We start from the raw sequence: 144,179 nt of genomic DNA, 5'->3' as shown, positions 1-144,179 counted from the left end.
ACACAACTTGACTATTTATTTTTGCATTTTTATATCGCACGCACATGGCCTGAGGACATCATAGCACTTTACAACACAGAGGATACAGGGTTACTGCGGGTTACAATAATAGCAGTTGAACACAGACATTTACATCGGTGGATATGTACAGGAGTTACCACAAGTGGCAGTTACAACAATTGGGCAGAGGACATACACCGTTAAATATTTGGCAGATCAGGGTGCAGTGGAGAGAGTGCTTAAGTCTGGTCATGGGTAAATCAAAAAGGATGTATATCAAAGAAGAGGAGCTTGAGGTCTTTTTTGAAAGTTGCTGGGCTGGTGGTCAAACAGAGTGAGGGAGGCAGAGAGTTCCAGATCCGAGAGGAGCTACCATAGAAAGACTGGTTCCTGTATTGTTCTTGACTGAAGGTGAGAAGTTCCAGATATAGGGATTGGGCACTTCTGGAACCCCAATATGCTCTGTAGATTTTCAGTTTCTTGTTTAGATAGGTGGTGGGAGGGAGTGCAGTGCTCTTTGGGTTATGCAAGCCGTTTTGGATTGGGCCCATGCTTCAATGGGGAGCCATTGGAGGGTTGGCGGGGCAGCGGAAATGTGGTCACATTTATTGAGACCTAAGATGGAGCATGCTGCAGCATGTAGTATTGCTCTCAGTAGGTCTAGGTGGACTTTGGGAATGCCTGAGAGAAGGGCAATTCCATTGTCTAGTCTTGAGAGAATGAGAGACTGCACTACTAGTTTGAGGTCTTCTTCTGGAATCAATTGTCTGATGCCCCAAACCTGCCTAAATTGATGACGTGCACTGTTGGCCATGTCCGCTATGTGGCTGTGAAGACTGAGACAATTATCAAGGGTGATGCCGAGAGATCTTGCACTTGTGACAATGGTGGAGCAGTAATCTAGGGCGGGAAAATTGGCCATCCAATCTTATATTGGAGTTTTTGCTTTTGAAGGTGAGATCAAAAGATGTTTTGTTTTGTTGGGTTGAGTTTAAAATGGTGGTTGGACATCCAGTTTTGAATCTTTAAGAGTGTATTTGAAAGCTGGACAACATCTTCCGGGGATGAGATTTTCAAGTATATCTGGGTATTCTCAGCATAGTTGTGGAAGAGAATCCCAGAGTTTCTGAGAATCACACATAGTGATTCTAGGTAGATGTTAAAGATGGTTGGGGAAAGGATCGAACCTTGAGGGACCCCTTGGTGAATGCTGACTGGTCTCGAGAATGAGTTGGCCATTTTCACAATTTGGGAACGGTTGTATAGGTAAGAGGAGAACCAGTTGATGATACTGCTTCTACATCTCATGCGTAGTTCAAGAATACAAAGGAGGTCAAGGTGGTTGATAGTGTTGAATGCAGCAGATAAATCCTGACAGACCAGGATGCAGGAGTTGCCAGAGTCAAGGTTTCTAAGGAATTTATCAACAATTTGTAGGATTGTCTCTGTACTGTTACCCTGGCGGAAACCTGATTGAAGAGTGTCTAGGAGGGGGTTTGTTCGGATGTGTGAAGCTAGGTGGGACGCTAAGCAACTTTTGATGACTTTGCCTAAAAATGGGAGTGTGGAGACTGGGCGGTAGGGTTCAAGTTCTCTGGATCGAGAGGTTGTTTTTTCAAGAGTGGATTGATTTGACCCCTTTTTAGTTGTGCTGGGAAGAAGCCCTGTGTGAGAGAGGAGGTGACCATGGTGGTTCATATAGAGAGTAGGTGTGTGGCAAGACATTTGCTGATAGAGCCTGGAATGGTGTCCTGAGGATGGTTTGAGGGTTTTATTTGGGAACAGTTAATTGTAGGTCCTGCTCGGAGATTAGAGAGAAAGATGACCATGATTGTGGTGCCTTGCATAGTAGAGACTCAATGGTTTCAAAGGAGTCATTGATGGGAAGCGAAATATGGATGTCTCTAACTTTGAACCATGAAATCGCTGGAAGGGGCCACAGATGACTTAGGAGTCAAAGTGATAGAGGGGTTAGTAGACTGTGCAATGACCTTAAAGAGCAGCTTTTGTCTATCCTTTGCAGTATTCACAAGGGCTCCGATACAGGAGCATTTGACTCTGAGGATTTGGTCTTTGTATTGTTTTCTTGCTTAGCGCAGCTTAGTTATTCTCAGGTGAGATGGTGCTTTCTTGCATTTTCTGATAAAGCTGTTTTGAGAACCAGTGCCTAGAAGCGTTTTGTCTAGATAAATTTCACTTCAGGTGGGCCCATTTCTCATTAAGGAATTTCCTGCAGGAGTTGTACTTGTCGGTGGCCTCGTTAATGTCAAGATGAGTAGTAATCACAATTAGGGTGGGCAAGGCCATGTTGACCATGGCTTCTGTCTCAACGTTGGATGTGTCCTTAACCATATTTTCTCTTTCTTGGTTTGCCCATAGGTTTTGGTATAAGAGCCAGTTAGAGAGAACAGGATCTGCATGTGATCAGATTACTCAACTGGATGGGGTCATGTATCTTTAGGGAAAGAGAGTTAGAGATTATCAGATCCATAATGGCGCCTATGTGGTGTGCAGGTTTATGGCAGCGTTGTTGGACACTGTTGGCTTTGAGAAAGGAGGGGAAAGTGTCCACATAATTGTTGCCCACGTCTTCCCAGTGTTTGTTGAACTCACCAAGGAAGCTAGTGTCAGAGCTGATAAGTTGAGAGGTGAGGAAATCCATGCATTCCTTGACAAAGTTGTTGTTTTGACCCGGTGGGTAGTAAATCACATTCAATCTGTGGTTAGAGGTAGTAGATGTGGACAGTTCCACAGACATGTATTCAAAAGACTGAAAGCGTGTCATTGGGAGCGTTCGGCATCTCAGAGAGTTTCGGTGAATGAGTGAGAGACCTCCACCATGTCAATCTTCCCGGTTGTGATGCAAAAGGGTGAAATTGGGATGAACTAGAAGGTCCAGAGCGTGGTTAGCTGAGACATTGAGCCACGTTTCTGTGAGGATCAGGATGTCAAGTTTATGGGTCAGGAATGTGTCTGATAACTCTGGGCAGAGTTTGACTGCAGATAAACAATTGTATAGCATGCAGTTCAGGGAGAAGCCTTTGTCTTTCTGACTTGGCTGTTCAGGGAGTGTGCGTGAGTTTTACAGCAGTCGGAGATGATGGTGGAAATTGGGCAACCACCTACTGGAAGATGGGAGAAGTGGATAGAATAATTTGAAGCTGCCTAGCCCTTTAGGAGAGGGAGTACGTCTGCGTTGTCTATGGGTGGTAGTATCCGTTTGGGTCTGGGAGGCGGCAGTCTCTTGGTATGCTGGATGGGTGTGGGGGTAGGGGTCTGCAAGGGGTGATGAGAGTAAGAGTGACAAGAAGACAGAGAGTCACTAAGCTGGAATAGAGCTGATGAGATGAAGTGCATTCTTCGAGAGAGGTGTAGGAATGAAGAAAGGAGCTTGCTGAACAGAGACCAGTTATGTTCAGTAATTTTGGGAGGAATGGGGACTGTTCCCAAAACCAGTGTTTCAAAGAGTGTATTGCATTAATGGTGATGTTTCTAAGCATTAAATACAAATTCTACGAATACTAGTATGTTAACACTCTAACGAGCATTCTTTTTATTTGAGTGAATGTGTGTAGTGCTCTCAGACAGTATTTACTCCATCATTTCCTTAACCTCTGCAAAGTTTGGACTAAGTGTGCATATGTTTCATTCAATGCAGATGTTTGCATGGGGGAAACAACCCAACCCTCTGATGAAGGGATTCTGCACTTCATACTTTTGATAACAATATTATTTAATATGATTTAGAGGTCAGTTGTTTACAATGAACAGTTGACGGCACTTCAGGGAAACATTTGTAAGTCACAATATTGTTTCCAAAAATGTGGTCTCACTTAAATATGGTGTCCTAAATATTGTTACAAAAATATTGTTCAATTCAGTGCAGAATTTCAATTATTAACTCCAAATAGCAATGTTTGTGAAAATTATATTTAGGACACTGTTTAAGTCAGATGTTACTCTGACAGCATAACCTGATTCCACACCAAATTAAACTACACATGCAAAACATACATACATACATAGTCATCACACTATAAATAAACGTCTTTAAAAACACATTTTGGTGAAGCAGAAAGACAAAGACAGGGAAACTCAATATTCTAAGTTCTGCAATCATTTGGCCACACAACCTTGAAGCAAAAGCACCAGTGTTAAAGAGGCCGGACAGGGTGCAATGTCACTCGTTACACAAAGAACACCTATGTTTGGCTAGCTTGGTTACTGCCTTTAAAGTCATTAGTCAATAGGTAAAACATGTATTTTTCCCTTATTGCAAGTCAACTTTTGTATAAATTGTGGTTGAATGCTACCTTCTTTCATGTAGGCATAGAATAAGAGGACAGAATAAATGTTTATAAATGTTTGCATAGTACAGTACATACTGCAACTAAGAAAAAAAAGACTACACAACTTAGGGACTATGCAGCCTGGTTTAATGGCTGTAGGCACAAATGGCCAACATGCCAATTATCTGCAGGAGCACCTACTGCTACTTCATTTAAAATTCTCTCTACCAATCCAGATTTTTATATTTCCCACAGGAAATAAAAAGGTAAATGCAATTACAATTTGAAGAGGATGAGCTCTACAGCTGGGAATCTCCAGCTTCTGCATTCTTCCTTGCTCATGCATTTACCTTACGAAAGGTTATGGTTTCCAGAAAGAATTGTGCTTTTGCATGAACACATTTCTCTGGGCTAAATGCAAACAGAATTGCAACATTCCACCAATTAGAAGTTCACTTTTTATATTTGCCACAACAAGTCCACAAATCAACTGAAATATATAGTGGCCCTCATTGCAAGCTTGGCAGAGAATTTGTTTCTGCCTGATTCCAAGTAGGTTGTTTTTTATGCACCTATTTTTTAAGGGTGTGAGAGAAAAAGACACTATTTCACTGTATGGTAATTCAGCGCTGTAATATCTCCTATGACGTTTCCCGCACAAGGAACCAAACCTTTTTTTTCTGACAGGGATGAACATACAATACTCCTCCATACCCCAAACAGCCTTCACTCCCATACTCCCCTCCCCACTTTCCTCACCCTTCACCCCACCCAGTGGCCATGGTATACATTTACCACATACTCAGAGCAGGTGGTAAATGTATGCATTAAACCCCACAGAATTGGCTATTACTGACTGGAACAAATTGTTTCACATGGTAATTCACCATATGGTATAACTTGTATCAGTAAAAATGGATTCACAGAATGGTAATAGGTAAATTTGAAAGTAAATTTATCATGTGGCAAGTCCGCCCCAGTACCGTGTACCTCATAATGGGAGGTCTGCCTGATGTGAAGCAGATATCACATGTTGAACAAGCCAAACTCCATAACTTAAAATTATACGTTTCTGTAAAGTTACCATTTCCTTATTTGTAGTATATCAATATTTTTCTGTAGTGTTTTGAAAGACTAATATTTGTTGAAAAAGACAGTATGAAAATATTGTTCAATGTTCAAACACTACTAATGTGTAACTGCAGTTTTCATCTTAATTTATTTTATTTGGTAACTTCCAATATGTCTAGATTTTGAAAAAAGAAGCACTCAAAGTATACTTTACCCTCATGCTAACACTAAATTTCATGTTTAACCTGATTGTGTAATTGTAATCCTATCTAATCCTGACTTCAAAATGATCCCTCAACCCAAGCTGCTTTTAATACTAAGAGTGACCTCAATTCATATACATTTCCAAAAAGGTATTTTAAAACCATTTATATGAAAAAGAGAGGGAGGGAACAGGAGCTTGATATGGTCCTGTGTCTGTGCTCCATGTATCGTCTATATCAATCAAAAAAGGAGACACTGTTCCAAAGAAGTAGAGAAAAGGAAACTAAAAAACATATGAAAAGAGGGTCCTAGGCTATATAAGACCCAAGGGTTGGGAGGGGAAGCAGAGCTTACTTTCTCTTGTTGCCCTAACACACCCCGGGAGGTGTCATGCTTCATCATGGGGCGTTTTGCTCCTCGTCGGGCCGGCGCTGCAATGCCCTACGGGTCCCCCGAAGGGTCACTTTAGCCGAGATCTTTTTAGAGAAAACGCCGTTTGGTACATGCGGGTGTGTGGTCTGGGTCCTAAAACTAGTAGTGGTGCAGTAGTGTGTGTGAAGTGATATGTAAAATTGTCTAAGGGTTGCTCAAAGGATATTGTTTAATAAAGACGAGGGAATGGCACCCTTGACAGTCTAAAAAACCCGTAGGTTGGGTGTTACCCTAGTGGGCTTAATGTCCCATCCGGTAACTACAATGTGGTCAATGTGGTCGACATGCTTCGCGCCCCTGCGGTCCAACCGGATCCGTGGCGCTTCCTCGGGACCAACTAAGAAGTGGAGTGTGCATAAAAGTGATCTGGGGGATAGTACCCACAGTGTATATCTGAGCGTACAAGGTCAAAATGGCCCTGCTATCTGTTCTGTCAGATTGAAAGTCGCTCCTGGATATACGCCTAAGTTTAAAGAGTAAGTTGCTCCATAGGCTAGAGGTTATGTCTTTTAAATGTAGCCCCAAGCAGTGCCATATTGTATGCTACTTTCTGGCACTTTTGGTTAATGAGTTTTAAAAACTAGTTGGAACCTGTGATTTATTTTGTCTATTTTTGCCTGATTTCCTGGCATCAGGGGTGCCCTTAAACACTCAATTTAGTGGTGTTAAGGGGAGAGACAGGTAGAATTACTTTAAGCTATATTTTCTCTTGCATCTCTTGCATTTTTTTTGTTTCCTGTTTTGAAGCTTCATAATCAGGTTTGTTGTAGTGTTTAATTCTAAGGGGCTTATTATGACTTCAGCAGCCCTTGGACCACCGAAGCCATGGTGGTGGTGCGGGCACCGCTGCACTGGCGGTCTGACGGTCCCATTATGACTTGAACAGTTGGACCGGATTGGGACCAGTCCAGCTACCACTGACCAGAGATCCCTGCCGGTGTTTCTGCAGTCTAAAGGCCACAATATGTTTGGCAGGATAGCTGTGGCCCTGCCAAGCATATTACAAGTTTCCTCTCTTCCATGATTTTCATGGCAGTGAGCCCACCAAGAAAAATGTGGCAGAGAGGAAATAAAGGGGGCCTCCTGGGTCTCCTGTTGCCTCTGCACCAAGGGGATGCATGCAGGACGACCATGCTGTGCCCCCCCCCCCTGTGTGCCTTCACCCCCAGTTCCTGCAGCGAATGGACTTATGGTCCATGCCCTGCAGGAACCTGCAATGGCTTTCCCATTGCGTGCATGTTAGGGCTCTTCTATGAGCCTTAAACAGGCACCACCATGGGCCAGCCACGGGGGACCGCCCGACCTGAATCCCAGTTGGAATTCAACTGGTGGTCCAAATATGGTTTTGGCAGGGCGAGGCGCTGGCATGTCGGCCCGCTCTGCCAAATTCATAATAAGGCCCTACTTTTGACAAAAGTGCCCTCAATCCACCCTTAGTAGTTAATAGCAATGTGTCAAACACATGAAGTATACTATTATAAGTAGTCATTTTAGATGATTTTGTCCTAGTTGTTTCTCCAGCACAGGGGTTATCTTTCAAATATCGTACAAAACTGGCGCCCCTGAAACAGGTAGCTATGGTTTGCATCCCATATGGGTTCTATGTAATGCAGTAAAGATGTCAACTTAATTATGAGGCTTACTGTTTTTGCGATCTTTTCATACTTACCATATATTGTAAAATGTAATTCCTTTGGTGTCTTTCTGTATTCATTTTCCTGACTGCATGGTTTGCTGTAATTCCAAGTGTAACAAAATGGTCTTATCTGCACGGTCACCCCAGATTTCTAGCCTTTACGGGCCTCTATTTTTGCTGGTATTAGGGCAGTGTGCCTTGTAACATTGCTATTCAATGTCACATTGTGTGTGTTCTGGCCCTAAGATGGTACTGGTGAAATTGGTTTCATCCACTTGCTCTATTTGCATTTCTTGTAAGGACATGGTAGGTAATGCTGAAAATGCACCAATGGTGTGGGAGTTATATGTCAAATGTGGACTGTAGGTTGTATTTGGAGTGCAGTGTGTATGTATATGTTACAATACTATATGAGTGCTGGGATCACCACTGTGTTCTGTATGGGCTGCAGTTTATAGGCACCACATTAACACATGGTGAGGAAAAGTGTCTTTGCTCTGTACAAAAACTTGTTTTATATATATTAATCAGCATGCAAGGCAGGCTGATTAATATATAAAAATAGTGGATTGCAATGTATTTAAAAAATGTGTCCGCATGGTGACGGAAGGCCTAACAGCTACTTCACCGTGTAGGTTCAACCACATTTTCGATAGGGCAGTCCTGGATGTGATTAATCTATTTAATTCTATATCTTAAACTGGGAAAATGCTAGAAAAGTAACTCAAATGTTTGATACCTTGAGTGGAAAAGTAACTTTATAAAAATGTACCACAGGCTGTCTGAATCAGAACTTGCTTAAAACCAGTTCTGCCACTCTTCAAACTTCCAGAACTGGAATACTTATCCTCACTAGGAAGGTTAACAACCCAGGTTTCTGAAGATAATGACCTGCCTCCATGCCCAGGAAGTACAGGGTAGTGTTAACTGCTGGCCTCTTGGCAAGGATTAGCAATGTGGGAGGGACATCAAACAAAGAACAACCTAAGTACTACCTCTTTTGACTTGGAGATTTCAGCAAGGGCATCTTCAGGCTCCAGTCACAGTGGGTGAGAGAAAAAGTTTGGACCCTATTGGGTGGGAGAAGAGCTCATTTAAAGAGGTGATTGATAAAGAAGCTGCCATTTTTAAAACAGGGGTTCCTTGATAATTTCACAGGAAGACAAAGAGGAAGGGTGGAAGGACTGCCAAGGGTGGGGGATCGAAGAAAATAGTTGGAATTGGGTCGCAAAATATCTCCAGTGACCATTAAATACACAGAATAAATCTCACGCCTCAAATGCCACATCCTCAGAAGATTCCCGGAACTTGGAAAATGCCACCTGAAGAAGGAAGGTACTTCTGGAAGAAAGAAGACTCCTGATACGTGCTGGAAGAAGACGACTCATTCAGAAAACATAGATTAGAAATTGTCTGCATGGGTCAAGTGCTTGGCCTCACATTCTCCTTCTTCAAGGACATAAAAAGCTGACTTCATAGGGCTGAGTTGACTACAGAGGACTGATGTCCGCCAGTGACCTAGCTGGAGAAAGATCAGGTGGCTAGAAGCTTGCCCTTACGAGCTAGAAGCTGCAAGATTGACTAAATGGAACTTTCCGAGCAGTTAGAGAAAAGTGGTCTTCAGGCATTTTTTCCAAATCTGGTGGACTGGGACAAGGTATTGGGGCATGCCCAGAAATGTAACATTTTAGGCAGGGAAGAAACTAGATTTGTTCTTCTGGAGCTTTTTGTAACAATAAAATAGAGTTCAGCAAGGCCTCATGCTTTAAGTTTCCAGCCTGCTACATACAAATTCCAGTCGTGCTCGTGTAGAAGATTTTGACTTACAAAAGAGTTGCTAAGTTCAAACATAAAATCTTAGACAGCCGAGAAATAGCAAATGTACATGAGTAATGAAGCACCCTTTGTGGCCATGAAAGTCCAGCTTTGCCACATGCAATCACCTTCGAAACAAAAGCAACAGTTTAAGAGGGAGTTTTCATTTTATCACTTAATTTAACGTTTGGAAGGCATACTGCCATCTCTCAGGGTGATGGAGGACATTAAGTCCACCACCCTAACAGGCTACCATCCACCCTATTTACACTGCCATCACAGCTGTGATCTCTGTGCCTTAATAGAAATTGCCCATAAAGAATAAGTTTGTTTTTTTAAAACTAAAAACAAATTACCTCTGTAACGGTGGGGTTTTCTCCCAGGGTGGAAAGGTCATTTCCCCTTATATCTGTCCGGTACTGTCAGGTTTTTCATGGTGGTGACATTTACAAAATAGCATGAAACCATCCATTATAAATAGGGTGAGTGGCCTTATGTCCTTACTCTTTTGGATCCGACTCCATTGGTCATTAGTGTAGGTTTATAATGGTTGAGCCAGCTGTCCAAAAGATTATGGTCTGCCAGACTTTAAATAGAGCAAGCAAACTGGGGATTTGGCTGACTGGGTACTCAGCCACGTTCATCCACCAAACTTTAAATCAGGCACTAAGTAAGAAAACAACGTACTTGGGGTATCTGATCTCCACTACATCACAGTCTGATTTTTCCTACAACCAGGAACTGTTGTTTTTTTAATATACTTTACTTTTAATAGATGCTTTTGTTGTGCCTTAACGTTTCCAAAAATCATATCTCCGGTTCCCCTTAACCAATGCTGATGATCTTTGTGTCTTTTTGGATTTTTTTTTCTCCCTCTTTTACTAAAATTATTTACAACTTTGTTTGCGTTGTTCACTTAACTTTAAAAAATACTTGGCACTGCATGAACCTAGCATTCTTTTTTATGGAGGTTGCCCACTGCTTCTACCATATCTATCTGAGTTAAGCATATAACCTCCGCCTCCATCTCTAAACCTCACCTTCACTTTTGTATTTCAATAGGGGACTCAAGATTAGGCTCTTCTACTAAGACCCTCGAGATCTCAGCACCTGGACAAAACCCAGGGTGATTAGCCATGCTTTAAGAATACTGTTTGATTGATTGATTGATTGATTGATTGATTGATTGATTGATTGATTGGACTTCACAGGACTCTGTTTTGACCTAACCATAATGTGTTTATTAAGTTAGTAAGAGTCGCCCCTTTCCAAATTTATAACCACATTGTTGACACACAGCCACTACAACCCGAGCACAGCAAGAAACAAAAGAAACAAATTGTCAAAAATACGCAGTACCATCAACAGTCTGGCTTTCATATTTCAGGTTTTGACCAATTTTGAATATGATGGACACTAACAATCTACTGGCACCCATTCAAAACATGCATTTATATTTATTGAAGAAAACAAAATTTAAATTAATTTGCTTCTGTAGACGGATCTTAATGATGTTATCTGCAGCTTAGCAGCCTCTTGCATTATTTATGTATATCGATCTCTGTATTCCATGTGCAGGGTGGTGGTATTTTTGTGCACATATCTACATTTGCACATTGTAATTTGAGTTAGCGTGTCTTTCTTTCTTTCTTTCTTTCTTTCTTTCTTTCTTTCTTTCTTTCTTTCTTTCTTTCTTTCTTTCTTTCTTTCTTCTCATTCCATTTTCCGACTGCCTACTTAATTAGAATTTTTTTTTACTTACAGCCTAGAAACTTCTGTCCATTGTACATGTTAACCTCTGTATTTCATTTGTAGTGTGGTGATATTTTATGGAACATATTTACATTTGCACATTTGTATATGAGTCAGTGCATCTCCTTTCTTTCTTTCTTTCTTTCTTTCTTTCTTTCTTTCTTTCTTTCTTTCTTTCTTTCTTTCTTTCTTTCTTTCTTTCTTTCTTTCTTTCTTCCTTCATTTCTTTCTTTCTTCCACTCTGTCTTTTGCTCTTCCTTCCCTGTCTTTGTTATTTACCTTATTCTCATTTCATCCACATAGCCCATATTCCATTTGGGAAAAAAATAAATGTTTGCTACTGATTTCAAGATGTAGATGAATTTTATCAGGATTAATGATTCTTGTAAACGTGAGTCCTCCAATAGTGTGAGTAGAATTGTATTATTGCTTGCTAATCTCACAAATAGTTGTGGGCAGCATGCCAGTTATTTCTATGAAATAAAAATATAATTCTAACAGCTTGCCACTAGTAACTAATATGTTATGTCTGAATTATATTTGCTCTTTTAAAACTCCAAATACATGTAAAAAGAAGTTGTTTACAGGTTTAGGGTCACTGGAAAAGGCTGCTCCTCATCGAATAGCCTCCCAGTCTCTGAATTGGGGAACAGATACGCTCGCTAAAACTAGTTTTATATTGACAACTGTTACTCACAGCTTTCATTTTGCTTCATTGCTTCATTGTCCCATGCACTCCCACTTACTAGTGCTCCAAAGGATTCTCTTCTTCAGGCTATGTTTGATAAGGAAATCCCCCGAACTATATTCTGTGCCATATCTCTCAAGACCATAGCTCCTCTCATTGTAATTCTCTTTGATACTACCTGGTAGTACGCAATGTGTAGATTTCAAGGGTCAGCACAGCCTACAGCTGGGTCCATGCAGGATGCCTACTCACACTCATGAAGGGAATTACATCCAATGATGTTTGGTAAAGGAAAGCTCTTTTGTCTCTCGTCTACATATCTTCCTGGAGCATCTGAATGATAGGAAATGGAACACTGATCAGAAACACTCAGATCAAGGTGGATAGAGGAGCAATTGCGATCACCTAGAGGGTGTCTGTTTTAGGGGGACAAAATAGGTTAAATCAACCATAAATGTTTTTTAAAATTAGGTTAGATGTTGCTTCCAGAAAAGAAAACTAAATGAACCCATGCTTTACCTAGTCTCCCTTATTCTGACTGCATGGGGTATGCATAGTTCCCTACAAGAACAGGTTTCCTTGGGTTTCACCTGTGATTGGTTGAAACAAGTTAACAATCGCTGCAATATATTTTTTATTTAGGACAACTCTACTATTTCTGGAAGCACCTTCTACATGAGCGCATGGCCATCAGCACTGCCCTTTGCCAGTGTGCCATAAAAGTGATCATCAAGAGGCAAATACAGGTTCCCTGATACTGGTGGGCTATGAAGATGTCCAGCACCTTGTTTGCCTTGAGTGATAGTCAGATCCACAGCTTGAAGGCATGACAATGACATTTAAGTGTCTTTCTTCCTCCTGGTTCAAAACCCATTTGCTTCCATGTTCAGGCCCCAATCTGATCCACTTCATCTGCAACACGGAGTCATTGTCATTTAGCGACAAAAGCCAAAATAACTTAGAATAATGCACCATAACACGCTAAACCAGAAATTAGATATAGACCTGATCATAAATTCTGTAGAAATTTCTTGAGCACAAGAATCCAATCAAGATAAGGATAGATTTAAAATCCTGCACCACCAAAAAGCCACATGACCATCCAAGTGATTCAACTCTACTATCATTGGCTTGGTTTTAAGGTAGTGTCTCTAAACTATACCATGGTATTCTGACATGCAATATTATATGATTTCAAGCTTTGAGCTAAAATGTATTGTATTATATATTTTGTTGATCTTTGCCTAGGTATGGTGTTGAATTTAATTTGTATTAAATGCTGTTTTTTCCCCTTGTACCTAGAAAAAAAGCGAGAATAGCATGACTGTCCAAAGCGAGAGGAATATATTGCAGGTAATTATTGTGGCATCATCAAGAAAGTGCCATACCATTAGAATGAGTCGCAAAACTACGAACGTGAATTAGAAAAGATATGCTGAAGACTACTGTGCCTTTACTTAAATTATTTGTTTTAACATAACCAGCTTCCATGGCTTGTCCCCAACCACTTGACAATCATTTTCTCCAGTTTACATATGCATCTGATACAGCGCACGACAATGTGCTGAAAGTCTGCTTTTTTCATAGCAGAATCACAGTAAATGTGTGAGAAACTATGTAGTAGCTATCAATCATTCAGCACATGGTGGAATTCCGGATGGTTATGATGCTGCAAATGTTTAAATAATTTTGCACATGCCTAACTTGTACCACTATCTTCATTCTTACTCCCCATACATTACTTCCCCTTAGTATTCACTCTCCATTGTAAGCACATTTTAGTATCAATAGTTTACTACGTCTTCAAAACCACATACAATACAACAACACATAGATATGAAACAGTACATGGGACCATGAAAAAAGGGTTGAGTTATACATATTATATTAAGACTTCGGACCGATTTTACATAAATTAGGCCGAAACTTCTGCTGGCCGAATGTGAAGGGTTCATCTTTTAGGCTGCTCACAGCTCTCTATTGACTGGAGATGTGGCAGAGTTAGGCAACGAGCAGAGCATCTGTGCTTGCATTAGTAATCCAGCACCCAGTGTGTAAAAGCGAAAAGTTATGGATGTGTCCATTGAAGCTACATGCACATGGTGATGGGCCTGCTAATATTATGGGCTCACACATACATACCACGAGAGCAGCACTGAGATGCACTGCATGCATTCCAAAAGATGTGGAACCCGAGGTCTGCAGTGCAGGCGGGGGCATGTCAAACCTTTGTTTGCATTGCACCATCCACTACAGCAGCCCTGTGCTAGATCAGCCCTGCCACAGGCGGACACAAGTTATGCCATCTGTATGTGAAGGATGTGCTGGAATCCTTCCATACTACCTTCCTTGGTATACTGAGTACATAACTGGCACAAGGGCAAGATTCTGTGCACAAGCCAGTTCATGCAGACGCATCGCATCTCATTCTGCATGCGGAAACCTTCAGTGAATGTTATTTTTTTTTCTGATCTTGGGTTATGCGCATGGTAAAATATATTTTTAGAATCTGGGTCTGTGCTTCTAATATTATATCATGTACATCAATGATCAATGCCAATTGTAAAGCCAACAGCTCATTTAGAGAACATGTTGTTACTCACTTGAGCACACATCCAGCTTGAAACATAAAGCCTTTTTAAAATTGAAGAACATTTATATTAAAATAAGTATAGCACAAGCCCAGGTGATGCCTATTATAGTTTCAGAAGCAAAAGTAATTAACAAATGCAAATACATGCTTGCAATAATGATAAGGTCATTTATTGATGTGTAATAATGGCAAACTGTGCTCCTTTCTTTTGGGAATCTGATTCACAAAAATGCAACAAAAAGAAATTCATAGCTTTAATTATATTCTAATAAATACAGTATATTAAGTGTTCATTCCAAGGGATAACCATTATGATATCATTCTGTCTAGGAACACAGGGCTATGATATACATAATAATGTAGTTACTGATGCAGTAAACACTGCATACACAATAAACTGTTTATTTTCCATCTTAGGCTTCTGAAAGGCTTAGAGGTTAAGGTTACAATTAAAAGAAAAAACACCATATTATCAAGTGTTGTGACTCAAATAAATGTGCCAAATAATTAAACAATGTATTACTAGATCATTTAAACACTAAAGTTCTAAACTGGAAAATATGTCTTAGACAAAGGTATATTCAATAGACAGGTATGGTATTTTGTGAAATGAATTTGCTTAATAGTTGCACATAATGATCGGTGTAGAATAAATGTTCAGCCTTCCGCATACAAAAGAAAAAAAAACACTTGCAAGCAATACATAATTTAGGTTATCCCTGTATGGAGATATTATATAATAATTATTATTAATACTATCACATTATTGGTAGAGACAATTGACCTGGCCTCAGGATAAATAGAGATTTTTGCCTACTATTTACATGGCCGCTGACTAAATAGGAGAAATGTTTTACTATTTATTAGTAGACATTTCACAATTTACCTGCCCACTTGCTAAATAATAAAGCAATCTGCACTGTTTGGTGGGGGGAATTCAAATAGCAGAAACACTTCACAATTTACTTGGTTGTGGGCTAAATAGTCGACATTCTTCACTATTTGGTCGGCAGCCATGAACATAGCAAGGAAACCTCACTACTTACCTGTCCACTGACTAAAAAGTAGAGTTTATGTACAATACGGGCAGAAATCAGGGAAACAGCAAGGAAACTTCACTCCTTACCTGGCTACTGGCAAGACAGCACAATGTAGCCAGCATTCATGCAAATTACAAATAAACCATATTATTTACCTGGCTACTGGTTAAATAGCAGAAACTACATATGACCGGTAGCCTCGCAAATAGCAAAGATATTTCAATATTTACCTGAGTACTAGCTAAATAGCATGAATGATGTACTGTTTGGCTGGTTTCCTTCAAAATAGAAAGAAAAGTTCATTGTCCACCTGGAGGCTGGATAGATAGCAGACAGCATGTACAACTTGGCCAGTAGCCATGCAAATAGCAGAGGACCTTCACTATTTACCCACCTGCTGTCTAAACAGCTTAACATTTGTGTTATTCTGCCTTATGCAGATTTCAGCAGGTATGCACTATTTGGTAGAACTCCAAACAAGGAATGAACACGAGTGGCATCCATCTCCTTATGAAAGTTGGGGTTCAGGTGTATTTTTACTTCATTCGTAAAAAGTGGTTGCAAATTCTGTACATACGTATTGCCAAATGAACAGTATTTTGTAAACTGACCTATGTACTGTTTGGACGAATCACAAAATATTGCAGTACAAGAAGTTGCAAAACAACCTGCCTAATTAGTATTCTGTATGCAAGTGCCAATTTGCGACCATTTTTCATTGGCTGTAATCAGAGGGATAATGACCTGCAAGCAACACCACACTACCATCCCTATTACTGCATTCCTAATCTTAAAACCTTTTTTCCTTTCAAAGCATCCTATGTTCCTTAAAAAAACCTTTGCTGGTTTAAAAACAAAACAGTTTTCATTTTGGGAAACGGCTCCCTGCCAAAGGCAGTAAAGGCTGTCAACATGATTGCCTATAGGAAAGGGCTCCTCAGGGGAACCTTCCCCTGTGCTGTTAGTTAACATCCTAACTCGGATGTTGTCATCGGATACCAGTGCACTAGACAAGTGCAAAGTAAAACTAAAACTCCAATTTTGAGCAATCTCTGGGGCATATCAACAACAACCGGTGATAATTATCTCTAAGCGCACTTAGCGCTAGGATAATTATCGCTGGCTAGCGTGAATTTTTATCGCTGAGATAGCGTGCTATTAGCAACGCTTATCTCAATAGCGATAAAAATCCTCACGCTAACAGGCTAACGTGAGATTATCGCTGGAAACCCAGCGATAATCTCACGTTACCTTGTTGATAGGGACAGGCAAACTTAGCCATGATATCCTCCTTCCATAGGATATCATGGCTAAGTCAGAAAAATACCAGACGTAAAAAAGTAGCGTTAACCGCGGTTAGCGCTGCTTTTTTTGTCTCTAACAGGGTTAGCGACATTCTTGATAATAGGTTAAATGTCGCTTAGCGACATTTCTCCTATTATTTTACTCTGGAACGCCCCCTTTGCATCTCATTAGAGATGCAAGGGGAAGCGTAGAGTAAAAGGGTGCTAACATGCAAATTTGCATGTTAGCACCCTGTTGTTGATAGGGCACTAGTTTTATCTCTCCTTTTTTGGCTTTTAAAGCCAAAAAAGCAGAGATAAAGCCCTTGTTGATATGACCCTAAGTTTGTAGGACAAATCGCAGAGTTTGGTTTAGTCTACTAAGTCAACTGACTAAGCACCTTTTCATGCAGCTCGCAGCATGCGTTGACCACGTCCGTGTCTTTTTGCTGATACTATACAATCTTTACTTGACAAGGACCTGCCAACTTTCCAGCAGATCGAATCGTGTGATGTACCTCATGGGAGGGGGGTGGTGGTAGAAGAAATGTCTTTCTATGCCACACTTCACGGCCTTGTTAGCCAAGACACTGGGGGAGTTGTGTCCTTTCAGTAGTTCTGAGCAGGGGCGTAACACAGGCCCCCACAGCCCTGTGGTATTGGGGGGCAAGCTCTAGTGGGCCCCCTCAGCACAGCAGTCTGGACGGAGAGCTCCTGATTGAGCCCGGAGGGGGCCCCTCCACGTACCTTGCAGGGAGGACTCCTCAAGTTTTTACGCCAGTGGTTCTGATCAGACAATCGTTTTGAAATTAAATGAGAAAATAAATGGTTGTGTGAGCAAGGATGAAAACAAATTCTGAGCTATGGCGTAAATTGGACAGCAATTTTATTTAGCTAGGATTAGACTGTCTCAGACTAGGGCTTGGGTGCAGCATGTCTTCTAAAGGACAACTGTCTGCTTTCGATTTTATTTTATTTCTCTCCAAACCTGCCCCCGCGACGTGATTGTATGCAAGGTTTTGATAGAAAGCTATTCCTTGTTAAAAATACAACAACCTTTCCGAGCGAGGTTGTGAGCTAATGTGTGCACCAGGTGCCGCAAGAGACAATTATCCACTCCCTGTTGTTTTGCCACAAATACTCCTGTTTAATTCACACCTGCTTCCCATTCTCTGACATGGAGTGGCGATTTCAATTATCCCTGAGATTATGAGTGTGCTCCACTGTGCAGAGGACAGTTCAGTGCTGCATGCAATAGTACATTTTCTGGCAATAGGCTAAAAGCAAAATGTTAATTTTCTTTATAGGTCACTCCTCTCCGTGACTGTGTTTGTTTGTGCATTTATTTTGGGAGTCTCTGCTTTAACTTTAAGTAACAGGGAATTTGGATATTTTTAATTAGCAATTGTTAATATTATGCAATGTTTTTATTTGTTTTCACATTATCTAATTCATACCAAAACAACTATAAGTGACTATATTAATGTAAATGTTTGACACTTTGCAGTTTGTGATTGATTAACATATATTATACATATATTATATATTTCACTATTTTCCTCTTAGTGAAAAGAATGTTGAGTGCACCTCTAGCTTCAATAAGGTTTTTAAAATCAGAACAAGACAACAGTAATAGGTTTTGGCAATATGCCTTTGTCATATGTGTTTTATGTGGCACTGGCCACTGCCATATATAGTGCATCAATGTGTAAACGATGCACGGCAAACCTTTCTCTTTATATGTAAAAAACTGTCATCTTATACTCTATTGATTTAACCTCTTATGGCTAGTATAAGGGGTGTATGTGAGTGTGTGTGTGAGAGAGAGAGAGAGATTTTGTGTGCATAAGCTATATGCTACTCATAGTCAGACCCCTGCACCTACATATATGTTGGGTCAAAAAGTATAGTGACTCACAAAGAATTTGCATTGAAAAACACTCTAATCCAAAAGTAATTTCTTTGGTGTAATTTCTATTGAACAGATGTATTTATTTATTTAGAGTGTTTTATAAAGCACGCACATGAGCCAGGGGTATCAGAGCGCTGTACATAGGGCTGAATGAAACAAGATGAAAGGTATAGCCACAGATACCTCAAGAGTGAAGAGCCGCAAAGGGCTCTTGCAACAAATATCCCAATTATAAAACCGTAGGTCCATTAATATTCCATTAGTCTTCATTGTTCCAGTGACTTCGTGGTGGGTATTTGCTGTCGCTCTGAAACTATTCAGAACCACGTACCCAGAGAATCCGAGTCATCCAATCACAGCACTGATATATAGTTGCCCCATCCATGAAAACTCATCCTGTATTCAAAGTATCTTTGTTGAAACCTGATTCTGCAGAAATATGCCTTGCTCTAAATCCAGGGTATTTTCAGGTGAATGCTGAACAAGAATATGAAGTACATACGATTCTAGATGCAAATATTGTTAGAAAAAGATTGCAATATCTGGTAGATTGGAAGGGGTTCGGCCTTGAGGAGTAATCATGCGACCTGTTTTTTAATCTTCATGCTCAATGCTTGTTACATGAATTTTATGCCAGGAATAAAACTAGGAGCTCCACCACCAGGAGATCAATGCAATATATATAAAAACTCAGATCCCTTTTGCTAAGAATTCATTTATTCTACTGTGTCTAAAGCACTTGTTCAGACAATGTCCTACTGATTGCAATTCAGTGTTATGTATAACGTGCTATCACTTAAAAACCTGCATGATGTATCCTGATGCGCAGTTTTACTACATACATATCCATTTGATGTGCAATTGTTTGATACAAAATCAAAGGGGTTCCAGGGCTTATTCACCTTAGACATATGTGGTACTTAGTGCTGAATCATCTTTCTAAAAGGGCAAGATCTGAGGTTGACCTAATTTTCATTTCTGGCTGTGCTGTTTGAACAACCAAACCCCTTATTGTTAAAATACTTTTTCTATTACCATAAGTGTAATAGATAGTAGTTAAACTAAAGTCCACCCAGCTCTGTTGTGATTGCATAGACCATGACATTTGTAACTGCATGACCATGCCAGTAGTGGTTGCATACTTTGTGCAAGTCATACCTCTGGAACACATGCCATTTGTGGCTCTGGCCAGTATGAACACAGTGGACTTTGCTATTTGTAAGTTTAAGGACTGTTTAATTTGTGTTTGGGTGAGCATGGCAGTTAAGGATCATCTGACGGTTCTGGGTGATGGCTCATGAAAGTGAGGTCTCACGGACCATGTCAGTTATGACTGTTTGGAAGATGTCTGCTGTATTTCCTTGGAATTCCTGTATTGACGGTGTTTCTCTTGATTATGAATCCTGCAAGAATTGCATTTTATCATTTCCCCAAGTTGCCTTCTGAGATTTTGAAGAAATATCATATTGTGGTTTTATAATTTAAATATTGTATTATGCGTTTTAGAAGGATAGTGCTAAAAAAAGATGAAGTCTAAGTCTATAGGTAATGGTTGATTCATATAATATTTGTTTGTGGAAGAAAATGCTTCATGCATTTCTGCTTCCTTCAGTTCTGTTGATTGCTGTCTGAATGCCGAATTGCTGTTAATAATGAAAGAATAACTTACAGTTGATCTGCAAATAAGTACTTTAGACAGTACAACTCATGCTCCCTCAATAAGAAAGATGTCAGAAGAGATGAATTCCTTTTTAACAATCAACATGCTCACCTTAGCACTTTATTGTTGGCAACTATCATTATCTCCTCTATTTTTGTCTCTTCAAGAGGTTTTCAAATTGCCTGGCTGTCAGATTCCAACTACTAATGAAAGCATCCATTACCAACCGTATTTGTGAATATATCCGTAAATGTTTGCAAAAGTCAAGATTACAGTTCATCTTTCTGATGTGCACTTTACTTTCAACTGCACTGAACAACTACAGAAATACGTATTGATCTGCAACATGATTCTGCTAAATAATATTAGAACAGTGGAATGTTGAGAGCTCCATTGAAAACAATGGAGCAGCAGTGGCCTAAATGAACTAGTATAGGCCTGCTGCTCTCAAGATTTCAAAGTTGTATTACACAGCCTCTGCCTTTCCCTTGCTTCTCAATAATACATTAATTATGCAGAGGAAAGGGAAAGGCAGAGGCCTTGTAGGAGGTCACATGCAGCCTTCACCCTTCCCTCTGTGTCATTAGGGCTTCGGAACGGAGGAAGGGGTGAATACTGCTCTGCTCCTGGGTCTCCCTGCTTTGGCTGAACTGCAAAAAGCAGTTCAGCCGAGCTGGGGAGAACCAGGGGCTGACTTTGGCTCCCTTTCACAGCCCTTGCTGTGAATGTTTAACAGCTAACATCGGTGGCCCTGTGCATGTCTGTTCAATGTAGGACGCTCACAGTAAGAGCTGTGAACAAAGACTTCAGAGCAACGGGGGATTGCAACCCCCTGGGTGTCTGAGAGTCCTTTGTTTTCTAATTAGAACATTCCACCCTCCTGGGGCGGAATGTCCTAAGAGCTTTATAACTTGCAGTAGTTGGGCTCTACAGAGCCATTACACGCCAATGCCCTTGTTAACACTGGAGCACGCCTTGAGTGGTTGGTATATCCGACAACAACAACCTATAAAGCTCTATTAGAACATTGAAATGTTGAGAACTCCTGCTCTGAAGTAGATTCTTTGGTGCTAGGAGGAAACCTTTATCCTGAGTCCCCGTGCCAGCGAGAATTATTCCCATATGGAAGAACTCAGTTAAGCACTGCTCTGCATCAAAATAGTAGTGCTGTTACCGCCAAAAAAAGTCTACACATCAGCTTTTGATTCATCGGTCTATCTTAAGAACATAGACACAATCCATCTAAAGTGCTGATCCAGTGTAAGACATTGAGTCGTCGCATTGTCTCCACTGTCAATTAAACATAGGATACCATTGTGGTTTAACTGTGGCCTTTTCCTGATGAAGGCACTTCCCAGTGCAGAAACGCGAGTAGAACATGACAACTGTCAATTGAATTTGTGCCACATTGTTTTGCCCTACTTTTTGTGAAATTATCCACATTTGAGAAAAAATATTTAACAATTGTATATATAAAAAAATACTATATCAATGCATTGTTGCTGTCACTATCGTGACAATGTTTTTAATTGAGTCATTTGTGGTATGGTATGTATGAAGATGCGATTGAGACAACATGAATGGGCTATGTTATTGTATTAAATATTAATAAAAGTATATTTTGTACTGTTGGATAAAAACAGTATCTGATTTTGTTCTTTCACCTTCGAATGCGGTCGTGTCTTCACATTTGTCTTCACAAAGCGACACAGAACTGGAATTCCGAGCACAGGCAATTTCTCAAGTACCAGCCAATATTTCCTTGGCAGATGAGGTCGATTTTTTATGCCTCGAGCGCAGAGATACCCTGCGCCCAAGAAACAGGAACAAACCAGCAGGAATTCAACAAGTAAACGAAGGGAGAGAAGGCGAGCCAAACAACGACGCACAACAGCAGAAACAGCCACAAAAGAGGCAACCAAGGCGCAATTGGAGACGATAAGTGAGACACAGATGTCCAACAGTCAAACCATTATTAATCTGTCCGAAGTTACCCTCAACGAGGCAGAGAAACAACTCCTAGCGCTCGGTTTATCATACTGCCCTGAAAGTTCGTTCAATTACGCAACCACAAGAATGGATCTATTCAAAAGTATCTGTAAATTAAAACTCAAGAAACACTTTCTTCTCATGGGGCAAAATAATACTAAGAAACAGGTTTTGGGAACACAACCTTTATGCTCTCCGTCTTCAGACCTAACACCTACGGATATGTCAACGCTGCAAGTATTACATGCTCTTGCGAATGAAAATAACACCTTGTCGCAAGATAACATTGAATCATCTTCTATGAAAATCTGTACTCCTTTCAGACCCCACACAACATTCAACCCAATCACCCCCAGGGATTCAAATGATATATTCAATGAACAAGTTATAAACGGTATCAAAAAATTTAATTATGCTGTGAATAACAAAACAAAAGCAAAGGGTGATACCAAGACACTGCAATATCACCAACTAATGAGTAAACTGAACAAAAATAAAGAGATCATCATCCGAAATTCCGACAAAGGGGGCAATATCATATTATGGAACAGAAAGGATTACATTGAGGAGGCCATGTCTCAACTAAGGGATAGAGAGTGCTACGTACGATGTAACTACCAAACATTGAAAAATATGTACAACATCTACGGAATGAAGCTTATAGCTTGGAAAAACGCAGGGTTATTAACCCAAGATGAATATAAATACATGCAGAATGACAATCCCGTGACACCTGTAATGTATTTTATACCTAGAGTGCACAAAAATCCCTTGAAACCTCCAGGCAGACCCATTATATCAGCCCGTAATAGCCTTTTAGAAAAGACCTCACGATATGTGGACTTTTTACAAGAATTGCCCTCATACATTCGGGACACAGGGGATTTTCTTTTCAAAATACAAGACATTGTCTGGCAAAAGGATTACCTGTTATTAACACTCAATGTGACATCCCTATATGCATCCATCAAACATCAGGATGGATTAAGGGCCCTGAGACATTATCTAACACGCAGGGGACCAGAATTTGAACATCACAATACTATGTTGGTCAATATGGTCGAGTTGTGCCTCAACAACAATGTGTTTTTATTTGAAAAGTGTCTTTACCAACAACAACGCGGTGTCGCGATGGGGGCCAGTTTCTCCCCCAGCTATGCATGTATGCATATGGGCTGATGGGAGGAACTGGTCCTTAACAAAGAATACAATGTAAAACTGACAAACAATATTGTTAAATGGGTCAGATATATAGACGATCTGTTTGTAATTTGGAGAGGCAATATGAATGATGCAGAACTGTTTGTACAAAACTTGAACCTAAACCATCTAAACCTCCATTTCACAGCAGACATCAGTTCGACATCAGTAAATTTCTTAGATGTACAGATATACATAAAAGATGGTCAGGTCTACACTACACTGCATAGAAAACCGATGGCTGGCAATTCGATACTGCACGCCAGCAGCGCCCACCCAAAGCATCTTATACAAAGTATACCCTTTGGGGAGATGCTGCGGCTCAAACGCATATGCAGTAACCCAAATGATCTGAAACAAGCTCAGATAGCCAGCAAAAATAGATTTTTGGCAAGGGGGTATTCTCTCAAATGCATTGAGACCGCAATCAAAAAAAGCAATGATTTGAACAGGGAAACCCTCTTTAATACCAAAGAAAGACCAAAACAGATTGATGTTACATTCAGATTTATCTTCAGTTTCGGTAAACAGGGAAGATTCATGAACGACTTGATCAATAGAAATTGGCCAATAGTATTGGGAGATCCGACTATTGGTCATCTACTCCCAAAAAAGGCTGCCATCACATTCAGCAGGGCTCCCTCCATGAGGGACTCTTTGGTTAGAAATGACCTAGAGAGCTTAACCCAAGGTACTTGGCTTAGTCAACGTAGGGGATTCTACAGATGTAAATCTTGCAAAGCATGCAAACATGGCATCAATACCATCGCATTCAAAACACCATTTAATCCTGTAGAAATCTTGATTACTAAGCATCTGACTTGCAAAACGGATCATGCCATTTATGTGCTGGAGTGCCCTTGTGGACTCAGATATGTGGGTAGTACTATACTACAGGGACACAAGAGGGTGCTCCAGCACATAAGAGCAATTAAGAATCTCGACCAGGCATATCCTGTTGCACGACATTTTGAGGATAGGCACAAATCAGATTCTACCCAACTGAAGCACTTTATAATTGACAGCATTCCGAGCAAAAAGAGAGGAGGAGATCGTGTTAGAGCTCTTAGACAGCTGGAGACCAGATACATCTTGAATCTTGATACCAAGTACCCAAATGGTCTAAATCAAACAGAAGATTTATATACCTGTCTCTAGAATGCTGCTAGACATCTCACCCATTAGGTCATGAAGAGTTTTATACAGGAACATACTGTCATCAAAACAAAATACAATGAAATAAAGGAAAGACAACAATACACTGAGGAACACTATGTTCCAACACTGCCCTTTCCCATGCCGTACCCCTTAATATTTTTCTATTTTTTATGCACATTTGGTTTTAGGTACTCACATTTTAGGATTAAATTACAGTAATAATTTCAGCACTTAGCACTTTACTTATTATTGCACTTTGCACTATCAACATGCAACCAGTGAATTTTGTTGACAAAATAGCCCAATACATTTTAGTAAAACTTCGGAAGCACTAGCACTTTGTCCTCTTATGGAGATAGAAAACTGCCAAAGGTATTTAAACCTGGACGCTGTCCCTTTCTTTTTAAGAAAATCAGTGATATTTATTGTTTTAATCTTATTTATTATGATGAGATTTTTAAACATAACTGGTTTTTTTACGAAAATAGATTTTTTTACTATTTGTCTGTTTATAACTTAATGTGTTCCGCAAAAATCTATTTGCTTAATGTTTAGTAACATCACTAAGAATGTACAATAATTACTTTCTTTGTACCCTATTATTGTTACCATACATTCTTCAATTTACATAGCAAAAACGTTTTAAGTATTTTGTCTATGTCCATGTTCAACAATTCTGCTTGCATGTCACTTTAAGACAATTTTTTAAAAACGACATTTAAAGGTACCTCTAGGTGTGCATGCGCGTCATGTGATCAAGATCCCTTGAGGATCGAAACGCGTCATGCTGGTGGAGTTATTGGAGCTGAATAAAACATAATAGCTGCACTAACCCTGTGGTCCGCGCTCCGTTCTTGGGCAGAAGCGATAGTGGCTGCACACGGAGACAAAGCGTCATATATATATACACTGAATAAATTAAAAAAACCTTAGAAATTCACAGAAAAAAACATAGGTTATATAATACATATTTAAACTTTAAAGAAAAACACAGTCACTGGATGATGTCATCAGTGATGTCATTTGAGATGTCATCAGTGATGTCATCACTGATGTCACTGACCATGTCATGAATGATGTAATATGTGACGTCATCAGCAGTGTATTGCAGGGGCGCCAGTTATATTTAGCTGAACTAACTTTAACAGGAGAATTTCTCTGGTTTTGTATGATGTGAAATGTCCAACTAACTATAATGTGCCTGTAACCTATGGTTTTTTCTGTGAATTTCTAAGGTATTTTAAATGCTAATTTCTAACGATAACGTGCCTGAAATCTATGGTTTTTTCAGTGAATTTCAAAGGTTTTTTAAATACTAAGTTTGAATTATACTGTTCATTAAACCTATGTTTTTTTCAGTAATTTTGATTTTTTGTGTGATATTTTGTAACTTCAATATCTGAAAAATAGTTTTTGTATTTTTTTTTGTTTGTTATTAAAATAATATAATATCTTCTGCTTTCTTAAATATTAATATATTTTTTTAGGGGGAGAAAAAGTGGAGTCACGCACCCATTGTGTGTGGCTATCTCGGTGGGTGTACGGATTCAAACCGCCATATTGGTAAAGTCGTGAGCGATGCGCGTTTTAGCCAGACCACTCCGCTTACAGGGAGGGAACTACAACGCTACATGTACCAGGTCTTGCCAGGTCTAGTTGCCAGCATGCCACAGCCACTCCCTCACGGCTGCTTTACACCCACTCCACACCTGTGCAGCAGAGGCGTCACAGGACATGCGACCCTACCAATAAAAAGGGCTGGGTGCACGTGCTCGATGCCATTTCTAGTCTCTATCTGGGTGTATCCGTGTGCTTATGTTGGTGTCAGCTGAGGCAGTTTGACCGACAATGGCCTCCCCCAACGTTGCGATGACTTGAGGTGCACAGAGTTGATGACAGCCCAAGCATTATGCCGGACACTGGCCTCCAGCCACGTGACGATAACTTGAGGTGCACAGAGTTGGTGGCAGCTGAGGCATTTTGGCCGACACGGTGATGACTTGAGCTGCACTGAGAGCTGAGCGGGTGTACAGCCTGCCATGATGCCTGGCCTCGATACGCTGTCCTGGCAAACAAGACCCGATCTGAATTGTGAGCTCGACTGGACCGCATGTACGCCAAATGCAGATGTCTGTACAGACAGGACTCCTCGGTGCGGTGCAGCAGGATGCGCTGGGGGCCTGTGCTGCGGAATCCAGTGACGGCTGAGGAGGTTGTTCCAGCACGTGGTGGGCCCCCTTGGAGACATGCCGGTGGCGGCAGGTGAGCATTGAGGTCTGGGTGCGCAGAGTCGGACTGTCATCGCTGTGCATTGGACTGTTCTGGGGACCAGGGCTGGCATGCTTGCGAAAGATGTGGGAATCAAACACTGCCTGAGAAGTTTGCGACAACATTAGTGTAGAGGCCCCGGTGGTCCAGTTTTGCCTGCACATTGTTGGAATGCGTGTGGTTTCTGTTGCGGTGATGATTTTGTGCAGTGTTGGCAGGGGGCACAAGTAGTACATGTGTGCAGTCAGTTGTTCCTAACACGTGCTGTAAGGCTGCTATGGCGTGCTTCCCTTGCTTGGTCTCCAGCTATTTCTGCGCAGTGTAGGTAAAGTGAACATGCAGGTGTATCAAGCTGAAACGAACCCTGAGGCTTACAGGTGTGATCAATCCTGCAAAATGAGACCATAACAGAAGTTCGTGTTGTAGCATTCCTTTTCTTTCCTACGAAGGTTACGACCGCACAAGCTTCTGTTACCGTCATTTTGTGCAGGATTGATCATACCTGTAAGCATTCTGGTTTGTCCAAGTGCAATACTTTTTACCATATTACGTTTGTGACCATACTAACGCTTGACCATTGTATTTATTTATCCAGCTTTCTGAATACGGAGTTTTGGGATTTCCAGGATGATCTAAAGTTATTTCGATCCACAAGTTGATGTTCCCCATTGGCAATGTCACTCGTTGTTTGATGTTTTATATTGTTAATTTATGTTTTTCTAATAAAGTACTGTTTTTCCACTACTGTTGTCTACTAGACTTTATGACCAGGCACATCGCCATTTCAGTGACTACAATCTTGGATCAGGAGCACAGAGGTGTCACACAACGGCTGAGGTTGGGTTTGGTTGTGCAGGAATACTATGAATTGGGATGAGTGAGTGATGCGGAGGCAGGGGCCCTACGTTGCTTTTGTAGACATGCATCCAAGACGTGTGAGGAAGTTTAATAGAGCTGGCTGTGAGACTCATCCGACTCTCGCAGTTGTTAGTTGAAAGATATCAGAGGCCAACAGGTGCAGCACAGCCAGCAGCTTTATCTGCGTAACGATGTTGATTGTCCGCTGCGCTGGTATCGTCAGCCTGTGGGCAATGTGGCAGGGTGCACCAACTTGAGAATGGGCGATAATTCTTTCACCACGTTTACTGCACTAAACTGCCGATAAGTCCGCGATAAGTCCCAACTGTTGGTTTATAGGGTGACTCTAAAACGAGCCCTTGTGTTTATTAAGACTTTGTTGTAGCTACATGCGAATCACAAGAAAAAAGATGAAAAAACAAGAAAAGTGGGCAGGGTGCAAACACCCTCAACCCCTAGGCCTGCTCAGCAGATCCCACAAAAAGTCCCAGGGCCCCAAAATCTTTTTTTTTTCTTTTTTAAAGTGCGGCCGGGTGACCAAAAATCTGGACAAAAAATATAAAAAAACGATAGGGTGTATCTTCTCAAGAACTTATTGCTGAGTTATCCACAGCAAAATAATTATCATCCCATCCTCAACCTAGTGAAAACTGCCGATATCGCAAGTGTTCCAGCGATAGATTGCACCAAAAAACATCGCTACCAATGAGAGCGACAACTAATGCTAATGATATACAGAATAGGCATTCCCGTGCAAAAAAACCACAAAAACACCACTTCCCGATATTGTCAACGACCAGCTAAATCTGCGATACGATCCAAAAACTGGCGATAAACCACGTTAGCAGTAGGAATTTAACATCTGCCTTTTACTGGTGTAAAGCAGGACGACTACCTACAGTGTAAAAGGGAGCCCAGACCAGAACTACATCTGAAGACCAACACATGTCATAGAACTACTGATCATGCATCTCCGACACCCAAGAAGGCTACAACACCTACTGCCACCACCACCAGGACCTCCCTCTCGGACCACCCCCCTACCTACTACCACTGAGGCAGCGCAGAACAGGACAGCGAACCTTCCCAAAATGGCATGGCCCCTCAGCCACACAATAGCTGAATGTTGGTAGACATGGGAACAAAGTATGTGTGAAGGATGCAAGTCACCCATCAATAACAATACACAAATGCCAAGTGTAGCGGCAATGTGCTGGACAGACCTCACTATGCAGAGCACAGACCTCTCCATGTGTAGATACACTGCTGGTGCTTGTAGTGTTGTGGACAGTGCACGCAACCATGTTACCTCAGGCAGTGGGGAAGCTATTGGTCTTGTAGCTGTGTACCCCCCTATAAGCGGAACCGGAAGCGAAGTGGGCTGGTCCAACGTATGCCACTCCAGCGTAGAAGTGTGAATAAATAGGTCAGGGCTCTGCGTGTGGTTCACTTCTGTGAAGGCCAACGCATCTGCCAGATCAGCAGCCCTTACCCTGCCACAAGGCCGCCACCGCCGCCGTGACCACGGGCCTCCTCGACACAGACCCTCTGCGAACCCAGCTGCACGGCACTGCAAAGTTATGTCTGTACAGACTACTGCCTTCGATGTACACTGCGGATAGCAGGGCTCACAATTCAGATCGAGTCGCGATTGCAGATGACGCAGTCCAATAGACAAGAGACATTGCTCCTAGTGCGGGCCGCCCAGACCACGCATCATCGCAGGTTGCGCACATGCTGATGCTTGTAGTACCACTAACTGTGCAGCTGAATTCAACGCCATGTGGCTGTGGGCCTTTGCTGACTGCTGCCTCTGGCCTACACTGCGCACAGCACGGCTCACACCTCAAATTGAGTCTTGATTCATTAATTGCAGAGTCCAGTAGGCAACAGACATTACTCCCAGTGTGGCCCGGCAGGGGCATGCATCATCGCTAGCTGTGTACATGCTGAGTGCTTCAGGTGCCACTAAGTGTGCAGCTCAACTCAATGCCACGTTGCCTGTGGACCTTTGCTGACCGCTGCCTCCGGCCTACACTGCGGTCAGCAGGGCTGACAAATCAGATAGAGTTGCGATTGCAGATGATGCAGTCCAGTAGGCAAGAGACATTGCTACCAGTGCGGCCTGTACGGACCACGCATCATCACTGGCTGCGCACACGCTGAGTGCTTCAGGTGCCACTAACTTTGTGCAGCTCAAGTCAACGTCACGTACCTGTGGGCCCTTGCCGACCCCTGCTTCCGGCCTACACTGCGGTCAGCAGGGCTCACAATTAAAATTGAGTGTTGATTCATTAATTTCAGAGTCCAGTAGACAACTAACTATAATGTCCCTGAAACCTACACATTTCTACAATGTATTCTATAAATATTTCATCTTTTGTTCCATACACCTACACTGCGGTCAGCAGAGCTCACAATTTACATTGAGACATGATTTATTAATTGCAGAGAGAATTGTACTCTATGTCCACGGATTTTGTCAAGAGGAAGTGACAAGAAGCATTCCTCCATGTCAGCGCTGACTACTGCCTTCCATCTACACTGTGGACAGCAGGGCTCACAATTCAGATCGACTCGCGATTGCAGATGACGCAGTCAAGTAGGCAAGAGACATTGCTCCCAGTGTGGCCCACCCGCACCACGCATCATCGCAGGCTGCGCACACACTGAATGCATTTGATGCCCCTACCTCAGTGCACCACAACTCTAGTGCCCCTACCTTAGTGCAGCACAAGTCATGGACGTTTTATGATCGAATCTCTGTGTGTGATCTGATAATTACTGTTGTACTTGTTGCCAGCACTAACCATTACCTGAGGGCTGGCTTACACTCACCCCACATGCATCCAGCACAGACATCACTGGACATGTGACCCTGGTAATAAAAAGGGGCTGACCGTGCCCGTACCCCGTTCCACTATCTATCTAACTGTGTCTGTGTGTTCATTATGTATGCATGATGCCCCTGGACCCTACCACATTACGTTGTGCTGTTGACAGCGCACTCAACCATGTTACCTCTGGCAGTGGGAAAGACTTCGGTTATGTAACTTTGTCTGGCTCATTGTATAAGTACATGTGTATAGACTGGATCATTAAAGTACTGCAAAGAGAGATTATAGTGAATTTATAATTGCTTGGGGATTTGAGGAGTGATTGGATAAGTACATATGTTGGCGGAGCGTAAACCCCGAGCACAACCTTGCCTCAAGTTGGCTGCCCTCCATGTGCCAAAAACTGAAATTTGGGCTTTGCATGGCCCTGTATTGCTACAGCTGCAACACTCCACTGAATGTGCAATAAACGTTTATCTCCACAAAGATGTGCCATGTCCACGATCATTCATGTGTAGAAGTATGGATGAATGTAGGGTCAGTGATTCCCCCTACCTTTCATGTTGGCCATGTTGTGGGACTTGGGTCACAGGGTGACACATTGGTGCTTGCAGCCCGGGTGGCAGCAGCACTACAACAGGGACACCAGCATCAGTTGATTCCTCACACAGCCCAGGACGGAATCACGCCCAGAGCTCTGGAGTCATTCTTCACAGTCTCACGCCAGACTGGCATAAGCCAGGCCAGCCCACTCCGCTTAGGCTTACAGGGAGGGACGACAATGCTACATGGCCCACGTTTTCATTGTAGTGATCCAGGTCTAGTTGTCAGTACGCCACAGCCCCTCCATCATGGCTGGTTTAAACCCACACCACACCCATCAAGCACAGGTGTTACAGGACACGTGACCCTGCCAATAAAAAGGACCGGGCTCACGTGCTCCACGCCATTTCCATTTCAGACTTGGCGGCACTGGATGCACTGAGGCCGGCACAGGCCCACCGCCACACGACGGTGCCTTTCAGTGCACTGAGGTAGGGGCACCGTAAGAAGTGAGCAGGTGTGCAGCCTGCGATGATGCCCCGTCCCAGCGGTCCAGACAGCTCAGCTTTTGTGTGCCCTGCTGGACCGCAGTGTAGGCCTGAGCCATCGGACAGCGGGGGCCTACCGCCACGTGGTGTGGCCTCGCTGGTCACAGAGTTAGTGGCACTGCAAGGGCTGAGCGGGTGTGCAACCTGTGATGATGGCAGGTGCACTGGTATGTCCTCTGCCATGGCAAAATCAAGACGTAGCACCAAATGTGAGACCTGGTGGCCTGCGGAGCAGGCTGCACGATGTGGAGGGTGCCCTGTCCGAGGGCCCCGGGCTTCGGGCTTGCAGCGGCATGTAGTGGGCCCTCTTTTCTACACGCAGGTGGTGGAAGGTGAGCAGTGTGGCCTGGGTGCGCAGGGACAGGCAGACACCTCTGGGCGGTGGGAGTGGATGGTGTGCAGCAGCCTGTGTGCACAGGAGCAGGACAGCGATAAAGGCGTGTGCAGTTGTATGTACTCTGCCATTACTGATTCTATACTATGTTTCAGATGAGTGAGCTTGAGGGCTGCAGTATGTCCCGGCACATGTTTGGAGACACACCCTTGGCGGAAAGGTGAGCAGTGATGCCTGGGTGTGCAGGGGTGAGCAGTCACCTCTGGGCGGTGGAAGTGGATGGTGTGCAGCAGCCTGGGTGCACAGGGACGGGACAGCGATGAAGGCATGTGCAGTCATATGTACTCTGCCATTACTGATTCTATACTATGTTTCAGATGAGTGAGCTTGAGGGCTGCAGTATGTTCCGGAACGTGGTTGGAGACACACCGGTGGCGGAAAGGTGAGCTGTGAGGGTTTTGTCTGCAGTGTCGAAACTCCCTCTCCCTCTCCATCTCTTCCTTTCTCTCTCTCACACTCTTTCACTCTTTCTCCCTCTCTACCTCTCTCTCTCACTCTTTCTCTCTTTCTCTCTCTGTTCCTCTCTCTCTCACTCTTTCTCTCTTTCACTCTCTCTTTCTCTTTTTCTCTCTCTCTCTCCTTTGATGGGCGCATAACTCACAATCTTATCTTACTTTTTGTCTTGCAGGCTGTGATTCACAGATTGTCAAGGGATGACACGCCATGGCTGTACCTACTTTTATTTTCTTGTTTTGTGTAAATAAAATGTTTTATATGTAAATCCTAAGATTTGTAGAAACCATGTACATAAATATACACTCTGTCAATTACGATTAGGTTCCATTTTTCACTTTGGGACACAGTGCACAAATATCTGTTCTTTGTAAATTGAAACAATGTATATAATTTATCTGTTTTTTGAGTAATTTATAAAAACAAGTCACAAATGTACAAATGTGTTGGTGGTTCCTTGCCCTCTGACATTATTCTACCCTCTTTTATTGCGACTGTGTAAATTGTATTGCTTGAATCAGTTATATTAGTCCACAGGAACTGTTGTTTCCCTTTATATAACTACTACCCTGGTTCCGTTAGTGAGTAGCGTACCCCTGTCCTTTCTCTTTTTACCCAATCACAGTGAATCGCGTAGTCGGGAGGGTGCGCGAACCCACCACTGCCTCAAATATCGTAACTATTATTTTTTTAATTTCTCAGCAACTACTCAACGAATTTACACCATTTAAAAAAAAAGTCGCTTTCTGAATCAAGCACTACCTTTTTACCAAATTTGTTGTAATTCCGTTCAGCAGTTCGGGCTGTAGCCTGTAAAAAACAAATTCCTATAGAAATTAATATGGAGAAAACACTTTTTAGGACCCCCCTTTTTTCTCAGCCCCCGCTTGATGAATCACCCCCAAACTTTCAGGATAGGAGCTGACCTGGATAGACCTTTTTTTCTAGAATTTCGCAAACATTCATCAAACGACGCCAAAGTTATTGGCAAATCAAAAAATGCTTTTCGAAATTAATTTCATGCAATCTAAAATATATATATGTATATGTGTGTGTATATATATATATATATACACACACATATACATATATATATTTTACATTGCATTAAATGTATTTTCTATAAATCTTTACATAATATATATACACGTGCATGTTAATAACTATATATTGATATATACTATTTAGTAGTAGTTGAATGTATGTAATTTACATTATTTTAATAAATATTTAAGATTTTCTTCTTTAAACTATATATATATTTATATATTCACTGAAAAAAACATAGGTTTTACAGACGTTATAGTTAGGAGTTAGCATTTAAAAAAACCTTTGAAATTCACAAAAAAAAACATAGGTTTCAGGGACGTTATAGTTAGTTGGACATTTGACTCATATAAAACCAGAGAAATTTGCCTACAGACATGTGGCATTGGCTTTTGGGGAACTGTAGTGAGCTGATTACTACGTGTACATGCACACAGGCTTGTGCCACTGCATTACACGCACACATGGTATGCTTCTACCATGCGCTCTGTTCCTTTGTATGTGAACGTTGGCATAACATATTATTATTTAACCTTGTGTATTCTTGTGCACTCCAACTCCTCTTTGAACCATGATTACCACTAACAGTTTGAAGATCGTACTTCAAGAAGGAAGGATGCACTCAACTGGTGTTCTCTATTAACGTTGAGAGAAACCTTCATTTACTTCAAGACGCTTCCAACATTATATTTTTTCTCCCTTTTCAGACACTGGGTTAGTGGAGCCAAAATGGGCGGAGCGGGTGATCACCCCTTGATGATGCCCAGGGCATTCTGACGCCTTCCACCGTGGTATCAAGACACCATCCCCGACCGGAGACCTGCTGGGCCACCCTGATAGCAGCACCCTGGAGTTGGAGCTCGCACTGGCACGTCCTTGGACACACCGGTTGTGGCAGGTGAGCAGTCAAGCCTCGGCCCGCAGGAACTGCAATTGAGCACAGTGCGGAGAAAGGGGCTGGGGTGCAGCAGCCAGGGTGCACAGGTGCAGGCAAGCGATGTTGCCATAGATAATAATGTAATCTCTGGCCTCATTCATATCTCTGTTTCATTTTAAGGACTTGCTGGACCGCACTCTTTCTCGCGGTCCCCAGCGTCCCAGACACACGGGTGACGGGAGGTGAACAGTGAGGGCTGGGTGCAGTAGGCTGGTGCTCTGTCTCCTCCTCCCTCTGTTTTTTTCACTCTCCCTCCCCTTCTCCCTTCATCCACTCTCTCACTTTCCTCCGTTCATTCTCACTACCTTTCTTTTTCTCTTAGACATGGTACACATACTTATGTTTTTTTTTTGTCTCGCAGGTTTTGTACGCTGTTTCCGGAGGAGTCCTAACCACTTCTTTCATGTTTTACTGTTGTTCGAATAAAGTTACATTTCCATTTATTTGTGTTGTGTTAATAAAAGTAATTTTTTTTTACCAATAAATAACTGAGTGTATGGGTCTTCTTTTTCTGACAACACTTGTCTGTAGTTTATTGTAAAAATCGGCGGTTGATAGTAGGTTATAAGGGAAATTTTGTTTAATTTTCCGGTGCACCTACCAAATATAAACCAACAGACTATTACATAAATGAAGCCTGGGTAATTGTACAACGGCAAGAGTTCTATGAGTGTATCACTTTATAACACCATGAGTACTGCCCGTGTGATTTCAGAACCAATAAGGCACTGCCTAGGGCCACCAAGGCTTCAAGGACTGGCGAGGCACACCCTGCATATTTAAATAAAACCTGGAGGTTGCCGATCCCCGGTCTTGAGTTGGCCTCGAAGCCCCCCGAACAATATGTAAACAATACCCGGGGAGGTGTCGATCCCCTAGTCTGCGAAACGTCTCTGTGCCCTCCTGCACCTAATTTACATGTGAGATTAAGATCCCCATGCTGCAGAGACCCTGCAATATAATAATAGGATTGGCCCCGGAATATTACCCACCAGTGGGCTCATTTAATTGAATGGGTGAGATCCCGCTTCATTTTTTTTTCTCCATTTTTACCATCCGGTTCCGCTTTACTGAAACGATACAAGGTTTTCCTCCTCTCGCTTCAACGAGGCAAACAAACATTTACTATCACAGGGGGCAAGCAATGCTCCCGCCTTGTAATAGCAAACATAAATGTCCCGCGCATGCACACCCGGGGACATTGTATGACCTGCGCCTGGGAGGTGGCGCTCCATGTGACCATGATGCTTTGTTTAATGCATAACTACAGAATTAGTATAAACGCATAGTAACACTACTTACACATGTGTGGTACAGCAACCAGAGTGTAGTGAAGAGGCAGAGGAAGCCCAAAATCAAAAAATAAAAAATCCTACCAGAGGTAGGATCACATAGTTCGATCAGCCGATGACCCTGGGATGAGTAGAAACAGATTCACAAAGAAAACGGGTCTTCAGCACACTACCCTGAGATGAGTAGAAACAGATTCACCAAGAAAACGGGTCTTCAGCACAACGCAAGCAAGAGCAAAATCTTGGTGAGTGCTGCCTTCTTTTCACCTTCTCAGCATCTCATCTCAGCACCATGTCACTCTGAGCAACACCGCACTTTCAGACCGGTAGGTCTGACTACTTCGCTTCGCACTCCCCCACAGAGGTTACAGTGCTCCTATCCTCCTGTTTCCTTCTCTTTCTGCCCTTTTTCCCCCTTACTCTCTTCAATGGAATCACAAAATGGTGGCCAACACGTCCTAGTTGCAACCGCTCGCAGCTCTCACAACCAATAAGTAGCAAGCCCGTGCTTGTAACGCCTCAGCCAATCAGATGGCAGAATTCCCAAATATCAATAAATGTAAATTTCAATATTTCTCCAAAACTACTGAACGGATTTACACCAAATAAACATAAGTGTGCTTTCTAGACCAAGACCCTTCTCCCTGCCAAATTTGGTGCAATTCCATTCACCCGTTCAACCTGTAGCCTTGTCTAAAGTTTCCTATGGAAATTAACATGGAGAAAACACGTTTTGGGACCACCCTTTTTTCTGGCCCCCCCTTAATGATTCACCCCCAAACTTCCCACATAGGAGATGCTATGAAGAAAGAAATAGTTTGGAAAATGTCATGAAGATTCATCAAACGACGCCAAAGTTATAAGCAAAACAAAAAATGCTCTTCCAATGGAAACTTGCACGTAACTATAACTACCTACTGGCGACCGTCAGTGGGTAACATATATAAATATATATATATATATATATATATATATATATATATATATTACCTACTGGCGGTCGCCAGTAGGTAGTTATAGTTAGGACCCCTTTTCCATAGGAAATCCGCAACATTCTATTTTGAATAACTTTGGCGCCGGTCGATGAATCCTCGCGAATTTCTCAAAATAGGTGGGGCGCTACGCTCCGCTCCTACCCTGAAAGTCTCGGGGGGATACGTCAAGCGGGGGCTGAGATAAAAGGGGGGTCCCAAAACGCGTTTTTCCCATGCATTTTTCCATAGGACCTTTAGAACGAGCTACAGCCCGAACGGCTGAACAGAATTACTAGAAATTTGGCAGAGAGGTAGTCCCTATGTCAAGGAAGTGCCTTTTGTAGTTTTGGTGTAAATCTGTTCAGTAGATTCTGAGAAAATAGCCTTTAAATCAATATATATATCTGAGCCCGCTTACGGTACGCTTACCGTACGCTTACGGTAAGCTTACGGTACGCGTACGGTGGCGTGCGCGAGCGCGATTCTGATTGGCTGTTAGATCTTAGTAAACATTCGAATCGGCCGAAACCAGGAAGCGGCAGCCGCCATTTTGTGTGTTTCACTCAGAAAAAAAAGAGTGAAAACAAGAAAAGGGGGCAATGAGGAGAGTTACAGACCCCCTTACATTTGTGAGGGGGTCAAAGAAGGACTGTAAAGTACAAAGAAAACATTTATTGATTTTTAAAAAAATCACGGGGTACGCGTACGGTAAGCTTACGGTAAGCGTACGGTAGAAAAAAAAATAAAAAAATAAATGAAATTCAGATTTAAGTGTTTAGATATTAGGGGGCTCTAAAAAGAGCCGTTGTGTTTATGAAATGATTTTTTAGTGGTACCTACAAGTAAGTACCGATGCAGAGTCTAAGGTTCAAGAGGAAGACTCTGTTCCCTTTATCATTGAAGTGCACACCATCTCCTCTATAAATGTCTTGCATGTCAAAACGCAAGTTGTTGTGGTAAATGGCACCCATACCATAGTCACGGAGGAAAGCAGAAACAGATTTGTTGACGTGCTTTCTTGCTTTGTCAATCTGCGGACAGAAATGATTGGACCAGTTCCATTTTTGCCTTTGGCATATGTTGGAAAACACAAAGGCAGTTTTAGGGAAAAGTGAAAACAGTTGTGCAAAGGTGTCCTTCATAAGCATTTCCAGACCTACCCCAGTCAAAGTGCCTAGGTCATTGCCACCACAGTGCACTATTATGAGGTCAGGGTGTTGGATTTGCATGAAGGATTTCACCAATGGCATCAATTGGTGCCACTTTAACCCTCTCTGACCAATCCATTTAATGTCTACATTTGGCAAAGCAAGGTCTCTCACCATATCTGTTTTCTCTGCAAACTTTTCACTCCAGAAGACATAGCTGTGCCCTACAATCCACACTGTGAACATCTTCAAAGGAGAACTGGATGCACTCAGGAGGTGTCTTTCAGTAGAATGGCAATATGAAAAGAAAGACAGTTTGGAAATGGAGGCATACATATTTTTTAAAAAACAAAAAGAACTGATTGGCTGTTTCATACCATTCTAGAATAAAAACTAGGCTGTATGTGTAAACTAATAGAAGCATGTTTTGTATTGGTACAAAAAAATGTGTTACCAAAGAACAGTACTATGGATTTGCTGTTAGGTTTGAAAAGTCAAGCACTCTTGCTCTGTGGAATTGAAACATTGTGTGGCGAACTTCTGACCTAACTCCACACAGCAGTGTTCCATGAGCTGTTGCTATGGTAGCAGGCAGAAGTCAAGTTGGGGGAAGGGTACTAGGCAGAAGTCAAGTTGGGGGCAGGGTACTTTTGGAAAAGGGTTGGTTTTGAACCAATAGAAATGTGTGATTACATTTGAAAAAAAGGGGGAAGCACTGAGATTTGAAACTTACATGTATATGTGTGGAAAAATAGAGGGAAAGTTTGCCATTATCTGGTTCTGCTGAGAGGAGAGAGGTGAACACAACAGAGATCCTGGCTCTGATAATCTGCTGTTTGAGTGTCACATTTCTTTCACAACTAACTAATTTTAAAGGTGAGTTTAGAGTTTGAGAGGGGATGTATGTGGTAACTTAAGAAATGAATAATAGAAATGGAAATTCTTTTTGTTGTAGTTGCGTTTATCATTTTCTGTTTTGGGAGAAATTTAAATGTGAGGAACATGTAAAATAATATGGAGTATGTTTTCACAATAAATTAAGGTGTACTGGAAAAAAAAAGAATAGTTTAAGGGTTTGAGGTTGGACTCAGTAATGCAAATACATTCAGCATCACTAAGGCTGGTTGCCCTTGCTGGAGTGTAGGCAGCCACCCAGGTTACACATGGAGGTGGTCTGAAAAAGAAGTTTGGACATGTGCATTTAAGAAAATCGAAAAAAGTGGTTTCATAATGTGTCAGTCTGTAAAAGTGATTTTCACTTGCCCAAAAAAAAAAGAGCAGTAAGTGTGCTTTCAAATTGGCAAAGAAATTTCGTTTTGGGACTAATGTGAAAACATGACTCTGTGTGCAGAGAGGAATTATAGGCAGAGATTTATTGCGTATTGCTCTGGTGATTTCACAGTTGCATTAGATGGAAAGGGGGAGCGATTTTTTGGGGGAAGAAGCAGACTCTTAGCACACACCCATGTGCTTGCCATGTATAATCATGCACAGTATTTACAAGCGAGTGGGGTTTTCAGGTTTCAGTCTGTAATGCAAATACATTCAGCATCACTAAGGCTGGTTGCCCTTGCTGGAGTGTAGGCAGCCACCCAGGTTACACATGGAGGTGGTCTGAAAAAGAAGTTTGGACATGTGCATTTAAGAAAATCGAAAAAAGTGGTTTCATAATGTGACAGTCTGTAAAAGTGATTTTCACTTGCCCCAAAAAAAAAGAGCAGTAAGTGTGCTTTCAAATTGGCAAAGAAATTTCGTTTTGGGACTAATGTGAAAACATGACTCTGTGTGCAGAGAGGAATTATAGGCAGAGATTTATTGCGTATTGCTCTGGTGATTTCACAGTTGCATTAGATGGAAAGGGGGAGCGATTTTTTGGGGGAAGAAGCAGACTCTTAGCACACACCCATGTGCTTGCCATGTATAATCATGCACAGTATTTACAAGCGAGTGGGGTTTTCAGGTTTCAGTCTGTAATGCAAATACATTCAGCATCACTAAGGCTGGTTGCCCTTGCTGGAGTGTAGGCAGCCACCCAGGTTACACATGGAGGTGGTCTGAAAAAGAAGTTTGGACATGTGCATTTAAGAAAATCGAAAAAAGTGGTTTCATAATGTGTCAGTCTGTAAAAGTGATTTTCACTTGCCCAAAAAAAAAGAGCAGTAAGTGTGCTTTCAAATTGGCAAAGAAATTTCGTTTTGGGACTAATGTGAAAACATGACTCTGTGTGCAGAGAGGAATTATAGGCAGAGATTTATTGCGTATTGCTCTGGTGATTTCACAGTTGCATTAGATGGAAAGGGGGAGCGATTTTTTGGGGGAAGAAGCAGACTCTTAGCACACACCCATGTGCTTGCCATGTATAATCATGCACAGTATTTACAAGCGAGTGGGGTTTTCAGGTTTCAGTCTGTAATGCAAATACATTCAGCATCACTAAGGCTGGTTGCCCTTGCTGGAGTGTAGGCAGCCACCCAGGTTACACATGGAGGTGGTCTGAAAAAGAAGTTTGGACATGTGCATTTAAGAAAATCGAAAAAAGTGGTTTCATAATGTGACAGTCTGTAAAAGTGATTTTCACTTGCCCCAAAAAAAAAGAGCAGTAAGTGTGCTTTCAAATTGGCAAAGAAATTTCGTTTTGGGACTAATGTGAAAACATGACTCTGTGTGCAGAGAGGAATTATAGGCAGAGATTTATTGCGTATTGCTCTGGTGATTTCACAGTTGCATTAGATGGAAAGGGGGAGCGATTTTTTGGGGGAAGAAGCAGACTCTTAGCACACACCCATGTGCTTGCCATGTATAATCATGCACAGTATTTACAAGCGAGTGGGGTTTTCAGGTTTCAGTCTGTAATGCAAATACATTCAGCATCGCTAAGGCTGGTTGCCCTTGCTGGAGTGTAGGCAGCCACCCAGGTTACACATGGAGGTGGTCTGAAAAAGAAGTTTGGACATGTGCATTTAAGAAAATCGAAAAAAGTGGTTTCATAATGTGTCAGTCTGTAAAAGTGATTTTCACTTGCCCAAAAAAAAAGAGCAGTAAGTGTGCTTTCAAATTGGCAAAGAAATTTCGTTTTGGGACTAATGTGAAAACATGACTCTGTGTGCAGAGAGGAATTATAGGCAGAGATTTATTGCGTATTGCTCTGGTGATTTCACAGTTGCATTAGATGGAAAGGGGGAGCGATTTTTTGGGGGAAGAAGCAGACTCTTAGCACACACCCATGTGCTTGCCATGTATAATCATGCACAGTATTTACAAGCGAGTGGGGTTTTCAGGTTTCAGTCTGTAATGCAAATACATTCAGCATCACTAAGGCTGGTTGCCCTTGCTGGAGTGTAGGCAGCCACCCAGGTTACACATGGAGGTGGTCTGAAAAAGAAGTTTGGACATGTGCATTTAAGAAAATCGAAAAAAGTGGTTTCATAATGTGTCAGTCTGTAAAAGTGATTTTCACTTGCCCAAAAAAAAAAGAGTAGTAAGTGTGCTTTCAAATGGGCAAAGAAATTTCGTTTTGGGACTAATGTGAAAACATGACTCTGTGTGCAGAGAGGAATTATAGGCAGAGATTTATTGCGTATTGCTCTGGTGATTTCACAGTTGCATTAGATGGAAAGGGGGAGCGATTTTTTGGGGGAAGAAGCAGACTCTTAGCACACACCCATGTGCTTGCCATGTATAATCATGCACAGTATTTACAAGCGAGTGGGGTTTTCAGGTTTCAGTCTGTAATGCAAATACATTCAGCATCACTAAGGCTGGTTGCCCTTGCTGGAGTGTAGGCAGCCACCCAGGTTACACATGGAGGTGGTCTGAAAAAGAAGTTTGGACATGTGCATTTAAGAAAATCGAAAAAAGTGGTTTCATAATGTGTCAGTCTGTAAAAGTGATTTTCACTTGCCCAAAAAAAAAAGAGCAGTAAGTGTACTTTCAAATTGGTAAAGAAATTTCGTTTTGGGACTAATGTGAAAACATGACTCTGTGTGCAGAGAGGAATTATAGGCAGAGATTTATTGCGTATTGCTCTGGTGATTTCACAGTTGCATTAGATGGAAAGGGGGAGCGATTTTTTTGGGGAAGAAGCAGACTCTTAGCACACACCCATGTGCTTGCCATGTATAATCATGCACAGTATTTACAAGCGAGTGGGGTTTTCAGGTTTCAGTCTGTAATGCAAATACATTCAGCATCACTAAGGCTGGTTGCCCTTGCTGGAGTGTAGGCAGCCACCCAGGTTACACATGGAGGTGGTCTGAAAAAGAAGTTTGGACATGTGCATTTAAGAAAATCGAAAAAAGTGGTTTCATAATGTGACAGTCTGTAAAAGTGATTTTCACTTGCCCCAAAAAAAAAGAGCAGTAAGTGTGCTTTCAAATTGGCAAAGAAATTTCGTTTTGGGACTAATGTGAAAACATGACTCTGTGTGCAGAGAGGAATTATAGGCAGAGATTTATTGCGTATTGCTCTGGTGATTTCACAGTTGCATTAGATGGAAAGGGGGAGCGATTTTTTGGGGGAAGAAGCAGACTCTTAGCACACACCCATGTGCTTGCCATGTATAATCATGCACAGTATTTACAAGCGAGTGGGGTTTTCAGGTTTCAGTCTGTAATGCAAATACATTCAGCATCACTAAGGCTGGTTGCCCTTGCTGGAGTGTAGGCAGCCACCCAGGTTACACATGGAGGTGGTCTGAAAAAGAAGTTTGGACATGTGCATTTAAGAAAATCGAAAAAAGTGGTTTCATAATGTGTCAGTCTGTAAAAGTGATTTTCACTTGCCCAAAAAAAAAAGAGCAGTAAGTGTGCTTTCAAATTGGCAAAGAAATTTCGTTTTGGGACTAATGTGAAAACATGACTCTGTGTGCAGAGAGGAATTATAGGCAGAGATTTATTGCGTATTGCTCTGGTGATTTCACAGTTGCATTAGATGGAAAGGGGGAGCGATTTTTTGGGGGAAGAAGCAGACTCTTAGCACACACCCATGTGCTTGCCATGTATAATCATGCACAGTATTTACAAGCGAGTGGGGTTTTCAGGTTTCAGTCTGTAATGCAAATACATTCAGCATCACTAAGGCTGGTTGCCCTTGCTGGAGTGTAGGCAGCCACCCAGCGTAGATAAATTACGGACGTTGCGTAAACCGTACGCTTACCGTAAGCTTACGGTACGCGTACTAAAAAAAAAGGAAAAAATGTATTGCTAATGAATTTTACATGTTTATTTTATAAAATATATTTAAAAAAACATATTATAGAATTTTAAAAATTTAACCATAGTCTTTAAAAAAGGATAGAAAATTAAAATAAAAATATGTTTAAAAAAATAGAAGAAAAAAAACAAAATTAGCATTTAAAAAACCTTGCAAATTCACTGAAAAAACCATGGGTTTCACACACGTTATAGTTAGGACTTAGCATTTAAAAAACCTTAGAAATTCAGTGAAAAAACCATAGGTTTCACACACGTTATAGTAAGGAATTAGCATTTAAAAAACCTTAGAAATTCAGTGAAAAAAACCATAGGTTTCACACATGTTATAGTTAACTGGACATTTTACTCGTAAAAAACCATTGAAATTGCCCCGTTATAGTTAGTTCAGCTAACTATAACTCGCGCGCCCGCAATGCACTGCTGATGACGTCACATATTACATCACTCATGACATGGTCAGTGACATCACTCATGACATCACTGATGACATCTCAAATGACATCACTGATGACATCACTGATGACATCATCCTTGTGATAGAGTGGCAGACCTCCTCTTCCCCTAATATAACCTTTGATACACACAATCAAAAATAGAAATTAAAATTTTAAAAACAATGGACATACCAATACCAGTTACAACAACCTATACAGTAATTCTAAGATCCAAATACACATCCACTCATTCACCAACAGTCCTATACAGTCACTCATACATGTACTCACTCATCATATGTACTCATACACGTATACATCCTGTTACACAATGCCACTCATCCATAGAGGTACTCACACACATAGTTAGTCATGCTAATAAAGAATCAAACATACATTTACTTGCATATACAGTTATACACACACCACCACACTTACTTCTACGGAAACTTACACATACTTAGTCTTTTAAACAATCACTTATAGAAACACATACTTATTCATACAGGAACTCTTTCAATCTCTCACTCTCACATATACTCACATATATACACCAATAGTCACTTATACTAGTTTAAAACATATGTAGTTACACATAAAGACACTATTGAGACAGTCATTCACTCACTAACACACCCATACATACACTCATCCACCCATACAGTCCTGCACACATGCTGTCTTCAACACATACAAACAATGAGTCACTCATTCATGCACCCATGCACTACGTAATACCCCTCACCGAACCAGACACTCACACTCATACTGATACTCAAAAAAACAACTAATAACCTATTTAGACACTCATGTAGCTACACACCAACCCATGCAGCCACTTATACACAAAGTGAGAGACTGATACAGATATTTACATATTTAAACATTACTCACTAAGCCATGTATTCACTAAGATACACTTAATCAGTCAGTAATAAAATCAATTTTTCAAAAACAATTCATCCATTTAGACACTTATATACCCATTTATTCTTCCATCGACCTTGAGATATACATATATAAAACATATTTAATTTTCAGAAAAACACACATTCACTGGATGATGTCATCAGTGATGTCATCAGTGATGTCATTTGAGATGTCATCAGTGATGTCATGAGTGATGTCACTGACCATGTCATGAGTGATGTAATATGTGACGTCATCAGCAGTGCATTGCGGGCGCGCGAGTTATAGTTAGCTGAACTAACTATAACGGGGCAATTTCAATGGTTTTTTACGAGTAAAATGTCCAGTTAACTATAACATGTGTGAAACCTATGGTTTTTTTCACTGAATTTCTAAGGTTTTTTAAATGCTAATTCCTTACTATAACGTGTGTGAAACCTATGGTTTTTTCACTGAATTTCTAAGGTTTTTTAAATGCTAAGTCCTAACTATAACGTGTGTGAAACCCATGGTTTTTTCAGTGAATATATATATATATATATATATATATATATATATATATATATATATATATATATATATATATATATATATATTCAGTTAAAAAACCATAGGTTTCACACATGTTATAGTTAGCTGGACATTTCACTCGTAAAAAACCAATGAAATTGCCCCGTTATAGTTAGTGCAGGCAACTATAACTCACGCGACCGCAATCCTCTGCTCAGATATTACATCACTGTCTTTAGACACTTATTTATCCATGTCTTCTTCCATTAATCTTTAGCTATACATATATTACAAATATTTATTTTTCATAAAGACACATATGTCATCAGTGATGTAATATCTGACGTCATCAGCAGAGGATTGCGGTCGCGTGAGTTATAGTTGCCTGCACTAACTATAACGGGGGAATTTCATTGGTTTTTTACGAGTGAAATGTCCAGCTAACTATAACATGTGTGAAACCTATGGTTTTTTAAGTGAATTTGCAAGGTTTTTTAAATGCTAATTCGTAACTATAACGTGTGTGAAACCTATGGTTTTTTCAGCGAATTCTTTTTTTAAATCGCGAGGTGCGAGCACCGTGCGCGCTCTGTGGGCGCTCGGTGCGCTTCGCGGGCCGAGCGCCCACGGGTTATAGTCCGTGGCGTGCGCGCTGAGTGCGCGCACCTCACGATTTAAAAAAAAAAAAATTTTTTTTTCGCCCTTTGGGGTCCTTCTGTAACCCCATGACCAAGGCTAGGGGGTCAGGAACTGTCCACTCTGCCCCCTTTTCACGTTCTCCACCTTTTTTTTTCACCTCCTCAGACTGCGAGAGACAAAATGGCGGCCGACATTTCCTGGTTTCGACCGATTCGAATGTTTACCGACATCTAACAACCAATCAGAATTGCGCTCGCGCACGTCAGGGTGCGCGCACAGTGCGCGCACGGTGCGCGCGTATAGCTATTGATATGCTTTTAAATGCTATTTTCTCAGGAAATACTGAACAGATTTACACCAGCAAAAGGCACTTCCTTGGCCTTATGGCTACCTCTCTGCCAAATTTCAGGTAATTCTGTTCAGCCGTTCGGGCTGTAGCTGTGTCTAAAGGTCCTATGGAAAAATACATGGGGAAAACGCGTTTTGGGACCCCCCTTTTTTCTCGGCCCCCACTTGACGAATCACCCCAAGACTTTCAGGGTAGGAGCTGAACGGAGCGCCCCATTAGTTTTGAAAATTTCGCGAGGATTTGTCAACTGGCGCAAAAGTTATTCAAAATAGAAGTTTGAGATTTGAGATTTCCTATGGAAACTAGGTTGTAACTATAACTATCTACTGGCGACCACCAGTAGATAATATATATATATATATATATATATATATATATATATATATATATATATATATATATATATATATATATATATATATATATATAATTATTATGAATAATTATTATGAATAATTCTTGTGTATGTTTTTGGATGATATTAGTGTTAAACAATATGTTGTTTCTGATATATTTGTACTTACCTTTATAAGTATAGGGACACAATATTTTGGTAAACAATATGTTTTACACAATCTGTGTGGCACACGTTATGGTTTGCCTAGATATTGTGTCAGTGATCCCCCAGAAGTAAAGCTTTGGTTAAAACTGTCAGGTCCGATGGGGAAGGGGGAAAGGTCTGTTACTGGGCCAATTGTTGTTCATTAGTTATCACTGCAGATGTTTTGCTGTCTCCATTAATATCTGGACTAGCTCAGAGAGGCTCCCAAATGCTGTGTAAACTGCGACCTGAGGTCCCACTGCAGAGTGAGCAAGTCCCATCGGATTGGTTTTACTAGCAGAACAGGATGCAGGAGGCTATCAGGCCCAGCAGACTCAGAGTCAGCCTCACCAAAATCCAGGACATAGGTTGAAACAGTCGGATCATACCCTGAATTTGCTATACTCTGTTGCTAATGAAACACAGTGAATGCAGAAGGTTTGCTGTAGTCTGGATGTGGGCAACAACTACATGGGTAAAGCCTGCTTTCAGCAGCCATTAGTGGAGGTAGGGGAAGATTGGAACACCTGACCACTGAATGTGAGCAGCAACCACCGCCATCACTTGGATGTGCACCCTGGTCCACTGCTGAGGCTGAAGATGAGCATAGTGAACTGGAAATGCTTGAGGTCCACCGTGAACCTCATGTAATGCCTGTGGGCTTACAAGATGAAGATGTGAAAATAAGCATTCTGCAATCCAGTCTTCAGGGTCCAGGGCAGACAAGACCGGAGACTAGGTGAGCATCTTTCAATTTTTCTTTCCATAGAAAGGCTATGAGAGGGTGCAGATCTAGTAAAGGATGGAGTTATCCATCCTTTTTGTGCACCATAAAGTAGCATGAATAGCAACAGCATCCTACTTCTTGTACTTGCACACTCTTGATGGGTTCTATGGACAAAAGAGGCTGCACTTCCTACCAGAGCAAGTAGAGATGGTCCAAAGACATGGCAGAGCTGGGTCAGAATTGTTTATGGGTTCATCATCCAATGCCACCAGAGATCTTGGGGCCTGCTCCAGAGTGTCTGTGGCCAAGGAATGTATAGGCACCTGAGTTGGTATAAAGCTGAATCCTAGGGCTGATCCAAAGGCTCGGCTGGCATCACAGGCGAGCCTGCTGGCGGTAAACTAGTTAAGGAACTTCCCAGCTCCGTGGGGCACAGAGGAGCACCAAAGGGAATCCATGACCCAAAGATGGCGTACATAGCCTCATTGAACTCTTTTAACTGGGCAAACATCGCTCGGACTCCTGGGAACTTTAGCCAGTATGCCAAAATGCCAACTCTGCAGGTTGCATTCAGGAGTAGGGTCTAGAATCACGGCATTTGGATGGGAAGGCTGAAAAACACTTTGACTTCTTCTTGTAGTTCTTGGACTTACCCGACTAAGAGGATGAAGTTTGAAACACAAAAACAATCAACTACAGGAACAGCCCCAATAGTTCTACCCCAGAAATGGGAACAGAAACATTGTTGAGGATTCTGCTGCTGTGCCGCCAGCAACTTCATTGCCCATTCACAGATTGCCTTGGGGTGCATCAACTAGCACTCAACGCAGACTTTGGAGTCGTGTCCCAACCCTAGGTGCCAGAGTCAATGGATGCCACCAACCCACCGCAGAGGTAATGCTCATAATTTTCTGGATCCAGCTGATGTCTCGGGAATATTCTAAGGTGAGGAATCTACAGTTAGAAGTCACTATCAGAAACAAACTTCTAAAGGCTTATATTTTTATTCCATGTAATGCTAGATATCACAACTATTTCCTCATTTACTAAGCTACACTTTTGATGATGATTTCTGCTTCTAACACAGCTCTTCTCATTTCACAGTTTAGCTAACCTTTACCAATTTAATATTATTACACTGGGATAGAGGCTCTGGGTAACTTGCCTTATATTCTTTTCTGCTTCTCTAACACTCCAGTCACTTGTTATCAGTTTTTTTGGTCATGACTGATAATCTTTGATTGGAATCTCCTTTGACTTCATTGTCTAATGGAACATGGCTCCCACCACATGATTGAAGAAGGGGTTCATGTGTGTCATTCTGTTTATTCCCAAAAGGAACACAATGAAGGACGGAATGCTAAACAATGCAAACATTCAACCCCAGTCACAAGGATCTGGGTTTAATCCATTGTTCTTTTGATCATCATACCACCCCAGTTTGGACCAGCCATATGCAAATCAGTATTGACCCTGCTCCTTATGGGAACAGTCCAGCCCGAACTGCCAAAAACCAAGTCCTCTCTTGACCAGAAACAAGCGCCCTGGGGCCAGTTTTGGGACATCACCCCTAGTCTGCCAGGCTAGCTTGGATCTAGTGGTGCAGTGGCACTGGACCTATGTCTGGGCATACCCTTCCCACTTAGGGTGACAAAAGCAAAAGGAACAAGTGATGGACGGAATGCTGAACAATGCAAACATTCACCCACAGTCACAAAGATCTGGGTTTAATCCATTATTCTTGTGCTCACCGAGCCACACCAGTTTGGACCCAGCCATGTTTATTCCAGTCACTACAACCTCTGCTTATTCACCACATTTGTCACCCGCCTCTCTACCTTTTCACAAACTCCACTCTCCATTCTTTGACTTTCCTGTTGTGTGCTGCTAATTGTATTTGCATCCTTAATCCCGCTTGTATCTTCTTGCGGTCCAGTCACTTTTCAGTTTTAATACTCAGGCAACATGACAGCTTCCATTGCCTGCCTGTACTCACCCTGCCATCAATCCCATTCTTTTTTTTATCTTTCCCCATTTTCTATGTCTCACAGATGTGTGGGGTAAGTGCCTGCTGTCATCTTCCAGTGGCTACTTGAGATTAACTATTTGGTTGCCAACTACATTCTACTGAATCTCTGTGATGATTGCAAACAATTACATATCCCACTGATATTGGAAGTAGGTATTTTTTAATAAATGCTGTATCATTCCTCTAAAGAATTGTTTCTGAAGTGTTAGCCTCATTAGCAAACGTCCATTTCTAATCTCATTTTTTCTCGCACTTCAGGTCCGTTTAATATAGTTTAGCTTAGTTTAGTTGAGTGCAATGTTTTATGGCCTTATTATCAGCCTGGCGGTTCATGGACCGCCAGATTCACGGTGGCTGTTTTCTGAATGCCCTATTATGCTTAGGGCGGTCAGGACCGCCATGAGACCACTGCATTTGCCACAACCCCCATTCCCAGGTGGTTGCCCGGTGGTCCTGAGGCTGCAATGTTTGGTGGGGAAAGTTTCCTTACCACCACACTTTTCGGTGTTGTCCTACAGGGCCTCCTTGTGTCTCACGCCATGTAGATGTACACAGGGATGCACACAATGTGCGTCCCCTGTGTGCATATACAACAGTACCTACACAGCTTGGACTGCAGCCGTCCATGCCGTGCAGGTACTGCCTTTGATCTTCTCATTTTGGTGCCTATTTCATAGGCAGCACCCTGGGAACACCAAAGAACTGCCAGACAGGACAAAACGCCTTATCTGGCAGGCGGTTCGTACACGGTTTTGGCAGTGTGGGAGCAGGCGATCCAACTCCGCAAAACTCTTAATAAAGCCTTTAATGTGCACCAATACAAGCATTCTAAGCGCATGGTGCAGCAAACAAAATACAGATTACAACAAACAGGGGCAGCCCAACTGCCCAGAAACTAACTGGGGCCAATGAACAATATTACAGCAGCAATGGTTCAGGGAATAATTTTGAACCAAGAAGTACTGAAAGCCAACACATATATAAGAATTAAGACAATAAGTTGAAAAGAAATTAGAAAAAATTAAATAAGGTACCCACAACAGTTGTATGGAAAAAAAATTGATATTGAAATATATTCCGAAAACACAAAAATAACAAAAAATAATCAGCTGGTGCTCACAAAGTTACACAAGATGTACATAATGAAGGGGGAGTGCTAGAGGGTGCCAAGCAAGATGGCCGCACTTGCGTGAGGCTCTTGCGGCTCGGGGCACAATCCTGCTGAAATCCTCCTCTTCGTATTCCCTGTTCTGATTCAAATGCAACTATAATGACAGCGGAGGTCACTGGATGCCGAGGATGCTGCTCTGAACAATTCTAGAGCTCCGAAAAGCACCTTAACCACCGCTGTGCCGGAGACCCTAAGATGGTGGCCACCACTGCTACCCGGCGCTGCTGACTCTGAGAAGACCCCAGAGGCCCCTAAAACTCCTTCCCTACTGCTGCACAGTGAACTGTACCGGCGGCTCGGCTATCCTCGCCACAATACCGCGCCTGGCCCGCTCCCTGATGAGATAGGGCAGCCGGCCCAGTGACAGCGCGCCCATGAGAGTGGGACTGCAGGCTGGCGGAACTGAACTGTATCCTTCCGCCTTGCACTGTGGATCACGACTCTGGCCTGTGGCCCTCGCACCCACATTGAACACACTGGTGAGTGCAGCATTGCCGGCACCCCCGTTCCACCATGTGGGGATCAAACCCTACTGCCTCTGCTGCTGTGTACTGCCCGCCAATTCCATCTGGCCTGCCGGCCCGCACCCGTACCATCATCTCCTGACCACGCGACTGCCATCTTCTCCTCCGCCTAACACCCGCCCAACTCCCTGCCACCCACCATGCTGAACGCCCGGAGCTGCTCCTGACCCATACAGACTCCTCAATCTGCTCCATCTGGACTAACGGTGCCGCCTGCACACGCCGAGTGGAGACAACGATCATCCAGTCTGCTGATGGCACCTCGCCTCGACCTGGAGGTGCTGCAGCCAGTTGGCCCCTAGGGGACCCGATTGCCTCATTTCCCTGCACTCCTCGGATCCTGTGGACATCAGCTATTCCTCCGCCAGATTTATTGCTTTATTGTGACTGCCTGCCCCCCCTGTGCTTCAGGCCCCGTGGTCCCCCACGCAGCCTTGCTGACCAGCGGCGAACCTACTGCGGAGAGTGTCAACACTGACTTGCTGCTTCCTCTGTTTTGGCCTATACCCGGCTGTGATCTTAAAGTGCGCCTTGGGCGACCCTGCAGAAATCCTCCTTTTGGTCTCCTGGAACTGGGTACTTGCTATGGCTGGCCCGGCCTGAGCGGCGCTCGGGGACTACAGCCGGTTGCCATCTTCATCGCCGCCTGCTGCACCGCCACCTCTACCGGCCTCCATCGGCCCACTGCTTTCTGCTTTGGTGCCACCGCGCTGGTGCCTGGGGTGCCTGGGCGCAACTAGGGGGAACCCTTGGGGCCAGTGGCCATGCTGCCTGGCGCTGCCCCTTGCAGCTTCAAATTGGCCCTTCTGCCATACCCTGGCCCTCTTGCATCAGGCCCCTCCAGTTGCTGTGAGTACTGTCATGATCGGGTCGCTGTGTGCAGGAAATCCCCTCTCCAGGACTCTCTCACCACGCACGGAGCCATTTTCATCTGACCGCCAGCCTGCGACTGCCTGTGAAGTCCCCTGACGCCCCATATTCTGCACTGACGCACCGCTGGGTTCCTGGATGGCATGTGGGTGAATGCTAATCCCTTCCTGCACACACACGCCTCAGCTGGCCTGCGCCTTCTCTTTCGCTGCACTGCATCACTACTACAAAGGATCGCCTGTCACCTTCTCCCCACTGGGCCGAAATGGATGGAGAACATACCAGCATCCATGATCAACATTCATCCACAGACGACCTGAAGGCCCTTCTCCTTGCCATACAATCTTGTCTGTCCTCTATAGAAGCGAAAATGGACACTATGAACGCCTGCATAGACACCCTCTCGCATAGGAGCGGCCAACACAATGAGCGCATCAAGGAAGCGGAGCAAAGGATTTCTGACCTGGAAGATACTTCCACCATGACTGAGAAAAAAACACTGGACATGGAGAAAGTCCTGAAACTCATTGCTGCAAAAAATAAGAACTTGGAATCGCGCTTGAGGCACAACAATCTGCGGATCCTAGGGGTGCTGGAGTCCACCACCACGGGTAGGATGGAGGAGTATGTGGAGCGTATGCTGACCACTGCCTTTGGCAGAGAGGTATTTTCGTCGGTACTCATCATTGAGAGAGCGCATAGCTCACTTGCCCCTCGACCTGTCCCCGGCGCCCCTCCTCGCTCCATCATTGCGAGGCTCCTTAACTATAGAGATCGTGACATTGCCCTACGGCTCGCAAGGGAATGAAAGAAGGTGCTCTTTGAAGGCATAGAAGTCTCATTATACCAGGACTTCACTATGGCCGTCTAGGAGGGATGCAATTAGTTCCTTCCAGTAAAAAAGAAACTCCAGCAAATAAACATTGAATACGCCATGCTCTTTCCTGCATGCCGTAAGGTTGTTCATCAAGGAAAACATCACTTCTTCACCAATCCTCAGCATGTCTATGACGTTCTTAAAACCTTGCCCAGGGACCCCACAGGCCGAGCCTCCCCCCACTGACCCATCGACAAGGGGGGTACATCGGATATAGAGTGACAACACCGTCCCGCCCTGAGGCTTTTGCAGCTCTCTCTACTCGCTCACTCATTTGACCACTTGTCCCTCTTGACCTACAGCCTGGAACACTGCGCCCTGCATCATGTACCGCTTACTGGCCTCCGCCGGGCCTTCTCTGTAAATGTTGTGCCCGCTTCCCTCGCTCGCAGTGCCAACCGCAGACTTCTTGGGTTGATGAGACTGTCTACTGTTTTCCCCAGAGCGCCCTATCCGTAGCGAGGAGTATCTGGATCGCCCTCTTCCTGCTACCCACTCAGGAAATCCCTCTAATGTTCTGGTTTGTAATGATTACTGCCCCTTGTCCACCCTCCCCTGTTGGTAATGTTGAAAGGGAAGACTTTGGGGAAGGGGGAGGGGCACACGACACGGCAGGATTGGGCTGCTGTTGTGGGAGGAGGAGGGAGGGGGAAGGGTTTGTTCTATTCCACTTTTTACTGTTTCGACAAGCATACACACGCCTAATTTACTTGACCAGTGCAGTAAACACACAGCACCCACCACTGTAACTCTGACACATCGCCATGGAGAATCAACCTAGTCCCCCGAATTACAACTTCTTGATACGGAACGTACGAGGCCTGGGAGATCCCCGCAAACGCCGGCACATCCTCTCTTACCTTGATTGCCACAATGTTCACTGTGCTATGCTCCAGGAGACACATCTAGCCCCCACCGCCCCCGCCTCATTCGCATATCGTTGGGCGATGTGTAGGTGTTTCTCATCATACTCCTCTTATGCCTGAGGTACAGTTATACTAGTTAAACGCACCCTCCCTTACACCTCCATTGGGTCTTATGCCGAGCTGCAAGGTCGATACAGTATCCTATGGTGCAGATTGGCAGCTCAATCTATAACACGTGTTTCCTGCTATGGACCCAACACTGACGATCCTGAATTCTTCCAGATCCTCTGGGGTAATATAATTGACATAGGCTCAACGCATGTAATGTGGGGGGGAGATTTTAATGTTACCCTTGACCCGCTGCTAGACCGTTCACACCCGCAACCCCACCACTACTCCAATGCACACCACACCCTCAACCACATCATCAATGACCATGGTCTTGTCAATGCCTGGTGCGCTCTCCACCCACATGCCAGAGAGGGATCCTGCTTTTCCGCCGCCCACTCCTCCTGGTCGCGAATAGACAGCTGGCTTCTCACTAGAGGACTGACCCCATGGCTGCTGCGTGCATCTCACCTCTCCTGCACATACTTTGATCATTCACCGGTTCTCATCACCATTACACCACCTCATGAAGAATCACCATACCTGTCCTGGCACTTGCCCCTGCAGACCCTGTTAAAACCTGTATTCAAAGCTGAACTTGAGCAAGAAATCACTGATTTCTTCCCACGCAATGAAAGCTCAGTCACACAATACTCCACGGTCTGGGAGGCCTTTTAAGGCCACCGTGTGTGGGATCTGCATCGCTAAAAGCGGAGGGGTCCTGAAAGACATCCGCTCTACACTCCGCAAGTTAGAACTGGAGCTCAAACACACAGAAACACAAATACAGAATGCACACGCCCCGGAGTTGCAGGCACACCTGAAGGACCTACTCACTGACTACCAGGAAACAGCTGAGAGGGAGTGTAGGTCCAGGGGAAAATCAAGCTCGGCGATATAGGGAGGGCGAAAGACCAGGCAAAGCGCTTCCGTCCCTGATTCGCCCACCTAGATTCTCCAATACCGTCCTGGAAATTGAGGATGAGGATGGTCAGTTGCACAGAAAAAATTCCCGATATAGTTGCTGTCTTCCAGTGTGTCTACAAAACCCTGTACACCTCCTATAGGATGCAAGCAGTTGATTTCACCCCCTTCGTCGAAGACACTGCAATAGCCTGGCTGGGAGACAATCAGAGGTTATTTCTCCTTGCGCATCACGAGGATGAGGAGATCATAACCGCTATAATGCAACTACAATCTGGCAAGGCCCTGGGACCAGACGGCCTCCCAGACGAATTCTATAAAGCGTACTGACATATTCTCATTCCCGTGTTGCGGTATGTCTTCGAGGAGGCTCGCAAAACTGGCATATTACCCCAAACAATGCGAGAGGTGCTCATAATATCCCTACCGAAATCAGTCAAGCCGGCGACCCAAAGCAATTCATATAGGCCCCTCTCCCACATAAACGTCGATGCTAAAATCTTGGCAAAACTGATCGCCAATCGCATCAACCCCCTCATGACTGCCCTGGTCCTCCCTGACCAGCTGGGATTTGTACCCAGCAGAGGCATGTCTCACAACTTGAGCACCCTGTTTGCGGTCCTTCAAGACATCGACCCCGACATGAACGCGGCGGCCATGCCACCAAGGTGTTTGATTCCTTAGAATGGGATTATCTTGCATTTGTCCTACAACGTATGGGGTTCCCCGCTCCCTTTTTAGCATGGATTAACTTGTTATGTACAGGCCTGAAGTCCAGCATTATGGTCAACAGAACTCGTTTCACCCTCCTTCACAATTGCCAGAGGCACTAGGCAGGGATGTCCTCTTCCCCTCCTCCTTTTTGCCCTGGCTATTGAGCCCCTGGCCGACAGCACTTCCGAGACATTGCCCTCATATATCCAGAGAGACAAATACTTATCTCCTTATACACAGATGACCTCACCCTCTACCTTCGTGACCCGGAGGTGAGCCTCAACCCCATCCTCAGACTTCTAATTCTCTTTGGTCACCTCTCTGGGGTAAACATAAACTGGGGGAAATCTCAGAGCTACCCCCTCACCAACGCCACTACACAATTCACACCTGACTACCCCCTCACGTGATGCAACGATACAATCACATACCTCGGCAGTCATTACTAGCAATCAAAACAACTTGATGACAGCCAATTATGGGCGAACTCTTGATCTCTTAACTGAGAAAATTACCAGGTGGATTGCCCTACCACTTTCCCTAGATGGTAGAACCTTACTTATTAAAATGGTGATATTGCCCAAATTGGTTTATCTTTTTATTAATATTCCTTACACCCCCAGCCGGTACTTCTTCAAAGCCCTAAAAACTCAACTCATCCACCTCACATGCGGAGGGAAACAAGCTAGGCTGTGTTGGGACACTCTCACTCGGCCCTTTGATGCCGGGGGTTTTGAAGAACCAGATCTAGAGCTATAGTTCAGTTACGCCTAGGCTCACTTTGCGGCGTACTGGATAAACCCTCCCTCTTTCATGTCCCACCTGGCAATATAAGATGGATACATGGCCCCAATCCCCAGCTCTGCCTACTTAAGTACGCCAGCCATCCCGAAGTGCTTAGCCTCCAACACTGTACAATGCACCACCAGTGCTTGGCATGATCTGGCCGCCCGCCTCCACACTACACCACAATTCTCTACTCCCCCCTCCCCCCTGCTGCCCCTCCATGGCCGGCTCGACCTTCCTATCATGCAAGAGGGAGGCTGCCACCAGCTTCTCCGGAAACTTTCCCTCCAAACTTGGGGTAAACTCTATGTCAAAGGCACTTTTTGCACCAGTGAGGAATTCTTTGGCACCACACTACCTACCCCCCTGGACCGCTTCTTCTACATTAGGCTCCGACAGGATGTGAAGGCCCTAACCCTGTGCTTCCCACAGGAACCTCTCATCATGACTCCCTTACATGCCCTCCTACAACAAACTGCCCCTACACATGTTGTTTCGCTGCTATATCGTACTACTCAAAGAGACCACATGTATGACACCCCTTAGCTAGAACACGTTGGAAGGAGGACCTAGGCTCTCCTCTTGCTGATGACCAGTGGTCCTTCTGCTGCTGACAAACTGGAAATATTTCAGCCAGCAGCAGGCTACGCATCATCCACTACAAATACATCCATCACCTTTATTATACCCCTGCGTGCTTGCAACGTCTTCGCCTACGTGACAATGACCGCTGTGGGAGTCAAGGAGCGGACTTCCGGCACTTAGCTTGGTACTGCCCCTATACAATATTACTGGACGGAGGTGCTGATGGCACTCAACTGTATGACTGGGTTACACATCCCGACAACCCCATTATTACACTTCTAGGGTACACTGAAGCACTGGTTGCTGCGACGCGGAAATACGTCTCCCTGGCGCCCCTTCTCGCTAAGAGACGCATAGCCTGCAGGTGGGGTAGAGGGAGAGCTCCCAAATTTAAGGAGTGGCGCAGGATCTTATCTATTGCCAAGACCAACTTCAAACTTATGCCGCGCTCTTGCCACCTTCCTCCCACTCACAAGACCTATGGGCTCCCCTTCAGGCATATCTTTTGGAGCAGACCACCTCCACAGACACAGCCGATGAGCCTCAACCTGACGATGGTGGGATAAACGAGGGTAATGCAAGCTGAACCATATTGAATCTCTTCCCGGCCAAGGTACACCACCTAGGGAGACAACAGGGTCTATGGAAGAGTTACTCATGAGGATAACAGTACGTCCATGGTAATTGACTGGTCAACTTCTGATATTAGTAATGTTGAGCGGTAATGTTTATCTCTTATGATTTGTTTACCACGCTCATGGTCCTACAAAGACATTCGCAAAATTGTTTCATCTGACGTGGCCGGCCCAAAGTGGTTGTAGTTGGCTTGCTAAGTACTCTTACTATATTGCTACACCTGATGCTCTTTTCCGCTGCTGGCCCGACTAGGGTTGTAGGCACTGTGCTGTGTTTCACTAAATCTAGCCTACAATAAAGATTGTTGAAAATTAAAAAAAAATGGACATAATGAAATACTGCAACATACATTATAAGCAAAATCATTGGCAGGGGGAAAACTAACCCCAAAAGATGCGTGGACAATCTTTCAACCTTTGATAACTCATTAGGTCTCATCAGGACATAGAACCAAATATTGAGAGTAAACATCAAGGCTAATTTGTAAAACATAGAGTCAATAAAATATAGAAACTCAGAGAATAATTCATTGTCCAAAGTGAAGCATAAGCCAGTTAATTAGGCATATGAGGTACTAAGAACAATATTAAGGAAACCTCCTCCGAGTCTCAGACACCCTCCTGCATAATTCTTGTGGCTCAGTCAAATTCACTCCCACAGCACTACGGTGCACTATACTGGAGGGTGTCTCAGACTCAGAGGAGGTCTCCTGAAATTTGTCTCATGTCCAAGATGGCCGCGTGGCATTGAAGTTCCACCAGACTTTCCAGTTCTGTAGCTATATCCCCCGTGAATTCCGGGTGGATCGCCATGAGCACTTCACCGCTAGACCCGTGAGCGCTTCCTGCACACGTGGAACCCTTCTGCCTAGAAAACGGTGCCGCCAAGTTGAAAATCTCCAGCGCTGGACAGGATGGGCCTGAGCTACGTAATGGCGGAGACAACTGCCTGGCTCACCTGGCACTCATGAAAGGAACGTGAGCCCTGCACTTACATCCAGACACGGCGGGGAGGCAGAAGCTCCGGTGAGTGCGCCAGGTGCGGGGCTTATTTACCTACTGCCTTCCCTGCGCTCGATCTACGCTAGGTTCACGCGGCAGTCTGTTTGACTGTGAGCGCATCATAAGGTGAGCCTGCCCTCAGTTCTCTGGGCCCCTCGGGGATAAGGCCCATTGGTGTGCATCAGTTACGGTCTTCGGGTCATTGGGGGGATCAAGACGCATGATCGACTGGTGCCACACTATAGCCCGTGCCCAGTAGCCTCCTCCTCCCCTTGCTACTCCTGCGGACAGTCCACTGCGCAGCTGCCTCTCTTGAGCCTTCAGGGCGGTTGAGATCCGCACGCCATCGCGGACAACTTTCGAACACCCAGTGCTTTGAACAATTTACAATCCTCTGCAAATGGGCCCCGACATCCTATGGGCACCACCTACCCAACTCCTGCAGCCGCACTGTGCGCACCAGTTTGGACTCCACTGCGGCCACTTTTTCCATTGGCGCCAGTCCCACTACATCTACCGGGACATCACCTGCGCGGTGGCCCTCTTTTCTCTTGCTGCTCCCCTCAACTGAAGGACTCTCCTTGGCGTCATGCCCTTGCTGCCTGCCCTCTGAGTGTTACATTGAGCCTGGCCCCCTCTTGTCTTGAAGCTGCACCATTGGTTTTGCTCTCTGGCTCCTGTCCTGATTGCGGTCATGTTTTGGTCCGCCTTCCGGCTACCTACCTCGTGTGTTGGAAAGTCAATTTCGCAAATTACACCCACCCTTGGATCTACCCACTGCACTGCCTGAATATCGCCCCTCCCTGAGAATATCTTCTGCCATGTTGACAGTTGTTATGTACTGTGCTCTCTGCTTTGTCTATTCCATTTTATGATAAGGTGTGAAATTCCGCTGACCGTATGCACTGCAATGTAGTGGCCACTGTGTTGTTGCTGTGCTGGACCTTTCCAGTGTCTGAATCCAATACGTGCATGTTTTAGACTGTACTAGCCCTTTTATTAGCATCTGATGATGACTGTGTAAACTACTACATATGATGTTGCCTTTGTGACAAAATGATAAATAAAGTTATTAAAAAAATAATAATAATAGTTCACATTACAGAAGCTTTTGTATTTTTCTATTTGGGAGACCATAATATGCTGCCATAAATTTCTGCAATCTAGATAACACCAGTACTAAACCCAGCAGCTCAGAGTAAGGGATTGTCAGTATGAGGCAGATTTTTGTGATATGCAAGCATCTTTGGCCACGATTCGTGTTTGAAAGAGAATAAGAGATGGTCCTCAAGAAGAATTTCCCCTTAGCCTGAGATCAAATGTGACAACTGAGATTGAGTTAGTTCCTTTAACTTCTAATCTCAACACGTTCACCATCATCCACACTGTTCTTCTCAGCAAAGGTACACAACTGTAGGTAATCATCATTAAAATTATATTGTTTAAAAGAAGGTTCAGAACCCTAGGTTTGAAGGTTGTAAATATCGATGACAATGTGCATAAAATCTCATATTTCTGAAGATAAAACTATAAGAGCACCACCTAATTACTCTTTGCTAATTAGAATGCAGAAATTGCCAGTGACTTGGTCTCACAAATGCATGCTTTGAGGCTCTGGGTCAGGAATGTGATGCCTTCAGTGAAGTAGCTTGCATTTCTATACTCTTTGCTTTGAAATGAAGTTTCTTTCTAAAGATCAATGCAATATGGATCCATACCACTACAATTTGTATTGCATCTGAAGTGTCAGTTTTCATATCACTTTCTTATTCAGTTTCAACTCTCTTCAGTTGATAAGGTGCCACTTTATTTACAAACAATTCATTGTATCCAGATTTACAGCCCTACTACAGAAATATTCAATCCTTTAAGTTAAACTGAAGCAATAGTTGTACCAGATATGTTACCTTATTTTGTGGGTATTTCTGGTTGTACATAATAAAGGCCTCATTCAGTTGAGAAACCTGTGGACATTTGTGGCTGTGTGGCCCGTGCCAGTGGTTGTTGCTTGATTCCTGCCAGTGAATAATGTATGGCATATGCCTTTTGTGGGCCTACCCAGTTGTAGCGCTGTGAACTGAGCCTATTGTGACTATGAGGGGGAGTGTGTTGAAGTTGATCTCTTACCATTTGCAGATGTGAATAGAATGCAAGCTGTGATTTACTTGGCCATGTCACTGGTGGTCCCCTTGAACATGCCTATTGTGCCTGAGGTGCAAATAAACAAAATTGATGTATAGGTGTTTTTTTACTATGGTTATTTTGACTGTAGCTTATGCAAGCAATACATGCGTCTGAAACTTTTGGCCCTAATAAAAGTTGCCTGGAGCAGTGTCTCTGGGCTCTTAATTATTGGGTCATCAAACTCTGTTGGAGTTTGATGTCAGAAGAGCAACAATAGCTGCAGACAGCTGCAATGCCCAGCTGCTGCTCACCCACATTAACCTTCGCGGGGAGAAGAATAGGACCCCCCCAGCTTAAGGAAAAGAAAAATACCTTCTCTCCCACTACCCCTCTACACCATTCTTCCCACCCATCAGCATGAGAGCAAGCACATAAAGGAATGTACCACCTGCTCCAATCAGGTGGTAACTGTTCATGGATTTAGGCATGTTGTTTGCCCTGGAATGAAGAAGCATGTGGAATTGCAACAGGTGTTACAGATACTGCATGTAATTCCCCATTCTGGGGTAACAACTTGTAATTTCCATTATTTTACAGGGAGATACTGCCCATTCACATACATTACAACCCTGGAATCTCCTTACGGTTATAATAGGGAACTAATAGTAGGGCCCTGAGTGCTGCCTTTTGAAAGTTTAAGGAACTATTTGTCAATATTTAATGTTCTATGTATACAGTATTTTAATGTGTCGAAGGACAGTGCTGAAAAAAGATGGAGACTGAAGACAAAGGGCGAGTCAGATACTATTTCTGTTGTTGAGGAAAAGTGTTTCTGCAATCACGCTCTGTTCAGCCCTCCTCGTTATCAGGGTCAATCCCTTGGCCATGAAGTCAAAGGATTATTGTTAATAATGAAAAAGTGACTTACAGTTAATCTGTAGCTAAGTAGTCTAGACTGGTAAGATTACGCTTCTTCAATAAAAAAGTCAGTACCTGACTAAGCCCTTTTTAATGATGGGCAAGCTCACCTTAGCACCTTATCAATGGCAACTCTCATTACCACCAACTGAAATTGCTTTTTTTGTCTGTACTGAAGTGTGTCAAAGAAAAGGCTGTCAGACTCCAGCTGTTAATGGAAGCCTACATTTTCAAAAGCATTTTAGGAACTAAAATGGGTATAAATTATACCCTTTTATAATGCATTATATGTCAAACTAAACTTAACCGCAGGCCATGCTTCAATATAAAATATGTGGACATCAGTAAGTCATCGACATATGACCTACTGCTTTATTACAATCTATATGAAGTACTACTTCAAAAAACGTAAATTTCTTGTAAACCACATTTGTATTTTTCAATGTAATTATGTGATTTTTATTGTCAATGGGGTGGCACCATTATGTACTCATTTGGGTGGCTCAAGTCCTTAAGTTTCTATTTGATGGCCATACACCATTCTCAGTGTCAACTATTAGGCAGCTACAGTCCCAAATTTTAAAAGGGGGGTGGGGGTGTTCACACATATTTCAGTGTATCCAAAATACATTCTCTATACATAACTATTTCTGTAAAAAAGGATGCGTTCACTCAAGTGGATGGTACTCCTGCTTTTGTGGTGTATGTAGCTTATCCCTTATCAATGGTGTGTCTCTGCTTTACAAATACCAGCCCCCAAAAATGCAAAAACACGTCTGGAAAACACATTCTTGTTCTACGGGTTCTGCTAAGTGATGGACTGAAACTCACTCGTGAAAGACGCCATTAGAAAATGTGCTTACTCCTAAAACAGCATGCCTCAGTCGAGAGTATCCTCCAGTCATGGGGTTGATTTTATTATGTTATATGGATATACGCAGATAGTACACAATAGGATTGTACTGCCTTACACTTCAACTGGCCCATGTAACCTATGGAACGAAAATATCAATGTTATCAACTCAGAAAATACTCACAAAAAGTGAAGTTCTACCTTACGCCACAAAAAGAAAAAAGACCTTTAAAACTCAACTAACATACGAAATGTTAATTATGGCCATAATATGACGCACTGTCTCAAGCTCATGAGGCTTAATTTATTATGTTGTGTCAATGCTCTTGGGCTGGTGCATTTTAGGGGTGGGCGGAATTTGTGTAGCCGCGTTCCGCAAAGTTCTGCACAACAGTAAAAAATCTCCGTGAGCTACACAGAATTCCGTGAGCAACCGGAATTGCTTGTTCCGCCGCGTTTTTCCTGTTCGGGGACGCTGTTTGCGTGCTCAGGGGGAAATATCTCGGGAACTTGCCCATGCGGTTGCCAATTGGCGCAGCCATCTTGTTTCACTTGTCCCGCCCGCTCGCGATGCGTGTTTCCTGTTCGTGAACGCGGATGTCCGATGACGCGTCCGAATGACGTGTTCGCGATCGCACACTCTCGCAGGATCTCGTGGCCCGCTACCAACGGATAGGAAAACTCGTCGGCAAACGCAGGGATCCCGATAAGTCTCTCCCGCACTCGTGAACACGCATTTTGAAAGCACAAACAAGGAAAAAATTCCGCTACACCGCGGATTGCTGAATTTTCAGCAATTCCTCATTCTCCGCGGAAAGCGGAATTGCCAAAATTCCGCAAATTTCACAGGCGGAGCAGAATTTACCGCCCAGGCCTACAATCCAGACCCTCTTGATTGGCCTTAAGTGCTAATGTCAGAATGGGGGGCCTCCCAGCTGGTGAAACACCTGGGTTCTGTGCTCTAATGTACATATGTCTAGCTTGGGAGTAGTACAGGAAACACTTGTTGAAGTCACTATTTCTTCGATGCGGCATTAACATGATTAATGAATCAACTGTGTTGTTGTATCGCTAACACAGTGAATGTTTATCACATATTATATATATTTTTTTAAAACCATTTTAGATGTTTAACTTATTTTGCCTATGTAATATATTTTAAGAATATACACGTTTGTAAATCTTTTTTTAGATGTTGGACTATATTCTGTATTTTTTCAGGGTTGACGTCTATTTCTGGAATAAGTTATATGAGAAATTAATAGATAAGACAAATAAATAAATGAATACACACACATGAAGCCATAAATCGTCAGTATTCCAGACAAATGTTTATCAATGAGAATAAAGACATGTCCCTCAGAAGAAGAACAAACTCCTCCAGATGCTAGTGATGTTTTTTGCACGTTTACCCATGTCATATCTCTCAGAGCACCAGAAAACAAATCGGATAAAATGACCTGGTGCTCACTTCCAGGCTGCCTCATTAATATGGGTGTGATGTCACTAGTGATATCGGACACATATTGGTAGACCTCAGTGAGGTTACCTTCCTGCTGCCACCATATTCAAGGATTGAGCTGGTGTGCAGGGCTAGTAGGAGAGTGGCTGGCTTATTACTGGGGCACAGAAAAACATGGTTGGACTCCATTGAGGAGCAGAACAGGTAGTTGGTTTTTTTTGTGGCCTAAGAATACATTTGAAATATGCCTCGCTCCAAGCTGTAAAAACAACAATTGATGGACAGAATGCAGAACAATGTCATACATTCCCCCCAGTACAGAGATCTGGGCCTAAATCCATTGTTTTTTTGCTCACCATGCCGTTCCAGTTTGAACCCATCCATATGCAAATCAGTCTTGACCCTGTGCCTCATGGGAACAGTCCGGCCCGAACTGCCAAGACAGGTCCTCCCTGGACTGGAAACAAGCATCCTAGGACCGGTTTCGGGGTTTCACCCCTCTTCAGCCAGGATAGCTTGATTCCAGTGGCATGGAGAGCAAGGGACCCACGTCTGGGCATACCCTTCCCACTCGGGGGGACAAATGCAAAAACAACAATTGATGGACAGAATGCAGAACAATGTCATACATTCACCCCAGTACAGAGATCTGGGCCTAAATCCATCGTTTTTTTGCTCACCATGCCGTTCCAGTTTGAACCCAGCCATATGCAAATCAGTCTTGACCCTGTGCCTCATGGGAACAGTCCAGCCCGAACTGCCAAGACAGGTCCTCCCTGGACTGGAAACAAGCATCCTAGGACCGGGTTCGGGGTTTCACCCCTCTTCAGCCAGGATAGCTTGATTCCAGTGGCATGGAGAGCAAGGGACCCACGTCTGGGCATACCCTTCCCACTCGGGGTGACAAATGCAAAAACAACAATTGATGGACAGAATGCAGAACAATGTCATACATTCACCCCAGTACAGAGATCTGGGCCTAAATCCATCGATTTTTTGCTCACCATGCCATTCCAGTTTGAACCCAGCCATATGCAAATCAGTCTTGACCCTGTGCCTCATGGGAACAGTCCAGCCCGAACTGCCAAGACAGGTCCTCCCTGGACTGGAAACAAGCATCCTAGGACCGGTTTCGGGGTTTCACCCCTCTTCAGCCAGGATAGCTTGATTCCAGTGGTATGGAGAGCAAGGGACCCACGTCTGGGCATACCCTTCCCACTCGGGGTGACAAATGCAAAAACAACAATTGATGGACAGAATGCAGAACAATGTCATACATTCACCCCAGTACAGAGATCTGGGACTAAATCCATCGTTTTTTTGCTCACCATGTCGTTCCAGTTTGAACCCAGCCATATGCAAATCAGTCTTGACCCTGTGCCTCATGGGAACAGTCCAGCCCGAACTGCCAAGACAGGTCCTCCCTGGACTGGAAACAAGCATCCTAGGACAGGTTTCGGGGTTTCACCCCTCTTCAGCCAGGATAGCTTGATTCCAGTGGCATGGAGAGCAAGGGACCCACGTCTGGGCATACCCTTCCCACTCGGGGTGACAAATGCAAAAACAACAATTGATGGACAGTGCTTGCAATGTTCAACACTCCGTCCATCATTTCCTTTGGTTTTTGCTTTGTTCGCTCCAAGCTGTGGCAAAGAAACACACACATCTGTAAACCTGCAAGGAGCAGGACGATGTTTGGATTTTTCTTTGCATAAGAAAAAATCCAAACATTGTCTGGCTCCTTGCTTGGTCACTCACGTCAGCACCCCAGCGAAGAGTTGGATATATTAGGTCTTTTTCTTATCCTAAAAGAAAATCCACACAGAGTATGGTTCAAACACATATGTGTATGCCCCAGCGAGGAGAAAGGCATTGCTAGAATATATTCTTAGCCAATGAAAGAAATCCAAATAGCACATGTCTTTTTCATACCTAAATTAGAATACAAATAGAATCTGGTTCCTTGTTGTGGCATAAGCACAATAAGAAAGTATATTATTAATTCCGGTGTATGGCAGTCCACTGCAAGTACTATAGTCCCTATTCTGTTAGCTCCAGTCAAAAGTTTCAGTAATTCGAACCGGGGCTCAAATACTGGAGTTATGGCACAGAGTAGATAGGTCTAACTCAAATAAAATATGTATCAAAACTGTAATAAAACTGAAATAATAACACATTAAAAATCCTTATTTTAAAACAAATGAAAATATATACCAAGGAAAATGACCCAAAAACTACAAAGATCCAAATAAGGGGAACATGGAGATGGGAATTTGTAAACATTCTAGTGAAAACAGTGTCAAAAACCACTGCCAATGACAGTCAATGGTCACAATAGACTCATATCTAGGTGTGATTTGAGATCGACCACGATGGAGTGCAGGTCGGAAACACCAATTAGATTGCCCTTGCTAGGGCCTGGAAGTGGGGAAGTTCAAAAACGTTAAGTTCCAATCTGAAAAGAGATTTTCCTATTATTCTGAGGAAAAACTCTTCTCCATGTGGGTCAAACATGAAATTCAATCTGATGCATGGGAAAGGGGTTACTGTATGTGGTTAGTACTCTTGAAGCTCTAGAGCAAAAATCCCCCAGGGCCTCAATGGAAGCAATTAGAGAATCCCAGCATGCCAGGCAAAGTGTAACAGTGAACTCTAGTACAAGTCCAGTTGCCACAGGTGAGCTTGGATTCTTCACAGGTATGTCCTTTTCAGATTGTTTATGTTTCTGGAGCCACCCAGAGAATCAGCCTTATGAATCTTGAAGGCCTTTCTTTTCCTGGATTTGAAGTGGAAGGGAGCCCAACCTCCTCAGGTCATTCTCACAGCCACAGATGGCAAGTGCAGTAGGTTCAGTCCACCTGTGATCCTTTCGCAAGTCCAGCAATGTTATGAGGAAGGCTGGATGAGGGTTTAGCTTTGTAGAGTTCACCAGCCTGTGGGTGAGGGATATCTCTGAGCCCAGGCCAAACCAGTTCTGTCCTCACTGGTGCAGTATGACCACAGGGGGTGGAGACAGCATTGTGCAAGGGAGGCAGGCCTTTTTCAGGTGCAAGAGAAACCCCTCCCACTACTCTAAATGCAGCCAAGTCTATTCAGCTCAGCTCTGAGTCATCCAGCAAGGGCACACCTCAACACCCCCAGTGGCTGTCTACAGCGAATGCACATCCTCAGCCCCTGTCACCCCAAAACCAAACAGTCAATCCACAAACATACAAACTGAACGGTTAAAGAAGAAAATGCCTACTTTCTAAAAGTGGAATTTTCAAACACACAATTTAAAAACCATCTCTTCTAAAAGAAGTGTTATTAAATTCAGAGTTCAGAGAGCTCAACTTTATTTCTCTATCTTGTACCAATGGGTAGTTATACTTGTAAGATGATACAAAGTAACTCCCATGCTATCCAATAGGACAGATAGCCTTTCACTAGTGAAAAAACAAAATTGGCAGTATTTCACTATCAGGACATGTCAAACACAACAGTACATGTCCTACCTTTCATATACACTGCACCCTGGCCATGGGGGTACCTTAGGTCTACCATAAGGATACCTTACATGTAAGAAAAGAGAAGGTTAGGTCCTGGCATTTCAGTGCACTGGCAGTTTAAAACTTCATACAGACACTGCAATGGCAGGATACCTTTTCAGGGCAACTCATGTGGGTGACACATTCAGTGCTACAGGCCCACTAGTAGTATTTGATTTTACAGGCCATGACACACTTAGTGCACTTTACTAGGGACTTACTAGTAAATCAAATATGCCAATCAGGGAGAACCAATTGTAAGAACAATTTACGCAGGGAGAACTTGCACTTTTACACTGATCCACAGTGGCAAAGTGACCAAAGCATCTAAGCCAGCAAAAATTAAATCCAGCAATGCATCAAAAATACAGGAGCTAGAGGCAAAAAGTCAGGGGAAACCACGCCAAAGATGCCAAGTCTAACAGGGTTTAGCTTTGTAGGGTTTACTAGCCTGTGTGTGAGGGATATCCTATGGCACTCCTAGTTCCTCTCTGACCAAGGAAGTAAAGTTGACCTGCCTACTTTTGTAGGAGATCCTGCTTGCTTTACTGCAAGCAGGCCCAAAATACAATGTGTCTCAGCAAATTAAAGGTGGTCTTTGGCAACAATAAAGTTAGGACCCAAGGCTGGGGCTGTGAATGGGGCATGTACTGTGGTAATCTTAGTGTCTTCCCATATTCTAAAATGAACATCCAGTTGAAGCAGGCTCTGTACCCCAACAAACCCAGAGAAAGAAGTATGGTAGGGTAAAAGCAGGCCCATTCAACAACCAAAGAGGCTATCCACAACATTTGTCCTGGCATCCTGTTTGTTACCTTTTACAGGTGCTTCAGACAGACAGGACATGCAGCATTTGATACTGAGGTGTCAACAGGAGGGGCGCAGCACCCACCCTACATATTCTATTAAGCTCAGAGCAGTCATCTCTTCCCATTCAGATCAGACACTTGTTTGCTCTTGGGAGGAAATTCCCACATTTTTCACTCCTGTTTCTGTACTGAGCACAGGTTGCAAGAAGCCGGAGAGTTAATGCAAATTAGCCTCAAGTAATTTCTGGCAGGGACAACATAGCTTTCTAAAAGTTATCATTCCATATTATTTATTAAAAATCAAACTTCACAATTGAATTAGATTGGTATTAACTGTTTAAAAAGGTGTTTAACTGTTTTTCTACCTGGTCTCACCACTGCAAGACAATATTAGTATTTTAAACTGTACTCTGATTGTCTGCATAGGACAGATAAGTCTGCTGCAGTGAAAATAGCTTTTAGTACCATGTCACCGCAGGGACTTTTTAACATTCATTTTCTACTTGTCCCAGGTAAGAAATTATGTTATTGGTTGAGAGGGGTGGAGGCCACACTCAAGCACCAACCACAATCCTTGTCTGGGTAAACAACAAAAGTCACAAAATTAACCTCTACTTAACCGTCTGGTTGCTAGGAACAAAAACAGTAATGCTTAACTTAGAGGCAATGTGTAAAGTAGTTATGCTGCACACAAACATTAATAAAGTGTAAGCACAACACCAGAAAAATCCCAAAACCAATTTAGAAAAATATAGTAAATATTAATAAATAAAATAGCATGAATAAAATCCGATCAGTATAACTGAAGAAACGCATTTTTAAGGTTTTAGACAAAATAACACCAAGAAGCACAAAGCACTACTTGCGGGTATCTGGTTGTGCTAGACTGGAGGAAAGTCACAGGTTCCGACTGACCACAATAGAGAGCAGGTTGAATACAGGGACCAGGGTAGTCGTGCTGAAAGTTACCTTCTTAAGACCGACGCTAAGGGGTCGATTCCGATCCGGGTCGGACAGCTCTCCGAGAGCTGTCCGCAGCCTTACCGTGCGACCGACACGTACCCGTAGCCAGTCCGTCCTGTAGATGAAGGACGATGCGCATAACTGCCAAAAGCACGACAAACACGTAGGCTGATTCAAGCTTCATTCTCCATCCGAGCCGTAACTCCGAAAGCCGAACCGAGTCGCCCGGAAGCAGTATCCATAGCAGTTTCCGCCCTGACAAGTACGATGCGTACTTCCTACGCGCCGGATGGGTCGCCACGTACGGCACGTCACAGCATCCGGAAAACAAGCATATCAGCTACGATTCGCGCCACATCTCAATCCACGGCTACGAGACGGACCAGCTTGCAATGGGTTCGAGACGGAGCAACAAGCAGCGTGTACGACACGAACACATCATGAATCCCATCGCGCAGGTCATACCAGTACTCTACATCTATGACCGGATCAGGAACCGACGCCGACGGCGCAGACGGTAAGTCAGACACCTACCACTCAAACAAACGACACATACCCGCAAAATGGCACACATACACAGGGGAACCACTTCCTGGCCACTAACAACATGCCACCATAGGGGTTGTATGGCCAGCACCACTACCACCCCCACCCGTAGGGCTTATGTTGCCCATCACTACTGCCACCCCCACCCATAGGGCTCATGTTGCCCATCACTACTGCCCCCCCTACTCATAGGGGACCTGTTGCCCATCACGCCTGCCACCCCCACCCATAGGGCTTATGTTGCACATCACCCCTGCCACCCCCACTCATAGGGGACATGTTGCCCATCACTAATGCCACCCCCACCCATAGGGCTCATGTTGCCCATCACTACTGCCACCCCCACCCATAGGGGACCTGTTGCCCATCACCCCTGCCATCCCCACCCCTAGGGCTTATGTTGCCCATCACCCCTGCCACCCCCACTCATAGGGGACATGTTGCCCATCACTACTGCCACCCCCACCCCTAGGGGACATGTTGCCCATCACCCCTGCCACCCCCACCCATAGGGGACCTGTTGGCAATCACTACTGCCACCCCACCCATAGGGCTCATGTTGCCCATCACTACTGCCATCCCCACACATAGGGTACCTGTTGCCCATCACCCCTGCCACACCCACCCCTAGGGCTTATGTTGCCCATCACCCCTGCCACCCCCACCCATAGGGGACCTGTTGCCCAGCACTACGGCCACCCCCACCCCTAGGACTTATGTTGCCCATCACCCCTGCCACCCCCACAAATAGGGGACCTGTTGCCCAGCACTACTGCCACACCCACCCCTAGGGCTTATATTGCCCATCACCCCTGCCACCCCCCCCCATAGGGGACCTGTTGCCCATCACCCCTGCCACCCCCACTCATAGGGGACCTGTTGCCCATCACTACTGCCACCCCCACCCATAGTGCTCATGTTGCCCATCACCCCTGCCACCCCCACCCATAGGGCTTATGCTGCCCATCACCCCTGCCACCCCCACCCTTAGGGGACCTGTTGCCCAGTACTACTGCCACCCCCACGCCTAGGGCTTATGTTGCCCGTCACCCCTGCCACCCCCAATCATAGGATGGGCGATGTGCCACACATCCATCATACTCCAACATTAGGTATGTCAGCAAAATACATCCACCTAACATCATAACAACAGTGTGTAGTCTGTGGCAAATGCCCACAACAGTGATTATGACTTTGAACATATAGTGTAACTAACAGCACATGTGTGACCAACAAATGAGTGTGCCCTACACAAGGCAAGCATCACTTTAGCACTGTGTCAATGTAAAAATAACATCCCCTCACTGTGTAGAACAAAAGTTGTGTGGGGTTCCAAACTGCAGCAAATCTCAAGCATTGTGGTGATGGGGTCTAAACCCCCCCCCCCTCATCACAGTGACCAAAAGGTAAGTGTCATCATGGTCAAAGCTGCAAATAACAAACAGCATGTGTGATCCCTGCTCCCAACACATTAAACACTTCTGGGGCAAACTAGTGGTTGTGTCCCATACCCACAGAGATGTGGTGGGGCTAACAGTGCAGTGAAAACAAAACATACTCCCGGCCATGTGCAGACAAGCACTACACATGGGGGCTGACAATGCATACAGTGTACAATGACACAAAAGCAGAAGTGACCACCACAAAGCATACACACATCTCGAAAATAGACACACTAACCAAAACAACCTGTGTAGACTGTAGGTGTCAGCTCACAAACTCCCATTCCATGCCAGCAATGGCACCTAACAACCAGGATGAATGTGCACAATGATGTGATATGACTCACAGGGACTGCAGGGAAAATCACAGAAACAGTATCCAGACAATGGCCCACAACAGCAATAACAATGCACTGATGCAAATGCACAAACACAAACAGGCAACCTCACACTGCACATCTGACACAACATGTGTGTGTGTGTGTTGTGTGTCTCAGTATCCCCAGGCGACTACACAACACATGAGGGGGGCTGCACCACAGTGACACAGATGTGGACACAGTGCCATACAAAAGTAAACCATCATTGGGACACGCTTAGTGGGCAATAAGGCATTGTGAGATGAGAGGGAGTACAACAGACACATGTGACACAAGCTGCAATGAACACCAACTAACACAGCAAGAGACTGACACACAACAGCACTACTCCCAGGGACCAGACATTGGGGTGACACAAGCATGCATGACACCTCCACTGTGATGACAAAGGTAAATGTCGTACAAACTGGGAAACCCAGACATGTGTCCTGTGCCACAAACGTACATCACACCTACACAAGCACAAATCACTCAGCATGGCCCGTCATCCATGGACAAACGGGAGCTAGGGGACCATCCATGCAAACATTTACATCAGGCCACCCTCAACACCACACACCCTGAACTGCAACAATGTGCATCTGTGAAACCCACATGGACAGGTGACATTGGACATGCACCCATGACAAACACAGGAATGTTGGGAGGAACTATGGTGCACAGACTCATCACACAAGGACAGTTTACAACCCTGGTGAATGACAGACATACTGCACAGTATGCGGTACATGGCCATGACGTCAAAACTCACGTAACCTTCAGAATACCTGCCACAGTCCCAGGCAATGCAGAACCCAAGGAGAACCACAAGGCACACATGCTGACACCTGCAAACATTGCAGCCCTGAACCGGACAAGTGGCAGCAGTCACACACACATACACATGTCTCAATCACTGAAAGGTACCACCTAGGGACAACTACCTGATATTGCGAACAAACAAGTGCCTTGGGGAACCCTGACTGTGTCCCATTTGCGTCTGACCACATCGTCACCACTCAGAACAGACAAATACCAATGATGAACCACCAATTAACAGTAGTGTGTAATGCACCCACACATCTGGTAGCCCATGGCAAAGTTGTGGGATGAACACAGTACCACTCAGCAATCATCAACAACAGTAACATATCAAGGGAACTCTGCCTGTGTATGAAAAGGGATGTGGACACACACACATGCTCATACAACATACAACACACACCATGGACCCAGGCTATGTCACGGGACAACACACCCGTGACATAGCCTGAGGGGACCCAACTCCTGTGTCCAAACATAGTCACAGCATGTCCCACTCATGTCAGCAGAACACTTGGTCAGTCAGCCATCAGTTACCACACAATGAAGACTCTGGTCACAACAGCCTGGGTACGTGAGTCTCCCCTAAGTCATCTGCACATACTCATCACATATGTCTAGCAAGTTGCACAGAGGACCCAGTTCCTCCTATACCAAATGATGCCCACACCTGTAGGTCCAGTGGAGATGCGCTCAAAGTCAGGGAAATAGACAAATTGGACAATGGGAAGCACATCATATGTGCATGGGTGCAAGCCACAGATGTGACCATGCAATGCAAATGAAATGTTCACAGAGATGTCCACAAATTGTTGATCATGACACACACAGTTAGCTGCAGAGGATGACATGGATACCGACCAGAATAGGATACATATCTCATGGACCACATGGAGTACCTCACATCAACACCTCAGTATTCAACATTGGAAACCAAGCATTACAGGTGCAAGGGCATGTTAAACATCATCAAAATAATTTACAGCTAAATCAAGTTCACAGGGATAAAGAAAAAAGCTTTATTCAGCATATTAAAAGTTAAACGTCCGTTCAAATAAAAGGCCAATGGCCAGTCCATGTCCAAATGCCAAGGAGTGAACTAGAGTGACAACTGTCACATGTTGCTTGCCTGCACTGCTCAGGACCGGGGTCATCCCCTCGGAGGGGCATACATGGGGGCAGACCAGGCACCGCAGGGAGAGGATCAGGGCGCAGCAGAAGGAAGCAGTAAAGAGGTGGTGGATGCAGGCGAGACACTTGCAACTGCAGTGGAGCTGACTGAAGTGGTGGGTGCAGTCACAACTGTGGGGCACAAGTCAGATGGGATGGGTGCCGGCACAACTTCAGTGGGCAGGTCAGATGGAGTGGATTGGGTCCCCACTGCAGTGCCCAAGTCAGACGGGGTGGTTGTGGACTCCACTGCAGTGCCTAAATCCATGTGAGTGGAATGGGGTGCAGGTGAGGTCGGCAGGACAGAGGGGGGGACATGGTCCCCACATCAGTGGCACTAACCGTCTGACCGAGTGTGGAGGAGCAACTGGTAGGGGGGAGGGCCTCAGCTTTTTGGGGATGGTGTATCTGTGGGTGGGGGAACCCAGGGCAGGGTGTGGCAGTGGAACCTCTGGAGTGGTGGCCTGGGGGACTTTGCCTTGGAGTTGCGTGGTGGCGGTGGGGTCTTGCTCTTCCGGCTCCGGGGGAACTTGCGGGTGGGTGGGTCTCAGTCTGACTGAGCCTAGGGGAGGGTGTCTGGGTGTGAGGGACACTCCCCTCTGTGTGTGGGGACTTCCTCTTCCCCTTGTAATCTGGATCTGCTTTGTTGGTGAGGAAGAGGCCAAAGTCACAGAGGAAGAGCTTCTGTGGAGATGGGGTTGCAGGTGAGACAAGGGAAGGGGGCTGGGAGGGAGAGGTTTCGGAGGACTGCGGGGTGGTTGTGGATGACTGTGTGTGTGTCTGCAAACAATCCCCTGTGAGTGTGGTATCAGTCCCCTGCGCTTGCTTGTGTGCACGTCTAGCCCTTGGTTTGGGTGTTTGTGTGCTGCCCGTGTCTGTGGCTTTGTGAGAATGTGCAGGTGTGTGTGTTTTTGGGATAGGTAGGCTGCTAGGGATTGTGGGGGGTGCAGGGGTAGGAGGGGTGCAGGACTGTTGGATGAGGGACACTATTGCCATCAGGGAAGAGGCCACGGACTGATTGGTCCTCTGTAGGCCAGACATGCCCGATGAAATGCCCTCCATGAATGACACCAGTTACGTCAACAGAGTGGTGTGTGCATGGAGGACACTCAGCATCGATGTCTGCCCTACATGGATCTGTCTAAGTAAGTCCACAGACCCCTCACTCAAGGCAGCAGGGGACACAGGGGCAGGGGGTGCGGTGCCTGGCACAAAGGAGACATGCTCCTGAACACGGGAGCCTCCACGGACCTCTGGGATGGGAGCCGATGAGAGGGTGGTGATAGTGGTGGTGGGGGCGGTGGCGGGGACAGCCTCACTAGCTGGGGTTTGGTGGCTGCTGACACCCGCCTCCACAAGGGAGTCATCCTCAGAGCTGCTGTGGCCCTCAGCTGGGGGGGTGGTGCTGACGGCTCCTCGGTGTGGCTCCACTCGCCCTCCATGCCACTGGGTCCCACCGACTCCTTTCCTTCTGTCCCTGTCAGGCTCTGTGGCTCCTCCTGGTCCTTGGAGCTGTCCCCTCCTGAGGCTGTGGATGTATCTGGATAGGAATAGGAAGAAAGAGAACAACATCAATCACCTGCACTGACTGCACACACCACAGTGAGTACATCACATCACAGGGCAAGCCCTGGCATCATCAGCTGAACACTGCTCAAAGTGCCAACACTGTTTAGTTTAAGCCAATTGTCATTCTCAGCATCAACCATGGCACACATCTCCCTCCTTGACTTGCACCCATATGTCTGTTGCATGTTGGATGCTAATACCCCAATGTCCCGACATGCACCACCCACACATCATTTGGACATGCAAGTGAACATGTAGGAGTACGTCACTATACACACAACACATCTCTTGCCACTGACTCAGTACAGGTGTCCGGATGAAGGGATGGGCAGAGCCTCATTTCACATGCTTGTGAGGCATGCCAGCAACACACACTATGATGTTCTCATGTCCTTATAGTCAATGCCACAATGGGGTGCATGATGCACACTTGAACACAATGCAGGATCACTCATAGCAAATTAAATGCCATGGCACTGGCATGCCTGGAAAGTCAGTCAACACTGTCTCCTGTCACAGGGGCAGGGCATCCAGACAACAACAGTACGCACTGTGTCACAATCATAGCTCAGGGGTAAAGCAAACTCTGCAGCTGACAAGTGCACTTGCCCATCCCCTGCAAACAACATATCTAGGACCCAGAAGACCCCACATCATGCAAATCAGACATATGAGTCTCTGCAAACACAACTCCATGTACATTAGCACATCACAGTCTGCCGTGCATGGAACCCAGCTGCCTGAAGTACACAGTTGCATACACCATTGTGCGCTGTCAGATGATCACACACCTATATGTCACACAGGTCTTGTCTCTCACAGTCACATCTCAGATGTCCTGCTGACCCTCAAAATCATGGACACCCAGTTGCACTTAACAGGAAGCCACACCATAATGACACAGAGGCAGACACCTGAAGGCATGTTACGAAGCACAACCTGTAAATTGATAAACAGGAGTGGGATTACAGAGTATCTCTAAATGCCCTTGAGGAGACATGACTGCCCAGGTCTACGTGAAACAGTGTTTGGCCATGGACAGCAGTCAGGTGGCTAAGCAAGTGTGACATACTTCATATACATACTCCTGAGGCCCACAAATTGGAGTCCCCTGCTGCATGGGTTTGTTTGAAATACCTCAGCCACATGTGGTGAGTCAGACCAGCAATTGGAACACATTTCAAGGGCACACACAGATCACATGTCAGATCCCAGGCACTGGGGAAACAATTGAACCACCCATGAAACACACAACAGAGTCACGGGAACAGATGCTGTCCAGTAGCTGAAGCATAGCTGACTGCAAGGACACAATGCCCTAGTGACACAATCACGGACTGTAGGATGCGTCACACAATTGAGGGACCTGAGTATTGGACTACAAGATCTACACAATGTGGAAGTGTGACCTGGCCAAAAGACTGCAGTTAGCATGTCAGACATAGTACACAGATTAGGCATGGATTTACCCCCTTCTTGCTGCTGTCTGGCCTTCAGCTGCCTATCCAGGTCCGGGAAGACCACTGCCAGGATCCGGAGCATGTGGGGGGTCAGGGTCGGGTGTCCGCCCCTCCTGCGTGGAGGTGACAGCTTCAGCTGGACTCTAGCTATCCTCCGGGTCCAGCCCCGAATGTCCTGCCACCTCTTGTGGCAGTTGCGGATCAGGCGCTTGTGGACCCCCACCGAACGAACTGCCCGGGCGATGGTCAGCCATATCTCCTGGTTCTGGTGGGCATCAACCTGTGAGGATGACAACGTTAAAAGTACATTAACACACATGCCCCATATTTGTGGTGCACACATTTGGATATACAAGTCATCATCACAAAGGGAAATGAGTTACACAGGTAGTGCAACCATGGGGGAGGACAAATCACCTGCATCTCTGACATGTTAACAATGCCTGGGAAGTTTAAGCTTGCACTAATGCACTTTAGCAGCAGAACACCTGTTCATTACATGTACCTACACTCTTTGGGGGATGAAAGTAGTCAGTGAGAATGCTTGCCACTGGTGTACACACTGCTAGTACTGCTAGTCAGACAACATGCACAATTAGGAAGGCAGTGGACTGCACACTCACCTGCTCCCCTGATTTCCCATACAGCTTGCTGTACTGTGGAAGGAGACTGTCCAGCAGGGAAGGCTGGGGCCCTCTCCAGAGTACGTGCCATAGCAGGAGCCAGAGGATGCAGAGACAGCAGCAGTGGTAGCAGGGATGTGGTTCAGGAGCATGTAGTGCAGGCAAGTGAGCTCCCTGGGGGCCAGCCAGCCTTATATCTGTGCTGCAGAGGCAGAATCTGTGCCATGTGTCCCAAGTGATAGGTCCAACACGGTTGCATTGTATGAATCTGGCCAATCCATGGAAATGTACGACTCGTACACGCCTTCTGCATCGTTCAAATCTTCACCTTCATGAAACACTAGTAATTGCAACATTGTTGTAGGCATCCAACTGAGTTTCCAGCCCGCAAATCGTACAAGTTTTGAATCCGCATCCGTCTCCATGACAGTCCAGAGCCAATGGGTGCATCCGGCTCGGTCAACTGACTGTACAACACGTATTTTGAAAATACACATGCACCCGTCTCCATACGATTCAATGGCCAAGGTGTATGCCTGGCTCAGACCATGCCTGCCCGACGCGCATGGATGATAGTCACCCGCGTCGGGCCTCATTGCAGTCAATGGCAAAGGGTATGCATGGCTCGGTCATGAACCGTGCAATGTGTACGCATTGTCACCCGCGTCGGGCCTCATTGCAGTCAATGGCAAAGGGTATGCACGGCTCGGTCATGAACCGTGCAATGCATACGCATTGTCACCCATGTCGGACCCACCTACCTCAACGACCGACTCAGCTTCAACGCCCCCACCCGAAGCCTCCGATCAGCCAACCTCGCCCTCGCCACAGTCCCCTGCATCCGGAAAGCCACTGCCGGTGGCAGATCCTTCTCCTACCTCGCCGCCAGGACCTGGAACACTCTCCCCACCATCCTACGACAGACCCAGGACCTCATTGTCACCCACGTCGGACCTCATTGGTGTGACTATTTGATGGCTTCAACACACAATTACTTGCCAGGGACTCATGTGCACACCTACCACACTACAGCATTGGCCACACCGTGTCCCATGGCATATAAGGCTGCATTCCCTGTGTGTTGGGGGTGGCACATTTGGTTTGTTGGGTGGCACTTTTGTTCAGCCACTCCCAGGCTGTGCACATGTACATGGGGCAGAATCCTTTGTGTGTCTTGCACATTACCACTGTGATGTGCAAATGTACAGTAATGGGCATGAGTCACGGACACAGTTTCATGTTAGATATGTTTAGGACATGTCACATACACCCTGAGTCCTGGGGGTGATGGCATGTACGTCACAGTGAGCCCTGTAGCCACAATTCTGATGTGCACCCACAGTCTGTGTGCATGTTGTGTCTCAGATGTGTCTGATCAAATGTGCCCAATGGGAGACAGTCTCTACATCCATGTGGTAAATGCAGCAACCTTGATGGCGTGTGTGTGTCTAAGAGACGTACATGTGGGGCCTTCAGGGACAACAGTGGCCACTACCTGTGGGACTCACGCATGCCTTGTGGTGTGTACATGATACGCCATGTCCATGGCCTTATCGATGTGGCAATACAGGGACCCTGGGTATCTGCATGGCAAAGATCTGTGATGCCTGGGAGACATCAGGCCTCACTTGTCACTGTGGTGTGTGTTTGTAACGTCACAGCAGTACATAGGTCGGGTGACACAGCCAGATGATTGGCCATTGCACTACATGGGACTCATGTGGACATGTGGAATTGAGATGTGAGGTGATGGTCATGTAGGTGACATATGTGTCCATGCCCAACAACACACACCTCAGTACATTGTGTAATGTCATGATCTGTCATGTGATATTGAGCCTGGTCATGGCCACATGGGTGGATGAACTGCCAATCTTCCTTTGTTCATCTCTGTTCTGCAGGGCACCAGCTGTCCATCAACCGTTCCCATACCTTGCAACCATGCAGGAATGCAACTGCATCCGACGGTACTGCTTCACCAGGCCACTGATTGAAGAGTTGGTGGAGCAGTTGGCGCTAGGGGTGGGCGGAATTTGCGGAATTGCGTTACGCAAATCTCCGCGAAACGGTAAAAAATCTCCGCGAACACGCAGAAATTCCGCGAACACGCGGAATTGCTTGTTCGCGATGCTTTTTTCCTGTTCACAATTGCTGTTTGCGTGCTCGGGGAGAAATATCTCGCGAACACGCATTTTGAGATCGCGAACAAGCAAAAATTTCGCGAAATTGCGGAAAGCAGACTTTTTAGCAATTTCGCGTTCTCCGCGGAACGCGAAATTACGCAAATTCCGCAAATTCCGCGAGCGGAACGGAATTTACCGCCCAGGCCTAGTTGGCGCCACATCTGCTACCTGGCCGGACATACCCTACAGCACTGACCCCAGAGGTGAAGGTGATGGCAGCCCTGCACTTATTTGCTACTGGTACCTTCCTGTGGCTACAGCAGGTGGTATGTCGCAAACTATGTTTAGTCGTGTGCTACGCGATGTCTTGGAGGGGATGTTGCATTTCCTTGACCTGTACATCAAATTCCCTAGCCCAGCTGAACTCCCTGAAATAAAGGATGCCTTTTATACACTGGGGAGGATGCTGATCATCATTGGATCTATTGATGGGTCACATGTGGCCCTGATACCACCACAGGCACATGTGTAGGCATACCGTAACAGGAAACATTTCCACTCGATCAGTGCTCTGGTGGTATGTCTTGCAGACATGTGTATCACACATGTGTGTGCACGGTTCCCTGGTTCTGTGCACGATGCCTACATAATGAGGAGTAGTCGCATTGCAACGCTGATGTCACAGAGGCCAGCTCAGTATCCCTGGCTTGTCGGTGTGTACTGACTGTTTATCATTGTGTGTGTTTGTCAATGTTGTATTCCACACTCCTACAAAACTCAGCTACTTGTTCATTTTTGTGTGTTTAGGTGACTCCGGATACCCCAACATGCCGTGGTTGCTGACACCCCTCAGGAACCCTGTGACACCAGCCGAGATGCGCTACAATGAGGCACATGCTCGGAGCAGGAGGGTGATTGAGCGGACATTTGGCCTCCTGAAAAGCCGCTTTCGCTGCCTGGACAAGAGCGGAGGGGCCCTCCGATATGAACCTGCAAAGGTGTGCAAAATAATCCTTGTATGCTGCATGCTACACAACATGGCAGTGTGGAAGAAGGTGCCTCTCATCCAGGATGACGAGGACGATGACCAACCTCTGGCACCTGTGGAGGATCCCGGCCTGGGCCAAGATGCCAGTGATGATGAGGATGACGTCTGCTCACAGCTCATAAACAACTTCTTCACCTGAATGTGAGTTTCCAGGGTTGTTATGTAAATGTATGGAGTTAGCCTGGAATGTGTTGTGGCTGTTCTGTTGCTGTCTGAGTGTGTCTGTGTGCCACTTGACTGGATGCGTGCAGTGATATGTCCATTCAGGTGGTGTGTACTCCACAATAGGGTAGTACTGCTAGCTTGTTTTTGTGTAGGTTTATCGTGACATGTTTTGTGCATGTGTATTGCATTTCTCTCCTGTTTTGCTTTGCTTTTGACTGTGTCTTGTGTCTGTCCTTCACAGGGTAATTTGCCTGTTGTTTGTTCAACACTGACCCCCAACACCCAGAATCCGACACCAGTGGGGGAGTAGTCAATTGACATCAAGTGATGTGCCACTCACCCCTGGACAACAATTCTCAGACACTCTGTGACCATGTGTCCACCGTAATGTACAATCGCCTTGCAACTATTCTTGAATAAACATGGTGCTGATGTGTAATGAACCTGTGCTATGCTTTGTTAGGTGTGTTGTCTGTCTTCCCACATCTGAGTGACATTTGCTTACCTCACCTGCGGACTTGTTACCACTGACTGTGGATAGGTGTTGTGGTTGTGCATACCTATGTGTTTCAGGTCAACATCATTGTGTGTGATGAGTAACATGGCCATGGTGAGTATGTGTTGTGTTACCATAGTGGTGTGTCTCCCTCACATGTGTCACATAACCATGACTCACCTATCGTTTGTCACATTGTTGCAGTATTTGGCATGCACTGTGTTGTGTAGCAGATCGACATCTCCATGACACATGACAATTTGGAATCACAACAGAGGCAAGTATGATATACTGGTGAGTTTTTTTTTTAACATGTGTGAGGAAAGTGCACAGGATGGTGGGTGCTGTACATTGGTTTTGGAATCCAAAGTTCACATTAGAGTTGGAAGTGCTGGTAGATGAAATGTCCAGAGTCATCTGCTACATTGGCCCAACATGAACCCTCCATATCATGTAGGCGAGTTGTGTGCGATTTAACAAGGTGAACGGGTTGCGCACAAAGAACTTTGTCCAGAACAGGTTTAGAGGCCCTGGGGGTGTGCTGGGACATCTGCCTCTCACATGTCCTTCTTCGGACGACCCCTCTTCTTCCTGGGGGGGGATCCTCAGGTGCAGACCTCTGCGGTGCAGGGGACTCTCCGTCAGAGTCCTCCTCCCTCCCTTTAGCGCTGGCAGATGGTGTTGCAACAGATGTTGTGGCCACACAGGGAGGTGTGGACAGGTTTGTGTTGATCTGGCGGAGGCATCATAGTATGTCCCGCTGCACCGCAGTAAGGGCATCCCAATTGGCCTCTATGTGGGCATGGTGGGCAGCCTGCTCCTATTGCATGTCCTTGAGGATCCCCACTACCTGGCCAAATCCTCCAGTGCTATCCTGGTATGCATCTATGATGCATGCCAGTTGGGGCTAATCATGCAGTCCAGACCCCTCTGCAAGGCGCGCCCTCTGCCTCCCACCCCTCCCAGCACCCCTATCCACACGGGCAGGAACAGCAGCGGGACGCACAGGTGACACTGGGACCCCTTAGGTGGTGTTGCTGGTGGTGTTGTAGCTTCCGGGGGGTCCTGTGTCCCTGTGCTGTGGTTGTTCAGTGGCCTTGGTCTGTCCGTGTTGGTGGGGGTGCCCTGTCGGTGTCCAGATGCTGGAGGCATGGGTACAGGGGGTGCAGATGTTGATGCTGCTGGTGCTGCATGATGACTCACACCGGAGGGGCCAGGTTGGTCGTCGTCATCTGAAGAGGACAGAGACAGAGTCAAACCAGAGAGCTCAGTGTCCACCTGAGTCTGGGCCTGGGAATCCTCTTCATTTGGTGCTGGGTCCCCAGCACCACCTGTGTTTGGAAGAGACACACAGTGTGAGTTATGTTTCTGCAGGCATCAATGGTTCACAAACATGACATTTTCTACTGTACGAACAGATGCCTGCCTGTACACAGCTTTTTTCCAGCTTGTCACCGACAGAGTTTAATATTGTTGTTGCCCATTTCCCAGCAGGGCCTTGTGCTCCCCACAACAGAGCCCAGTGTCAGACATCTTGTCAGTCCCTTCCAACTCCCTGTGAGGTGAGCATGGTTCAGTGTATGCTTCCTGGGCCATGTGGGTGGGTGTAGATTGTCTGTGACTTCAACTCCCGTCATACTCTTGGCTGCACCCCCCTTCCCAGCATGCCCATACTTCCTCCCGCTTGACTCTGCTTCCCTGTGAGGGGGTGTGACAGCAATGGCAAGATGGCTGACTGTGAAGTCCTGGTGTTTGGTGTTCCCCATTTCCCAGCAGGGCCTTGTGCTCCCCACAACAGAGCCCAGTGTCAGACATCTTGTCAGTCCTTTCCCACTCCCTGTGAGGCGAGCATGGTTCAGTGTATGCTTGCTTGGCCATGTGGGTGGGTGTAGATTGTCTGTGAATGCGACTCCCATCATACTCTTGGCTACACCCCCCTTCCCAGCATGCCCATACTTCCTCCCTCTTGACTCTGCTTCCCTGTGAGGGGGTGTGACAGCAATGACAAGATTGCTGACTGTGACATCCTGGTGTTTGTTTGGCTACAAGTCCAAAGAGAGCCCATGTGCTTCACACAGCAGCACCCAGTACGTGGTATCTTTTGCTGATATTTCACAGAGGTGTGGGCCAATGCATTCTACCAGGTGAATTGTGTGGAGTTTGTGTTGAGGGGGGTGTGTCTCCACATGCTGGTAAGTATGGTCAGAGCTGTCAGTCCTCCTTCCCACCCAGCCAGACATCCCATCATGAAACGTGCATCCATTGTAGGGCGTGCAAGTTGTCTTTCAGGATGTCAGTCAGTGGTGTCCTGCTTCTGATTTACGCACATGCCCTACCATGGCCTTGTGCTCCCCACAGCATGACCCAGTGCCAGCCATCTTGTCAAGTCATTTTCCACTCCCTGTGATGTGGCAATGTTTCAGAGAGGTCTTGATGGGCCAATCAGGAGGGGGAGCATTATCTGTGACTACAGACCCCATCATGCTTTTGGATACACTCACTTCACCTGCATCCCCACTATTCCTTCCTGTCAGTCAGCTGCACTGTGAGGTAGTGTGTTTGTGGTGGCAAACTGTTTGGCAGTGTTGATTTAGCTTTTTGCCACTGGCTTGCTCTATTTGTTTGTAGGTTGGTGCATGTCGTGACACAGTTCCAAGTCACTATGAGATGGCAGGTATTGTGTTTGTCTGACTGGCATACACATCTTTGGATGATTATCTATTGGTTACTGTAGCTTTGCTTGCGGTGCATGGTTTCACTGTCCCCTTGCCACACAATATTGGGTATGTTGTTTGTGTACTCACCAGGCTCTGGTATGTCTATTAGCCCATGGACGCTCTCTGGTGGTAGACTATCCCACACCTTCTCCTCCCAGGTCCTGAAGTAGACTGGTTTGGCAGGAGGGCCACCGCCGGTGCACTGACTCAGGGCGTGATCTTTTTCGATGAGTTTCTTGACCCTCCTGTGCACGTCATACCACCTGTTCTGGATATCATCCTTTGTGCGCCTTGCTGCTGCTTGAGCGTTCACCTTGTCCACAATCCTCACCCACATCTTGGTTTTCTGTGACATGGGGGTCCTTTGGACCAATGTACCAAACAAATGTGGCTCTACTCTGCTGATCTTGTCTAACAACACTACTAACTCACTATCTGTGAACTTTGGATTCTTCTTTGGAGGCATGGTGATGGGTGGTGGTGGTGAGGGATGTGTGTGTGAGGGTGCAAGTGAGGGTGTGTTGGTGTTGGTTTTGCTGGCTGTATGTGTGTGCGCTTTTGGATGAGGTGCTGATGGTGTGTGAGTTGTGTGATGGGTGAGTTGTGAGTGTGTCTGTGGTTGCTGTGTAATGGTGTTTGCTGCTGGCTGTGTCTCCTGTTTGCAAGGGATCATGGTAGTGATTGTAGTCCTTTATATAGTTGGAGTTGTGGGTGTGTCTTTGTACCAGGTTTTTTAAATTTGATATTTATTGGCTTTGTCATTGCTTGTTTGGTCCTTTTTTTTCTTTTTTCCTTTGAGTTTTGTAGGCATGAAGGAGACGTTCATCTGACGGAAACGGACACTGATGTTGGCTCGTGCGGGCTTCTCCGCTCGTTCACGCTGCCTATCTTCTGTGTTTGATACGCGTCGGTCGCGGAGATCTGTATTACTTGTGGGCCCGGTTTTCTGTGCGTGTCGGTCGTACGGCTTGTTCTCCATGTGAGTCGGTCTGGTTTTACTCGCATTGCATCATACTGTGCGGGTTAGACATCGCAGATACGGGTCGGTCGGGTTCATTCCGGGTTCGTGTCGGTCGGTGAAAATCGCGTCGGTTTTCCAGCCTGTTCACTATTTTCCCTATGGCTCGGTCTTACGGCTTGTATTCGGTACGATTCAGTTGTAATTCACACGCGTTGCATCTTACTGCACGGGTCGTACGGCGCTGGTCCGTGTCGGTCGGTATCCGGTCCGGGTCCGTGTCGGTCGGTACGATTTGCAACTGGAATCGAAATCGGCCCCTGAGTGTTCTGTTCATGTTGGAGAAGGCTGTGAAGAGCATGAAGAACCGATTATCTCTAGAGGTACTTGTTGGTGCTACATCACTGATGGTTGCTTTCTGTGCAAAGTGCAGGTCGCGTCTTGTCTATCATTGTTAAGTTTGCTGCCAGAGCAAACAGCAGGTGCCACTGGAGCTTCACATTGGTAGTTGTTGCGGGCTGCAGAGTTTTGAAGAAAACAGGCTCAACCCAAAACTTTAGGATTTTCACCTTGTTCTTTAGGAGGAACTCTTACTGATACCAGCCAAGGGTCCAGGAACTAGGGTACCTCTTGGGATCAGGACTCACTTCCAGCAGAGGCCAGCAGCAAGGCTCAGGCAAGTTCAGGAAGGTCTAGTTGGTGCTGGTCAGCTGGGTATTTCATGGGGGGGCAGTGGAAACTTGTCATGCCCCTGTAGCTCACACAACATGCCAGCCAACTGATGCTTGAAAGTCACTCAGGGAATCCTGGAATCAAAGTAAGCATCCTTCTTTCAGACAACAAGGCAGTCCTTTCAGCAGCAGGGTAGTCCTTCTGAATCTTCCACACGTTCAGGAGTTTTTGTGATGGTAGGCTCAGAATGTCCTATTTTTATTTCTGGTGCCAGCCTTTGTGTGGGGGAATTCCCTGACACCGAAAGTTAGTTCTGGTCAGTTCTTTCCCTTCCACTGGCCCTGGTTCTGAACTGCCTAGGGTGACAAAAGGCATGGCAGGCCTGATGTCAGGCAATTTTATGTGTTCTGCAGGCAGGGTCCTTTAAGATATAATCAGGATGGGGTACAGCACCTCCCCAGCCATCCTGTAAGGAAGATTCACTCCCTTCACTCCTAGGTTTTCTTTGTCCACTGTGTGCAACCTTTACACAAACTCTAATAGAGGAGCCATTCACAGACATGTGGCCCATCACACTGGCAGAAAGGCACAGCAGGTTGGGATAAGAAAATGGCAGTTTTTGTAAGTGGAATATTCAAATTTACAACTTAAAATCCGAGTTCCCCAATAAATGGGGTTTTAAATTACAATTAATTTGAGTGTAAATAGCATATCTCTATGTGTTCCCAATCACGTTTTAAATCTAGTAAGGTAATCTGTTGAAGCCTATGGGAGAGATAGGCCTTGCAACAGTGAAATGACTTTAGGAGTTTTTCTCTGCCAGGACTTATTAAATATCATGCACCCTGACGTGAGAGCTTTAAGGACCTACTCTCAGGGTGACTTAAATGTATTAAAAGGGAAGGTTTATTTTGCCAGGATGAAATGGCAGTGTAAAACAGCACTACACGCTGCAGCATTGGCCTAAGGCATTTTTTATAGTCCTACTTTAGTGGGGGGGTGGACACAATGAGTACTGCTGACACTAGTAGCATTTAATTTACAGGCCCTAGGTACAAGTAGAGCCATTTGCTAGGGGTTTACAAGTGAATTAAAATGTGCTAATTAGATGTGGACCAATTTTACTATGTTTTAGGGAGCGTGTATAAGAACTTTAGCACTGGTTGGCAGGGGTAAAGTGTACAGAGCCGTAATGGGAACACAACTGAGTTCAGCAAAGTTAGGAAGTGTAGGCAAAAGCTTTGAGGGATACCATGCCAAGAATGTCAGGCCCAACATTCTACTATTCCTTACCATGCACCCTACCTTGTGGGCTGCAAGGCGTACATAGGAGTGACTTACTTACATTTAAAAGGGAGTTTTTTACCTGCAAAAAAGGTTTATTTTACAAGTCACACTGCAGGTTTAAGCTGCAACAGTCATGCTATTGTGGTAGGCATGTAGCTATGTTTTCCTTGTCATGCTAGTAGATGGCAACATAAATATTGCAGTACACAGGTGGCAGTCAATGTTTCATGCAATAGGTCCAGTTTCTACACTAGAATCTGTGGCCTTATAGGAGAGTTAAATACACCAATCAGGGATCAATCAGGCTCTACATATTTTATGGTCAGAAAACATATACTGGGTACTGGACAGCAGTGCTGCAGTATGCAACATAAAACAAAACAGCATGTTTTGGAAAAAAATGCTAAACGTCATAAACATCATGTTCATGGACCAGCCAGCACACCAGGATGAGAGAGTTAGGGCAGTGAGTGATGGAAAGCTTAGGATGTATATATGTTTAAAATGTTATGGTTGTTGTGGGTTACCATGCTATTGAGGGGTGATACCTCTGACCAAACTACAGGTAGCCTAAACTGGCGTTTTGCTTGAAGTTATTTCCAAAATCTTCAAAATACCCGGCACCTACTTTATGTCTTTATGCCCTCTGAACCCATAAAAAACCCATACTTGTCTCCTACTCCCATACTCATAAGAAACAAAGTTAGAGGTCAAGCCTTGGGAGGAATATGTTCTTGTAGGACAGATACTAGAAGACATTATAATGTTTTGGAAGCAAATTTGAAATAAATCTAGGTCATGTTGAGAGAGTTCTACTGGGCAGACCACCGGCGAGGGAGTAGGGGCCAGATGTATGACCCCTCCGTTTTTCGGGTCGCAAATTGCGTTTTTTTGTGACTTTCAAATGTCAGACTCATTTAGCAATTCCCAATGGGGTCGCAGATGACCTGCTTCATCAATATTCATGAGGCAAGTTGCATTTTGCAACTCATTCGGAATGGGTTACACCCTCAGGGATTGTGGCCTGTTTGCTTTTTAAATAAAGCAACGTCTTTTTTTTTTCAAAGAGGTAAAACAAAATAAGGAAAGAAGAAGACATCTCTCCCATCCTTTGGATGCAGTCAGTTTTCTCCATTATCCATTCATTGTGAATCCATGATGGAGAAAAACAATATCACACAAAGGATGGGAGTGACACTCTGAAAGAGAAAAGATCCAAGTGGAATGTGTAGGGCAGTAGAAACAGGAATCTCAACAAGAGGCAGACATATTTTAGTAATACAAATTAATTCTAAATTAGGAGATAGAAAAGTGTAAATTAATAGAAATATGTTTCTAGGTTACAAAGGTTATATGGTTTCTTTAAAATAGTTTGAGTACTTTCAACTTTTTCATTGATTCACATAACGTGCTGATTTTCTTCTTGCATGAACATTCTGCGAATTGTAATATCCTAATATCTTTTTCAATTTGTATGGATTTTCTTTATTATTCTGTCTTCTTTTATTTCAAAATGGTTTGAAGCTTATGATCTTTTCTCTTTTAATAGTATTAGTGAATGTTTGGATTGTTACAAATGTGACCTCACATTGATTTCTATGGATGTTTGCCTTGCTATTCAGGTTAAACTCCCCAAGGTGAGTTAAGAATATCCCTCTGCACTTAGTAAATGATAGTTAATGATTTGCAGCTGTGGTCCATTGTGTTCACACAATGTGGGAGCTCGTTTGAGGGCACGTACTCAAAAAACATGCAGCTTTTCTGTGTCAGTATGTTTCCGAACCTGTTGGACAGGGATAATGCAGCTCTCAATAGTAAATCATATCCCTTTCAAACTGGAACACAAACAAGGCCAGTCATACTTTGGCCTTGTGAGCTCTCACTGGGGCGCAAAGTCAGTCTTATGGCACAGCTATGTCAAGACCCTACTGTAGGTATACCCATCCTAATTAGTAAGACCTAATAACACAGAACAAAAACAGGTACAACTATGTAACGAAACAGTTCAAAGCAAACATACCAGCTGGCAACCTTCACACCCTTTTCCACCACAAATCTTCAAGAACATTCTTTTAACTACCTCTGCGGCCACATCAGTAAGAAAAATCATCAATAATTCTTCAACTACAGAAATCTTTCCTGATAACTTCAAAATGGTAAACATACACCCATTATTAAGGAAAACAAACCTTGACTAGCATGCCCCAAACAACTACAGACTGATTACAAATGGACATTTTCTGGGCAAACTGATATACAGAGCAGTCTTCACCCAAATACCACAATTCATTGAAGATAACTCTATACTTTACGGCTTCCAGAACAGGATGCTGTCCAGAATCTGCCCTCATCACCATCTAGGATGATCTTCAATAACACAGTAGACTGGAACAGGATTGCTGCACTATATCTTTTGGACCCTTAACCTGCCTTTGATTTGAAGCAGCATGGCCTGCTCTCAATAGAATCATATACTACCTTCAAAGTAGGACAAATGTCATCCATACTCCCTTTCTCATCCAAACTGTAGGGCTCCTTCAAGACTCTATCATCTCCCCTATACTTTTCAAAATATTTATTCATTACCCCCAAACATAAGAGCAGTGGATAATTATTTTAGCTTCAGAAGACTACTCAAGTGTTTGCTCTTTCCTACATGATGACTACACTCAAATACAGATGTATAGCATATGCCTCTTGTTAGACCTGGCACCTTGGCGTGAGTTTCCCTTCCACTTTTTGATGGTGTGCCTCGATTGTTTTGCTGGTGTTGTCCGCTCAGGGCACTGCGCCACGGCTAATCCGTGCCGCAGTGCAAGTGCTCCCTAGGTAAAGTGTACCTGTAATTGATGTTCATGATTGGTTTATTGGATTCACTGTCAGTCCCCAGTAAAGTGCACCAGGGGTGCCAGGGCTTGTGAATGCCAATGCTGCTGGTGGGCTTGCAGCGCTGGTTGCGCCACCCACGGAAAGCGGCCTTGTAAAATGTGTCTAGGGTCTGCCACCGCAGACCCTGTGCGCGGTCTGGGACCGTCGCGCTGACTACGCAAGTGCCCCCACTTGCCAGTCCCTAAACCTTCCCTTACCTACATATTAGCCACCCCTCTGGTAGGCCCAAGGGCAGGGTGCATTGTAGGCATAAGGTAGGACATGCCCTGATGTGTGTGGCATGTCTTAGTAGTGAATTACAGCCATTTTCGTTTTTCACTATTGAAGGCTACCTGCTCTCCATAGGCCAGAATGGGCTGCTGGAGTCACTACACGCTGTGACCCCAGTGGACTCAGAGAGCATGGTAGAATGTCAAGTTTAGTATGCCTGAACTCAGAATAATAAAATACTTCTTGTAGTCAAGTTTATTTTAATATCCTGGGTTTGTAAATACTACTTTTAGAGAGTTAGTATTTACTGACCTGACCATCTCAGTCCGCCTCTGCTGTGTGTGTGTGTTCTGCCTAGCAACAGTAAGGAGCAGGGTGGGGGGATCCCCAGAGACAGGTTGGCTGCCAGGTGGTGGGTAGGGAGATGACACCAGGATGGGTGGGAGGAGTACACCTTGACTCTTGAATAGACCTGTGCTCTGCCACCACAAAGCCGGCGCCGCCCCCTGCGGGGCGGCTGATGTCTCTGCCCGGCTACTGAAAGGAAAGAGCAGAGTCACCATAACAAAGTGCTCCAGAACTGGACTGAGCCAGGCCTAGGCCCCCTGGCGCTAAAGAACAAAAGAATCATGGTATAAAAGTAGGAGCCTGGCTCCTAAGAAATCAGAATCCTGTTTTACCACAAAGAACCTCTGCCCGACTAGAAGGAGAAGGAGACGCTGGAGGAGCTGGCCTGCTGCTTGCCTTGCTGAGAAAGGAGAGGAAGAGACTACTGAAAAGACTTTGCTGCTTTGTGCTTTAAACATTCTCCAAGGGCTTCATCTGAGCTTGCCCCCTGAACTGAACCCCAGGACCAGTGGGTTCTCTGTGCTTTTGCTCGTCCTCCGATTCGAGCCATGTGGGCATCCCGCTGGAAAAGAGATTGCGCCCCTCATCGCCCCTCCTAGGGCCGTGACACTCAGGAGCTCGCCTGCCGCAACCCCGTGAGAGCCCCGCTCCGTCCGGAGCCGCTCTCTGTCCCCGGGCTAGGCCGCCTGCACCCCTGTCACCGCCTGCCACTGGAGCACGCTGAACGCGCTATCACCCCTCCCGCCGGAAGCCGTCCGACGACTGTGATCTATGCCGGGTCATCCAGCTGCACTGACTGTGCCCTGTGACCCCGCTTCGCTATCCCCGGACATCTCAGGCCGCGCCGCCCCCGCTGTGGAGACCCCCCCTGCACCGCCGTGCTAAGGGTCGCTGGCCGCGCCTGCCTACCTGCCCACACCCGCTGGTCGAGGACCCAAGACCACTTCTCAAGCTGAGAGTCGCACCGACCTGTGCCGACTCTCCACCTCACGAAAGAAGTTCCAGTATCGGGCTCGGGGCCCGCAACGCCTTATTTCCCCGTTCGCAGGAGCCGATCTCTGTGAGTACTGGAACTACAAGTAACATTTGCGAGAGACTACAAAGTATCCATTTGAAACTACGAACAAAGAACATTTGCCTGCTTTATAACCTGGTGGCCTAGCGAAAACGTTATTGGTCTTGTGATAAGTCTGCTGAGATATATATACCTATTTTTACATAAAGAAGCGTATTTTTATATATATCCAAGTCTGGTGTCCGTTTCTGGGGGGATTCGATGTATTTACTGTGTGTGTGATTGTAAGTGCTTAACCAACAACGCCTGAGGAATCGCCTTGGCTGCTCACGCCACGCACCTAGTGGGTGAGCAAGGGTCAATCGCAAGGGGGTTATCCTGCGTCCTGACGTGGAGGAGAGGGTTCCTGCTTGACACAAGGGCAACCTTGCGCCAACCAGAGATACCCGACTCTAACATTGTTGGCAGCGGCTGGGATTTCGGATTTGCATTTGTAATTTGCATACAGTGAATTATTAATCACCAGATAGTGAGAGCAGACCAAGTAACGCAGCCACAGGTTTTCATTTTTGGAACTTTGTTGAGACATCTGCCGTTACTGCAACCATGCCTAGCTCACTCTCCGCTGGAAGAGCACTCTCTGTGATCTCTGGAATAGATGAGGTGGATTGGGAGAGACTGGAAGGCTACACGATGGAGCAATTGAAAGGCTACAGTGTAAAATTCAGAGTCCCCCATGCTGGATTCAAGAGGAAGACCCAGTACACCAAAGCGTTGAGAGCCTGGAAGGAGTCACGAGACCCACGGAATGCGGGGGACATCGTTCCACCCGACAACCTTGAGGAGCCCAGCAGAGTCCGGTCGCCAGAGGAGCTGGCAGACAGGGCAGCAGACAGGGCGCATGCAATGGAGATGGCAAAGTTGGCAGGACAAATGGAAATGGAAAAGCAAAAGTTGGCCCTGGAGGCACAACAACGCCAAATGGATCATGATATAAGATTGAAGGAGTTGGAGCTGAAGGCGAAAAGTTTGGACACCGCTCCTTCTGGTGGCAGCACTCCACCGGTGCAGGTAGAGTCCAAGGTGTACATCCCCAAAGATGTAGTGAAGGAGTATTTTAGAAAGGATGACATAGGGCAGTGGTTTAGAGCCTATGAGGTGGCCATGTCTTCACACCGGGTCCCTGAGAAAGACTGGGGAGCGGGGTTGTGGGGAAGGTTCCTTGCTGAAGGGCGTGACACACTGTTAGATTTACCCTTAGATCTCCAAGCCTCATACCCCCATATGAAGGAAGCTTTAATGACCAGGTATGGGTTAACTCCTGAGCTATATAGACAGAGGTTCAGGGAGACTAAGAAGATCCCTGAGAGTACGTATGTGGAGTATGTAACTTTTTTCTGCAGAGCACTGGATGGTTGGGTGAAGGGTAGCAAGGTGAATGATTATCAAGGGCTGCTTGATTTAATTGCATGGGAGCACTTGTCCAGTCAATGTTTTCCTGAGCTACGCCAGCACCTGATTGATAGCAAGCTGTCCAACCCGAGGAAGCTTGCTGAGGAGGCGGACCGCTGGCTCAGCACCAGGCTCACAAGGGTCAAGTGGGAGACTCCGCCAAAGGTGGGCAGGGTCCCCAGCAGAAGAGTGGGGGGGACAGGGGTAAGCAGAAGGGGTTCCAAAAAGGCCCCCAAAGTAATTCCCAAGGGAACCAGCAGAAGGGTTCTCAGCCTCCCCCACCCCCGCAGCAGAACGGGGCCCCGACAGGTAGACCTGTTCCAAAGGGGCCCTTCAATTGTTATAAGTGTGGTGACCCGGGTCACATTGCCTCTGATCCTAAGTGTCGCCTGTTTGGTAAGACCGCACCCACTGGTGCTCCACCCCGGCAAGTAGCTAATATTAATTTTGGGGAGGAGGTAGCAGTCCAGGAGGGTGGGGGTCCCGGGCAGATGACCCTAGTCTCACTAGGAGACAGTGAGATGGTCCCTGAAACCTACTTGCCCTCTAACACTAAGAAATATGGGCAAGTAGTGACCATCAATGGAAAGAAGGTTGAGGCTCTTAGAGATACAGGAGCCAGCGTGACCTCGGTGAGGCAACACCTGGTGTCTCAAGAGCAGATTGTACCCAATGCCTACTGTAGGGTTGTCAATGCTGACAACATAGAGAGTCGTTGTCCAATGGCTCAAGTTCCCTTTGAGTGGGGGGAGGTCTCTGGTACTCTACAAGTCGCTGTGAGAACTGACATGCCTGTAGACTGTCTGCTAGGGAACGACCTGGAGAGCTCCCCTTGGGAAAAGGTGGAGAAGACCACGCATCTGAGGATGGTGGGTCTACCCGACTGGGCGTGCGTGACCACCCGGTCCATGGCAGCCAGTAGGGGTGTTGAGAGGGTCCTGGAGCCTGAGGGAGAGGTCCAGGAACCGGCCTTAGGGAGGAGGCGCAGGAGGCGCGGGAAACCGGCCCCCGAAGTTCCCACGGCCCAGGAGGAAGTGGACCCTGAGGGGGATGCTCTGGAGCCTACCGGGGAACAGATTGCCGAACTGGGAGACTTGCCTGAGCTGACCCATTGGCAGCAAGAAGGAGGTCCCTCCAGGGAGGAATTCTGCAGGGAGCAGAAAGAATGCCCTTCTCTCGTGGGTATGCGGCAGCAGGCTGCAGACCCGGCCAATGGTGTTCAGGCCAAAACACACTACGTGTACTGGGAGAGTGACCTCCTGTATTCCGAGCCTAAGGCTGCTGAACCTGGGTCAGCCCGTGTGCTGGTGGTACCCCAGAAGTTCAGAACCTTCCTACTGGGGCTGGCTCATGATGTGCCTTTAGCAGGACATTTGGGGATGGACAAGACCTATGACAGGCTTGTCACCCACTTTTACTGGCCCCAAATGCGTAAGAATTCAGATTCCTACTGCAGAACCTGTCAGACTTGCCAGGCAAGTGGTAAGAGCGGAGGGAAGCACAAGGCTCCTCTGCAGCCCTTCCCCGTGGTCGGTACGCAATTCCAGCGAGTGGGTATTGATATTGTGGGGCCTCTGGACCCCAAGACAGCCCTGGCCAACAGGTTCATCCTGGTCTTGGTGGACCATGCCACCCGGTACCCTGAAGCCATCCCTCTGAGGACAGTGACGGCCCCCGTGGTGGGACGAGCACTGATGGGAATTTTCTCCCGAGTGGGATTCCCTCTAGAGGTGGTGAGCGACAGGGGGACCAATTTCATATCCACATATATGAAATCCCTGTGGAAGGAGTGTGGGGTAACTTACAAGTTCACCACTCCTTACCACCCCCAAGGAAATGGGTTGGTTGAGAGATTCAACCGAACCCTAAAAGGCATGATCATGGGCCTGGACGGTCCAATGAGGCGTAAGTGGGACGTCCTCTTGCCATGCCTGCTCTTCGCTTACCGAGAGGTGCCACAGAAGTCTCTAGGGTTCAGCCCCTTTGAGCTTCTGTATGGTCACCCGGTAAGAGGACCTCTGAGTTTGGTAAAGGAAGGCTGGGAGCAATCTCCCAGGAAACCTCCCCAGAATGTATACAGTTACATGCTGGCCTTCCGAAACCAGACTAGGCGTTTCAGGCAACTTGCTGAGGCAAATCTGGAAGCCAGCCAGGAGGAGATGAAGCGGTGGTACGACCGGAATGCCACTCTGGTACAGCTTCAACCTGGACAAAAGGTGTGGGTCTTGGCCCCAGTGGAGCCTTGTGCACTTCAGGATAAGTGGACAGGTACATTTGAGGTTGTGGAGCGCAAAAGTCCTATCACCTACTTGGTGGACATGCAGTCTCCCAGGAACCCTTTGAGGGTCCTACATGTTAACCGCCTTAAGCCCCACTTAGAGAGGACCGAAGTGGGCATGCTGCTGGCCACTGATGATGGAATGGAAGAGGAGACCGAGCCTCTTCCTGACCTCTTAGTAGCCTCTGAGAAAGATGGGTCAGTGGATGGAGTTAACCTCTCACCCACCCTGACGCCCGAACAACAGGAAGATTGCCGCCACTTGCTGGGGCAGTTTCCGGATAGGTTCTCCCTGGTTCCTGGTGTCACAGATTGGTGCGTCCATGATGTGGACACAGGAGACAGCTTACCTGTGAAGCACAAGGCTTACAGGGTAACTGACAGGGTCAGAGCTTGCATCAAGGAGGAGGTCTCCAAAATGCTTGCGCTAGGGGTGGTTGAGTCCTCCAGCAGTCCTTGGTCCAGCCCCGTGGTCTTGGTCCCCAAAGCTGCTGCGCCGGGAGCCACACCTGAACTCCGGTTCTGTGTGGACTACAGAGGACTCAATTCAGTAACTAAGACTGACGCGCACCCCATCCCCAGAGCTGATGAGCTCATTGATCGGCTGGGGGCTGCCCGGTTCCTCAGCACGTTTGATTTAACGTCTGGGTACTGGCAGATCGCCTTGACCGATGGGGCCAAAGAGAGGTCAGCATTCTCTACACCAGATGGGCACTTCCAGTTCCGAGTCATGCCATTTGGAATGAAGAATGCCCCTGCCACCTTTCAGAGGTTGGTCAACCAGGTACTGGTTGGGCTGGATGCGTTCAGTGCCGCCTACCTGGATGACATCGCAGTGTTCAGTGCCACCTGGCCCGAACACCTGCGCCACCTCTGGGAAGTGTTGATGGCTCTGCGCCGAGCAGGCCTCACGATCAAGGCAAGCAAGTGCCAGATCGGGCAGGGTTCCGTGGTGTACTTGGGACACCAAGTGGGGAGTGGCAAGGTGGCACCCTTGCAACCCAAAATTGAGACCATCCTGGCTTGGGAACCCCCCAAGACGCAGACCGCAGTGAGGGCCTTCCTGGGGCTCACTGGGTACTACAGGAGGTTTGTCAAGGGCTATGGAACGATCGTTGCCCCCTTGACAGAGCTGACTTCTAAGAAGCAGCCCAGGAACGTGATCTGGACTGACACCTGTCAGAAAGCTTTCGACACCCTGAAGACTGCCATGTGCACGGCGCCCGTGCTTTTGGCCCCTGACTTCTCCAAGGAATTCCTAGTGCAGACAGACGCTTCAGAGCATGGTGTAGGGGCTGTTCTCTCACAGATGACTGAGGAGGGCTGGGACCAACCCGTAGCCTTCATCAGAAGGAGGTTACTTCCACGGGAAAGTAGGTGGAGTGCAATTGAGGGAGAAGCATTTGCTGTGGTCTGGGCGCTGAAGAAGCTAAGACCCTACTTGTTTGGGTCTCACTTCCGGGTTCAGACAGACCACAGGCCCCTCAGATGGTTGATGCAAATGAGGGGTGAGAACCCGAAGCTGTTGAGGTGGTCCATCTCCCTACAGGGTATGGACTTTACGGTGGAACACCGTCCTGGTACAGATCACGCCAACGCTGACGGTCTGTCCAGGTATTTCCGCCTTAGTGACGAGGAACCCCCTGGGCAAGGGTAGTTCTCCCCACATTTCAGCTGGAGGGGACACGTGTTAGACCTGGCACCTTGGTGTGAGTTTCCCTTCCACTTTTTGATGGTGTGCCTCGATTGTTTTGCTGGTGTTGTCCGCTCAGGGCACTGCGCCACGGCTAATCCGTGCCGCAGTGCAAGTGCTCCCTAGGTAAAGTGTACCTGTAATTGATGTTCATGATTGGTTTATTGGATTCACTGTTAGTCCCCAGTAAAGTGCACCAGGGGTGCCAGGGCTTGTGAATGCCAATGCTGCTGGTGGGCTTGCAGCGCTGGTTGCGCCACCCACGGAAAGCGGCCTTGTAAAATGTGTCTAGGGTCTGCCACCGCAGACCCTGTGCGCGGTCTGGGACCGTCGCGCTGACTACGCAAGTGCCCCCACTTGCCAGTCCCTAAACCTTCCCTTACCTACATATTAGCCACCCCTCTGATAGGCCCAAGGGCAGGGTGCATTGTAGGCATAAGGTAGGACATGCCCTGATGTGTGTGGCATGTCTTAGTAGTGAATTACAGCCATTTTCGTTTTTCACTATTGAAGGCTACCTGCTCTCCATAGGCCAGAATGGGCTGCTGGAGTCACTACACGCTGTGACCCCAGTGGACTCAGAGAGCATGGTAGAATGTCAAGTTTAGTATGCCTGAACTCAGAATAATAAAATACTTCTTGTAGTCAAGTTTATTTTAATATCCTGGGTTTGTAAATACTACTTTTAGAGAGTTAGTATTTACTGACCTGACCATCTCAGTCCGCCTCTGCTGTGTGTGTGTGTTTTGCCTAGCAACAGTAAGGAGCAGGGTGGGGGGATCCCCAGAGACAGGTTGGCTGCCAGGTGGTGGGTAGGGAGATGACACCAGGATGGGTGGGAGGAGTACACCTTGACTCTTGAATAGACCTGTGCTCTGCCACCACAAAGCCGGCGCCGCCCCCTGCGGGGCGGCTGATGTCTCTGCCCGGCTACTGAAAGGAAAGAGCAGAGTCACCATAACAAAGTGCTCCAGAACTGGACTGAGCCAGGCCTAGGCCCCCTGGCGCTAAAGAACAAAAGAATCATGGTATAAAAGTAGGAGCCTGGCTCCTAAGAAATCAGAATCCTGTTTTACCACAAAGAACCTCTGCCCGACTAGAAGGAGAAGGAGACGCTGGAGGAGCTGGCCTGCTGCTTGCCTTGCTGAGAAAGGAGAGGAAGAGACTACTGAAAAGACTTTGCTGCTTTGTGCTTTAAACATTCTCCAAGGGCTTCATCTGAGCTTGCCCCCTGAACTGAACCCCAGGACCAGTGGGTTCTCTGTGCTTTTGCTCGTCCTCCAATTCGAGCCGTGTGGGCATCCCGCTGGAAAAGAGACTGCGCCCCTCATCGCCCCTCCTAGGGCCGTGACACTCAGGAGCTCGCCTGCCGCAACCCCGTGAGAGCCCCGCTCCGTCCGGAGCCGCTCTCTGTCCCCGGGCTAGGCCGCCTGCACCCCTGTCACCGCCTGCCACTGGAGCGCGCTGAACGCGCTATCACCCCTCCCGCCGGAAGCCGTCCGACGACTGTGATCTATGCCGGGTCATCCAGCTGCACTGACTGTGCCCTGTGACCCCGCTTCGCTATCCCCGGACATCTCAGGCCGCGCCGCCCCCGCTGTGGAGACCCCCCCTGCACCGCCGTGCTAAGGGTCGCTGGCCGCGCCTGCCTACCTGCCCACACCCGCTGATCGAGGACCCAAGACCACTTCTCAAGCTGAGAGTCGCACCGACCTGTGCCGACTCTCCACCTCACGAAAGAAGTTCCAGTATCGGGCTCGGGGCCCGCAACGCCTTATTTCCCCGTTCGCAGGAGCCGATCTCTGTGAGTACTGGAACTACAAGTAACATTTGCGAGAGACTACAAAGTATCCATTTGAAACTACGAACAAAGAACATTTGCCTGCTTTATAACCTGGTGGCCTAGCGAAAACGTTATTGGTCTTGTGATAAGTCTGCTGAGATATATATACCTATTTTTACATAAAGAAGCGTATTTTTATATATATCCAAGTCTGGTGTCCGTTTCTGGGGGGATTGATGTATTTACTGTGTGTGTGATTGTAAGTGCTTAACCAACAACGCCTGAGGAATCGCCTTGGCTGCTCACGCCACGCACCTAGAGGGTGAGCAAGGGTCATTCGCAAGGGGGTTATCCTGCGCCCTGACGTGGAGGAGAGGGTTCCTGCTTGACACAAGGGCAACCTTGCGCCAACCAGAGATCCCCGACTCTAACACCTCTGCATGTAAATATGTATAATTTGAATATATGTATGCATTTAAATATGTGCATTTCTTTGTATATATATATATATATACTGCTTATGGCTTAAAAATATATAGATATTCTTAAGTCTGCTTAACAAATCTATATATATCTTGTAGTTAATAATATATATAAATATATTTGTATACATTATTTATTAATAACCACCTATTCGACTGAAACATGTGATCTGACTTACATACTCAAAAAGCATTGGGGCATTTTGAAACTAGACACGACAGTTGCCGAATTTATAGGGGATCACCCAAATGTCACCTAGAGGAGATCTCCGAATTTGGGTGACAAACTAACCGGCAGCCACTTCAAGTTAAAACTACAGAAAACATGGTCAGAAATCGAAGGATTCTGGCCATGTAAAAACTGCAAAGCCTGTAAAATAGCAACTGCAAAAAAGGAGGTTGAAATCAGAAAGGGCGTCAAGTGGAAAATAAAACAACATGGGCCCGATTCACAGAACTAACTTAAGACAAAATCCTAAACTTACTACCATTTTGGTATTCACAGAAGGCACTTACTCATTTTGGTATTCACAGAAGGCACTTACTCATTTCGGTATTCACAGAAGTTAGGAGTCCTAACTTTAGGACTCCTAAATGCCTTCTGTGAATACCGAAAGTCTTAAAATTAGGATTTTTCTCAGTTTAGTAGTAGTATAGTTAGGACTCCTAACTTTAGGACTCCTAAATGCCTTCTGTAAATACCGAAAGTCTTAAAATTAGGATTTTTCTCAATTTAGTAGTCCTAAATCTAAATTTAGGACTACTAAATTGAGAAAAATCCTAATTTTAAGACTTTCGGTATTCACAGAAGGCATTTAGGAGTCCTAAAGTTAGGAGTCCTAACTATACTACTACTAAACTGAGAAAAATCCTAATTTTAAGACTTTCGGTATTCACAGAAGGCATTTAGGAGTCCTAAAGTTAGGAGTCCTAAATTTAGGACTACTAAATTGAGAAAAATCCTAATTTTAAGACTTTCGGTATTCACAGAAGGCATTTAGGAGTCCTAAAGTTAGGAGTCCTAACTATACTACTACTAAACTGAGAAAAATCCTAATTTTAAGACTTTCGGTATTCACAGAAGGCATTTAGGAGTCCTAAAGTTAGGACTCCTAACTTCTGTGAATACCGAAATGAGTAAGTGCCTTCTGTGAATACCAAAATGAGTAAGTGCCTTCTGTGAATACCAAAATGGTAGTAAGTTTAGGATTTTGTCTTAAGTTAGTTCTGTGAATCGAGCCCTGAGATTCTATGCAATAGAACAAGTACCTAACCCAGAACAGGGAGGTAATCGTGAAAAACATCTCCGACAAAAAGAATCAAAGCATATTGTGTCGTTCAGGACCCTGACTCCTCACGGGTTGAATCAGGATGAGGAACTGTTTGTACATTTGTAAAATTTGGAATGGATACTTTAGTTGGACATTAGCATTGAACTATTTATTTGGGGAACAGTTTTGACTAATTAGTTACAATGACATCAATGATAATCTGAAGTCAGTGTGCTGCATCTTTTATAAGAGAAAATGAAAAATGTTATTATTAATTTAGGGGTCTCTAGGCAACATATGTAATTATTAGACCTAGCATATACACCCACTAGAGGGATGATAGAGCCTTTTTGCAACAGCTGTGACTAGATCATTGGCAGTGGGATAGATCATGCCCCGTGATTAAACAGAAAGCGTAAATGTCATGATGGATATTAATTGTTCCCAATATATTGATATGATTTCAAATATCAACACCCACTAGAGGAATTAGACTACAACAATGACTTATTGATGAATAATTGAAACATTCGTTTTGGCTTCCATACAGCTAAATGTTATTATTTTAACAATCGTTTTCATTATGCACTGTGTTTCACATATGTTTTTGCAAATTATCATTTCTTTCACAGTAGTTGTATGAATTATCAATAAGAAACATTCACAACACGTAAAAATAAGAATTGTGTGCACTACATTGACCAGAATGCTTTGCAATTAAACAAACAGGAAGTAGTTGTAATAGTAGAAATAAATAACGGTTGGTCATGCCCGGTTGTTACCCGTGATCAAGGTTCGAGTTGAGAACCGAAACGCGTTGGGCATAGCTTTGCTTGTGAATATGGAATATAAGCAACTTAAAAGCAGCAGATTCCGAGAGAGTTCATTTTCAATCGACTTCTGGGCCCAGAGTTCACCTGCCTTTATAAATATATTTGTATACATTATTTTATGCTTAACATGCTCAACATGTACACTGCTTAGTTTTCAGATAATTTAGATACACAAAATGTATTTGATTAAATGCCTCTGGGTCTCCTTTTATTTCATTTATCTATCACAATATGCAGATATGATCATAACAATTGTATCTATAAGTGCTTCACTAATACATATTGGGGAAAACATCCCAATAAAATAATACATATAAAAATATTTTTTTAAATGCACAAATAAATTTGCTTTTACGTAGCGCAACACCTGAAAGTCTGAATTTCAAGCTACTATCCCTACTTGCTCATATAGAACTTGATGAAATAAAATGTTATATTTCTTCAATATTTTCTATATACATGTGCATCCTTCTGTTAGAAATGTGGGTCTCTAATTGGCAGAGGTATGTACCTTTGCCCAAGTAGGGACCCTTCCTTCTAGTCAGGATAAGGGAGTCACACACTCTAGATTTCCCCTTCTCACCCCCTTGGTAGTTTGGCACAAGCAGACTGGCTTATCCCAAAGGCAATATGTAAAGTATTTGTACTTCAAAAACACAGTAAAAACACCACACTAGTTTAGTAAAATAAAGTATCTTTATCTAAACCAAGCAAGACAAAAATCCAACAAACATGTATCATGATATCACTTTTAAAATGCGGACTTCCAAAAATAGAACATTAGACACAAATTAGCACCACCTGGGGCTATTACGATGCCGTGACAGACACAAATCCAAAGTATGGCGCTGACCAGAAGATGCGCGGGCTGGGCATGGAGTCACACAGACCCTCAAACAACAGTACCTTCTAAACAAATTCAACAGATAGAGCACAGAGTCATGGAGGCGTGAGGCGTAGGTGCAGAGGTGAAGCTGGTTCTCTTCTGCCATGAGGGATGCGAGGCATCAAGTCCGTGAGGAGGCAAGGCGTCGAGTCCAGGACAGGGAAGTTAAGTGGCATTGGCGCTGAGGTGTCAGTTTGAAGAGTTTGTGAAGTCACCCCCGTTGGTTATCAGCTCTGCTATAACATGATGCTGGCGCTGGTAGTGATGGCGTAGGTGCGAGTGCTGGCGTCAGGAAGGCCGGTAACTGCAGGCGTCAGCAGGCATTGAAGGGCGTCGGAGTTGCACAGCAGGTCGTGGTGTCACTGGTGTCATCGCTGACGCCAAGGGTTTTGTTTTTCTTGCTTTGCAGCACAAACCACACAAATGTTTAGGGCCCACACACTGGAATTGGTGCCCTTTCAAATACAGGAGTCCACAGAGGAGTCTAGGTGCTATTCAGTGGGTGAAGGTGAAGTCTTTGTGGCCCTGGGACTTCAGAACAGGAGACAAGCACACAGAAGCCCTTGGAGATTCTTCTTTTAGCCAGTTCACTGCAAAGTTCAATTCTTTGTCTTCCCCTTGGCAGGAGCAGCAACTGCAGGCCAACCCAACAAAGCAACACAGCAAAGATGCAGTATTCTTCCCTACAGCTCTCCAGCTTTTCTCCTTGGCAGAGGTTCCTCTTCAGTCCAGAAGAGATCTAATTCTCTGGGGTTTAAGGTCCAAAACTTATACCCCATTTTATCTTTGTTCATTTTGTAGCAAGGGTCTCCGAGCCCAGTCGAAATCAGTTCTGCCCACTCTGGCCCTGCTTCACTACTGGAGGTGGAGACAGCATTGTGCAATAAAGAGACTCAGCTTATTCAGGTGGTAATGGAACTCCTCCCACTACTCTAGATATAGCCCAGGTTTAGTCTATTCAGCCCAACTATGAGTATCCCAGGAAAGGCAGGAAGGTAAACGACCAAAATATAGAATCCAAAATATAGACAGGACAAATATCGACTCCAAAATATAGATAGGACAGAATATCGAATTACCAAATATAGATAGGACCGAATATCGAAATTGGGGTATGAAATATTGATTTCCATAATATCGAATTTAAAATATCGATTTCCATAATATCAAAAATCTTTTAGTGTTATGTATTTTAGTATATGTGTTAAAATTATGTATTATTTTTGTAATGTATGTTAAAAAAATTTTAAGTAGTGAATGTTATGTAATTTAATTTTTGCATAATTTAATTCCGTAGCGGGTTGGGGGTGTAAAAGGGAATAGGGTGGGAAGTAATTTAATTATAGTAAATTAAATATACATTTTTATTTATATGCATTGATAATTAATTGATTGATACAGTATCTGAAAATAGACATTGATATAAATAGAAAACCTTCTTCCGTACGTGTGAGCAGCCTAACTGGATTAGCTTGGATGCCGAGTATTACGAGATCAACAGACAATACTAAAGGAATATTCGTTATTTGGATTAAAAACGCTTGAACTTCAGAAATAAATTGAGATAATTTGGGACATAAAAAAAACATATGGATGGAGTTTGCACCTATACATCCGCAACGATTACACTTATCTCCAGCATTCCCTTTCCATTTTAATAACTTGGCTGGAGTATAATATAAATCAAATGTGCTCATAAAACTCAGACTTTTTAAATATCCATTACATAATACTTGGTCAGACAAAACTAAAGCATCCAATATGTCTATATTTACAATACCCATTTCTTTTTGCCATTTTGAATTATAAGATATGAGATTGTCTTCTAGGCCTTTAATCATTGCCTTATATATCACCCCAATTTTATTTTGTTTCCGGCAGCATTCTAGTACCTCGTGTTTCTTAATTTTATTAGACTTCACTAAGTTTTTATGACTTAGGAAACTGCGTATTTGAAGGTATTTAAAAAAGTCTGCTTTAGGTAAGTTATATAATTGTTGAAGATGTGAGAAAGTTGTAAATTGTTCATTTGGAAAGAGATCCCCAAGCTGACAAATATTAAAATTTTGCCAGCGCTGCATGATATGGTCTGAAAATATTGGTGGCAACGATGGGTTATCATATAAGGGCATATAAAAACTGAAGTTACTATCTAAACGGAGTCTTCGTTTACATATTTTCCATAATTGGAAGGCCGTTTCCATTACTTTAAATCTTGTCTTCTTATAGTAACTTGGTTCTAAAAAACGGATTAAACATCTGTGTGCTTGGCTACCGAGAATCATTGTATAAATGGAGGGGTATAGAAAATCATCCAAAAATATCCCCTCAAAAATTAAAATACTCATTAGTCTAAGTGATATCGCCATGTAGTATAAACGAAAATTTGGAATCCCCCAACCACCACGGAGCGGGGGTAAGGTACAACTAATAAGGGACTTCCTTGCTCTTTTATATCCCCATAAAAATCTAGATATTATCCTATCTTCGCACTGGCTTGATGCTGATCCTCCGTTATTTTTTCAATGGCAAACTAAATTGTTAAATATCTATCAATTAGAGAAAGCTGTGTATTGTTTAAAGGGGACGAAAAAGAGGAATTTTGGTTTCAAATTATGGGCTCCTATATACAATTGGCTACAATGCTAAAAATATAATTTGTAATTAACCTGATCTTCCTGTTATGAAGTATGTAAAACAATTGTTTTTATTTTTATTTTGACTACCTATGTGCTGTATAATCCATTGGACATTATTGTGTTCGGAGCACTATTTACTTGCTGCAATGAAAATCAATAAAAAAAAAAGAAAAAAAAAAAGATAATTAATTGATTGATAATTAATTATTAATTGGTAATTAATTATTATTAATTGGTAATTAATTTTTATTAATTGATTAATTGATCATTATGTTAATGGTATTTTTTATTATTAGGAGCGGGTTGTCGGTTTATAGGGGAATTGGGTGGGAAGTAATTTAATTGTAATAAAGTAAATATTAATTTTTATTTATGTGTATTGATAATCGATTGAAAATTTATTATTAATTGCTAATTCATTTTCATGAATTGCTAATTAATTTCTATTAATTGGTAATTCATTGTTATTAATTAATTAATTGATAATAATGTTAATTATTAATTGATTAATTGATAATAATAATTGTATTTTTTATTATTGGGAGTGGGTTGTGGGTTTAAAGGGGAATTGGGTGGGAAGTAATTTAATTGTAATAAAGTAAATATTAATTTGTATTTATATGTAGTGATAATTAATTGAAAATTAATTATTAATTGGTAATTAATTTTTTGCAATGGAAATTAATTTGTATTAATTGGTAATTATTTTTAATTACATTTTTGTTGGTATTGATAATTAATTTAATCATATTTTAATATTAAATCATTACTTTCCCTACTGTTGCACTCACTGGAGTGGGAATAGTAATTTTTACCCTCCCGCTATCCAACGCTTTCTCTACTGTTGCACTCTTTGGAGTGAGAATAGTAATTTTTACAGTCCCGCTATCCAACGCTTTCCCTACTGTTGCACTCTTTGGAGTGGGAATAGTAATTTTTACCCCTCATCAAGCCAACGTTATCCCTACTGTTGCACTCACTGGAGTGGGAATAGTAATTTTTAGCCTCCCGCTATCCAACACTCTTTCTACAGTTGCACTCACTGGAGTGGGACTAGTAATTTTTACTCTCCCACTATCCATCGCTTTCCCTACTGTTGCACTTTCTGGAGTGGGAATAGTAATTTTGACCCTCCCGCAATCCAACACTTTCCCTACTGTTGCACTCACTGGTGTGGGAATAGTAATTTTTACCCTCCCGCTATCCAACGCTTTCCCTACAGTTGCACTCACTGGAGTGGGAATAGTAATTCTTACCCTCCCGCTATCCAACGCTTTCCCTACTGTTGCACTCTTTGGAGTGGGAATAGTAATTTTTACCCCTACGCAAGCCAACGTTATCCCTACTGTTGCACTCACTGGAGTTGGAATAGTAATTTTTACCCTTCCGATATCCAACGCTTACCCTACTGTTGCACTCTTTGGAGTGGGAATAGTAATTTTTACCCGTACGCTATCCAACACTTTCCCTACTGTTGCACTCACTGGAGTGAGAATAGTAATTTTTACCTTCCCGCTATCCAACGCTTTCCCTACTGTTGCACTCTCTGGAGTGGGAATAGTAATTTTTACCCCTACGCTATCCAACATTTTCCCTACTGTTACACTCACTGGAGTGGGAAAAGTAATTTTTACGATCTCACTATCCAACAAAATCTACATTACATTTATTATTTTTACATTTTAAGTTTGTTTTATTCAATTGTTTTTAATATTTAATTACTTTTATATTATTTTTAATACATGTAAAAAATTCGATATTTTAGTTAACTATATTTTAACATTCAATATTTTGGAATCGATATTTTAGTACTTACCTGTTTGTAGAGAGGGATTCTATATTCTGGACTTCGATATTTTGGAGTCGATATTTTGGGCATTCTATATTATTTCCCTCGATATTTAGTCACTGAACCAGGCAGGACACACCTCCACCCCCCTTTGTGACTGTCTAGAGTGAATGCACATCTCCAGCCTCTGTCACTCCAAAACCAGACGGTGAATACACAAACAAGCATAGTCATACAGAATGGATAGACAAGAAAATTCCTACTTTCTAAAAGTGGCATTCTCAAACACACAATTTAAAAACCATCAACACTATAAGGTGTGTTAGTAAATTCTGAGTTCAGAGAGCCTAAAATCTATTTCTCTAGCTTGTCCCCATGGAGAGTTACACTTTTGAGATGTTACAGTGCAGCTCCCGTGCTATCCTATTGGACAGACAGCCTTGTAATAGTGAGAAATGAAATTGGCAGGATTTCACTACCAGGATATGTAAAACACACCAGTACACGTCCTACCTTTCATATACACTGCACCCTGCCCATGGGGGTACCATGGACCTACCTTAAGGGTGTCTAATATAAGAACAGGGAAGGTTAGAGCCTGGCAAGTGGGTGCATTTGCCAGGTCAATATGACAGTTTCAAACTGCACGGTCAGACACTACAGTGGTAGGTCTGAGACAGATTTACAAGTCTATTCATGTATGTGGCACAATCAGTATAGCATTTGATTTACAGGCCATGAAACACTCAGTGCCTGTTACTGGGGACTTACCAGTAAACCAAATATGCCAATCATGGATAACCAATCATAATTACAATTTATACAGGGAGCCCAAATCACCTAAGCCAGCCAAAACAAATTATATCACACAGTCAAAAAAGCAAGCTGAAGATACAAAAAGTTAGGGGAAACCACACCAAGGACAGCAAGTATAACACCTGGCTATGTTGGTATGTATCTATATATTAATGTTTTTACACCTACTGAAGAAAGAAAAAAAAGAAAGAAAGAAAAAATAAAAGAAAGAAAGAAAGAAAAGAAAGAGAGAAAGAAAGAAAGAAAAGAAAGACAGAAAGAAAGAAAGAAAGAAAGAAAGAAAGAAAGAAAGAAAGAAAGAAAGAAAGAAAGAAAGAAAGAAAGAAAGAAAGAAAGAAAAAAACTACTGTTAAGTCCTATACCTCTCTCAAAGTCTCCTCTACCTCTAATCTCTAACTCGTCCCAAACCTCATTCTACTACTGTGATCTCCCTAAGATATTTTCTTGACTCCTCTATCCCTCCTTGACTCACCCCAAATCTCATTCTACTGCTATGATCTCCCACATAACCCTTTCTAGACTCTTTCCTCCTCTAGCACAACTTGACTTGCCCCAAACCTCATTTTACTTCTATGATCTCCATAATTGCACTTTATAGACCTTTCTTCTTTGACTGATCCCAAGCCTTGTTTTACTACTACATTCTCCCCAATAAACCTTTCTATACTCTGCCCTCCTCTGTCCCTCCTTTATCCTACTCAATCAAACTAACAGACTCATATGTCCACTGTTCAAAATAACAACTTATATTTTCCTTATACTAATCCACCACTAATCCTTTGGGTTCAGGAATAGCATGCTACTTGCCGAAAAGCACTTTAATGCCTCATCAGCTGTAATAAGCGCTACAGAAATACAATTGCAAATACAAATGGAATACATATATAAATAAAGTCGCTCTCTTATGGCAACTTGTTTTTTAAAATGTATAGCATCAAGACATATGACAGACTGACATGAAAACAGTAAACTGGATATGGGTAGGTAGGATGGAAATTAAATAAAAGGGAAGATGGTGTGAAAGGATGCCTGAACAAATAACATACAATGGGTAAGGAAAACAAGAAAAGGAATAAAGTCTACTGTCATGTGACCACACAGACTATCTATGTGAAAAGGATGTCAGTATCATTTTCGCAAACTATACAAAAATGAAAACATGGCTTATCAAAGAAACCTGTATTCCAAAATATTGCTGAGGCAGAAATATGAGTTAAACAATGAACACACTCTTGCTTTGACATCTGTAACAAAGGCATGGCATGAACGTTTAAAAGCAATCCTGTCAGTGGACATAATTTTGAAAAAAATAAAACAAGGACATATACATGTATTGCTGGATAATCCAAATGACAACAAACTATTATATATGGCATATCATACCGCCACTGTACATTAGGAGGATATTTCAAGTCACAGAGGAGTTCCATGACCAAATAGAGGCCTGAATTTCTTTATAGGGTAATGGAACTCTGAGCTGACTTGCAATATCCTTATCATGTTCAACAGGCAGTACTTTACTCTTATAATACATGGCCACATCATAACCGTTCCCATAAACCAATTAAAATTCTTGGTGTGTAGCTCTTTTATATGCTCTCGAGAGCAGGTTTGCAAAATTAGACTTTATAGTGAAAAATTAAACACATCAAAAAAGCTGTTAGATATTTGCTGCACAGAGATATTAAAATCAGCTCAATAAAAGTCAATGTTTTGTTAGGCACAGTGGGCCATATTCTCAATGAGCTATCGCCGAGTTATCGGCACCTTAACGCAGCCAAATTTGCGATAAACTCACCACCCCATTCACAAGCTGGTGCAAACAGCCCATATCACCAGTTTTCCGGCAATAGCAGCCGCAAAAAACATCGCCAAGGATGACACTGGACACTATCGCTAATGAGATGCAGAGTAGGTGTTCCCGAGCAAAAAGCAGCGACAACACCACTCCACAACATTCTCAATGACCAACCACATCAGGGATATGATCACAAAAAAGGGGATAAGGTGCGGTAGCACCAGGAAACGAACACCTGTTCTGACCTGGTGTAAAGTCGGATGACAACCGGCACCAGACAAGGAAGCACAGTCCAAAGCCAAACATGAAGTACAACAGATGCACTGGGCAACTGAACTTGCAGCCCGGAGCCCCAATACGGCAACAACACCCACCGCCACCACACCCAGGACCCCCCCCCCCCCAGAACCCTCCCCTGGACCACCACAGAGGCAGCACGGACAAAGACAGCAGACCCACAGGAAACGCACCAGCCTCACAGACTCAGCACCAAAGGATGCCATTGCCCACTACATGCACAAAACTACAACCATCCTCCGCATCCTGACCATCATCGCCCAACAGGCTGACAGCACCAACACAGCGGACAACCAACATCCCACCCCACACAAAGCTGCTGGCTGTGATGCACCTGTTGGCCTCTGGTACCCCCAACCAACATCCGCCAGAGTCAGAGGAGTCTCACAGCCAGCCGCATCCAAGTCCCTCACATCTGTCCAGGATGCCCTCATCAGCCTGGTACCCCTGTATCTATTTTGTCCACCACAATGTGCTGGATCCGCTGGAGACCAAGCAAGGACCATACGCCATAGCTGGATGCATGCACATGTTTATTTATTTATTTATTTATTTATTTAAGTAGCTTATAAAGCGCGCAGCTACCCCCGGAGGGGTGTCCCGGCGCTAATACAGAAACTCAGAAAGAAGGGAGTAGTCAAGCCGATTGCAAGACGGGAATCATAAACTGGAGAACAGCCATGTTTTTAGTTTACTACGGAAGATGGATTCAGACGGGCAGAGCCTGAGGTCGAGTGGGAGACAGTTCCATAGCTTAGCAGTAATTACGCTGAACCTTCTACCACCCATTCTGGAACGTCGAAAGCGAGGTGCAGTCAGGAGGCGTAAGTGGTTAGATCTCAGTGATCTAGCAGATTGAGATATTGCTACTCGCTTTTTCAGGTATCCAGGTCCAAGGCCGTTGATAGCTCGAAAGGCGAGGGTGAGGATCTTAAATTGAATGCGGCTTGCAATGGGGAGCCAGTGAAGCTCTTTGCAATAGGAGGCAGCCGATTGACGGTAGGGGATGTTTCCGATCAGTCTGGCTGCCGCATTCTGAACGATCTGAAGACGAGCGATCAGATATTGAGGGGCACCCACGTATAAGCTGTTGGCGTAGTCTAGATGAGAAGTGATGAGGGCCTGAGTGATCGTTCTACGGGCATCCAGGGGAAGGTAGGGAAGGATCTTTTTAATCATGCGAAGCTTCATGAAGCAGGCAGAGGTGACCTTATTGATTTGCGCTTTGCAAGAAAGTGTATCGTCGAATTGAAAGCCCAGGTTGCGTGCAGATTGAACAGGGGTAGGCGCAGGGTTAAGTGCTGTAGGCCACCACAGGCTAGAGGATATTGGAGTTTTCTGGTTGAAAAACAAGACTTCCGTCTTGTCAGCATTAAGTCTAAGGTGGTTGATGGTCATCCAGGCACAGATGTTATCCAGACAATGGCGGAAGTTGACAAAGGTTGGGGGTAATCCGCAGCACACATGTCCTACTTGTGCCCCCTGGTGACACAGCACACAATCACCTCAACAGAAAGCACACACATCCCATTAATGTGCAGACAATAGTAAACCACCAGGGACTCTTCACCAACGTCGTCGCCAACTACCCAGGCAGTGTGCATGATTCCTTCATCTTCAGACAGTCCATCATCAACCAGCGCTTCCAGGATGGCACCAAGGGAAATGCACTGCTCGTTAGTAAGAACCAAATGATCACACCACACACCTCAACTCCACAACCATGCAACTCACAACTCTGGGGATGCACACATTACAAACTCACATACAACATGCTTCTTCTCTAAAATGGTTTGTATGTACATTAGGTACATATCTATTTGGATCCTGGAGTGCCTTATAAGCCCCTAGTATATGGTATACTATGTACCTAGGGCATAGGTACCTCAGAGGCCTACCAGGGGTAGAAGCATGTATTATGCCAGCCCTGGAAAGCACTACAAAATGGCACCACAGGTCTGCTACTGCAGCCTGGGTAAGGGTGTGCTTGCACCCCTTACAGTGGTATAGGCTACCTATATCCACATATATATATACAGACACATATAAACCTATAAGTCACTCCTATGGCAGGCGTTGACAATCCTGAAGGCAGAGTGCTGGGTTTTGTGTGAGAGGGTGCCCAAGCATGAGCTGAGCCCCTCTGCAGCTTTCAGAAATCCTTCCTTATGGCTGTTCTCTGATACAGCCATACCATATACTGTTAAGTGCATTATAACCTTGTGGTAAATGCTAACTTTGGAATGGCTGCATCAAAACATGTCGTGTTCGGTGTCAAACGCTTTGGAATACTACCCCCCCCCCCTGCCGGTTCTGGCGGCAGGGGTAGCATTCCATCCTTCTAGAGGGAGAGACATGTTCACACTGGTCAAACCCGGTAGGACTTTCCTGAGCCCCGACATCACAAAATGGATGCCTCTGCCACAGACACAGGTCTGGCCTCCTGCTGCTGACTGAAACTCCGGCAGGGGAGGCCTGGACAATAGGTTTCCTGTCGAAGGGAGGTGTAACCACCTCCCCAGACAGGCAGATGTGTATTGGGGCTGGGCGGGAGCAGTCTCTGGTGCTTTGAATTCCTGCACTGGGGGCATATTTGGTGTCCCTGTGCATAGTCCAGTTCAAACCGGTTGTAGGGGCTACCTGCCCCTGCTCTGGTGCGAAACTGGACAAAGGAAATGGGTGTAACCACCCCTCTTTCCAAACCCACCCATAGGTGGGGCCCTAGAGTTAGTCCATTCCCTAAACTTAGTATAAGTATAGGAATCCAGTCCCTAGGACTTTAGATTACCTTGGACGAAACTCTGCAACATATATACTGGACCTTCGACGTTGTACTTTGCTTAGAAGACTGAAGAAATCTCCCTTGGGGTGAAGGAGTGACTCCCCTGCTTGGCAGGCACCAAAGAAGCAACTGACTGGTCTGCATCGCTGAAGCTCCCGCCGGATGCCGAAGTCCTAGCATCACCAGATTTAGATTTCCAGACTTCCCCCAGGCTATCCTGAATCCACAGCAAAGCTGAGGCCCCTGGCTATTGTGGGTGACGTGGAACCGTGACCCCTGGACACCGCAATCTTTTGCAGCAACAGCATCTTCCTGGTCTTCCTTGAAGTTGTGCTTTGGGCTTCAAGTAGCCCCAGCCTTGAGCACCTTCTGCACCGAAGATCGCTGGCCTCCACTGCACGAGTGACCCATGGGCCAGATTCAAGTGCGACCACTTGAGGCTCCTTTGCGATCGCTAGCCCATTGGCTAGTAGGTCCCCACGAAGGCAACTCCTCTTCTAATTGGTTGCTCCAGACATGCCCTGACTTACCCTATCTGGGTGAGTCCCTCAGACCTTGCTGGTCTGCACCACAGTCCTTTCTCTGAATTTCAGTGACTTGCTGTTGCCAAGGCTTGTTGGGTCCATTCTGGTTGCCGACACCGCAGCACTTGACAAACTTTGTGGTACAGCTCGAATCCGGCTCGTGGACTTCGTCAACACCTCCTGGACCTCATGGCTGAAGAGTCAAGACACCCATCAACTCACCTGAAGCACCTGACATCTGTGGGCATTGGTCCATCCTGCCCTTGGTCACTGGCTAGTGACCCAGACTCTGTCCCCTCTGCTTTCAGGTTCCTTCCATCCTAGATCCAGGCTTGGATCTCTTCGGACACTTCTGCTCTTCACAGAAGCAGCAGTTCTTTGCAGGCTTCCATTGCAATTGATGACGCGACCCAACACCAAAAGACACCTATGCACCCGGCTTCCCTGGGTGAGGTAACTCGAGTACTTCAGTGCTCCCATGGGTGCTAGCCCTAGAACTTCTTAAATCCAAAAGGGTTTGGTCCTGACTCGATTCTAAGTGTCCCTAATCTTTAAATTTCCAACCGCGACATTGCCTATAGAAGATAACGGGAACCCGCAGTTGTGTTTACACATTGATACAGTCCCAGTGGGTCCCCTGTGTCACTACCTAGGGTGGTTCCTTGGGGTCCTAGCGACTCTACAGGCTCTAGGCCTTGTGTCTATCCCAGTCGTGGTTTTTATACCACTTTTTTGGTATATGGTTTGGTACGCCCCTAGGGCCCAAACGTGTATTTGCGCTATTACTGATAATTGCTAACTTGTAAACAAAGTACTTCGAACTCCAGTCTCATAAAGAGACTAGAGGGGTGTGTTTTATCCTCAATACATATATTTTGAATATATACCTGGTGTGGTTGTCCTTTCATTTGATCTTTCAAGAGATTATAGACTGGTAAAACAAGCTGCTTTACATTCCTTCAAGACTTAGCCTGAATGCTGCTCTCCATAGCTACCACTAGGATAGCTTTCAATAAAGGTTGTCTTTAACCATTCACCATAAGGGGTTGTTTGGGCTGATACAAGGCGCCCACTAGAACTAGTGGACAGCATATATCAGGCCACCTTCTCACAAGGACACATTTATTTTTGGTAGGCGCAGGGAGATTAAGCGATTTGCCCAGAATCACAGGATGTTCAGCATTATTGCTGAGACTCAGATTCGAAGTCGACTGCCCTAGCCGTTAGGCCAACTCCTCTCTCCACCGAAGGCCTTGATTTTAAATTAAAAACAGAGGGGCAGATTTATAATAACTGGCGCATCCCTGCATATCAGCAGGGATGCGCCAGTTATTTTGCGCCCCAGCTCCGCCATCATGAATGCGCCGCATTTATAATGCGGCGCACCATGGGGCAAAAACGGCACAGATGCCTCACGCATCTGTGCCGTAAAAGTGGCGCATTGCTGGAGTTGCGCCGCAAGCGCGACGCAGCTCCAGCAATGCTCTGGGGGGCCCTATCAGCACAATGCTGCGTCAATCCTTACGCCTGCTTCAAGCAGGCGCAGGGTTATGACGCAGCATGGGCTCAAAAGTGACTGAGTGAAATCTTGTAGATTTCACTCAGCCACTTTTAGGAGGCGTTCCTGCGCCGGAACGCCCCCACCTGCCCTGGAACGCCTACATGTGGCGCAGGGCTTTACAACGTGACGCATCTCCCAGATGCGTCATGTTGTAAATACCCCGCACCATGGCGCAGGATTTGCGCCGCTGCTGCGTCACAAAAGTGATGCAACGGTGGCACAAAAGTGGTGCAAGTGTAACATAAATCTGCCCCAGAGTTTAGGATTATACCATTTCCGCTGAAAGGCAATATTTCTCTCCATCAGTTCCCATACCTGCCATGTCACGCAATTTGGTGCTTACTTTCCCTCCATGTTCAGCACCCAGGCTAATGTGCTGCATAGCTAAATACATATAAGGTCCCAAAAACGAGACTGATTGCATTGCAAATGCTTGTTCATTTGTTCTTAAGAAAATGTATTCAACAATGGCAGCGGAATATTCATGCACATGCATGGTACACATCTTTTATTTTTTACTAAAACAAAAGAAAAACATTCTAAAATGGTTGCTGCATATTCGTAAAAATGCAAAGTGGCTAACTCCCACTTTTTTTATTATACAGACATTCCAAGATGGCTGCCATGTATAGTGGAATAAAAAAAGTGGTAGGCAGTTCCTAATGGGAAGGGACAACAGAAGGGCGAGGTCGGAAAGGGAAGGAGAGAGGAAGCCAGGTGGAAGAAGGATCAAGAGGGGGTGGGAGAGAGCTCCAATTAGGAGCAAGGGTCCAACCTCACGCTTCTGTTGTCGCTTTATTAGTGATTGTATTGTGGTAAATATTTCATTACCGGTACTATTTTTTATGCGGTAAAGTCAAGTAAGAATAACTCAGTAAATATAAGAGGCAGAATCCGTGGTATTAGAGGTTTTAAAAGGCTTTATTCCTATACAAAGGAATACAATTCGAATTGTAGGCTTTCTATTCCATCACCACGAAAGTTCAGGAAGGAAGGGCATACATTATTGACAGGTAATCACTTTTATAAGAATTACATTATAGTGTAACAGATGCAGGAGGCGTAACAGTTGATAAGAGAGATAAAATATGCATACGTAACCAAAAAAAAAGGCGTAAACATGGGTGTAACTAAAATACGTCATTAAACATGATGTCACAAATGGGTGGATCCATAAGAGAATCCTGCAATGTCAGCAGAAATATTTGGCAGAGATGCGTGCGCAGCCGCATGACGTGTGATTGACGTGCAACTAGAGGGTGAAGGGGACTTGACATTTAGCTCTACATGTGGAGACAGAAGTCTGGGGGTTATGTCAACCTAATCCCAAATCATATCTAATATCCTATGTTTAAAGAACTGTGTTATCCAAAAGGAAAGGTCTCTAGGATAGAATCTATTCTATACTGACTGTTAGTGCGTGTACGGGCGTCTAAGTGTCTACGTGAGATGTGAGGGGATAGGAATATTCCATGGTAACGGGGCTTTGAATTACTTGCATGAGGACAGCGAGGCCTGGCCCTTTGCACGGTAGCTGGAGGAATGTTTACCTAAACTACTAGACAGGAATGCATCGGATGAGGAGCGGAGTAGATAATCTTGAAGGTGAAATACAGTTTTTGGCAGGCAAGATGCTGGATCAGGCACCGTTAGCCGCGCAGGGAGTAGGACAAAGTTCATGGATACAGATGCAGGCTCAGACTGGAGCTTTCAGAGGCAGAAGACAGGAAAAGGCTTGATGACAGAATTCAGGGCCTACTCGCCTGAATCTGTAAAATGTGGAAAGTGAACCACATAAAGTCGGTGGCCTTTCATACTTAGGAGTGGAGTATCTGACCCATTCATGGCGGATCTGAAAGAGGACATGTTGACGGTGGACGCACATGTATTTGCGTCTTCAAAACTGGAACTGGAGGGAACATACATGTACTTGTAGCATGCACATGGAGCCGTTGGGGTCTACGATAGGGGACATAACTGATCACAAAATTCATATTTCCTCATTCCCTCCTTGTCCCCTACGGACCCTCAGGAGATATCGATCTTCATCAATCCATCGATCTGTTCATATAGCATCATTTGTTCTTCTTTCTTCTTCCGGGATTTTGAATGAAAACTTGGAGGTGGAATACACGATGTGGCACACAGGCCACAAATCGCTGGCCCACATTGTAGACATAAGCAGCAACTGAATAGTATGAGGAAGCCAATACCTAGGAAGGATAGGATTCTCCATCCCCAGGCTGACAACACGCCCCAGAACCAACCGGACCAAGTCTGGTGTATCTGGCTTATAATCTTATGAAGGCGGGTTATGGCTTTATATACTGACGGCGAATTTTCTGGTATGAAAATGCAGCAACTTGATCCGATGACCCTACAAGCTCCGCCCCTATCGGCCAGGATGACGTCAAGGACAAGACGATTTTGAAGCACAACAATCCGCATAGCAGACTGCTCTTCTGTTAAATTGCCTAAGGCGGAAATAGTTTCGTTCACTACTGCTTCAAGGGTTCTGGTTAATCTACGTATCAGCTTACTATTAGTGACTGTACCTATATAGGGAAAGAAACCTTTATTGAAATCTGTGTATTTTTCCCATGCTGTTTCAGTGTAATCGACAATTGGAAGATCTCTCTGTTGTCTATTGTGTACTAAGTGGGTATTTCTGTGATAGTCAGGAGGAGCTAGGAAAACAGGTGGCAGAAGGAATGCTATGTAACAGGTACCATCCCAATCTAAAGGTAGACATATATATGCGGTCTGGCCACATATGAAGTAGGAATGATGGGAAGCTCTAAATGTAGACTTGCCTTGATCACTGAATTTTATTACAGTGTTGCATTTACTATGGCCCATGTGTATGGAACCATTCTTTCTTACACATAATTCCCCTTTTACTGGGAATACTGACATGGCGGGCAAGATTGGTGTAGCTTCGGTTTCAACGTTCAGGATCATGAGGTTAAGTGTAAAATTACCTAATCCATATACTTCATTTTCTAGATCAGTTCCTGTTCTTTTGGGAAGTCCCTCCTTGTTAGGGTAGCAGACTTTAAGCAAAACTAGGTTCAGGTTTCCCCATACCCAGTTGTCTTGATAAACTGCGGAATTTGAATCTAAGGAATTAATCAAACTAAACCATGCTCCACAGGAGCCATTGTGTGTGAACGGATATGGAAAGAGGGGCAAAACTCCCTTATAGTTTTGATAGGGAGGGAGTCGGCCACATATCCAACAATTGGTAGCATTGCTGGTCTGATGGGAATGATGTAACTTACTAATGAATGTGTTGTTGCGCAGCGCAAATCTATAGGACAATTCATGCGGAGGTAATTCGCTAAAAGAATGTTCTGCAGTTACATTGTAAGCACGCTTAAGAATAGGGTAATACATATGCATTAGTATGCTGAAAATAATGATCAGAAGACTTAGAAAAAACAAAATTAATAATGTTACTGTGCAGTGACTACGAAGTGATTTACAATACGCATGCTTTTTAAGCTGTATCTGTTGATTTCTTTCTCTATTTCGGTCTAGAGGATACATGTCAGAGACAAAATCAACCGATTCACCTCGGAGAGGACTTAAACAATCAAATTGTCTGACTTGCTAGACCTCAATTTCAGTTTGTACAGTTCTGGTTTTGATTTCTCAACCAAGGGGAGCTTTGAGTCTGTCTGTGAGGGAATACAAGGTTGAGTATTCACACTGGATGGTAGTCCATAAAATTTCTTGATATGACTCGAGTGCAACCACCCTTTGCGACCCTCAATCTTCACGGCAGTCCTTGTAGTCAGTAGAACCAACTTAGGCGACTTCCACCTAGGATCCAGTTGGGTCTTCCGGTCGAAATTCCTGACCAAAACCAGGTCACCAGGAACCACGTCATGGGGCTTCACCTCAGTATTATCGGGAAAAGCTGCGGCTACCTGTGAACGACAAGATTGTAGTGCAGACATCAAGGAAGCCAGGTAATCTGTCAGCATATTACAGTCAACATCAGTTATTTTGCGAGGTATAGGCGTCCCCCACATATTTGGTGGTCTACCGAAGATCACCTAATACGGGGATAGCCCTGTTCGAGAATGTGCTACCATTCTCATGTAAAAGAGCGCAACTGGTAAGGCTACTATCCAATCGACACCTTTTTCTCTACATATTTTGGACAATCTAATTTTCAGGGTTTGATTATGACGTTCCACGAGACCTGCTGCCTCGGGATGTCGGACACAGTGGAATTTCCATTGGTAGCCTAACAAAAGGGAAACGTGTTTCATTAGTTCGGATGAGAACGGCTGGCCGTTATCTGAGTAGACAACACGTGGTAAACCGTATCGTGGGAAGAATTCTCGAACTAACTGTTTGGCAGTAGTCGGGGCGGTGTAATCTGAAACCGGGTATGCTTCTGTCCAACGGGAAAGAGCACAGACAACTACGAGAACATATTTGAATCCTCGACATCGTTCCATCTGGATATAATCCATCTGGAGGACTTCAAAAGCATGATCGGGAGGTTGAAATCCACCCTGCTCTACGGGGATGCTTTCACCTGGATTAAACTGACAACATATCATACAGGTACGAACTTTCTGTTTAGTTGCTGCTCGCAAGTGTTTGTTGAACCAAATGTGTTGAATGCTGTCTAGCATAGCTTTTTCTCCTAGGTGCGCTGGACTATGTATTGTGTTAATGATGACTTGAACCATAGAGTCGGGAAGAAACCATATAGATTTTTCCTTCGTCATCCATCCTTGATCCGTTTGGATCCCTCCTAATTCAGTCCATTTCTTTATTTCTTCTGGTGTAGCATGTGTCTGTATGTCAATTACATCAAGGGTGGGATCCTTAACTGTCATGCAATGTGTTGGCGTCGGAACTATTGTCTTTGTTATGTCAGTTGTGTGAGTCTGATTCTGAGCAGTCTGTTTAGCTGTTCTGTCAGCTAGGTCATTACCCTGAGAAATGATATCGGTGACTTTTGTGTGGGCTTTGCATTTCATAATCGATATTGCAGTAGGTAGATGAATCGCGTCTAATAGGGTTTGAATGAGGGGTCCGTGTTGGATGTGGGCACCGTGAGAAGTTAAATAACCTCTCTCTCGCCACAGTACGCCGAAGTCATGGACGACTCCGAATGCATAACGTGAATCTGTGTATATGTTGACTTTCTTATTCTTGGCTTGAATACAGGCTTGTGTCAGAGCGATGAGCTCTGCTGCTTGAGCTGACAAAATGTTAATACAGTTTGTTTCAATGACTTCAGTGTCTGTTGTGACTGCGTAAGCGGCCACTAACTCTCCTGTACTTGTTCTCATACATGACCCATCTACATACAATGTCAAGTCTGGATCTGACAAAGGGATATCTGTCAAGTCTTGTCTGGGTTTCGTCGTGATAGTAATGACTTCGACACAATCATGTGCCAATGGATCTGTTCCGCCCACTGGTAACAGTGTGGCAGGGTTTAATGTATTACAACGTCTGATTTCTATATGTGGCTGAAATAATGTCAATTCGTAACCGGTAAGTCTCGCTATAGTCAAGTGTTGTGTTTGTGTGCGGTTCAAGAGAACCTCTACTGCATGTGGTACTTGTACTGTCAGTTGGTGTCCTAACACTATGGCATCGCTTTGTCTGATAGCTAAAGCTGTTGCTGCCACCGATTTCAGGCACGCAGGAAGAGCCTGAGCTACTGGATCTAATGTACTAGAGAAATAAGGAATCACTGACACAATATCGAAAGACAAAAAATCGACCTACAAATATATCGATACAAAATAATCGATTACATTATTATCGACATCATATACTTATTTAAAACATTACAAAAATATCGAACACACAATTTCGAACTACATAAATATAGGTACACAAAATATCGGCAACACAAATATCGAAATCCTAAAATATCGATGCTCAATAATATACATATACTTCATAACAAAATATCGTAAACTAAAATATCGACCACTAAAATATCTCCATTTTACTAATATCGACTATATAACATTTAATGAAAACCTAAAATCAAACTACATAAACACCAAATAATGTCTTTTATCTCTACACAAAATTATTATTAAACAATTATATATTTACTACATTTAAAAATGGATTTAAATAATTAACTCTTTACTAAAACATTATTAACAACATTCCTACATTAAACAACTATATTATTAAATTATACTTTATCAATTCATGCATCCAATACATAATATAATGTTTAGAAAAATACATATAGAATAATACACCACAAAACCACTAATTAGCGTTTTCCTTATTAGGAAACTAACTACCAGAAAAAAAAAAAAAAAATTCGAACTAACCAATAAAAACACTCCGAATTCAAACTGACCAATAAAACACATATTACAACATCCAAAGCACTATAAAAAGAAGTTCAACTTCATTCACAGTCCAAAACCAAAAAAACGAAATTGAATGAAGAGGAAAATCGACTGGATTGCAACTACAGATATAAGAAAATCAACATACAGGAAATGTTTAAAACTATCAAAAGTAAGTTAACTATATTATTCTCATGAAGACTCAAATAGAATAAATTGTAATTACAATATACATACACTATAAATAAATTAATGTCTTCTTTCTATTTCATGTTTTCACTACAGGAAACTCCAAAAGAAACTAAGAAAATACAGAACAGCACCAAAAAAGATACAACTAAAAAGTAAGTATTTCACAACCAAAAATCAACTAATAGATTAAAATACCACCCTAATTAAATCCCAATTGCAAATCCCCTAACCATTCCCTATAAAAATATAGAAACAATTATTACAACACATTTCCTTTTCTTTTCCAGACAAAGAAAATACTAGAGGAAAATCCCACAAATAAAGAATCAGGAGCATTCTACTCAAACACATCAAAACCAACGTTGTAAGTATATAGTAACTAAATCTTGTTTTTTTCTACTGAAAATTAATATAACATCATATATAATAACTATAATATATATTTTTCATAGATAAAGCTACATCAAAATGACTGAAGGAGCTGAATTCATAACAAGCCAGAAGGGAAAAATGTTACTATGCTATATGGGGTACACTTACACACAGGAAAAAGTGTATGGTTTAAAAGTTAACTGGAAATGCACTAAATACTACTCTAATAAGTGCTATGGGCGTGCTACAACACGACAAACAACAGTACTATACACTAGAGAACATAACCACCCACCAAACATTACTGAAATCGAAGTCAGATCTGCTTTAGAAACTATAAAGGAAGCTAGCACAAGTTCTCAAAAACCTACCAGTGTAATTTTAAAAGAGCAGCTTCCCAAAATTCCTAAAACTGCTACTACACAAATGCCATCTGTAACTTCACTCAAAAGAACTATTGCACGTACTAAAAAAACCACTACTACTTCAACCCCAATTCCTCACACATACAGTGAAGTTATTCTAAGTCCAGAACAAAGTATAACTTTCAACAAAGAACCATTTGTCATTTTTGATAATAAAAACAATGACAAAAGAATAATAATATTTGGAACAGCTAAAAATCTCTGTAAACTACAAGAATCACATAACTGGATGATGGATGGGACTTTTACCATATGTCCCAAACCATTTTTCCAACTATATACAATACATGTCATATATCACAATTGCAATATACCATTAATTTACACATTATTACCAAACAAACATAACTCCACATACACTGAACTATTAAATATAATAAAACAAAAAACAAATGACTTTTCCCCACAAAAAATAATCCTAGATTTTGAACATGCAATGATTAATTCTATATTAAAAACACACCCCCATACCTCCATACAAGGCTGTTACTATCATTTTAATCAATGCCTATGGAGACACATGCAAAAATCAGCCCTAAGCATTGAATATGCAACTAATTCATCTTTTGCATATCAAATAAAAAAACTCATAGCACTAGCTTATGTACCTGACACAGACGTAACAGAACATTACAACATTTTAATAGACAGCGCCTTCTACAAACAAAATGAAGAAAAACTAAGTTCACTATTGGACTATTTCGAAGATACATGGGTCGGCAGACTACATAGATCTGGCCACAGAAGAAACCCTAAATTCTTAATTCCCTGGTGGAACGTATACAGAAGCACCTTAAATGGAGAATCCAAAACTAATAACGCAGTTGAAGGATGGCATAACGCCTTCCTACAATCAACAGGCAGAACAAAACCAACACTAGAAAGATTTATATCATGCCTACAAAAAGAACAGAGTTATCAAGAGTTCCGAATGGAACAATCCATAACTCAGCTAACTCCAAAAACCTCAAAACAAACTAAACAAATGTATAAATATCTAGAGCAACAAGTAAAATTGTACCCTACTACCAAAGGCCTAGAATACCTAAACATCATAGCTAAAACACTTCTTTAAAGTACAAATACAAATAAATGACTAATTACCCATTTTCAATAATATCAAACACATAAAATATATGTATCTTATTACAAAAATAATTACTGTGTGTAACATATTTATACATATTGTCAAAAATATATTAACACACATTAATAATATTTGTAATAAAATAAAAATGAACAATAATATTAAACAATACCCACCCACAAGAAATAATAATAAATTAACTTACCACGTTTATTCCAAAGTCTGAAAAATCCATTTCCTGCTTACACAATCCAAACATTAAAAAAATGGTTCCCAAAAAAAAATGCAAAAATACAACTGGCGATTAAATCCATAAGCCATTCACCAAATATCCTTCGAAAATCCATGAAAAACCCGAAAATAGCTAAAAATATTAAAAAACGATCCATGAAAACCGAAACATTTAAAGTAGTGTAAAAACCATATTGTTCAATAAAACGAACACACACTTCTTTAAAAAAAAAAAAGAGTCCATCCGAAACGAATAACCTAGAAAAGAAATAGTAAAAACAAAGCAACTGACATTCCCACCCACATAAAACAACACATAAACACGTACTAACAATAATACTAGATTTAAAACACTTCTAAATATACATTAAACACCTTAAACCTAACTTTCGAAACATGCCTACACATCGTTAAAAACACGTAAAAACACAACACGCAACTCTAACACATAACATTTCCAAATATAACTAATATATGTACAGCTACACTAAACAATATCTAACTAGGCTCAAAAGTAAATTTAAAACCATCTAAAACACATAAAACAAACCTTACCTTTCACGACGCGAAGTAACTCCCAACCGCGAGCTTCCCTTCAAACCAAATGACCCAAAACAACATTACCCGGTTACAAAATAGAGTGTCCAAAACATAATAAAACATTTAACTATACTAAAAAGCCCTAAATAAATCAGGTAAAACAGTAAATTCACACACAAATATTTTATATTATTTAGTAAAAATATACCTATTTTTTTAATTTACCTACAAATTGTCAACAAATGTTCCTAATTTGTAAAATTATATTAATAAATATTTTAAAATTTAAAATATTTATTATTATAATTTCTAAAAAGATAATACTACAGAACAATGTATGAAAAATTGTTAAATTTTTTTTTGCATAAATGCTAAAATTTTATTTATGTTAAAAAGATGTTTGTTTCGAAAACATTGTAAAAATAATTAATATTAATATTTTACATATTAATATTAATAAAAAAGGTATAACATGTTTGTACTACAAATATTAAAATGTTTATATATGAAAATATTTGTTAAAAGTTTTGTATAAAGATTTACAAAACCTATTGCTATGTTAATTTTAATTTAAAACACTACATTGTACAACATTATTAATAATCTTTATAATTTACTTAAAAATGTTTGAAAATATACTTAATGTACATAAAATTTGTTCTGACCTATATTCAATATGTTTGAATGTAATTACAATGTAAATAATACTATTTCTGAATGATCTTACTCAAATGAATAAACAATAACAAATTTAAAAAACTACAATAAAAACCATGTTCTTGTCTTATGAATTGTGTTTCTCTGATTATTAATATTAATCTTCTATTATGAATATTTAACATATAGAATAATTATTTTATAAAAAATTACAAATCAATCAATATTATAAAATTACAGAATGCCATTACCCATTATTCCAATACAAAATATTCATATATTTTTCCTAATAATAATATTAAATATTCCAAACATATCAAATTAAAAGGTTACATGTATATATTATCCTAAACTATAAATATAGAATTAATTACTACAAATCCAATATATAAACATACAATACAAATAATATTCACTTAAATATATTTTTATAACTACTATATCAATGTAATTTAATTAAATTAAATACCAGACAGATTAGAGTAGTTGCTGGACACTGACCATAAACAATTTACTATTCCCACTCCACTCTATAATAAATAAAAGTAGATGCTTGACACTGACCATAAATAATTTACTATTCCCACTCCAGTCTATAATAAATTAGAGTAGGTGCTGGACACTAACCATAAATAATTTACTATTCCCACTCCAGTATATAAAAAATTAGAGTAGGTGCTGGACAGTGACCATAAATAATTTACTATTCCCACTCCAGTCTATAATAAATTAGAGTAGGTGCTGGACACTAACCATAAATAATTTACTATTCCCACTCCAGTCTATAATAAATTAGAGTAGGTGCTGGACACTGACCATAAATAATTTACTATTCCCACTCCAGTCTATAAAAAATTAGAGTAGGTGCTGGACAGTGACCATCAATAATTTACTATTCCCACTCCAGTCTATAATAAAATAGAGTAGGTGCTGGACACTAACCATAAAAAATTTACTATTCCCACTCCAGTCTATAATAAATTAGAGTATGTGCTGGACACTGACCATAAATAATTTACTATTCCCACTCCAGTCTATAAAAAATTAGAGTAGGTGCTGGACAGTGACCATAAATAATTTACTATTCCCACTCCAGTCTATAATAAATTAGAGTAGGTGCTGGACACTGACCATAACTAATTTACTATTCCCACTCCAGTCTATAATAAATTAGAGTAGGTGCTGGACAGTGACCATAAATAATTTACTATTCCCACTCCAGTCTATAAAAAATTACAGTAGGTGCTGGACAGTGACCATAAATAATTTACTATTCCCACTCCAGTCTATAATAAATTAGAGTAGGTGCTGGACAGTGACCATAAATAATTTACTATTCCCACTCCAGTCTATAAAAAATTACAGTAGGTGCTGGACAGTGACCATAAATAATTTACTATTCCCACTCCAGTCTATAATAAATTAGAGTAGGTGCTGGACAGTGACCATAAATAATTTACTATTCCCACTCCAGTCTATAAAAAATTACAGTAGGTGCTGGACAGTGACCATAAATAATTTACTATTCCCACTCCAGTCTATAATAAATTAGAGTAGGTGCTGGACACTAACCATAACTAATTTACTATTCCCACTCCAGTCTATAATAAATTAGAGTAGGTGCTGTACACTGACCATAACTAATTTACTATTCCCACTCCAGTCTATAATAAATTAGAGTATGTGCTGGACACTGACCATAATTAATTTACTATTCCCACTCCAGTCTATAATAAATTAGAGTAGGTGCTGGACACTAACCATAAAAAATTTACTATTCCCACTCCAGTCTACAATAAATTAGAGTATGTGCTGGACACTGACCATAACTAATTTACTATTCCCACTCCAGTCTATAATAAATTAGAGTAGGTGCTGGACACTGACCATAAATAATTTACTATTCCCACTCCAGTCTATAATACATTTGAGTAGGTGCTGGACAGTGACCATAAATAATTTACTATTCCCACTCCAGTCTATAAAAAATTACAGTAGGTGCTGGACAGTGACCATAAATAATTTACTATTCCCACTCCAATCTATATTGAATTAGGATTACTATATATGTTAGATTTTTTCAAACAATTACTAATTTGTAAACACTACCCACCCTTATCCCCTATAAATCCTACATCACTCTTATTAAATGAATTATCTTCTTAAAATTGTTAAATGTTAATTAAAATAACATTTCTAAATGGAAATAATTTTTTATGAATAATAAAATTTTGATATATTTATAAAACACTCCCCACCCTTATCCCCTATAACCCCAAAATACCACTTATGAAATTTTTTTTATTATTAAAAATATTAAAATTTACTTTTATTAAGAAATTAGAACTTTGCATTATATTTTTCAAAAATAAAATATTACATATATTTTGAATGCACTCCCCACCCTTATCCCCTATAACCCCCAATTCCCACTTATGAAATTTATTGTATTAGTAATTTATTTAATTTTAATTTTTAAACTCAAAAATTAAATTTCTATTTTTTTTTTATAAAATATTAAATATTTCTCAAAAACACTCCCCACCCTTATCCCCTATAACCCCAAAATCCCACTTATTAAATGTATTTTATTAGTAAAATGTTTAATTGTAAATTTTAATACAAAATTTTAAATGTAAATTTTTTTGAATTCAATATTAAATAATAAATATATATCTAAAACACTCCCCAGCCTTATCCCCTTTAACCCCAAAATCCCACGTATTACATTTATTTTCTTATTACAATTTTCACATGTAAAATTTTAAAACTAATTTGAAATGTTTTTATTTCTAAATATAATATTTCAAAATTTATATCATAAATTATTAAATTTTATTACTAAAATTTTTAATTTTAAATTTTCATACCAAATTTGAAATTTTTTTTTTTAATTAAATATTAAATATTAAATATATATCTAATACACTCCCCACCCTTATCCCCTATAACCCCAAAATCCCACTGATTACATTTATTTTATTATTACAATTTTCACATTTAAAATTTAAAAACACATTTGAATTTTTTTATTTTTTTTTAAATATAATATTTCTAAATTTATATCCTAAAATATTAAATTTAATATTTATTTCCAAAACACTCCCCACCCTTAACCCCTATATACACAACATCCCACTAACAATATTTTTTTTCATTATTAAAATTTAAATATTACTATTTTGTTCAAAATTTAAATTCAAATTATACAAATATTTATTAAAATATTTTATTTCTAATATATATTTTTAAAACACTCCCCACCCTTATCCCCTATAAACCCAACATCCCGCTCCTAAAATTATATATCCAAATTTAAAAAATTATATTAATAATAGTTAAATAATTATATCCTAAAATATTAAATATAATATTTATTTCCAAAATACTCCCCACCCTTAACCCCTATATACACAACATCCCACTAAAAAATTTTTTTTTCACAATTAAATTTTAAATAATTGAATTTTGTTCAAAATTTAAATTTAAATTCTACAAAAATTTATTAAAATATTTTATTTCAAATATATTTTTTTAAAACACTCCCCACCCTTATCCCCTATAAACCCAACATCCCGCTCCTAAAATTATATATCAAAATTTAAAAAATTATATTAATAGAAAGAAAATTGTTATTTTTAATACACTTAAATAAACATTTGCTGACACTTCTAAACAATAATTTTTTACAAATCACAAAGTGACTTAATACTATACTTTTTCGATATTTTTACTACACGATATTATGTCTTTCGATATACTATACCTCGATATTTTACTACACATCACAATCTCGACATTTTTTACATCGATATTGTTGACAGAGATATATTGTTCCATCGATATTTTGACTTCGATATTTCTGTATATCGATATTACATTTCCGATATTTTGTCTACTCACCAGAAATAAGCACATGGTTTGTGTGATCCTGCTTGTTCCTGAGTGAGTACTGACAAGGCAGTACCTTCGCGTTCTGTAACAAAGAGTGTAAACTGTTTACTGTAACATGGTGTTGCTAAAACAGGTGCTTGGCATAAAGCTTTCTTTAAGCTTTCAAAGGCGTGTGTATGTTCTGGAGTCCAAGGGAGGACAGTCGATGTGGCTGCCTCCTGTGTTGTCAACTGGATGAGTGGTTTTGCTAGAAATGCATATTGAGGGATCCACTGCCTACAGTATGAAGTGAGGCCTATAAAAGCCCGCACCTCCTTTTGTGTCTTAGGTGGTGGCATGTTAGCGATTAACTGGATACGGTCAGGTGTAAGCTGCCTTCCCTCCTTGGACAGCGAGTGCCCAAGGTAAATAACTCGCTGGACACAGAATTGCAGTTTAGAAGGGGACACCTTGTGCCCCTTGTCGGCCAGAAATTTCAAAACCGTCAGTGACGCTGTCTCACATTCAGGTTCGCTTCGGGCGGTGATCAGCAGATCATCGACATATTGAAGCAAGGCAGTGTTAACTGGCATGTGGATACTGTCAAGTTCTCGTTTCAGTGCTTGGCTATAGATGCTGGGGCTTTCTGTAAATCCTTGAGGTGCGCGTGTGAATTTAAAACTTCGTCCATTTAAACTGAATCCGAACAGATATTGACTTTCCGGATCTATTGGGACGCTAAAGAAAGCATTCTTGAGATCAATTACAGTGAAGAACGTTGCTTCTGAGTCAATAGCTGTTAGTAATGAAGAGATATCTGGGACCACAGGGTATTGTGGTACAATACATTTATTTAATTCGCGCAGATCAATAACTAATCGATATACTGGTGGTGCTTTTGGATCCGTTCTTTTAAGAATCGGAATTATCGGGGAATTACATACATTGGAGTCGGTTTCGACAACCACTCCTTGTGCAATGAGCTCGTCAATGATTTGCAGCAAAGCCACAACAGCATCGGGTGGTAACTTGTATTGTCGCATTCGTGGTAGTATTACTCCTGTTTTTAGTGTGACACGATATGGTGTAATATTCATGCAACCAACATCAGTGGGGCCTTGTGCCCATAAATGTGTAGGTAAATTCTGCAGTCGGTGATCCATGTCTCTGGACACGTAGTGACCTTTGAAGTCACGTAGAAATAGTCGTACTCCTTCCGGAGAACAACATATTATAGCTCCTAGAGCTTTCAATGTTTTTATACCTAACAAGTTTTCTGGACATGATTTAGTGAGCAATAAATCTGTAGTACGTGTCAATGGACCAATCGTGAGTGGAAGAGGTTGTGTTACGTCATTTATTATAGGTTTTCCTGAGAATCCAAGGGAAATATTTTGTGAGCCTGAGAGGGGTGCCCCTGGAACTTCACTGCGTCTTATAGTTGTTCTGCTTGCCCCTGTATCAAGTTAAAACTTTCTGTCTTCCCCTAATAGTTCACTATGTACATAAGGTCCCTCTTGATCTACAGGAACCTCAATAAGGGGTAAGCCAACTTCCCTCTCTAGGCTATTTCATGTGTATCGCTGATAATCGGGATAATCTGCTTGTGCATACTGATACATTTGTTGTGTTGTTGCTTGTGTTGCAGCAATGGGCTGCGCTTGTGGTGGTGCTACGTACTGTGGTGGAGCTCCTTGTTGCGGAGCTAGTTGTTGCGGAGCTAACCTAGGTTGTGCATGCTGAGGGATTGGTTGTTGATTCTGATCCTGTCTAGGTGGACGTGGTCTCTCCTGGGTTCTACCTGTAGCAATATTATGTTTCAGGACTGGACAATCGTGTATATAATGACCTTGTTGTTTACAATAGTTGCATGTCCCTTTCGTAGGACCTGCGGGATCACCCTTTTGATGACCATTAGCTGGGACTGACTGAGCAACAAGCATTTTCATTTTTGTATCTTTCATACGTCTTTGTTCGTGTTCTTGTTCTTCTTTAATTCTATTGTGGTGATATTGTAACATCTGTAACATCTGTGATGGGGTATTTCCTTGCCAGGTACTTTCGAATTTCAATACTCTATTCTTAACTTGCAGCAGGGAATTTTCAAGTAATTTTGTCACAAACAGATGTGGATATGACTCACTACTGGCTTTTATACCACTATTTATACCAAAACATTTTTCAAATCGGGAATAGAAATCACTAGTGTCTTCATCTGGTTTTTGTTTACAGGCTGAGATTGCACCCCAGTCTTCCTTTTTCGTAGTTAATAAACGTGGCAGTACCTGCACTAGTAGTCCTGCTAGTGCTGTAGTCTTTTCCCCAAGTCCTGCTCCTGCAGCTCGGGCCCTTTCTTCGTTTTCTAATGCTGTCCAATCTATCTTTTGGTCTCCCACCTCCCATTCTTTTTCTTTAAGTTTCTCAATACCGGCGGGTAATAGGACTTTTAATATCTTCATAATGTCGGGATAGGTATACTCTCCCATGAGTAACATGTCTTTTATTTCACGGTGGAAACCTGCTGGATCCTTGTCATGGCTGGGTACTACTTTCTTCATTTCTAATAATTCTAGTTTAGTTATAGGCGTGTACACAAACACGCGTGTAAAGTTATTACCGTCACCTCTGATTGGGTGTACTTCGCGTAACGGGTTCTGTCTATCTATGTGATACATTTTTCTTCCTATGATGGGAGCTGGAACGTGTTCTGGGCATACGAAATTTAAATATTGGTTTCGGAATTCTAAAATTTCCCTAATCAAATCAGTACCTGACCCTTTCCATATATTCGTGAGTAGTTCTGACAATATGTCAGGTAAGGGTCCTGGATCGGAGTGTTGGCTTTTATATAATATAAGGAGGTGTTGAATCATGTATATACTAGCTAAACGCTGTTCGTATGGGTCAAGATTCAGAAACGTGTGTGCGAGTACATCATCATTGTAGTCGCTGGGACTGTCAGCCCATAGTACTGCTGACCTGGCTAATTCTTGTTCGTCCATGGAATCGAGCATATGGTACCCCCTTCGATCTCGGAGTAATTTATCAACGGCTTGGAATAGGTGTTCAGGGGATTTGGTATTTAACATAGGATTTGGAAAATGTCTATTATATTCTGGACGTATTGGACGTATCTGATCATTAAAACCTCTAGTATTATTATGGGGTCTTCCTCTTCCTACATAAGCTATCGTTTCTATTTGTACTGATTCTTGCTCCTCCTCCTCTTCTGATTCTACTCTGTCTGTTTCTCGTCTTTCTTTATGTATTCGGTCTACTTCCTTGCGGATCTTTCGACACATGGCTATTATACACGTCTGTCTATCATGTTTCTCTTCTGATATGTGCTGACCCCATTTGACAAGTCTTTGCATGGTATTGTGATCTGCCCCGGGCCTGTCTTGATTCCTAATTACACAATTTATGAAAAAACATAGTAGTTGTCTTTGTACGTCCACTTTCTGGTATTCCATAGCTTCGTTAATACTTTCTGAACCTCGCCCTGTTTGGACAAAGCGATATATATTGTCTAGGTGTTCAACCATTCCTGGTATCGTCATTAAATATAATGTAGCTCGTCGTATACGTAGTGATGATATGAGCAATTTGTCCTGTCTACCTGGTACTGGATCGTATCTACAATCCACAAGCTGTTCTTTAAACATGTCAGATGTCGCTAATTGGGGTGTACGTTGGAGTGCTAAATCTCTAAGGGTCTGTTTATTTCGCGGCGGGGTGGCAAACATGTCTGTCGTACCTCCTGTAGCACCATCTGAAGCGCTGGGCACGAAAGGATTCGTTGGACGTAGGATAGAGATTGTGGATGCGGGAAAGACTGTAGAAACGGACGGACCCGTGGGAACTTGTGTAGGAGTTTGTAGTTGCGGGGATACAGACGGATGCTCTTGGTGTTGAACACCATCGGCACGCGGTGTGAGTGGCATAGCATTAGCATACTCGGGAGCTACGTCATCTAAATAGGAGGAAAGGAAAACGTCCTTTGCTGTTTTGGGATGTGTTTTGGGATGTGCTTTTATCGGGAGCAATGGAGGAGTTAAGTCTTTTGGTATTTCCGGGATAGCCTTAGGTAACCCTTCGGCCAGAAGAGGATACATATCATTCATAAGAGTGTTTCTTTGTCTATCTATTTGTTCTGAGTTTACTCGGTTTCCTTCCTCAAGTAATAGATTTTCTCGAGTTTTATTTGAATTCTCTCTACCTTTCTCGTCCTGTCTGAGTGCTTTTTCTGTACGTCTGTATGATTCTTTACGCCATAATTCAATGGCATCTTTCTGTGACTGTCTGGCTTTCTTTTTCCATAATTCTTCTTCTACTCTCATGATGCAATCTGCATCCCAGGTCCCTGCTGCGGGCCATCTCTGATTTTCTGGCAAATCCTTGGTGTAGTCCACCCATAAATCAAGAAATAATACGGCATCTAGGCCATGCTTATGATACATAAAGTATCCTGGAGTGTCCCTAGGTGGAATGGGAACAGCTTCTTCGAGTACCCCTTTTCTAGTTTTGATCTGTCTTAGTTTCGAAAAGAGCGGCATTTTTAGATCTTATTATTAGAACACACTTAATACAGTAAACACAATAATGAACAGTCATTCACACCACAATGTATAGAACGTATTAAAACATTTTAACATTTAACAGTTTTTAACGAACAATGATAACTAATAGAAAACTAGTTACTGACATAATACTGACACTAGGTAATACTTATTTATATGCAAGACATACTATATATACTGCTAAACAGTACAGATACACTGCTGAAACAGTGCAGACCGGATTTGTGTACCCAAACCCGTCTTGACCGGCACAGACTATGTGCACGTAAAATGCCTCCCCGGTAATGGTACTCACCGGGTAGCTCGGAACAGAAGGCCTCGGAACGGAACTGAAACTGGACCGGACTGGACTCGACTCGACTGGACTCGGAACTTCGGAACCTGGTGGGTCTCTGTATACCTCGGATCTTGCTCTCTCAGCTAGGCTCTGGTCGGGATACTTCGCACTTCTCACCGCCTCGTCTGGGTGTTGATCGCAGCCTCAGTTGCCCCCGCTTGGCCGGAGGGAGATACAGGAAATCCTGCAGGTACGCGTTTTTGTCCGTTCAGCTGTGGCAGGAGACCGGGCCTGCAACGCACCGCCGGCGCGTGAGATGAGAAAGTGTCCCTATTCGGGCGCCAATTTATGTGGTAAATATGTCATTACCGGTACTATTTTTTATGCGGTAAAGTCAAGTAAGAATAACTCAGTAAATATAAGAGGCAGAATCCGTGGTATTAGAGGTTTTAAAAGGCTTTATTCCTATACAAAGGAATACAATTCGAATTGTAGGCTTTCTATTCCATCACCACGAAAGTTCAGGAAGGAAGGGCATACATTATTGACAGGTAATCACTTTTATAAGAATTACATTATAGTGTAACAGATGCAGGAGGCGTAACAGTTGATAAGAGAGATAAAATATGCATACGTAACCAAAAAAAAAGGCGTAAACATGGGTGTAACTAAAATACGTCATTAAACATGATGTCACAAATGGGTGGATCCATAAGAGAATCCTGCAGTGTCAGCAGAAATATTTGGCAGAGATGCGTGCGCAGCCGCATGACGTGTGATTGACGTGCAACTAGAGGGTGAAGGGGACTTGACATTTAGCTCTACATGTGGAGACAGAAGTCTGGGGGTTATGTCAACCTAATCCCAAATCATATCTAATATCCTATGTTTAAAGAACTGTGTTATCCAAAAGGAAAGGTCTCTAGGATAGAATCTATTCTATACTGACTGTTAGTGCGTGTACGGGCGTCTAAGTGTCTACGTGAGATGTGAGGGGATAGGAATATTCCATGGTAACGGGGCTTTGAATTACTTGCATGAGGACAGCGAGGCCTGGCCCTTTGCACGGTAGCTGGAGGAATGTTTACCTAAACTACTAGACAGGAATGCATCGGATGAGGAGCGGAGTAGATAATCTTGAAGGTGAAATACAGTTTTTGGCAGGCAAGATGCTGGATCAGGCACCGTTAGCCGCGCAGGGAGTAGGACAAAGTTCATGGATACAGATGCAGGCTCAGACTGGAGCTTTCAGAGGCAGAAGACAGGAAAAGGCTTGATGACAGAATTCAGGGCCTACTCGCCTGAATCTGTAAAATGTGGAAAGTGAACCACATAAAGTCGGTGGCCTTTCATACTTAGGAGTGGAGTATCTGACCCATTCATGGCGGATCTGAAAGAGGACATGTTGACGGTGGACGCACATGTATTTGCGTCTTCAAAACTGGAACTGGAGGGAACATACATGTACTTGTAGCATGCACATGGAGCCGTTGGGGTCTACGATAGGGGACATAACTGATCACAAAATTCATATTTCCTCAGTATGCTGAAATTTTTTTAACGCCCTGTTTTTTCCTGTTGACTGATTGCACTGTACCTTAGGCACTTGCCGATCCCCGGGCCACCGTGGCTTCCTGCGTCGACTGTGTGGAGGCACGTGACTCCTCCCCCTGTTCCTTCATTTCCGCTACGGGGTCAGTATTTTAACTGCATGTGTGCCTGGCCGCGCAGCGCCAGGTAGCAGCGCACCGGTAGGCAAAAGCTACTCTAGTTTTTAGTGACGATATTTGCTGTGTTTTTATCAGTGATTGTATGCTGACATTTTTTTTAACGCCCAGTTTTTAAATCCCTTTGGCTGATTGCACTGTACCTTAGGCACTTGCAGGTCCCCGGTCCACTGCAGCTTCCTGTGGAGAGTGTGTGGAAGGACCTGACTCCTCCCCTTGTTCCTTCCTTCTTGCTACTGGGGGCAGTATTTTAATTGCATGTGAGCTCGGCCGTGCAGCGGATGCACCGCTGGCGAGCCAAAGGCGTGCCTAAGGTGAGTCCGTCTGCGCCCATCCGCAGCTGGATCGTGGCCAGCACTAGCCATGCTGCCCTGCTGGTCAGAAAAGAGGTAATTCAATGGTCCAGAAATTATCTTCTGGCCCTAAAGGACACACGCTGTCCTAGGCTACACTGTTTTAACTTGGCTATTGAGGTGCTGCCTACTGCCTAGCGCATGCACTGGGTGCAATCAGGTGCTAAGAACACCATAGGACATCCAGGCAAAAGCAACCGAAAGAACGATAAGAGGAGGCAAAACTGGCATACAGAGCTGATGAGGGTGTGCCTAATCAATTGTCGTTCTTTGGTAAAGCACACAGAGAATATATGTCTACTACTTGCTGAGAACGAGTGGGAGGTGTTGTTCCTGACAGAAACATGGCTGAAGGAAGATGCCTTAGCAGCAGTGGTGTTAGCCACACCTCCTGATTTCAAAGTTTGCTGTGCGAACAGGGAGGGAGGAAAAAGATGAGGGGGGTTGCTATTATTTTTAAAGACTCGTGGGAAATTGAATCCTCAGCTCTGCTTAACATGGATGTGGTTGAAGGGCTTACCTTTTGCATTAAGACTTGCCCGACAACCTCCGTTGTGGGACTACTGGTCTATAGGCCACCATACTGCATGACAAGTATACACCTGGAGTTGTGCAATTACATTGCCCAGAAATATCTATTGTTTTCCAATTTCACTGCGTTAGGGGATTTTAATCGTCATATAAATGACCCAAGCTGTGCTCAGGCAACATAGTTTGTCTCTTCTCTTTCCGGTGCTAATTTAATTCAGCATGTGAAATTTCCTACTCATAAGGCAGGGCATACCCTCGACCTGGTATTTTACCGCATCCCGTCCCTGATAATGGAAGTGCCTAGCCAAATGACCTGGACTGACCACTGCTTAATCCCATTTTCATTTGGAGTGGCAAGATACAGCCTGCCCGAGAGTACCCATTACCTTTCAAAGAGAAATTGGAATAAACTGACTGATGAGTACCTAGACCCAGTTTTGCTGAATAGCCAGCCACCGTTATCTACAGACCCTAACGTAGCTACAATGGCGTTAAATAAGTAGATTTTTGCAGCGGTGGAGTCCATCGCCCCAGCCAGAGTTACTAAATCAATGAGGAAATCCCCTTCAGCTCCTTGGTTTACAGAGACTCTTAGGAAACATAAAAGCAGGTGCCATTACCTGGAACGTCAGCGGAGGGCGGATTATGGTGTTGCGGCTAAAGTGGCATATAATCAATCAATCAATCACATAATTTGTAAAGCGCACTACATACCCGTGAGGGTTTCAAGGCACTGGGGGGGGGGAGGTGCTGCTGTTATTGGTCGAAGAGCCAGGTCTTGAGTTGTCTCCTGAAGGTCAGCAGGTCTTCTGTTTGTTGCAGGTAGAGGGGGAGGGTGTTCCAGGTCCTGGCGGTGCGATGGGAGAAGGTTCTGCCTCCGGAAGTAGTTCTCCGGATGCGTGGGACCATGGCCAGGGCGTGGTCAGCGGAGCGGAGTTTCCTGTGGGGTACTTAGAAGGAGAGTCAACTGTTGAGGTAGGCAGGGCCGGTTTTGTGGAGTGCCTTGTGTGCGTGGATCAGGAGCTTGAAGGAGATTCTTTTGTCGATGGGGAGCCAGTGCAGGTTCCTCAGGTGGGGGTGATGTGGTCGCGGCGTGGGACGTCGAGGATCAGGCGTGCAGAGGCGTTCTGGATTCTCTGTAGTCTGTTGATGAGCTTGGACGAGGCTCTGGCGTAGAGGGTGTTTCCATAGTCGAGTCTGCTGCTGACTAGGGCCTGGGTGACTGTTTTCCTTGTGTTTGTCGGGATCCATCTGTAGATCTTGCGGAGCATGCGGAGGGTGTTGAAACAGGTGGAGGAGACTGCTTTGACTTGTTTGGTCCTGGAGAGTTTCGAGTCGAGGGTGACTCCCAGCTTGCGTGCGTGTTTGGTGGGGGTCGGGGGACCCCACTGACGTGGGCCACCAAGAGTCGTCCCATGCGATGGGGTTGGACCTGAGGATGAGGATTTCTGTCTTGTCTGTTTTCAGTTTGAGGCGGCTGTCCTCCGTCCCGTCTGCGACGGCCTTCATTCCCTGGTGGATATTGGATTTGGTGGTGAGGGGGTCCTTGGTGAGGGAGAGGATCAGCTGAGTGTCGTCGGCGTAGGAGATTATGTTGAGGTTGTGCTGTCGGGCGATGCGTGCTAGTGGTGCCATGTAGACATTGAACAGCGTCGGGCTGAGGGAAGATCCTTGAGGGACGCTGCAGATGATCTCAGAGGAATGGGATCGGAATGGGGGAGGCGGACTCTCTGAGTTCTGCCGGAGAGGAAGGAGATGGTCCAGTCCAGGGCCTTGTCTCGGATCCCTGCATCGTGGAGGCGTGTGCGTAGTGTGTGGTGGCAGACGGTGTCGAATGCGGCGGAGAGGTCCAGGAGGATGAGGGCCGCCATCTCACCGTTGTCTAGCAGGATCCTGATGTCGTCTGTAGTGGCGATGAGGGCAGTCTCGGTGCTGCGGTTGCTGCGGAATCCTGATTGGGACGGGTCCAGGATGTTGTTGTCTTCGAGGTGACGGGTGAGCTGGGTGTTTACTATCTTCTCGATGACCTTTGCTGGGAACGGAAGCAGGGAGATGGGTCAGAAGTTCTTGAGGTTGATCAGATCCGCCTTGGGTTTCTTCAGTAGGGTGTTGATCTCTGTCTGCTTCCAGTTCTTAGGGAAGGTGGCGGTCTCGAAGGAGAGGTTGATGATTTTGTGCAGGTGGGGTGCAATGGAAATGCTGGCTTTGTTGAAGATGTGGTGCGGGAGAGGGTCGGACGGGGATCCGGAGTGGATTGTTCCCATGGTCTTGATTGTGTCCTCGATGCTCACGTTGGCCCAGGTTGTCAGGGTGTCTTGGGCGGAGAGATGTGGTGAGTTCGGTGCGGTGCGGTCGGCAGGGGTCGTCCAGGGTCTGAAGCTGTTATGGATGTCGGTGATTTTCCGGTGAAAGAAGGCGGCGAGGGAGTCACACAGGGCTTGCGATGGTGGGATGTCGTTGGCTTTGGAGCTGGGGTTGGAGAGTTCCTTCACGAAGGTGAAGAGCTCCTTGCTGTTGTGTGTGTTGTTGTCAAGGCAGTCTGTGAAGGAGGTCCTTTTGGCGGTCCTGATGAGGCGGTGGTGATATAAGAAATCTCTGAAAGAGCTTCATAAATCGATGAGAGAGGCTAGGAAGGACTATATAGCAATGTGCATCAGTAATGCTAATAACTCAAGCAAAGACATGTTTAAGGTTGTTAATTCTTTACTTAAACCTTAGTGATTGAGGCACTGCCTTCTCTTTCACTGTGTGAAAGAATCTCTGACTTTTTTGACAGCAGAATTCGAACGGTCTATAATTCCTTCTCAGTGGAAGTAGAGACTGTCAAAACAGATGTGATTGATAGAAATAGACCCTAGCTTCTCTTTTTAGAATTGTCTCCTATCTCCCAGCAGGATGCATTGGCAGAGATCCAGAGATGCAAATCAGGGTCACCAGAGGATCCATGCTCCCCTAAACTGTGGAAAGAGTTGGCGCCCTCTTCTATCTATGTGTTTTCTCACATTTGAAACACCTCTCTTACTTCTGGCATTTTCCCTGACCTGTGGAATGCACGCCACACTCCTGCCTCTTAAAAATAACTAATGTTGATTCAGGAGACCTGAACAGCTATACACCTATCTCTTTGCTACCTGTGCCAGCAACAATGTTAGAAAAAGTGGTGCAGTGACAACTGGCCAAGTTCATTGAGATCAACAGTATTTTGCACGATACCCAAAGTAGTTTTTGTGCTGGTGTGAGCACAGAGACACAGCTATTAGAGGTGGCGGAGTCTGTGAGGATGGCGGTAGATTCAGAGGCATCAGCCATGCTGGTGCTCCTGGATTTATCGGCAGCATTCGACAAGGTGGACCACTTTATACTGGTTCAACGACTCCAGGATCTCGGCATTGGTGGAACAGGCCTTGCCTGGCTGAAATCATTCCTTAGCAACCGCACGCAAAAGGCTGCTCTCCAACAATATCAGTCCAATCGTACACACTTATGGTGTGGGGTTTCTCAGGGGTTGGCACTGAGCCCGCTTCTTTTCAATTTTTATCTGGCGCCACTGTTCTCACTTATAGCCAACTGGGGTGTGAAGGCGATCTCTTACGCCGACGATACTCAGCTGGTGTTTTCTTTTAATGATCATTCGGAAGACACCTTCAAGGGCTGTTTGAAAGACATTGTTTTTTGGATGAATAACAACAAACTCAAGCTTAATATTGAGAAAACGGATGTGATGTCCTTTGGCAAGATCCAGCCACCAGAACCGGATTTGTGGTGGCCGGTAGAAATGGGCTTACCGCTCCTTCCGGCAGGCACTGTTGAGAATCTGGGAGTAAAGTGGGAGGCAGATCTTTCGTTTGCGGCCCAAATTCAGCAGGTGACAGACTCCTGCTTTAGTAAATTGAGAAATTTGCGAAAGTTTTAAATCTGCTGCCGGAGAAATGCCGACGGGTCATAGTCCATGCCACTGTGACATCTATGCTGGACTATGCCAATGGCCTTTATTTGGGCCTGCCAGTGTACCTTGTCAGGAAACTACACATGGTACAGAATGCGGCTGCAAGATTGATTAGACGTGTTCCATTTCGTCATCATATCGCTCCACATATCAAAGAACTGCACTGGTTGTCGGTGAAAAAAATAACTCTTTTTAAGGCCCTTACCCTCGCCTTTCGGACAATCCATGGTAACTGTCCGAGTTACCTGAAGCAACAGGTTCGTACTTATAAGCAAAATCACCTACTGGGGTCTAATAATCAAAACCTGTTTTGCATTCCTCGATTTAGGAAAGCTTGGCTCGGCGGCAGATCTTTCACGGCAGAGGTGGGCAAATTATGGAACTCTCTGCCGAAACACATGCATCACATTGAGTCTAAACCAGTATTCAGGAAAGCTTTGAAAACGTGGCTCTTCAGTCTAAACTAATTCCTAAGGGTTCTGTTGCTGTGCCACCTGTGTGGGCCACCTGTAGTTATAGCGCCGGGACATCTCCATGGGAGGTAGCTGTTCGCTCTTTATAAATGTCATTATTATTATTATTATTAGGAACTGCATACCACTTTTTTTGTTCTACGTGTCTTTGGGCATGTATGCTGGACCTGCTCCTCAAAAGCCCTTGTTCCTCTATTATTGATCCATGTATAGTGGCCATCAGGAAAAAATCACTGGCAAAGGCAATAGGAGTCCAAGCCAATATCTATTAACTTTGCAGAACTAATGTTCATCTTTAAACTGTCTTGGAATGCATAGACACCTCTTCTTAGGGGATCCGTTTCAGTTTCAGTTTATTTATGTCTTTATTTTGATTAACAAAGAATCATAAAAGACAACATGCTTCAGTAAAACATATAGCCTCGCACAGTACCACAATGACCGCTGTATACAAAAACAGTAAAACAGTTAAAATTACCTAAAAAACAAAAATAAAAGTTGCATACAGTATAGTGTTATCTCAGATTACCTGTAGAAACAGATTGTACGTCATATAAATGGCTAAAATCACAGAATTGTTTTACAACCAGCATAAAAGACAGTGAACAAATTTGGACATAATACATATGGATTACTGTTGACTATGACAATTTGATAAAGTAGCTGCTACAGATGGGATAGAGACTATGTATTGCAGGAAAGGTTGTGTTAATAAGTCCTCAACTTTCTTGCTCAAATAACCCACAACCAGCTCAAAAATGTGGCCACTGCTATGACAATAGGGTCATCAGTGTTAGTTTTAAAAATCCTGAGAGCTTCCAAAGCTACTCTAATGCCCATATTCTTACAAATGGGTTTCAGCCATTTGAGCCTGGGTGACCTATAGGCAGGGCATATAAAGAAAGTGTGATCTAGTGACTCAGTCTCGGCTGGACAAAAAGGACATTTATCATCCATAGGGGGTGCCAGCTTTTGGTATACACTTTGATAGGAAGAGAGCCCACCCTAAACTGGTGATACAGCTTTCTATCAGTTGGTCTTGTTATAATGTCCTAGTATGATTCTAATTTTGGCTCTTGTTTGAGGTCGATAAAGACCCGAGTCAAGGAGCTGCAATGGTGTTTTGTAAATTGCTGCAATCTAACCATACTCCAATAGGCAGCCTTCAAATCAGTTTTAGCGGGAAAAACAGCGACTTCTGGATCCTCCCACAGTTTGCTCATACCCATACTGATCAATGTATGCTTTAAGTTCCTTATCCACGGTATTTTAGTTGTGGAACCCAACGCCCTGGCTTCAGAAAAAGCTTGGACATACAGGGTGAGCTCCGGAGTGGCCCAGAGTCTTCTCGAGAAAGCTACCGGTCTAAACCGTGCCTGGTCCATGATTTTATTACATCCCAAATCCAAATGTAAAGGCCACAGTGGGGTAGAATGCGGAAGGCCGATCAAAGCTCTTAAAAATGTATTTTGGGCAGCAGCCTGGGAGGATAAATCGTTAAAACCCCAAAGTTCCGCCCCATACTACACTGCTGAACCTACTTTGAGGTTGTATATTTTAAGTGCCGGTGCTATGGGCTTAGTCTTAGAAAGCCTATGCTCTTTTAACAATGCTCCTGAAAGTTGGGAATGTTTGAGTGTCAACAGGTCTATCTGGTATTTCCAACTCAGTTTCTTTTCCAGTGTTAACCCCAAATAGGTGAAGGTGTCAGTCTGTTTCAAGGGGACATTATTCATGTGTACCCTCCCCCTCATGGCCTTTGAGCTAGGAAACACCATGAACTTCGTTTTGTCCACGTTTACCTCAAGATCATGCCCGCGGCAGAAAACCCCGAAACGCTCCAGAGCAACCTGTAGGCCTTTTTGAGTCCTGGAGAGCAACAGGGTATCATCCGCGAACATGAGCAGCGGTATTTTCATTCCTGCCAGCATAGGAGCATCAGTAGGCTGGGATATGAAATAGTGGACCACCCTGTTAATAAAAAGTGAAAACAGGGTTGGGGCCAGAACGCACCCTTGACGGACACCCTTAGTTACCGCAAATCTTTTGGTAATATTCCCCTGCTTTCCCCATCGGACCTGCGCAAAGTCTGATTCATGCAGTTTAACCAGGATACTCAGTTGTTCATTGGGCATACCCAAAGCCTGAAGGGCACTCCACAGTTGTGTGCGTGGGAGTAGATCAAACGCTGTCTTAAGATCTACAAAGGTCACGTAGATCGTACCACCTCCAATAGTGACTACCTTCCTTAGGGAATCCATAAACTGTGAACCCCGCTAACTGACAGGACTCCTCAACTACATGACCACCTTAACCCTGGAGTATTACTCTTATGTCTTATTAGGTTTTACAGTGCATCCAGGCATTGGAATTCTATAACTACTGGGAAGACTCCTTATAGCTCGCAAAGTGCTCAAGAGGGTCTTATTGACTCTATTTACTCTATTGGATGGTTGTTTAACAGTGTTCCAGGGCTTGATTGTCCACTTTTCTTCATGACTCATACAACTATCCTATGGTTGCATACCAGGGCGAAAAAAGGAATTGCCTTCAGCCTCCCTTAGTTACTCCAGACAGTAATAGAGCAGTGAGCATTTTATCTTCTATTTTCTGCCTGTGGGTGTATCCTATGTCACTTTCGGGTTGACTCTACTGAGCATTTGCTTTAAGTTATCTGCATCCTCTATCACTTCTGAGTTGACTCTAAAGAGCACGTGTCATTTTAGCGCTTACATCAGATGCCTATATTAACTGTAGGATGCTTTTTGTCCTTATGCCACTCTTATGGGACTCCAGAGAGCATTTGCTTCATGTTGGCTGTCTCCAGTAAATTCCTGGAGGCTGCTCTTCTCTCTTTTAAGTTTATCCAGTGCATTGGCCATCACTGGCTGTAGAATGTCCACTACTAAGGGTTGCTCCTCTGCTGCTCTTACAAAAACCTACAAGGTCAATGACTGTGACTAACATCTAATTAATATGGATTTCTACTCCGGGAATCTGTGTGAACTACTCAGAGCACAGGCTGTGGCTAATTGCGTAGTACTCCTCTGCCCTGATGCTCCAGACACCCTGGGACTAGGCCTCAGCTTTTTGTTATGTGCACTTTCCTAGTATTCTTTCTCTGTGCTTTTCAGACCTAATCGGGGGGCACAGGTCAAGCTGGGGCTACTGGATCTTAACTTAAGGTTTGAGTTTGTCTGGCTGTGATGTCCCGGGATCCATCCTAATGTAACTTTAAACTGACAAGTATAACACCTTCCTCACTTAACATTTAGAGGCCTGATTGAAAGCAGTGACGGGCTTCTCATAAAGGTAATGTGAGGGTGGTCAAGCTCAGAGCTTACCAGTCAATGAAGAAGCCCATAAGTGAATGTTCATCCCAGTGCTCCCCATCCCAAAAAAGTACATTAATTAACAATAGAATGTAATTAGCCATGTGCAAAATTTGTGTAATTTGCTTTCCCATAATTAGGCAACCTTTCAGCAAAATTAAGCAAAATTACGCGTGATTATGTGAAATGTGAATCCATCATTTTGCTCTATATTTTTGCTAAAAATGTGTCCTTGCTTCAATTTCTGGTGCTAAGATAGATTTAAACAAAAGCAACATGAACAACAGCCTCGCATGTTCTGTTGTTCTCATGTGTTGGTAGTACATTTTTATCCAAATTATATGATTTGAGGTACATTTTTATCACGAATGAAGCATAACTATGGAAAGTGGTGTATTGGTGTAATTTAAGCAATTTTGCATAACAAGTGAAATTCCTGAAATGTATCATGTTACGCCATTTTCCGCGGGTGAAATTTCAATACCATACACTATTAATATTAGAAAAGATCTTTGGCCTGATTCACAAAGGAAAACCTACACTTTTGGTATTTATAGAGGGATTTATGAGTAGTAGCTTTATGAGTGCGAAGTTTTTGCACATAAAGAGATAGGAGAGTCCTATATTTTTATGTGCAGAGACTCTGCACTCATAAAGATACTACTCATATATCCCTTTGTGAATACCAACAAATTATAAACTTACACAAAAGTGTATGTTTACATCTGTGAATCAGGCCCTTAGTGTCACTGGGTACTATCTGGATCAGGGCTGCCCCTCCCTTTTCCCTCCTTCTTCCTTTCCTTGTTAAAGATTTCACTCTCCAGCTTCTGGGGGCTCCCCGCTGGTCTATGGGGCCAACATAAGTAGCATGAATATAGTTGATTTACAGATGGAATCACCCTTACTTCACACATTCTCATAAAGTCTCTTACTACCCGCTGGAGGAATTATTCCTCTTCGACTTCCTGGGTTTCTCTGGCATACCAGCATACTTCTATTGTCCTGCCTCAGCTGTGTAGGCCCCTATGGTGATTCACATGCTCTGGACCTGTAGTGCAGTATTTGACTGTCATTTCAGTCTGGCAAAATAAACCTTTTGCCTGGTCTAAGCCTTTCCTTCTAATACTTTTAATATTTATAAGGCAACCCTCAGGTAGGCTCTAAGGGCTCAGAGGGCAGGGTGCTTTGTATTTAACCCCTTCTGCGCCCATGACGAGCTGGACTCGTCATGGGCCGCGGTTGCGCTGTGCCCATGACGAGTCCAGCTCGTCATGAACCCCGCCCGCTAATGCAACGCCCGGCACAGGGCGGGGAAAGGGCGTGGCACACAAGGG

Source organism: Triturus cristatus, chromosome 5_2, assembly GCF_964204655.1.
Source record: "Triturus cristatus chromosome 5_2, aTriCri1.1, whole genome shotgun sequence".
NCBI classification, from domain to species: domain Eukaryota; kingdom Metazoa; phylum Chordata; class Amphibia; order Caudata; family Salamandridae; genus Triturus; species Triturus cristatus.
This window is presented reverse-complemented; position numbering follows the sequence as displayed.